The sequence below is a fragment of the Capra hircus genome, chromosome 11 (assembly GCF_001704415.2).
Source record: "Capra hircus breed San Clemente chromosome 11, ASM170441v1, whole genome shotgun sequence".
Taxonomy (NCBI): Eukaryota; Metazoa; Chordata; class Mammalia; order Artiodactyla; family Bovidae; genus Capra; species Capra hircus.
In genome coordinates this window covers 2,687,442-2,826,114 of record NC_030818.1, presented here as the reverse complement: position 1 = coordinate 2,826,114, position 138,673 = coordinate 2,687,442, and the positions used below count along the sequence as shown (strand labels likewise).

Below are 138,673 nucleotides of genomic sequence, written 5' to 3'. Positions count from 1 at the left end.
CGGGCTTGAACCCTGGGTCAGGAAGACCCCCTGGAGGAGGGCACGGCAACTCACTGCAGTGTTCTTGCCTGGAGAATCCCACGGACAGAGGGGCCTGGTGGGCTGCAGTCCGTGGGGTCACAGAGCCGGACACGACTGAGTGACTGAGCACGCACGCCCACGTGCACGTTCACAGCAGCATCACTCACTATAGCCCAACGGAGGAAGTGCCCCAAAGCCCGAAATTCCATACGCGTGGATGAGCGAAATGTGGCCTGTGTGTGCAGCAGAGTATTAATCAGCCGTAAAAAGGAAGGAGGTTCTGTGCCGTGCTGTGACATGGATGGACCTGGAGGACATCGTGCCAAGTGGGGTGAAGCAGTCACACGCAGATACTGTAGGGTTCCTCTGATGTGAAGTACCTAGAGGAGTCACATTCACAGAGACAGAAGATAGAACAGTGGTTGCCAGGGCCTCGGGGAGGGAGACTGGAAGGGTTAGTGTTTCCTGGGTATGGAGTTTCAGTTTGGGAGGATGAGAAAGTTCTGCAAATGGGTCGTGCTGAAGGCTGCAGAACCATGGGAATGTACTTAACACTACTGAACTGTGCACTTGAAAATGCCTGAGATGGCAATTTTTATGTTACCTGTTTTTTACATAATTTTGAAAAACAAAAGGCCAATTACAGAGTCAAGAGTCAGGTGCCAGGAGAGAATCTACCAAGAGCTGGAACTGAAAATCAACTACCAGTTCAGGAAGCATTCGTACAGTTAAATTAGACCCAGGCTTGATGCAAAGGGAAATTGTGCTTCTCAGAGTCGTCAGCACCTTGAGGTGCTCTGAGGGTCCCTGTCCCCTGTGGGGGAGCTGCCCTCCGGGGTCTTCGGATCTGTGGTGGGGATGTGAGCTTTCAAGTTGCCTAGCCTTTCTCTTGTAAAACAGAGGGGATTTGTGTGTGTGTAAATTTCGACTTTTTCCTGGAATTTGTGGTTGACCAGAAGTTCTTCCCAGATTATCCCGGGGAAGGTCTTATACAATTGCCTTTATGCCCGCATGCTTCCTGAGTAAGGGACAAGTCCAGGCCTCTGGAAGGACCTGGGATCCAGGCTTCAGAGGTGACTGTCATGGGTGTGCCCCAGGTGACTAGGGGTGAGGGCTGAGAGCCCAGAATTCGCTAGACTGTTGGAATAAGGTGGGAATCGTCTTCCCAGATTAAGAAGCAACACATATCACCTGATGAACTTGGAGAGTGGGATATTCTGGAACACTGACATTCTTAATGGTAGGAGTGTTTATTCATTTATTCAGCAAACAGACCTTGAGTGCCTCCCATATATATTCAGGGACTTCACCAGAGAGCAGGAGATACAGGGATGGATAAGGCATGGTTCCTGCCCTCAGAGGCTGGCAGTCAAGTGGGAGGGGATTAAATGTCCAATTACAATAGGAGACAGAAAGGAGAGAGAGATTGAACTGCGGCAAAATTACTTCTAGCTGGTTGGGGCTGGAGTGGAGGCGGCGGGAGTCGGGACGTGCTTTGTAGAAGAGGGAGCCGCTGATCGATCCATCTCTCAACAGATGTGTGGGCAGGGATTGCAAACTTTGTAGCAGTGGGGACCAAGTGAGATCAGTAACTAGAGAGCTCCTGCCCTCTCTAAAGAGGCTGGCAGGGACCGTGTTGCCCGATCTCTTCATTTTCAAGAGAAGCTGTGTCTTCGTTGGGATGTGCTCAGACTAAGTAACAGGTGGCCAGTTAAGAGCAGTTTATCATCTCACATGACAGGAAATCCAGAACCAGGTTGTTTCATAGTATGTTCAACAGATTTATCCTCTCAGGGCTCTGGCTTAGCTTGTGTCCTGCTTCTCACCACTCCCCCTCAAGGTTGCAAAATAGCTGTTTCTGCTCCAAGCATCATCATGTTCTCACAAGGACAGTATTCAAGGCAGAAAGGACAAGGGTGAAGGATAAGAGGTCATAGCTTCTTGTACGTTTTTCTCTTTTTGTCAGGACATTGTTTCCATTTTGTTTCATTACACAGAACTGGATCACAAGCTTGCCAGGACCCTTTTCCTGTATTCTAACTACCAACACCCTTTGAACATGGACTAGGTCTGAAGAATTTTCAACCTCGTGAATCCTACACCTCCAGGGTAGAATACAGCAGACTCACTTTTTTCCAGCCTCCTTGCCAATATTTGAATTTTTAGTTTTGGAATTTCCATTTAGTTCTTTGTTGTTTCTTTTTTAATAGTTTCTGTTTCTCTACTGGGGTTTCTTATTTATTCATTCAATATGAGCGTATTTTCATTTACCACCTTGAGCCTACTTCTAACAGCTGCTTTAAAATCTTTGTCTGCAGTTCTGACAGCTGAAGCATCTAATTCATTACATGGAAAATTAAACATGGAAGTGAGTGTTTACTGAGAATGAGTTCGAGAAATCACACTGGATAAATATTAAACCCTGGGAGTCTCAGGGCCTTTTGCGCTCAGTCTCTCTATAGGATATTTTTCAGAACTGTTCATGTTCACCTGCTGACTGCAGCTCTGCTTCCCTGCCTAGCCTAGAACACTCACAGGGCCATGCAGGTGAGGTGTCCTGGAGCTTAAGCTTCATGAACTTTAAGGTCAGTTGGTTTCTGACATATAATAAAACTGTTTTCTGCTAATACAGCCAGAGCCTTTTGCTGTTGCTGTGTCTCAGAGCTCCAGTAGCCACCCTCGGCCATTATCTACAAAGATAAATGGCATGACGTGGTTCCTCCGCTGGGGGTGGACCCACTTTCCCTGAGCAGACACAAGGTGAAACCAGAGTTCCCTTTCTAGGGAAGAAGGGAAGCCTGGCACTTGGATTGACAGCCAACAGAATCTGTTGTAGCCAGAATATGTGTGTTTATGCGCAGTCTCCTGGTGGTAACGAATTCAGTTAAAAAAACGAAACCCAGAAAACCCCCATTGTGAGCCCATCTGCAGACTATATTCGGCTGAAGGTGGAACCTAGTTCTACTGTTTGCAGCCCTGGGCATAGGCCAGGCTGAGGAGAGATGCAGGGCAAGCTGGGAGCAGCAGGCATGAAGACGGGGAAGTGGGGCGAGTGGGCAGAGTAGGAGCGAAGACTGGACTTTGGGGCCGTCTCTTGGAGGACACTGGGGGCCGTTGCAGGCATCCTGAAGCTTTATTAACGTTTGGCAAGACCAGGACAGATGGTTGTTGCCGTTGTTGTTATTTAGATACAGTTCATGTGCCATATAATTCACCCTTTTAAAGTGTATGATTCACTATGATTCAGAGGTTCAACCACCACCACTGTCTAATTCTGGAACACTTTCATCACCCCCAGGAGAGACCTCATATATCAGCAGTCACCCCCAACTCCCCTGCAGTCCCTAATGCGTTCTGTCTGGACGGGCTTGCTTATCCCAGACACTTCATGTACGTGAAATGACATAATATGGGACCTTTTGTGCCTGCTTCTTTTACTTGGCGTGATGTTTTCAAGGTTCATGCATGTTGTAGTATGTAATAGTACTTTATCCCTTTTATAGATGAATAATATTCCATTTTATGGATATACCGCATTTTATCCATTCATCAGTTGATGGACTGTTGGGTTATTTCCACTTTTAGGCCATTGTGTATAACGCTGCTGTGACGGGTGAAGAATCTACCTGCAATGCAGGAGACACAGGAAATGCAGTTTGATCCCTGGGTCGGGAAGATCCCCGGAAGGAGGAAATGGCAGCCCACTCCAGTATTCTTGCCTGAAAAATCCCACGGACAGAGGAGCCTAGCGGGCTGCAGTCCGTGGGATCGCAGAGGGTCGGACACAACATGAGCATTCCCACGCAAGTGTATGGGGACATATGTTTTTCGTTCTCCCCAGCATATGCTTAATAGTGGAATTGCTGGCTAATGGGGTGACTCTGTTCAGCTTCTTGAAGGACTGCAAAACCGTTTTCCTAACGGGCTGTGTCATTTGACTTTCTCACCAGAAATGTGTGAGGGTTCCAATTCCTTCCCATCCTTGCCAACATCTGTTGTGTCCATCTGTTGATAGGAGTCATCCTAGTGGGTATGAAGTGATACCTCACTGTGGTTTGGGCTTGCATTTCTCCAGTGACTAAGGATGTGGCGCACCTGTTGTGCTTGTTGGCCATCCGTGTATCTTCTTAGAGGAGGTATCTATTCAGTTGCTTCACTCGTTTTTTTATTGGATTATTGGTATTTCTCTGTTGAATTGCAGGAGTTCTTTATATACGCTGGATACTAGACCCTTCCCTGATAGCTCAGCTGGTAAAAGAATACTCCTACAATGCGGGAGACCTGGGTTCAGTTCCTGGGTTGGGAAGATCCCCTAGAGAAGGGAAAGGCAACCCACTCCAGAATTCTGGCCTGGAGAATTCCATGGACTGTATAGTCTATAGAGTTGCAAAGAGTCGGACGTGACTGAGCAACTTTGACTATCACTTACAAGATATGTGATTTGCAAATATTTTCCCCCATCTTGTGGGTTACCTTTTCACTGTTTTGGTGGTGGCCTTTGATGCACAAAAGTTTTTAATTTTGATAAAATCTGATTTAGCTGTTTTCTATTGTTGCCTATGCTTTTGATGTCAAACAAGATGCCATTGCTTTGTCTAAGGTCATGAAGGTGTCCTCTTATGTTTTACTCTGAGAATTCCATAGCTGTAGCCTTTCCATTTAGGCCTTTGATCCATGTTGAGTTGATTTTTGTATACAGTGTGAGATAGGGGTCCAGCTTCAGTCTTTTCCATGTGGAGATGCTCTTGTCCCAGGATCATTTATTGAAAGACTGTGCTTTCCCACAGTGAGTTATCTGGGCACGCTTGCTGAAAATCAGTACATCAGTTGACCATGGATAAATGAGTCTATTTCTGTACTCTCAGGTCTAGTCCATTGATATATATGTATATATATATTTGTCCTAATGCCAGTGCCACAGATTCTTGATTATCATCAGTTCAGTTGCTCAGTCATGTCTGACTCGTTGTGACCCCATGGACTGCAGCACACCAGACTTCCCTGTCCATCACCCTGTCCTGCAGCTTGCTCAAACTCATGTCCATTGAGTCGGTGATGCCATCCAACCACCTCATCCTCTGTCGTCCCCTTCTCCTCCTTCATAGTTGTAGTCACTTTTGAAATTGAGAAGTGTGACTTCTCCAACTTCACTCTTTTCAAAATCATTTTAGCTATTCTGGGTCACTTGTATTTCCGTATTAATTTTAGGATTGGCTAATCAACCAGAAAATTTGGAACACTCAGTGGCCACAGGACTGGAAAAGGTCAGTTTTCATTCCAATCCCAAAGAAAAGTAATGTCAAAGAATGCTCAAACTACCACACAACTGCACTCATCTCACACGCTAGTAAAGTAATGCTCAAAATTCTCCAAGCCAGGCTTCAGCAGTACGTGAACCGTGAACTTGCAGATGTTCAAGCTGGTTTTAGAAAAGGCAAAGGAACCAGAGATCAAATTGCCAACATCTGCTGGATCATTGAGAAAGGAAGAGAGTTCCAGAAAAACATCTGTTTCTGCTTTATTGACTGTGCCAAAGCCTTTGACTGTGTGGATCACAATAAACTCTGGAAAATTTTCAAAGAGATGGGAATACCAGACCACCTGACCTATCTCTTGAGAAACCTATATGCAGGTCAGGAAGCAACAGTCAGAACTGGACATGGAACAACAAACTGGTTCCAAATAGGAAAAGGAGTATGTCAAGGCTGTATATTGTCACCCTGCTTATTTAACTTATATACAGAGTACACCATGAGAAATGCTGGGCTGGAAGAAGCACAAGCTGGAATCAAGATTGCCGGGAGAAATATCAATAACCTCAGATATGCAGATGACACCACCCTTATGGCAGAAAGTGAAGAGGAACTAAAAAACCTCTTGATGAAAGTGAAAGTGGAGAGCGAAAAAGTTGGCTTAAAGCTCAACATTCAGAAAACGAAGATCATGGCATCTGGTCCCATCACTTTGTGGGAAATAGATGGGGAAACAGTGGAAACAGTGTCAGATTTTATTTTGGGGGGGCTCCAGAATCACTGCAGATGGTGATTGCAGCCATGAAATTAAAAGACGCTTACTCCTTGGAAGGAAAGTTATAACCAACCTAGATAGCAGAAATATTACTTTGCCAACAAAGGTCCATCTAGTCAAGGCTATGGTTTTTCCTGTGGTCATGTATGGATGTGAGAGTTGGACTGTGAAGAAAGATGAGCGCCAAAGAACTGATGCTTTTGAACTGTGGTGTTGGAGAAGACTCTTGAGAGTCCCTTGGACTGCAGGGATATCCATCCAGTCCATCCTAAAGGAGACCAGTCCTGGGTGTTCATTGGAAGGACTGATGCTGAAGCTGAAACTCCAGTACTTTGGCCACCTCATGTGAAGACTTGACTCATTGGAAAAGACCCTGATGCTGGGAGGGATTGAGTGTAGGAGGAGAAGGGGTCGACAGAGGATGAGATGGCTGGATGGCATCACCGACACGATGCACATAAGTTTGAGTGAACCCCGGGAGTTGGTGATGAACAGGGAGGCCTGGCGTGCTGAGATTCATGGGGTCGCAAGGAATCGGACACGACTGAGTGACTGAACTGAACTGAACCAACCTCTGCCAAAAGTGACAGCTGGGTTTTCCATAGTGATTGTGTTGAATCTATAAATGACTTTGAGAGTTATTACCATCTTAATAATATTGAGTCTTCTAATCTATGAACATGGGCCATCTCTCCATTTCTTTATATCTTCTTTCATTTCTTTTTAAGAATGTGTTGTAGTTTTTGGTATACAAGTCTTGCACTTCTTTTTGTTAAATTTATTCCTACTATTTTCTTCTTTTTGATATTATCATAAGTGGGACTTTTTTCTTCATTTTCTTTTCAGATCATTCCTTCCTAGTGTGTAGAAATACAACAGAGTATTTCTGTATTGACTTTATATCCTGCAACCTTGCTGAACTTGTTTATTAACACTAACAGTTTTTTTTTTTTAAATAATGGCAGAGTTTGATTTTGAAAGCAAACATGTTCTTGTGCAACTAATTGCTTGTGAGAAATGACGTCATGTTTCTGTAACAAACATGCTTCGGCCATGCCCACGTAGGACTGGCCAGTAACCCAGGGCAGATCACACTGAGTAGGCAGCAGTGCCCGGAGCAGAGGAGCTCTGCTCTCTTCAGTGAGATCGAAACACTGGACAAGAAGTAAAGCACGTGTGGCTTCTTTCCCATTAGTTTTCAAGACGGTGTGGTTCATTCTGACCTACTCGTTCCATTCCCTGCCAGCTTCTATGATAGCTGTGTAGGAGGGAGAGAATATGTCAAAATAAAGTGACCCTGGCCAGGACATTCTCTGGATATTTTTTTAAGTGGGTGTGACATTTAGCTTTCAGAAGAAATTTGTTTTGTTTTCATGAGCAGTGTCTTCGCAGGCTGTGTCCTGCCTCCCTTGATCACTGCTTTTTCCCTCTGTCCCCAGAGCTCCAGGATCATAGTCACTGGAACTTTGGGGCTCTCTCGGATTCGCCCCATTTTGTGGGTGACTTTTTTCTGTCATTGCTTGCATCCTCTCTCCTTCCTCCTCTTCAACCCTCCTTCCTTCGTGCCTCCCAGACAATATCTACAGGATTACTTCTTATAAGGAAAATAACAGGGACTTCCCTGGTGGTCCAGCGGCTAAGACTCCACAGCACTCTCAATACAGGGGGCCCTGGGTTCAATCCCTGGTCGAGTAACTAGATCCCACATGCCCCAACTAAGAGTTTGCACGCCGCCACTAAAGATCTCAGATGCCCTGATGAAGACCAGGAGACTCCGCGTGCTGCAACTGAGACCAGCTCAGCTAAATAAATGACTAAAAATAATAATAATAATAGTGCCAAAAGATGACCAGTAATCTCAGTAGCCACGGAACCTGTTTTTATTTTCTCAGAAGTGCTCTATACATCAAGCGTAGAACATTCAAATAGGACGAGAGAAAGGTATTTGAAAAGTGAGCGCCAGCTCTCCACCCATTCCCCACAGCCCGCTGCTCTCCTCATAATCAACAACTTCTTGTAATGATTTTCAGGAGCGGAATTAATGCACAGTCCACTTAGTGTGTGTTCTTGTATTTATAGGTTTATTTACACCGTCTTTCTTCTGTCACGTTGGCGTTTATCTGCAGTTGCCTCCCGTGGAGAGTTACTCTTGTAAGAGTTTCCCCGCTCTCTCCCGGATGTCAGGAGAGGCCACAGGCCACACGGCGCAAGTCAGGCAGGGTTTTCTCCAGAGTGGAGGGAGATGAAACAACTCCCCCACCACCCCTGGGTGTCAAAAGAAAACATTAACACTTACATCTACATTTTAACTCATCTAAAGTTTTGTTGAGGCATAATTGACATATCTTAACCTATATGCATTCAGCGTGTGCTGCTTACGCACAGAACACAGAGACCCATAAAACCCTCACCACGGTCAAAATGTCCATTGTCCCAGGCCCTTAAGCTTTCTGCTGCCTCTTTGTCATTAATCCATTCTTCTCCCCTTTTATACCTAGGAAGCGATCCATCTACTTTCTGTCACTCCAGATTAGCTTGCATTTCCTACGCCTGTGTGCGTGCTAAGTCGCTTCTGTCGTATCCAACTCTCTGCGACCCATGGACCATAGCCCGCCAGGCTCCTCTGTCCATGGGATTCTCCAGGCATTTTCTATAGTTTTATATAAACGGGACCATGCACTAGGTACTCTTTTTTAGGTCTTGCTGCTTTCTATTACTTTGAAATGCACCAACACCACTGTGTATCAGTAGTTTATGCCAGTCAACAGCTTTGTGGTGCTCCTTTGTGGGGCAGTACCGCAGCGTGCTCGTCCAGTCACCTCTTAGTGGACGTTTCGGTTGCTTTCAGTTTGGGAGCTCTGAAAGTCGATCTAAGCGTTCTTGTGTAAGTCTGTGTGTGGACCCTCAGGGTAAACATGCGTGCGTGAGTAGGTTGGGCTCTGCGGGAGCCGTGTGTTTAAGCGGCCCCGTCTTTCCCTAAAGCTGTCGTGCAGCTTCCCCCAGCCGTGCTCCAGTTGCTCCACGTCTTCCCACCACTCGGTTTACTCAGTCCTTTTAAGAGGTGTGCAGTGGTAGCTCTGATGGCCTTTGCGTTGCTTCAGTTGCCGTCTGTATGTCTTCTTCGGGCTCCCCTTGCTATATCCTTCTTTGGGCCTTGGGTGGGGAAACGCGTGCAGCAGGTCCGGGCTGCCTCCGGACCCAGGCGGAGTTCGGCGGTCAGGCGCCAAGTCCTCACCTGAGCGGCAGGTGCTGAGCACTGAGCGTTCTCCTCAGCGTTAGTAGTGCGGTGTGGAGAAGACACTCGAGAGTCTCCTGGACTGCAAGGAGGTAAAAGCAGTGCGTCCTAAAGGAAACCAGCCCTGAACACTGGGAGGACAGGCTGGAGCTGAAGCTCCAATCTTCTGGCCACCTGATGCGAAGAGCCAGCTCACTGGAAAAGACCCTGATGCTGGGAAAGATTGAAGGCAGGAGGAGAAGAGGACGACAGAGGGTGAGATGGTTGCATGGCATCACCGACGCAATGAACATGAATTTGAGCAAGTTCCAGGAGATGAGATAGTAAAGGACAGGGAAGCCTGGTATGCCGCAGTCCATGGGGCTGCAGAGAGTCAGACACAGCTTAGTGACTGAACTATAAGTGATCACATATATGAAGCACCTGGTGTACAGTGGACATTCAGAATGATAGCTAGCATCAAAACAAAATCCAGGAAGTTCCCTGGCCGCCCAGTGGTTGAGACTCCAAACTGCCAATGCAGGGGTTCGGTCCGTGGTGAGGAACTAAGATCCCACATGCCGTGCAGCACAGCCAAAATAAAAAAAAAATTTTAATGTATTTCTTTATGAGTCAGAGATCATTCGAGAGACCTCAGGAACTAAGCAGCACGAATGTTCTGAATACTCTCTGTACTTCCTCTTAATTTCTGCAGTTTTTTGTTTTGGCCATTTATCTCTCACCCTATTCTCGGATGGCTGGATTTTGTTTCCCTTTTTCTGTTTTCTCGCATTTTTAAGCAGTCAGAAACGTCTTAGTCTGTAGGTCCGGTTGACACTGTCTGCTGTTTGCGGCCTTGTGAGTAGTTGCCCTCACTTCACCTGCTCTGCCTGGCGCGGTGGGCTGTGCAGTCTCTGGGTGCAGGGCTGGCGGAGGGCGGGGGGTGGGAAGCAGTCCATTCAGAGCCTCCTGGAGCTGAGTGGAGGCCCAGCCTGTGGACAGCTGCCCCTTGGGGCTCCCCACAGCCTTGTTACTCGTGGATCACACACACACGGAGCACTTCTGTACTGGGTCCAGGGCCCGCTCTGCGTTGCTATGTGGGTGCCATTTACTCCTGAACTTCTCAGGGCAGCTGCCCCCTCCCCGGGCCCAGAGAGACAAGCCAGGATCCATTTCTTTTTTAAAGACTTTTTTTTTTTATGTGGACCATTTTTTTAAGTTTTATTCAATTTGTTACAATACTGCTTCTGTTATAGGATTTGGTTTCTTAGCCAGGAGGCACCTGTGATCTTAGCTCACCGACCAGGGATTGAACCCACACCTCCTTGTATTCGAAGGTGAAGTCTTAACCATTTGGCCACCAGGGAAGGCCCTAGGGATCCAGTTCTGTGGGCCCAGCTGCACTTGATCTCCATCCTAACCCTGATGGTGCTGCAAAAGTGTCATGTAGACCCAAATGGGCAGGAAGACACTTTGAGGACCAGCCAGGAGACCTGCCCCCCACTCCCTGGCTCCCTTGAAACTGTCATTGGCTCAGCACAGCCTCTCCAGAGTCTCCAGTTGGAATGCAACAATAATAGTAATTCAGCTTCATAACTGAGCCTCGCTTTTGAAACACATTATTGTCTGTCGTGATGATAAACGTGATTTCATTAAGAACAAGAGCTAACTTTTCTAGAGAGCTCATGCCAGCCCCTGAGCCCCGGCCTCTGCCTGTCTCCTTCAGTCACCACAACCATCCAACAAGTAGATCCTGTCATTTTCCCATTTTACAGGCAGTCGGGGCTGGAAGGGGCTTCCTGGGGGCATGGGCAGTAAAGAAGCTTTCCGCAGTGCGGGAGACCCAGGTTCGATCCCTGGGTCAGGAGGATCCCCTGGAGACGGGATTGGCACCTCACTCCAGTATTCTTACCTGGAGAACTCCATGGACAGGGGAGCCTGGCGAGCTACCATCCATGGGGTCACAGAGTCAGACGCGACTGAGCGACTAACACTTCACTTTCCGGGGCCTGGAAGGACTGAGCTTCATAGTCTTTGTATGAAGTGCAGTCTCCTGTGTGGTCACCCTGACCCCCGATCCAGCTCATTCTTCTTCTCTCACTGTCTGCGCTCCAGCCTCACTGCCCTTTTTTCTCCCTGTTTGTCCTCCTGCTACAGGGCCTTTGTGCATGTCAGTTTCTCCGCCCGGATCTCTCTTCCCACCTGCCAGCAGTTCCCCTGCTTTTGCCTTTCTCACTCCCTCTCTCTGGCACTGCCTCCTCAGGGCGGTCTGTGCCACCCCCACCCCGACCTCCCTTCCTCTCCTCTCACGCTCCTTCCCCAGTCTTCGTGGCTCTGCTTATAGCTGATGTGTAGGTCGTTTGATTCATATCATTTCTCCCAGTGGGCTGTGAGCCCCAGAGCTCAGGGACCATGTCTTCGCTTGTTTTTGTTTTAGCCTTCGCTTGCGTTCCTGGCAGGTCTGAGAGCCGAGCACACAGCAGGACGTGGACTAGACCCACTGAATGAGTGGATGCGTCTCAGGGAGCATGTGCGTTGCCCACAAGCGGACATCTGCATCCCCTCCCACCAGCTCCTCTCATCCCGTGCGGTCAGTGGTTGGAGAGCTGCCAGTCTGCCCCTGCAAGGTCGGGACTCGGGGTCTGCTGGCCCCGTGGAGACCGGATTGCATGTGCGCTCCACCCTCACTCAGCAGCACCTTCCTGGTTGATTCTGACCTATCACCTGTACAGCCAGCTCACAGGGGCCGTGTCAGGAGCTGCTGGGCTCAGCTGGTTTTGCTCCCAGAACACACGTAGAGCAGTACCTGGCACAGGATCTTTTCAGCTCACAGGTGGCTGTAAGGCACAGCCAGGCTGAGAAGGTGCCGGTTGGGAGGACTTGGCCAAGTTGCAAGCCTGTTGATGGAGCAGAGAGGCCACACTTCAGAGGGGCTCATCCTGCTGCCTTAGCTGCTAGGATTCTCAACCCACCTTTTTTAAATGAAGGGGATAGACTCAGATGACTTACGTGTGGTGAGCACACCTGAACGTCTGGCTTCAGACCCTGATCGGAGGATGTCAGCAGCTCCCCCAGGACTCAGCCTCTGGCCGCTGCAATTCTTAGCTGTGCCTGAGCTTTACAAAGTATGGGGCCGGGGTCCCATCCTCCAGTACTGGTCTGGATGCAGCCTGGGCGCAGGGACCTTAACACCTCCCTGGATGATGCCACAGGCAGCAGGCTTGGGTGCAAAGATGGGAGCCCTGGGTGTGAGGTGGCGCTGGGCTGCCTTCCCTTGATTCCTCCCCTACCCCACCCACACCATCTGCCGGAGCAGGTGAGGATGGGCCCCATGGTGCCACGGCTCTTCTTAGCTCAGTGGTTCCTGAACTTGGCTGGTATTAGAATCACTTGGGAATTCTTGAAAATTCTACGGCCCAAGCCACACCCATGCTAATTAAACCACAGTCACTGGGGTGGGACACAGGCAGCAGCAACTTTTGAAGCTGCTCCCTGATTCCAAACTCTGCAGACAAGTCTGGGAAGCACTGTATTAGGTTCCCAGTGGGGCCCCAATCCAGAACAGACCGCCGTCCCTCCGACCATCGGGCTCTGCTGCTCAAGGTGCTATGTGGGGAGACCTTTTCCTCTCTTGGTTTTGTTTTTTTAGAGTTCTCTGTATTGTTTTGTTTATTTTTTTAGAGTAGTTGTTTAGTTGTTAAGTCATATCCAGCTCTTTTGCAGCCCCATGAACTGTAGCCCGCCAGGCTTCTCTGTCCATGGGATTTTCCAGGCAAGAATACTGGAGTATGTTGCCATGCCCTCCTTCAGGAGATCTTCCTGACCCAGGGATCAAACCCACATTTCCTGCATTGCAGGCAGATTGTTTACCACTGAGCCCCCTGGGAAGCCGTAAGAGTAGTTTTAGGCTTACAGAAAAATTGGTGGGAAAGTACAGAGTTCCCCTCTATTCCCCCACCCCAGTTTCTTTTAGTAACATCTTGCATTCGTGCAGTATAATTTGATCCATTACTGATCCATTGTTATTATTTTTAATAAACGAGAGAACTTAAAATTTTCTTTACTTATTTATTTGGCTCAGTAGGCTTCCCTGGTGGCTCAGACAGTAAAGAATCTGCTTGCATTGGGAGCATGGAGTCTTAGCCACTGGACCACCAGGGAAGTCTCTACTGAGCCATTATTATTAACGGAAATGAACGGAAATTCGTTGTTTAAATTAAGGTTCTCACTCTGTTCGCACACAGCTTATGGCATGTGTCCATCATTACCGTGTCTCTTATCGCACAGAATGCACGCGTCAGTCGTGTCCGACTCTGTGCAGCCCCAGGTGCTCTAGCCCGCCAGGCTCCTCTGTCCATGGGATTCTCCAGGCAAGAGTACTGGAGTGGGGTGCCATATCCTTCTCCAGGGGATCTTCCTGACCCAGGGATCCATCAAGCCCATGTCTTGCATTGGCAGCTGGGTTCTTTACCACGAGCACCATCATATAGATTAGTTCCACTCTAAAAATCCTCTGTGCCCCTCCCTCCCTACCCCTGGCAACCCCTGATCTTTTTACCATCTCTATAGTTTGCCTTTTGCATAATATCATATAGTTGGAATCTTTGCCTTTTGCATAATATCATATAGTTGGAATCTTTGCCTTTTGCACAATATCATATAGTTGGAATCTTTGCCTTTTGCATAATATCATATAGTTGGAATCATACAGCATGTAGCCTTTTCAGACTGGCTTCTTTCTTGTAGCAATATCCATTGGACGTTTTTCCATGTCTTTTCATAGCTTGATTGTTTATTTTTTTATGGCTCAATGGGTTTCCATTGTCTGGATTTAGTTTATTTGCCTATTGAAGGACATCTTGGTGGCTTTGGTGTGTCATAACTTTTGACAGTTACGAATAAAGCTGCAGCTCTATTCACGTTCAGTTTCTAAGTTCATCTGGATAAATAGCAAGAAGCACGGCTGCTGAGTGGTATGGTAAGAGTATGTTTCATTTTGTAAGCAACCGCCAGGCTGTCCTCCGAATCGGCCTTACCATCTTGTGTTCCTGTCGGCAGCGACTGAGAGCTCCCGTTGCTCCTCATGCTCACCAGCACTTGGTGCTTCTTCATTTAATTCTAGATCTCAGGACCATTCCCACAATAGCAGGCTCAGGAATCCAAAGGTGGAGAGATGCATTCAGGGATGTTACTAGGAAGCTCTTTGTTTGAGTCTGAATCCATCTCAAATTCTTGCTTTTGAAACTTAAGAGGGCAGTTTGCAGGTGCCTTCCTGACTCACACTGAGGGGCCCTGGCATCCTTACAGGCAACCCAGGGATGCATGCTGAAGTGGCAAAGGGAGGAAGTGGTTGCCTGGAGGTGAGATGCAATGGCTGGCCTCTGGCAGCCATCGTGGGCCACCAGGTGGTCCCGAGAAGAGGCACCTGCAGAGGACAACAGAGCGGCAAAGCCCTCGATGATCCCACACGTCAGTCAGGGTCCTGCACAGGGTGGCCCACCCACCTCCAAACTCCCCTTCCATCACAAAGAAATGAAACTCTAGTTTTGTTAAGCCCAGATGGGTTTTTGCTTTGTTTTGGAGCTCTTTGTTATTGCAGCTGAAGCTAATTCTAGCAGATACCAGGGGTCCGGTGGTTTGGCACAAAGCAGGTCTGTCTTACACACGGACCTGGAAGGCTCGATAGTGTTAGATGACGGTGACAGTGGTGTGAGTTACAGAGGGCAGCAGGGAGGAGAGGTGGCCTGGGGACGGCCTCACGCGCCCCACACGCACCCTCAGCTCGTGGATCAGTGGACCAGGAGCTGACCGAGCCCTGTCTGTGTGTGTGTGTGTTGTGGGGTGTGTGTGTGAATAAGTGGTGTGTATACATGTGTGTGGAGATGTGTGAGTGGTGTGGTGGGGGGGTTGCGTGTGTGATAAGTGAATAAATGGGTATAAGTAAATAGAAGGGGGGATGTGCGTGTGTGGTGAGTGGATACAGGGATGTATATGATGGAGATTGTGTGAGTGGTGTGGTGTGTGTGGATGCGGTGTGTGGGATGTGTGTGGTGAGTGGATGGATGAGTGTATGTGTGTGGGAGGGTGGGGATGTGTGTGAGTGGTGTCTGTGCACTATGTGGTGTGTGTGTGGTGGGGTGTGTGTGAGTGGTGTGTGTCTGTGCAGTATGTGGTGAGTGGATGGATGAGCCTGTGTGTGTGTGGAGGGGCGGACACAGGCTGTGTTACATGGAGGGAGGCCCTAGGGGGAGAGGGCCTGAGCCCCAGGGGCGCGGTAAGAATTGGGAAGGTGAAGGGGCTGGCCGCGAGGGTTGCAGAGCGCAGGAGAGCAGCACGGAGACCAGAGCAGAGCAGGTCTGGAGGGGAGGCAGGGGTGTGAGCCGGAACAGCAGCAGTGTGTGGCCTGGGTCTGGGTGGGCTTCCCGAGGCCCTGGGGCGTGGTCCTCTGTGCTGAGCCCTGAGGGCAATGAAATGCTCCTGTTTGTGAAATGTGGACTTGATGGGATTTTGTGTTTCTACCACAAACATGGCAGATTCCTCTGATAACATCCCCTTTGTTCTTTGCCCTGGCCCCACGGGAGACAGGCCTGTCCCCTCCCCTCCCTGTCTCCCCGTCCCCGCCTCGCCCTAACCCTGACCCACCCCTGGGCCTCGCACCAGCTCCAGCACCACGGGCTGCTGGCTGGACCCAGGGTCTGCAGTGCTCTTCCTTCCGACCATTACCTCACTCTGCATCACGCTGACCTTCCACCCCTGCCTTCCACGCCATTTACACCTCCTGGTGTGGTGTGCTTCGCTTCCATGCACGTGGTTGGTTTCCTCATCAAACCTTCGGCTCCACGAGACCAGAACTTCAGTCGTCTGGTGTTCACTTACTGTTTGTTGCCTAAATAACATCTTTTTTTAGCTGCACCGAGTCTTGGTTGTGGCCCCTAGGATCTTTGGTCTTTGTTGCTGCATGCGGGGTCTTTAGTTGCCACACGTGAACTCAATAGTTGCAACATGTGGGCTCCAGTTCCCTGACCAGGGATTGAACCTGGCCCCCCTGCATGGGGAGTTCAGAGTCTCAGACACTGGACAGCCAGGGAAGTCCTCTGAAGAACAGTTTTATGTGACTAAGGCTAGAGCTGAATGGCTAAAGCCCATGATACAGAGCAAGTTTAAATTTAAATACAAAAGTGCTGAGGGAAGTTAAGTGATCCGAGTTGGGAGGATGAAAAAGAGTAAGGTTTTAAGCCTCCCTTTCCCTGGTGGCAAGTCGGTAAAAGAATCCGCCTGCAGTGCAGGAGATGCGAGTTGGATCCCTGGGTGGGGAAGATCCCCTGGAGGAGGAAAGGGCAACCCACTCCAGTATTCTTGCCTGGAGAATCCCATAGACAGAAGAGGCTGGCGGGGTGCAGTAAGACACAACTTCACGACTCAGTGACTAAACAACAATAAAAGAAAAATGTCATGAGCCCCATGTGTGATGGGTCAGTAGCTCACGTTCCTTTGGGAATCAGCACTCCCATTTAAGGCTGATGGGGGCTCCCCTGCTGTGGCCCTGTGTGGTCTCCATGTCCAAAAATTGGGACCCCATCAGATGATGTCACTTGGGTCTCTCCACGGTAACACTCAAGAGTGTGAGTTAGCAGCTTGATTTGGGGGCGGGGCGGGGAGGGGCATGAACAAGGACAGATGTCTGCAGACCCTGCTCCTCTGAGGCCCCGGTGGGACCTGGCAGGTGTCAGGAAGGGGCGAGGAAGCCCCCGCAGAGGGGCTGGAACTGGGAGGCCTGAGGGGCTTGCAGGGATGTGCGTGGTTTCCCCATTGTGCACAGACGGAGCCAGCAGAAGGGTGGCTGCATGAAGTCAAGAGGCTGCTGAGGCGCAGATGGAAGAGTCGCTTTTATTTCCGGCCTGTGCCTCTTTTCCCCGCCCCCGCCCAAGCCTCCGCTCCGTCCCAGGAGAGCTTTCAGACTCAGCCTCTCAGCCGAGCCCAGATGCGCTGGCTGTTGGGGCTGGCATTGGAAGCAGCCCAGGGCCCCGGTGCTCCCCCGGGGGATCACCTCAGATGACCGCGCCGTGGGCGTACAGAAACCAAGTTCTCGAGACTTTTCTTCTGTGTCAGCTCTCCAGAAAACCCTCACTGGGGACGCACAGTGCTCGGGAAAAGCTGAGTGCCTGGCCTACTTACAGGCAGCGTTAATTACGGGCTCCCGGGGGCCTGTTGTCACTTAACCAGCTTCCCGGGCTGTCAGTTTGATGGGACTGGTTTATCCCGGGGCCACTCAGACCCCTTTCTCTGGAACTTCTCCTGACCCCTCAGCCCCTGGAGGAGCGGGGTTGTGCAGTAAATGGCCGGGCAGGCACACGGAGAGATGTGAGGCCTGACTGGGCCCCAGGCCAGCAGGGTCTGCGATGCTGTCAAGGGCTTTTCAGGAGCAGAGGCACCTGCGGGGGCCGCCATGGGGAGGAGGCTTGGAGGCTGCAGGGGCAGGACATCGCCGCCCAGCCGGGCCTCCCTGGGACCTCGCCCTCAGCCGATTCTCCTGCCACACTGTCCTCCCCTCCCTGGCAAGGTCACTGGCCTCCCGCACAGCGCCCCCTCCCACCCACTTCCCCAGCTCGGCTCTGCTCGGGCAGACAGCCCTCTCTCGTTGTGTTTCGCGGCCTTCATTCTGCTCAGCTCGTTTGCGACTCGGGCAAGGGGTATTATTACCGTTCTCTGACTTGTTAAGTTGCCCAAGAGGAGGAAAAACAAGAACGTTTTTCCTCCTCCCAGAGTCTCATTACCTGTCGGGTGAGCCTCAACCGATATACGTTTCCAGAGAGAGACACTCAATGCCACCATCCCCGAAGGCACGTCCCTGGCTGAGACTCAGACCCTCAGCCGGCTGCCGCGCGGGACTGTGGCCAAGACATCTCAGTGCCCCGTTTCTGGCTGGACGCGACCACGCTCTTTCATGCCCCGTTTCTGGCTGGACGTGCCCACGCTCTTTCATGCGCTCTGCCACTTCCATCCCTTGGCTAGGCATGGGCTTCGTTTCCTATTACTTGTGCTGACTGCCCCCTGCCCCAGCCCCAGCTAAGTCTCTCTCGCCTGAGCAAGTGCCCCACCTTTCACCAGCTCTGGGTTTGACGGCAGCACACACTCTTGTATTGATTTATCCACCTGGCTTCTCTGCCTCCTAGACCACAAGCTCCCTGAGGTCAAGGGATCTACTGGGTCGCCTTTTAGTCTTGGGCGGCTGGCATGGTTCCTACACACGGTGGGGTCCATCAAGGGGTGCCCTTAGGACGGAAGGCTCGCCCTGCGGAATGGTGAGGGTTCAAGCTGGCGCTGCGCTTGGTTCTGCATTCCTGCAGCTCACCCTCCATCAGACCCTTTGTTCGTGTTCCCAAACATTGCCAGCCTGTCCTGTGACTTGTTACCAGTCTCCCTCTTAGTCGTCTGCTGCTTGGTCAGGCTTACGTAGGATGCGTTTGTTCATTTCATCATCTGTCCACCCTTCCATCCATCCGGCTTCCTCCACACACTGGCCACTCTGAGTGTGCATGGAGGAGCAGCATGGACCTGGCCCCTGTCCTCACGGGATTCACATTCTAATGGGGAGACAGACGGGCAGCGAGCAGATCAGCAAATACGGTGATGCGGAGGAGGGAGAGAGAGGGGCCAGTGTGGGGCTGGGCCGCCGAGGTGCAGCCAGCTTGGGAAGCACGCTCCACCCCGTTGCCTTCTGCTTCTCTGTTCTCCCAGTTTGGAAAATATCCTTGAACAGTCTGAAGGAGGAAAGGCCCTCCATTCCGTGAAGTTTTTCCCCTTTGTTGAGGAGGTCAGGTGATCGCTCTTGTCCTGTTAAGAGAGAACTGTCCTCAAAGCTTGAGCTTGCTGACAAAACGCCTCCAGGACTGTGGGGAGGCCCTCCAGCAGGATCAGTGGACCTGGGAACTCCCAGACGTTGCCCCAAGGATGCTACTGAGAGTCCGTAGTAGGGGCCGATCTGGACTCGGGCCTCGGTGGCGGAGAGTGCAGGGCTGGGGAGCCTCGTGTCTCCTGTCTTGTGGTTTGGAGGCCTCTGGTTGGGGACTCAGCGCCTGGCTCAGCTCGGGGCAGCTGATGGAGTGGTGAGGGCGCCGTTCTCCCCAGGCCTGCACGTCAAGGTGGCCGTAGCTTGAAGACAGGAGAATGAGCATCCAGGTTCCCAGAGCACCCGCGAGTGTCTGAAACCTCTGGAGGCTTCACCCTCCAGGAAACACCTGTGCTGCCCAGGAGAGGCTGGTCCCCGTGGCCCCGCCATGGGCCCAGTGCAGCCCGTCCTGTTCTGACCCCTAACCCCCCCACCTTCTTTGGTCTGACAGATGGGGACACGAACCTGTGGTGTCCCTCACTGCAAGAGGTCTCGGCCACGTTCCGCAGCCTCGGAGCCCACAGCCCTGCTCTGCAGCCCCTGGGGCCCATACAGCACACTGGGAGGTGAGTATGCCCCTCCCTGGTAGCCTTGCTCACACGGCCATGGCCACTGAAAGCAGTTCAAACCTATCTAATCGTGTCCATTAAATATGTGCAGTACCAATTACACCTCAGGAAAAATGTAAATACATAAATATAAATAGCCCACAAAGGAGACTCTTCTAAACATATTGGGTTAGCCAAAAACTTCATTGGTGTTTTTGTGTTACATCTTACGGAAAAACCTGAATGAACTTATCAGCCAACTGAATATATCCATGCGCCTAATGCTCAGTCACGTCCTACTCTTTTGTGACCCCACAGACTGTAGCCCACTAGGCTCCTCTGTCCATGGGATTCTCCAGGCAAGAATACTGGAGTGGGCTGCCATTTCCTTCTCCAGGGGATGTTCCTGACCCAGGGATGGAACCGTGTCTCTTGCACTGGCAGGTGGCTTCTTCACTGCACCACCTGGGAAACCCACATATTCTTGCTTGGAAACACTGAAATATTTCCTCTGCCATAAATGTAATATACCTGGCCGGTCACTGTACAAAGCTCCATCATCATCATTGTTGGTGATAGTGGGGGCTCAATGAGTGTTTTACTAGTTAAGAGAAAGGAGAGATTTCTTCTGATGATTATTGGAAATTATGTGCATTTTTTTTGAAGTTAAAAGTCACCAGACTGGTGATTGCAGACTCCAGCCCAAAGAGTGAAGCGCAGAGTCTGAGGGGCCGCAGTGAACTGTGCGTCACACCACGGGTGATTGGCGTGTGAGTCCCCATGCTCACAGCGCAAGGCAACGAAGGGAAGAACCAGGCACGGCCGGGTCTTAGTGCCCTGGAGACTGGCGTTTGCTCCTGCCCCTTCCTGACTCAGAGTCTTGCTGCCCCTCCTCTTGCAAGATGTGTCCCAGTCCCTTTGGTCTGTCTCCAAGCCCCTCCTGACACATTACCTAATATCAGCGCGTGGCCAGCCAGGCACACTTTTGCGTGGAAAGTCTACAATGCCCTATTTCGTGTTGTTGCAGCCCCCGTTGTGCACTGAGTTCAGACGGGGTGGGACAGGGATGCTAATTGGTGCAGTACAGAAGCGACTCTTGTTGGATGGATGGCGGACTAGATCTGGGGTGTAAAGGCAGACTTTTTGTTGAGAATTCTCTGAGTAGTCGGTTTGAGACTTGACTCTTTAGGGGGCTTCCCAGGTGATGCTCGTGGTAGAGAACCCACACGCCAATGCAGGAGACATAGGAGATACTAGTTCGATCCCTGGGTCAGGAAGATCCCCTGGAGGAGGGCATGGCAACCCACTCCAGTGTTCCTGCCTGGAGAATCCCATGGACAGAGGAGCCTGGTGGGCTGCAGTCCATAGGGTCGCAGAGAGTCGGACACAACTGAAGTGATTTAGCACACACCCGTGCACAAGTGTTTAGGACCCTGGACAGGACGAGCCCCTTCCCTCCTGCCAACTGGCTGTTCTGACACCACGTCTGTGGTGGGCGGACGTCCCTCTAGGGTATGGCCGGAGCTTTCTCAAGAACCTGTTCCACCACTGTGTTTGGTAATTGTCTGCCAAGCCAAACCAGACCAAACCACCCTCGCTCTGCTATAAATACCCTGTGCTTGTGCCAGCCTGCCCTGCGCCTGCCCCTCCCCCTCCTTGGCATTCGTACCAGGTGTAATAAGTCACTGTCTCTTCCCCAACACGGAGCTTCAATTGAACCACCTTCTAGGAGGAATCAGGGAGAGAATTACACTCAGAAAAACAAATGTCCATGAAGGGGATGTCCCGGAGGGCCTGAGGATTCAGAGGAGCTATTTCTGACCACTTGGAAAGTGGTGCACACCTGGTGTCAACTCGGAAAGTGGGAGGTGGCGCTGGAGGCTCTTAACCTCCCCGTTTACTCTGCAAAGAGCCACACTCCCCTAACTTCCCCCTTCCCCAGGGGCAGGTGATTTGTAGAAGTGTGGCCATTTAAATTCACCATTTCAAATACTTGAGGGTGCTCACTTGAGCGGTAAAGCATCTGCCTGCAATGCAGGAGACTCAGGAGACCCGGGTTCGATCCCTGGGTTGGAAAGATCCCCTGGAGGAGGAAAGGGCAGTCTGCTTCAGTATTCTTGCCTGGAGAATCCCACGGACAGAGGAGCCTGGCAGGCTACCGTCCATGGGTTGGCAAAGAATCGGACACAGCTGAGCAGCTGAGCACGCTAGCACAAATACTTGAGAGCACAAACCCCAGTATGAAGGCTTCCAGCTTCTCAGCACCCTGTGGGAGCAAGGCAGAGCCCCATGGTCCCAGGGCAAGGCCCAGAGTGCTGCGGCCCCAGACTGCTGTTCTGACACCCCTGCCTCTTTCCTTGGGCCCCCCCACCGTGGGATGGCTGCTGGCACACGCTCTCCACCGAGGATTCAAAACTGGCCCAGAGCATCTGGCCGATGGATTGCCCCTTTAAGATTGCTTCTGTACAGATTGCAGCTCTATAAGAGGGGCTGGGACCACCCGCCAAGCCACTCAGTCTAGGGACGTTCTTTTGGAAACATAGCCTCTTTTCAAGAAGCAAACAGGTCCAGGAGAGACCTCTCCCATGACCTCCCTGGGGTGGGGGATGGTGAAGTGCTGGCTTGCTTCTGTGTTTGGGAAACTCGGGGTGTCTCAGGGTTGGAAGACTCTTCTAGAGCACTCAGGGAACATCAAGAAAGTTCTGGCATCTCCTCTACCAAGGTTGTGGCATCCTTCACAGCTCCATGGGCCACAAGAGCGTCTTGAGGACAGGCTGCCCTCTCTCCACCGTCCTCGTCCTCAGAGGCTCGTCCCATGTCAGTTGGTTCCGCATCAGGTGCTTCTGTGTTGCCCTCCGGGGATGCCCCCATCTAGGGCTCCTCTGAGGCACCCACATGCTGTCAGTGGCCGAGGCTGGAAGGGAGGGCACGTGTGGGCCCACGGCTTGGCCCTCTCTCCAGTTGCTATGAGAAAGATAGGTCTCTCGCCAGCTGTTCCTAGTCTCAGATTTCCTTGAAACTCATCACCATCTCATCGAATACTTCAAGATTTCCTTCCAGAAGGAAACAGCCCTGCTGCTGCCGGACCACGTGCATCGTCCGGCGTCTGCCTTGTTGCAGAGAGAGTTGCCCTCTGCCCTGTGATGAGCCTGGGGAGGGAGACAGCCAGCAGAGGAGGAACCAGAGTGTGAACGCTGGCTGGTAAGCAGATGAGAGCCTGAGCATCCTCAGAGGGGACCAGTGCCACACTCAGCTATGCAGACTTTTCATCAGATGTCCCTGGTCTCACCTGGAAAGAGAGGAAGCGGTGGCTGATATTCCCAGGCTGCTCCCTGACTGCAAAGCCCAGAGGAAGAGCCTTGGTCAGACCATAGGTGTGTGTGCATGCCTAGTTGTGTCCAACTCTGTTGTGTCCAGCTCTTTTGCGACCCCCTGGACTGTAGCCCACCAGGCTCCTTTGTCCATGGAGCTTTCCAGGCAGGAATACTGGAGTGGGTTGCCATTTGCTACTCCGGAGGATCTTGCCTACCAAGGGATGGAACTCCCATCTCTTGTGTCTCCTGTGCTGGCAGGCAGAGGCTTTACCACTGCACCACCTGGGAAGCGCAGACCACAGGTCCAGCCCCTCAGGACCAGCAGCCCGCTGCTGTTGCCTGGTGCTGGTAGCCTTCACCCACTGGGTTCTCTGAGAGGGAGGCCTGGTTGCAGAGGCCAGTGGGCTAAGTAAATGACAATCAGTCCATTGAAAGGGCATCCTGTCAAGTGTGGGGGCGGTAGCCTTGGGACAGAGTAATTGGATCCAGGTAAAAGTTGCTGCCTCCCCCATTAGCTCAGCATCAATTGCTCTCCATTGCCTTGACTTCGGTCACTAGAACCCAGCTGACAGCTCTGGTCTGGTTTAGCAGTGCCAGCCCTGGAGCACGCCCTGCCCACGGGATGTCTGGTGGGCCCCGACCCCCAACTAGACCCTCGGTTTTCCCGTCTCCCGAGGAGAAGGAGCAGAGGGTCACTTTGACTTTTTTTTCTTTTCTCAGATAGTAATAGGGGAAAACAAATACAGAAACCCACACGGTTCTCTTAAGTGTGTAGAACAATGCCTTTGCAACCCAAACTCTAGCTCCTGGGTGCTGGCCACGGGCCAGGGATGGTGGTGGGGGTGGGGAAAACTTGCTTTGCTGGTGAGGCTGGTAATGGGACCCTCCAACCTGCTGAGTCCAGGAGAGGAGTAGGCTCCTTAGACTGTGAATTCCTCTTCTCCGCGGCGGAGGTCTGAGGATCAGCCGATGTCACTTCCCAGAATAGCAGTCTCAGATGCCACGTTCCAGGCGAGCGGCTCCTCAGAGGCAGGCGGGAAGGGGAACCCGTTATGTTGCCTGCTGACTGTTCCCAGCAGAGGCAGCCAGGGGAGACACTGGGGTGCAGTGCGGTGGGGGCGGGGGCGGCAGTAGGGGGAGGCCATGCATCCTTCCCACTTGGAAAGCCTGGCATTCTGTCCATCCCCAGGAGGAGAGACCCTTGTCACAGACACACTTCCCTTCCCCAGCTCCGAGAAGATGAGTCACCAGCTCACAGTTTCTGCTCTCTTTCTCCCACTGGCAGCACGGAACTGTCTGAGAGCCCCTCCACTGGGGCAGAGTCACAGAGTTGGCTCTGAGGCGCCCCGCCTCTTTGGGCAGTCTAAAAGCGCTCCCTCCCATGCTTGCATGGCCCTACGCACGCTCACGGACTGGTATAGGCCGGGACTCCCCGGCAGCTCTGACACAGGCCCGGTGCGTGAGCCCCCGTCTCCCCCGCCTGTTCGTGTTCTCTGGGGCTCATAAATGCTGAGGAAGAAAGGCCTGGAAGCGTGGCCCAGCCCAGGCCTATCTAGCACTCGCCCCACTCCTCCACTCCAGCAGCGATTTGTTGACTTCCTGGGTGCCTAGAGATGGCATTCTTCTTCCCTCTCTGAGAAGCAGCATAGAGAAGTGAGGAGCGGAGCCTCTTCCCTGGCGTGTCTGGGAACCGTGGCCAGGGCGGCGGCCCCAGAGGCTGCTGTGTCGGCACTGTCGCTGTCATCGCTGGGGACTTCATCTGTAGGGAGTCCCCTGTTATCAGGAGCTCCAAGCTAGTTAGTAAGACTGCAGGAGTGGGAGAGGCGGCACAGGGAGCCTTGCCATTAAAGGCGTCCTACTTGGATTTCCCTGGTGGTCCAGTGTTCAGGAATCTGCCTGCCGATGCAGGGGACGTGGGTTCAGTCCGTGGTCCAGCAAGACCCCACATGGCACGGGGCAGCTGGGCCAGTGCCCGTGGCTGCACCTACTGAAGCGTGTGCCTGGAGCCTGCGCTCTGCATCAAGAGAAGCCCCCGCACTGCAGGAAGACCCAGCCCAGCCAAAAGTAACCAACAAATTGAATTTAAAAGTCACCTCACTTACTTGATGCCAACAATATACATGTGGCCAGAGAAAGAGCATCATTTAGTAAGGACACCTGAGCACAGGGTTTCACCCGGGGAGCATGTGCCTGGCAGGTCTGTGCAGAGGGTGATGTGACTCTGCTGTGTTGCCAGCACCTCCCTTCCTGTAGGGCTCTCGCCAAACTGTGTGTGACTCTGGTCTTTAAAGAGGGTGTTTTAAATGTGACCCTGGCCTCTGGCTTCATCCAGGCTGTTTGCTGTCTAAGAGGAATCTGTTCATGCCAGGCTTGTCTGTGGACAGCATGGTCGTGGAACCCCTTTGGAGGGGCTGTCGAGGATCTCCCTCAGTCTGATTTCACCTTACTTGCAGACTTTGGAAGCTCACCTGACGTAAGCCACAGTGGAGCATGCTTTTCCGTGCTTGCACAGACTCACCTTACCTGTGTGCACAAAGAATGCTTTCAAATGGATTTTCTTTATTTTAGTTAGTTATTTATTGTTATTTCCATTTTTAGCTGCACTGGGTCTTTGTTGCTGCGAGGAGGGTTTCTCTAGTTGCGGCGAGTCGGGGCTCCTCTGTAGTTGCAGTATGCGGGCTGCTCGTTGTGGAGCATGGGCTCTGGGCACAGGCTTCAGGAGTTGTGGCCCTTGGGCTCTGGGCACAGGCTCAGGAGTTGTGGTGCTTAATTGCTCTGCAGCATGTGGGATTTTCCCAGACCAGGGATTGAACCCTTGTCCCCTGCATTGGAAGGCAGATTCTTAACTAGTGGACCACCAGGGAAACTCCAAACAACGCTTTTGAGGAATACTTGGCAGGAATCATTGGAGGATGATTTTTCAGGCTTCCAACCCCAGAAAACCAAAGCTAGGAGCCCTCCTGGAGGGCCAGTGTTGGGGTGCCAGCCCCCGAGAGGCACCAGTGACTCCACGTGCTGGGGTTCACCCGCTTTTGCAGCTCTCTCACCCTGAGTCAGGCTGGCCCATGTGGCCAGGGGAGATCACAGAAGCAATGTCACGTCCAAGGTTAGGTTCTAAAGGTTACAGCCTCCATCTTAGGCGGGCATCTCCTCTTTCTCAGATCACTCACTTTAGAGAAAGTCGGGGCAAGTTAGGGAACCCTGTGGTGAAGCTCATGGAAGGACTGAGGCCGGTGACCCCCAAGTGACCTGAGAAGCAGTTCTTCCAGGCCAGTCAAGCCTATGCTGACAGCAGCCCCCCTGCCCCCATGAAAGCCTTGGGGGCAGCCTCCCCAGAGACCCTGAGTTAGAGCCCCCTAGCTAAGGAGCTTCTGGATTCTTGACCCTCGGAAACTGCACAGGATAATATGCATTTGCTGTTTTTAAGCCTCTCCATTTGGGGGAGCGATTTGTTACGCAGCAGTGGATGGCCTTTTCATTGCGTTCACGACATGTGACATTGTGTTCATGGAAACAGGGACATTTTATTGTCATGGGCTCCAAAATCATTGCAGATGGTAACTGCAGCCACAAAATTAAAAGTCGCTTGCTCCTTGGAAGAAAAGCTGTGATGAACCTAGACAGTGTATTAAAAAGCAAAGACATCACTTTGCCAACAAAGATCCATATAGTCGAAGCTGTGGTTTTCCTGGTAGTCATGTATGGATGTGAGAGTTGGAACATAATGAAAGCTGAGTGTTGAAGAATTGATGCTTTTAAACTGTGGTGTTGGAGAAGACTCATGAAAGTTCCTTGGACTGCAAGGAGATCCAGCCAGTCCATTGTAAAGGAAATCAGTCCTGAATAGTCATTGGAAGGACTGATGCTGAAGCTAAAACTCCAATACTTTGGCCACTTGAGGCAAAGACCTGCCTCATTTGGAAAGATCTTGATGCTGAGAAAGATTGAAGGTGGGAGGAGAAGGGGATGACAGAGGACGAGCTGGTTGGATGGCATCACCGATTCAGTGGACATGAGTTTAAGTAAACTCCGGGAGTTGGTGATGGACAGGGAGGCCTGGCATGCTGCGGTTCATGGGGTCGCAAAGAGTCGGACACAACTGAGCGACTGAACAATAGCAACAAGTGAAAGACCCGCAAACACAGGGCTCCAGGACCCTGGGTTGAATGGATCGTCCAAGAACTCTGTTCTCCAGCAGGCACGGCCTCCCCCTCTGCCTGAGTTCCTCCCTCGTGCCTGCCTCTGACTGCGTCCCTTCCTGTGTTTTTGTCTTACTTAGCGAGGCCAGCCTGAGCCACAGTGAACAGCAGGACACCTTCCAGGAGATGGCCTTGGACAGCAGCCTGAACTACATCTGTAAGGTGAGTCCCGCCCATCCTTGTGCTCACTCTCAATCCAGACCCACTCAGCATCTAACTCAGGGGGTCCCACTGGGCACCATCACAGGCACTTTGCTGGCTGCCAGGATGGATGCTACAGAAGCTGGCTCCCTCCATGCCTGTGCCTGCCCCTGACGAGCCCTGGAGGCTCGACTTCTGGCCTTGTTACTTTTCTCAGCTCCTTCCCAGTACAGCTGGGGGCTCGCAGTGCCAGGGAGGCACCCCTGCCCTAGCGCTCTCTCCTCTCCAGTTCCTGACACTGTGCGCACTGGCCCAGCCAGGGGCCTACACCGACCGGAACCTCCTGGACCTGATTGAGCTGCTATGCCGAGCTGGCCTGGACACCAGACTTCGCCTGCTGCCCAAGACTGATCTCCAGCAGCTCCTGCTCCAGCTCCTGGAGAACATCCGAGAGTGGCCGGGAAAGGTGCTGCGGACCCCTGAGTCAAAGCCCAAGCCCCCCGGCCTCACCTGTGAGGCCGCCAGGGCACGCTCTTGGGCCCTGGCGGGGCCCACGCTGCTCCAGTGGTCCTCCCCTCTGCTCTCCAGGCCTCCCCGCCGAGTGGGCGGGTGGGAGGTCAGGGTAGGAGGCGCCCTGCCTCTGGAAGCCCAGCTGTGTGCCCTCTGTGCCCCCACAGCTCCGGCAGCTGTGCTGCGCCCTGAGTCGAGCGTCTGATCACCACCACAACCTGCTGGCGCTAGTGCAGCTCTTCCTGGACGTGACCCCCCGGAGCAGGTGGGTGCTGCCCCACCTCCGTCTCCCCTCCCTCTGAGGTTCATCCTCACCCCCGTGACACCCTTTGGGGTGTGGGGGATCCACCGTCCGCCCCATCAGTCCCCACAGACCTCCCCCTCCCGCCCAGTGTCAAAAACCCAGGAGCAAGAACTAAAATTACAACTCACTAATGACTTCATTACCAAACGGGGGAAAAAAAGCCTCATTTTCTTAACATGGTCTTATTAGCAAAACAATTGCCTTGGGCAATTAGCCTCAGACTCGCAGCACCCCCACCCGCCTTCCAAACTGCTCCCCGCCCCCCCCCACCGCAGCCTCATGGAGGTAGGGTTCCTCCTCGCCATTCAGACATCAGCTGCGCAGTGTCCCCCCCATCAATCCCCTTGACACCCCCCCCCCAAACTCTCTGTTCATAGTTCTATTCTCTGCGCGGCACTGATCTCGGCCAGAAATTTCTTTATATTTGTTTCCCTTTTTAAAAAATTTAATTAATTTGTGGCTGTGCTGGGTCTTCCTTGCTGAGTGAGGGCTTTCTCTTGTTGCGGTGAGCGGGCTTCTCATTGCGGTGGCCTCTCTTGTTGCAGAGCACAGGCTCTAGGCGCTCAGACATCAGTAGTTGCAGCTTGAGGGCTTAGTAGTTGCGGCACATGGACATAGTTGCCCTGAGGCATGTGGGATCTTCCCGGACCAGGGATCAAACCCATGTCCCCTGCGTTGGCAGGCGAATTCTTAACCCCTGGGCCGCCAGGGAAGTCCTGTATGTTCCTTGCTCATGGCTGCCTCTCCTCTTCATCACCTCCAGTGAGCAGGTCCCTTATTGGGGTCACTGTCATATCACCCCTCATCCAGAACAGAGCCTGGCACACTGTTGGCACTTTGTAAATTCTCCCTGAATGAATGAATGTGCCGAACAAACAATCAGCCTTCAGGGAGATAAGAACCAATTTTCTGTGCCCACTCCAGGCTCCTCTTCTCCCCTCCTTCCTTCTCCTACTTGAGGGCACAGCCCCAGGGAGTCCCTTTCCCTTCCCTGTGCAGGCCTCCCCCCACGTCCCCCCCTCTCCTCTCTAGGTCTGTTTGCAGCTGCTCCTACCTAGAATGGCGCTCCCCTGGTGGCGTGGTGGTAAAGAACCTGCCTGCCAGTGCAGGGGACCTGGGTTCTACCCCTGGGTCAAGAAGATGCCCTGGAGAAGGAACTGGCACCCCACTCCAGCGTTCTTGCCTAGAGAACCCCCTGGACAGAGGAGCCTGGCGGGCCACAGTCCACGGGGCGGCGAAGAGTCGGACACAACACAGCAGCTCAACAACCATCGCCGCCTCGAGCGGCACCTCTTCCCACCTTCCAGCCAGGCTGCCCTGGGTCCCCTCCAGGGAGACCCGGAGCCTCCACAGACACTCCCAGCTCCTCCTCTGCAGCCTGTTTGTTCTGTGGCTGCACGTGACTGTCATGTCTCTGCCAGGCCTTGCTCCCCATCGCCTGCACTGAGGAGTGCAGAGGGCTGAGCCTGGCCTCCAGGCCCCTTGTGGTCCAGCCCCAATTTCCTGTTTGCTCCAACCAGGCCATGTGATTTGTGTGGTGGTTTTCACTTTTATATGTATGAATATTTACATGTATGGACACGTGTCTGTGTACTGGCAGACCTCGCTGTATTGTACTTCTTCACATTATTGCGCTTCACAAATACTCCACTTTCTGCAAGTGAGGCTTTGTGGCGGCCCTGCATTGAGCGAGTCTGTCAGGGTCACTTTCCCAGCAGTATCTGCTCACTTTGCGTCTCTGTGTCACATTTTGGTAATTCTCGAAATACGGCAAGCTTTTTCCTTAGTGTTATATTTGTGATGATGGCCTGTGATCAGTGATCTTGGATGTTACTGTTGTGAAAAGATCAGGACTCACTCTCTGAAGGCTCAGATGATAGCATTTTTTAATAATGGAAGATTAATTAATTAATTTAAATTAATCTAATTTTTAATTAAGATAGGTACATTATTATTTCAGACATAATGCTGTTGTACACTGATAGACTACAGAATTAATACAACTTTTGAAAAAATTTTATTGAATTATAGTTGAGTTGCAATGTTTTGTTAATAATTCCTGCTTCACAGAAAAGTGACTCAGTTATACACATGTATATTCTTTTTCATACTCTTTTTCATTGTGGTTTATCACAAGATAGTAAATATATAAACTGAGGTATACAGTAGGACCTTGGTGTTTATCCATCCCACATATAACAGTTGATGTCTGCTAATCCCAGATTTCCAATACTGCCCTCCGCCCAGCTTCCTCCCACTTGGCAACCATAAGTTTATTCTCTATGTCTGTGAGTCTGTTTTTGGTTGGTAGATATGTTTATTTGTGTCATATCTTAGATTCCACATAAAGTGATATCATGTGGCGTTTGCCTTTGTCTTTCTGACTTACCTCACTTAGTATGGTAATTCTAGGACCATCCATGTTGCTGCCAATGGCATCGTTTCCTTCTTTTTTACGGCTGAGTAGTATCCATTGTATGTATGTACCATCTCTTCCTTATCTACTCATCTATTGATGGACATTTAGATCGCTTCTGTGTCTTGGCTATTGTAAATAGTGCTGCCAGTAACATGAGGGTGCATATATCTTTTCCAGTTATATCCCCAGGAATGGAATTGGGGGATCATTTGGCAACTCTATTTTTAGTTTTCTGAGGAGCCTCCACGCTGTTTTCCATAGTGGCTGCACCAATTTACATTTCCACCAACCGTGTAGGAGAGTTCTATTTTCTCCACACCCTCTCCAACATTTATTGTTTACAGAATTGCTAATGACGGCCATTATAACTGGTGTGAAGTGGTACCTCGTTGTTGTTTTGATCGGCGTTTCTCCATCTTTTCATGCACCTATTGGCCAGCTGCACAGCGTTTCTCCGTCTTCTCATGTGCCTGTTGGCCATCCGTACGGCGTTTCTCCGTCTTCTCATGCGCCTATTGGCCATCCATACGACGTTTCTCCGTCTTCTCATGTGCCTATTGGCCATCCGCACGGCATTTCTCCGTCTTCTCATGCGCCTAATAGCCATCCGCACGGCGTTTCTCCGTCTTCTCATGTGCCTGTTGGCCATCCGTACGGCGTTTCTCCGTCTTCTCATGTGCCTGTTGGCCATCCGTACGACGTTTCTCCGTCTTCTCATGTGCCTATTGGCCATCTCTATGTCGTCTTTGGAGAAATGTCTCATTTAGATCTTCAGCCCATTTCTCAATTGGATTGTTTGGGAGTTTTTGTTATTGAATTATAGGAGCTGTTTGTATATTTTGGAAGTTAAACCCTTGCCAATCACATCATTTGCAAATATTTTCTCCTGGTCTGCACAACTTTTATATGCACTGGAAAATCAGAAAATCCGTGCTGCTTGATTCACTGTAGCATTCGCTTTACTGTGGTGGCCTGGAACCAGACCTGTGATTTCTCCGGGGTGTGCCTGCATGCGTGCGTGCGTGTGTGTGTGTGTGATGAACCGCATCGCTCTCCATAGCTGCATGGTGCTCCCTGGCTGTGCGTGCAGCCAGTCCCTGGTTGTCATATTTGTCCAGCATGGGAGCTTCGATAGGATAAGTTCTTTGAAACTGCCATCCTAAAGTATGAATATTTAAAATTTGGTCTCCGAAAAAGAAGCCATGCTGCTAAGTCACTTCAGTTGTGTCCGACTCTGTGCGACCCCATAGACGGCAGCCCACCAGGCTCCCCCGTCCCTGGGATTCTCCAGGCAAGAACACTGGAGTGGTTGCCACTTCCTTCTCCAATGCATGAAAGTGAAAAGTGAACGTGAAGTCGCTCAGTCGTGTCCGACTCTTAGCAACCCCATGGACTGCAGCCCACCAGGCTCCTCGGTCCATGGGATTCTCCAGGCAAGAGTACTGGAGTGGGGTGTCATTGCCTTCTCCAATCAATAATAGACATGAAAATGCCTGTTTCTCCACTCTCTTATTAGCGCTCTCATTCTCAACGTTGTTTTTAAGTTTTAGTCAATCGGGTAAGTGAAAAGTCTCATCCTGTGATTCTAATTTTCATTTCCCTGGTTGCCAGCGAAACTGAGAATCTTTTTCTGTGTTCCTTTGGTGTAAATTATCTCTTGATATTCCTCACCCATTTTCCTATCCGATCATGTTTCTTCTTCTTCTTTACATATTTGTTTATTTGGCTGTCTCTGGTCTTAGTTGAGGCATGTGGGATCCCGGACTCTAGTTGTGGTATGAAGGCTCAGTAGTTTCAGCGTCAGGCTTAGGTGCTCTGCAGCATGTGGGATCTTCGTTCCCCAGCCAGGGATCAAACCTGTATCCCCTGCATGGCAAGGCAGACTCTTAACCACTGGACCACCAGGGAAGTCCCTCTTCTTCTTAATTATATTGATTTGTAGGTTGTTTATTACGTATGTTTTGGGCACCATGTTTTCTCCTAAGCCTGTAAATTGTCCTTTGTAAACCTTTGTGTTTATCCTTTCACAAAATGATTATTTTTCCTTTTTCAGTAAACTTTTCATTTCAGAATAGCTTCAGACTTTCAGAAAAGTTACTGTACATAGTACAGAGGGTTGACTTGTAATTGAATCTTTCTGGCTTGAAAAGGAAGGCCTTCCCCACCCCAAGAGCATAAAAATATTGTGTTCTATTTTCCTTCAGTACTTATATAACTTTGTTTCTCTTGGCTCCTAATCCCATCTGGAATCCATTTTTTGTAGGTACGAAACAGGGATCTAACTTGTTTCTCCCGACCCTCAAAGAGCCAGTAACCCAATACCAGTTCTCTTCAGTCTTAATAATCTGTCCTTTCTCAAAAGATTTGAAACTGCTTTTGTCACACCGTGAATTTGTGACATCCTTCATCTGTTAGCCAAACTGAGACTTCAGATTCCAGAAGTCAGTGTCTTTCAGAGGGTGTCTTTTTGGAGCTCCAGTGCCCTTGGCGGATGCTCCTTGAATACTCGGAGTGAATATCGTGGAACAGACTTAACCTGCTTTCGAACAGACACACCAAGGTAGTGCTCAAACCTGCTGTTGAGCACTTTGCTGAGAAAGAGGGCTCCTCACCGGGGTGGATATCATTTCATTTATTTAGAACTTGTATTTCTTTTTTCTAAATAGATAAAGCACTCCAATTGGACAAAATTCAACAAGGACCAGGGAGAGCCTCTAGAAAATGCGCCCGTCCCCCTCCCCCACGCCTGTGCCACCCAGCCTGTCCCCATTTCTCATCTGCTCTTGCGTACAGCTTGTCCTCCCCGCCCCTCTTTCCACTTCAGCGTAGGTTTTGGCAGCCGTTCCAAACTGGATCGGAAAGAGCTCCTAACTCTTTTCCACAGCTGCCCTGTGTTTCCTGTGGTCTTAGTTAGCTGCCCCCTCCCCTCGCCATGCCCCCCGTGTTGGTGGCCTTGTCCCCCCTTCCTCTCTGGCGGCTGCGCCACCGGGCTCGGTGCCCAGACCAACCCGGGAAGGAGGGCGTACTGTTGTGCGATGGGCTGCCACTGCCTCTGTCTGCCGACTAGTTAAGCACAAACGATCAAGAATGCTCACCAACACTGCTGTGCCGCCCGCGCTCTCCCCGACCTCCTCAACCAGGGATGCGCTGTTAAGCTGAGGGCAAAGTGGAGCTTAGCAGCGTCCTTCAAGCAGCCCCATCTCCCACAACCGTCGCCTCTCCACGTCACCCTCCAAGGCTGGCTGCAGCTCACCGTCTCCAATCTCTTGCCAGTGTGACCGTCCCCATGCTGTCCGGCGGCGGGATCCTGCTTCTGGTGCACATCTGGCCCTGTCACTCCTTTGCTAAAAATCCTTCAGACTTCTGTGCCCAGGCTGAAATTCAAACAGCCCTGCCTGGTGCGCTAGGGCCTTCCTGCCTGCCTTCCAGAACCTTCCATGTCCCTCCACGTTCCCCAGCCCCTCAACCCCTGCAGGCTTCCACGCTCCAGCCCTATCCTGAAGCTGTGCTGCTACCCAAACCCACGAGGAGCAGTTGTCTCGAACGTTTCAACGTCTGTTCCCTCTTTGCCAAAAAGCCTCTTTGCCTGGTCAACGTTTCCTCACCCCCCAAGACTAGGCTCCGAGGAGGCAGCTCCTCTTTGTAGAAACCTCTGGATGCAGAATCCTGTTTGTTGGTGCCCTTCGTTGACCCCTTGGGCTGTGAGTATCCTGAGGACAGGGGCTGTGACTTTGCACTCTGGGTCCCTGGAAGCCTGACACAGGAGAGGGAGCTTGCTGGTGGAGAGCTGGCTTCTGAAGGGCAGATTTCAAAAAGCAGAGAGAGGGAGAATTTTTTAGTAGCAGAATCCAAAGACAAAGTGGCTTAGGTGGGCCAGGAGATCCTACAGGTAAGACTTTGAACATGGATTGCAAATGGACCCAGTGAGGGAAAAAGCAGGAAGTATTAATATCTAGAGACGGCATGGTCTGCACCCAGAGCTCATCATGCATGAACTCGGATCTTGAAAGATACAGAAGAAAGAAAGAGGGCAAGGCACATGGAAAAATAACAGGAACCAGATGAACCGCTGACAGTTCTTTTGGGAATAGCTAAAGCCCACGGAAGGAGCTTCTGTATACATATATATATTTATATATATATTTTGGCCACACCGAGAGGCAGTGGGATCTTAGTTCCTTGACCAGGGATCGAGCACACACCCCCTGCAGTGGAAGCGTGGAGTCCTAACCACTGGACCACCGGGGATGTCCCCTGTGTGGTTATTTTTGATGCAAGGAGTGCTCTTCTGGGCTGACAGGGAAATGATAACCCTGGTAAAGAGAGAACACCACCATGTAATTCCTGTTTTGTTTCTGTCTTCTTGGTGAAGGAGCCTAATTTTTCATCTGGACTGGATTATTGATCCAAGGGGATTGCAGCCTGTAATAGCAGGGGAAGACGGGATGGCAGCATCTAACTGGGTGGAATGAGTTGAGGTCCCCTCCACATCTGTCTGTCCTGCACGATGTAGGGGTGCCCTGACTCCACAGAGATCTCTGGGGAAGGGAGAGCTCCCCGGGGGATGAAGAAGAAGGGTGCCCTTCTTCACTCAGCGCTGTGGACTTGACGCGTTCCTCAACAGAACTCCCCAGGGGAAAGCTTGTGAGCGCATACATAGAAAAGGAAGCTCTGCTTTCTAGGATTCCTAAGAATAAATCATACCAGCCTAGCCTCATTTAGTTTTTGATAGGCTAACCAGAAGAATACCCTGGAGAGGGCTATCTGGGTTCTGCAGGGCATTTGATGGAAACGCACATCCTATCTTGCCACAACATACAGAAGTGTGGGCTGAAGAGTGATGTCCAACTAGACGGACTTGTCGCAGAAGGTGCCACTGGCCATCAGGGTCCGCCTGGAGGACAGGTGCGGGTGCCCCCAGAGCTCTGTCTCCACTGACAGGTGGGCCAGCACAGACCCAAGGTCTTGGACAAGGCCATTAACAGAACAGTGATCGGGTTCATACCTAACATGAAGGCAACTGACAGCGAAGATCCCCGAAGATCCCACAAGACAATGATGATGGGCTGAGTGGGAGAGAGACTGAGCTGCACAATGAAGGGCAGGATCTAGGAAATGGGATTGGACAGCCAGAGGTGTGAGCTAGACTTTGGGTTCAGCCTGTCAAGAGCGTAGCGTTGAGGGGCTCCCCCCAAAATAAAGGTCCACTTTAGTTCTGAGCGCCTTGCTTGATGAGAACAACCTCAAGGGCTTTCAAAAGAACCCACCCAGAATGGCAGAAAGATTCCAAAAGACAGAGAAGAGTAGCTGTTACCCTAGGGGGAGGGATAGTATGCAAAGTATGCGACTTTTTTCTTTTTTAATATGTATTTATTTGGCTGTGCTGGGTCTTAGTTGCAGCACGTGGAATCTAATTTCCTGATCAGGGATTGAACCCAGGCCCCCTGCTCTCGGAGCGCAGAGTCTCAGCCACTGGACCACCAGGGAAGTCCCTGGAGACTTTTCTTCAAGTATGCGGAGGCCCTGACTGACTGGACGGATATGCGGGTCCCCGGACATGAGACCAGGTGACTTTTCAGGTGTTCTTAGGGGTCTAGGTTTCATCATAATACCAGAAAGAGAGAGAGAGAGGGAGGGAGGAAGGGAGAGAGGAGGATGGCAGTCCGGATGTGACTGTCGATGTGAACTTTGTTCACTAAGTGGCAGTCACCTTCTTGTTTGGTTGTAATGTACATGCAGGAGAGGACATGTCAGACGTGGACACTGGGCACTGTGCCGGGGCTGTGCCCCACCACTGCGTCACCAGCCAGAAACACCTGCTCCCCTAGAAGGTCCCTGGACCCCTCCCAGGCATTCCCTCTGCGGAAAGAACCACTTTGGCGGCTTTCATCCTGTGGATTTGCTGTGCTGAGCTTCAGACTCGGGTCCCAGTGGGACCATACAGTGTTCTGTCTCCTATCAGGCCCCCCTGGCATGGCCAGTGCTTGTGGGCGTCACTCATGGCAAAGTCAGCGATGATAGACAGCTCCTTCGCATTGCCCGGTGGGAGCCCCCGCGTGGGTCTGAGGCTGTCTGCATGCCGCCTTCACTTCCTGTCTGCCCTGTGCTGTGTCCACATTTATGAGTGCCCCAGCAGGTGTGAGATGGCCAGGCAGACGGCTGAGGAGGTGACCCCCACCTCTGAGCCCAGGCCCCCATCTGCCTGCCCGGGTAACACATGTTCACGTGCAGGACAGGAGACTCCAGGGGAAGGACTGAGGTGCAGGTGGCTGAGAGAAGGCAGTGCTGGGTGAGGGGGCCTGAGCAGCCCAGGAGCGGCAGGCCTGCTGATGCCCTGGGGCAGAGTGTTGGGCAGTGTTTCCACCGGGACCGGCAGACTGCTGTGGTTGCTTCCTGAACTGCCCTGGAGACATGGAAAAGGCCGTTCACACCTTTGGCCAGATGCCCAATGGCCTTTCTGGGCAGTTCAGCTTCGGCAGGGCCCAGTTCCCGTCCGAAGGGGCTCCGCTGACCTGTGTGATGGTCCTGGCACCCTCCTGGCCTGTGCGGGCATGGGGCCTTTGCTGCCCTCAGAGCCCCAGCAGGCTGCCCCTCACAGGAGCTGGGGGGAGAGGGGCTGGAGGCTGTGAAACAGCGCCTGCATTCCACGTCCGACCAGGCTCTGCTGTCGGTTTGGAAAAGTCATTTCCAAACCTCCCTGCGCCTTAGGCCCCTCCGTGTGCCGATCCAGCATCCTGGTCTTGCAGCAGCCCGCGGGGGTGGAGGGGGCAGGCTGCTGAAGGGGCCTGGCCTGGTGTGAGCGCGGTGGGCTGAGCCCGTTGCCTTATATGACAGTAGCTGGGAAGTTTCCAGGGCTTTCTGCGTCCTCCTTTGTCCGCCTGTTTTGAGTTCCCGGGAGGCCTCCCGGGTGGGGTCAACCTCCCGAGCCGCAGGCCTCACCCTACTCCTGCCCCCGCCCCTGCTTGCGCCCTGCGCAATTTGGGTGGTGGTTGGGGTGAGTCTTGGCTTTTCCTCCTCTGTCCAGTAACTTCTCAGTGTAAAATTGAAAACCGGTCCTGTCTCCCTGCCTGTGTCCCAGTGGGAACTCAGGGCAGGGGACTGTGTTTAGAAGGCAGAGAAGGGCTGTGGGGATGAAAGGCAGTGGGCAAGCAGGGAACGCCGCCCTCAGATGTGGGTTTCTTTCATCCATTCGTCCCCTCGGTGCTCTTTCTAGTGCTTTTCTCTTTATTTTTCACCCCCGGACAACAGCTCTGTCCGCCTCTTCCCTCCTGGAACCAGCCCTGGCTCTGCCTGCACCCCCATCCAGGGTCGGGCCCTCCCCTCCCGCTGTGGGCAAGAGCGCTCCCGAAGGCTCGGATTTAGGTTAATGAAGCCCAGATGCTGGACTTCTGACTCCTGCTGCAAGTTCGCCTTGCAGCAGCGGCTGGAGGGGCTGGAGGGTCCGTCTACCTCCCACTGTGCTCCGGCCCAGCTGCTGCTGCCGGGCCGGGCTGGCGGGGAACAGCTGGAGAGCAGGTTCTGGCCGACAGTGCGGCGGTGGTGGGCGGAGCCCAAGGAGAGACGGGGTGGAGCTCCGGGTGTGGGCGGGGCCCTGCCTGCCTTCACCCGCAGGAGGCTGGTATGCGGGCGCTGGATGAGGGGCTCTTGCTTTCTGTCTCTTGGCGGAGTACAGATGGGATTGCCTCTCCCCAGGACTCAGGTGGTCGGTAGGAACACTGGCGCGCTCTGCAGAGGGAACCGGGGTCAGAAAGGGCCCCGCTCTGCCTAATGACAGCTCTTCCCAGTCCAGGATGGCTGATCCCTCTCAGGGAGGCCAGGTGCAACACAAAGATCTCATGGGAGGAACTCATGCTAAGGAATTATTCCTTGTCTGTAGGATATTATTATTCCTTATCCATAAGAAATTCAAATTTAACTGGGCATCCTATATCATCCTATAACTCTGGGAGATAGTGAGGAACAGGGAGGCCGGCATGCTGCCAGTCCATGGGGTCGCAGAGTTGGACACCACTTAGCAACTGAACGACAACAACCACCTATATTTTTATTGGCTAAACTGGGCAATCCTTACCCTACCCCCACCCCCGCCCAGCTGAACTTCTTTAAGTAATGGTTCTATTGAATTGCAGCATACAAACAGAACACCGACTGTAAGTGTGTACTCAGCGAATTTTCACAAGTCCAACACACGCATCACCCAGAAAGAAGGGAGGGGATCCCCCGGCGGTCCAGTGGTTAGGGCTCATCACTTTTCACTGCTGGGCACAGGTTCAATCCTGGTCAGGGAACTAAGATCCTGCAAGCCATGTGGTGCGACCAAAAAAAAAAAAAAAACCCAAAAAGAAATGAAATGCGAACAGAACCTGCCCCCACCAAGGATAGCAGGACCCCCGGTTTTGTACTTAATCACACATACACGTGTAGTCTTTGGTAATGCTTCTTCCGCACAGTGCTGTGAGGTCACCCATGCTGCCAGGTGGGATCCTGGCTCATCCACGGTCTTTGAGTGCTGCAGATGGAGTCCAGTCGTCTGTCCGTTTGTGGACCGACATTGCACGTCTGCCTGTGTGTCTTTTCCTACGTCGTGTCTCTGTGCCAGGGAGGAGGATTGCTGGGTTGTGGGTGGGCACACACACCTCTTCAGCTTGAGCAGGCCTCGCCCGGCAGGTGACCGAGGTGGGTGTACGCATTTGTGTCCCAACCAGCTGTATGGGAACGTCCCCTGCTCTTTCTCATGGCTGCCCTTCTGGTATGGGGCATTGCTGCCTGATGCTGTTTTTTGTTTGTTCTTTTAAATCAGGAGCTTCTTGCATTGTTGATTCCTCTGATTTTCTTGAATAAGAATATAAACAAGGTGCCTGCCTCAGGTACCACCTGCTCAGCCCCATGGGAGGTTGGAGGAGGCCATTCGCACCTCCGTTCGTTCCCCACCAGCCAGGAGCTCCCTACCCCCACCACATGAGGCCAGGGTGGGCGCAGGCCCTGAGGGAGTTGCAGGGGTGCCTTCAGCCCCACTGAGGGGGCACCAGGCTCAGTCCTGCCTCCCCCAAGTGCTTCTTTGGGGAGATGCCATTTCTGAAGGCTGCCTGCAGCCTGCCGTCCCCATGCGCCACCCTTCTGTTCCTCTCAGGGTCCTTCCGGGACGGGGGCGGGGTGCCCGCGGGGTCCAGTGTTGCTACTCGAGGGCATGTCTCCTGTACGGAGCTGGTTCTGACCCAAGTGTTTTCCACCACGTTCCTTCGGTTTCCTCCGGCTTTAGGACCTCACCTTTGGTGATAGCTTTCTGTGGGAATTAGAGATTGTGGCCACAGCAGAATCCATGTCAGGGGCTGACCTCTGCTGCCCGTGTGGGCCACAAATGTGTGGAAGTGTGAGGAATATGTAACCCCCCCACCCCTCCTCCCGTCGCCCCCTCCAGCCTCTCCTGGCCACTGCCACCCCCTGTCCCATCCTCTGGTCTCTACTCCCCTCTTCTCTCTGCCTTTACTCACGCCAGCCCTCAGGGACCCATGAAAACAGAGCCCGACTAAGTCAAAGGCCTCTCTTGGTAAATGTCACATTGCACTTGGAAATATGTGGGTTATTTTCACTTATCTTTTGATACTGATTTCTAATGTAATTCCACTGATAACAGACTATGATTTTAATACCTCTAGACCATGAACATTTTGCACCGTGTTTTATGTCCCTGGATATGTTCCAGTATCTCCTAGTTAATAGTCTATGGAAACTTGAACAGAATTTGTATCCTACTTGCGTGAAAATTATGTAAATTTTAATGCTGTTGAATTGGTTCCTGGTGCTTTTCAGGTCTACTGTATCCTTCTACTTTTCTGTATATCCATTCTATTAATTTTTGAGAATTTGATATTGAAACTCCAATTAAAAATCTTAGTCTACTTAAAAAATAATTGTAATACATAGTGGTGGTGGTGGTTCAGTCACTGCCGCGTCTGACTCTTTGCGACCCCATAGACTGTAGCCTGCCAGGCTCCTCTGTCCATGGGATTCTCCAGTCAAGAATACTGGAGTGTGTTGCCATTTTCTTCTCCAGGGGATCTTCCTGACCCAGGTGTCAAACCCTGGTCACCTGCATTGCAGGTGGATTCTTTACTACTGAACTACCAGGAAAGCCCCAATATATCGTGGCTGCTGCTAAGTCGCTTCAGTTGTGTCCAACTCTGTGCGACCCTATAGACGGCAGCCCACCAGGCTCCTCTGTCCACAGGATTCTCCAGGCAAGAAGGCTAGAGTGGGTTGCCATTTCCTCTCCGAATATATCGTGGAGCTATGTGTAACTTTGTTCTGTATTTTCCAAGTCTCCTGTAAATGTGTTATCATATTTTCATAATTTAAAAAGTAAAATAGAGAAAAAGATCAGAGCCATAACATTAGCATCTGAAATCCCCATTATAAGGCTTTACTCCAGAAGAGAGCTGGTACACTCTCCACCCTGAGGGAATCAGTCAGGACTGGCGCTACACTTAGAAGCACAGCTCAGACTTGCTGAAGAAGTCTGAAGGGGACTTCATTGGCTGAGCTACCCGACCCACTGACTGCGTAGGTCTGGGGGTTGGAGGCTTCAGGCAGGGAGAGCTCTATCTCTACTTGCTTCATCCTCCAGCCTCGCCCACCCCTGCCCCAGCCCCCCCAGAGAGGCAGAGTGGCCACCAGTAACTATAGAAGCTCCTCCCAACAGATTAGTGGCCCCGCTGGAAGAGCACGCACTCTACTCGTCCCAGCCGAGACCCCAAAGCCCCCTCCAGTGGCTTGAACACAGGGGCAGATGGGCCAGGCCTGGCTCACGTGCCCGCCTGGGAACCCGAATCTGGGCTGGGGGTGAGAGTGAGAGGACTCTCCAGAGAAAAGTCACTGGATACTGGATGGAAAAAAAAACAACAACAAAATGTGGCCTCACCAGCCCTGGTCACCCACCTTCTACCACCTTCCACGGGCTGAAAGATCTTAACGCTGCAAAGGAAAAAAAAAAAGACGATGGTCTATACAGAAGTGGTTGAACAGTATCTCTGTGTAGCACAGACCTATAGAGAAAAAAAAAAAAAAAAACTAAGAAGAAAAACACTACTATGCTAGCCTCTGAAATCACCACCTTTTTTTCATTAATTATTTTCTTTTTGCTTATTTTTAAACTTTCCCATCTGGCATGTTTTTATGACTTCTAAAATAAATCATAAATGCTGGAAACCAAAGGAGAAAGCTAAAATTCCCCAGACAGAGGGGCTCTTCCCTGCTCCCCTCTCGGTGTGTATCCTACACTTCCCTGCCCACCCCCAGACCTTAACCCCCACCCGCCCAGCAGGGCACACGCCCTCAGTCTCTCTCGCCCTTTCTTCCGCAGGCAGCTTCGAGGCCAGCTCAGCCTCCTGGTCATGGCACGGCTGCTGAAACAGCAAGAGAGGCTCCCTCTCTGGCAGGAGAAGGCCCAGGTAAGTGTTTGCCTCAGCATCCTCTGGGGGCTGGGGGATCCCAGCCAGCCCCTCCTGCCACTTTTCCTGAAGGTTGGGAGCCTCAGGCCAGGGGAATTCAAGGTGGGTTTGCCTTTTCTGTTCACATCCTTGCATCTAACAGTCACTTTCTGCACGCCTACTCTGTGCCAGCCACTGAGGATAAAGCAATGAGCTGGGAGCAGGTATTGCTCTTTTTTAAAGCTGTGGTAAAATATACATAACATAAAATTTACTATTTTAACTTTTTTTTTACTACCTTAACAATTTGTGTGTGTGTATGTCAGTTACTCAGTCGTGTCCAGCTCTTTGTGTCCCATGGGCTGCAGCCCTGCCCAACTCCTCCGTCCATGGAATTTTCCAGGCAAGAATACTGGAGTGGGTTGCCATTCTCTTCTTCAGAAGATCTTCCTGACACAGGGATCGAAACCAGGTCTCCTGCACTGCAGGCAGATTCTTTAACTGCCGGAGCCACCAAGGAATATTTATTCGTTTGGCTGCACTGGGCCTTAGGTGCGGATGCTGGACCTTTTTTTTTTTCCTCCAAACTTTAAACTTTTCATTTTGTATTGGGGTGTAGCCGATTAACAATGTTGCGGTAGTTTCAGGTGAAGAGCAAAGGGGCTCAGCCGTAAATATAGATGTTCCCATCCTCCCCCGAAGCCCCTCCCATTCAGGTCACCACATAACATTAAGCAGGGTTCCACGTGCTATGCAGTGGGTCCTTACTGGTTATCCATTTTAAATATAGCATGTGTACAAATTCACCCCTAACTCCCTAACTGTCCCTTCCCCCCAGCAACGGCATGTAGCATCTTTAATCACAGCATGCAGGATCTAGTTCCCTGACCAGGGATTGAACCCAGGCCCTCTGCCTTGGGAGCTTGGAGTCTTAGCCACTTAGCACCAGGGAAGTCCCCATCTTAGCAGTTTTAAGTGCAGAGCTCTAACCATTCTGAAGGACCACTGTCCATCTCCCAAACAGAAACTCTGCACCTGCTGACCTCTGACTCCCATTCCCTCCTCCCCAGCCCTGGCGTCTATGACATTTTATAGGTGGAAGAACAACAAAGGTGAAAACGAATACGGCTATGAAGACTGCCTGCTCTCAGTGGCCCTTCTGCCCCATGTCAGGCATGCTGGGCGCTGTAGGGGAGGAAGGGTCTTCTTTTCTCTTCCCTCTTCTCTCCAGAAAGCTCTGATTACAACCTCTTTGTAGCTCAGAGAGCAGTAGTTTAGGGGCCCTGGAGGCAGCGTGGGTGACAACCAGGCCAGGATGTGTGGTGGGGGAGCCCTGGTGGGGAGCTGAGAATGCTCTTACCTGCCTCCAACCCCCGTAGTCTCCTTGGAACCCATAAGACTTGCCGGGGACAGCTGAGCCGTCTAGCTCCACCACATGAGCCAGGCGAGGCAGTCCCAGGGAAAGGCTGAGTCTATAGTCACTGGAGGTGCACAAGGCAAGGTGGCATCACCCCTTGGCCAGAGTGCCGAGAGAATGTTCTGGACCCTCCTGGGGTGGGGTGGCCAGACTGCACAGTCACAGTGCAGAAGCTCAGAAAGGTGACTGGTTGGGTGGGCTCATCCGCGTGGGCCCTGGCTTTGCCCCGGCTGCCCCCTCTGCCCTTCTCGCTTTTCCCCCAAGACTTAGAAGCGTGGCAGGAGCTTCTGGTCACTCCAGTCCCAGCTGAAGTGTCACCTCCTCCAGGAAGCCTTTCCTGACCACCCAACCCAAAGTGCCCTGGCATCAGCACCCTGTTTGAAAGTGCTCATGGTGCTCACCAGGCTTCCCTGGTAGCTCAGCTGGTAAAGGATTTGCCTGCAGGAGACCTGGGTTCGTTCCCTGGGTCAGGAAGATCCCCTGGAGGAGGGAATGGCAACCCACTCCAGTGTTCTTGCCTGGAGAATCCCATGGACAGAGGAGCCTGGTGAGCTACAGTCCACGGGGTCGCAGAGAATCGGACACAACTGAGCGACTAAGCACACAGCACATGACGCTCACCTCCTGAGTTTTTTAAAATGTGTTCAGGGTCTGTGTTACACACAGACGCACACAGACACACGCACACCCAACAGCAGCTCCCTGGGTGCAAGGACCAGATGGTTTGTGCTCACTCTTGCTTGTCAGCTCCTGGCACAGTACCTGGTACACGCAGGACCTCAGCACACACTCATGGGCTGAGGGAACCCAGGGCTGAGTTCCAGGGTGTTCAAGGGATGGTTTCCCAGGCAGAGAGCTTGGGAAGGACAGTGAGGAGTTGAGGAGTGGCCTTCACACAGGGCCTGATGACAGAGCCTCTGCGAGAAAGGACGGAGGGACCAGACAGGGGCAGGGCAGGCAGAGATGCGGTGGGAACAAGACCAGTGGTCCCAGGAGGCCCCGGGCGATGGGGGCAGCCTAGGAGACAAGCATTGCAGGGCAGCCTCTGAACTCTCCAGAGAAGCGAGAGCAGATGCGAGGCCAGAGTGTCGAGATCCGAAAAGGCAGGACCGGCTGCAGGTGGTGGGTGGGAGTAGCCACCTTCTGGCAGTACTTGGCAGCAACCAGGAAAGCAGGCTGGCTAGAGCATCAGGGCCAGGTCAAGGCTTGGGGTTTTGTTTTGATTTGTTTTTTGGCTGGAGCTCGTGCAGGGGAGAGTGTGGGGAGCGTGATGAAGGCCGGAGAGGGTGAGGAGAGTGGTGTGGGGAGCACTGGGGGTCTGGGCCTGGAGGGGACCCGCAGGGGAGGCAGGTGAGCAGGGCTGGCGAGGGCGGGAGGCATGCCTACCCCAGGGAGAGCTGGCCTGGGTGCTCCCAGCCTGTCTGGCCAGGCCCAGCCCTGCCCCTGTGGGTCCCAGCTCCAAGGCTGTCCTGCCACACCAGTCACCCACCTGCCCGCGTGCCCACCGTGTACTCATGAAACCTCAGTGGTGCACCTCCCGTGTGCAGGCTCCGCACCTGGAGACGACCTCAAAGGAGAGGCTTTGAGCGAGCCAGGCTGAGGACACAATGACTAATTCTGGCCCAGGCAGCCAAGTGGCTTCCAGAGACGTCCTGAACCAGGTCTTGAAGGATGAGTCAGTGCTTGTGCAGAGGAGCAGAGACCATCAGCAGGCGGGCAGAGCAGCGCGTGCAGACCCACGCCAGACGGAAGGGGAGGACGGACCGGCTGGGCTCTGCCTCAGCCACCCGTCCCGTGCGCTTCCCCATCTGTCCTCCCTGCAAGCCCAGGGCTGCTGCACGGCCTCCTCCCAGGTCTCCGGGCTGCAAGCGCTCCCCTTTCCAGTCGGGCCTGTCAGACGGTTCCTGAGGAGACACACCTTCAAAGGGGCACCTCAAGCCCAGAGCCACCCACGTCCCGCCCACATGCCCCCTTTCCCCACTTCTCCTCGAAGCCCTGGCTGCAAGGGCTGCCCCGGCCCTCCTCACAGGCCAGCCTGGCCGCCCTCTGCCCACGGCTTTGTGCCCAGGGCACCTCTTCCTTTCCACCCATCACATCCCAACCAGAGTGGTGGCCCTAGCGTGCCCCGGAGCGCAGCTGAGCCCCGTGCCCGCATAGGACTCGCCTCTCACAGCAGCGCCAGGCGGTCAGGGCTGGCTCTCTTGCCCCGTTTTGCTGCTGTTCAGTCGCTCAGTCACGTCCCACTCTCTGCAGCCCTGTGGACTGAGGCACACCAGGCTTCCCTGTCTTTCACCGTCTACTGGACTTTGTTCAGATTCATGTCCATTGAGTCAGTGATGCCATCCACAGTTACAGATAGGGAAACGGAGGCAGGTACAACTAGGAAATTTCTCAGGGTCACGAGGTGAGAGAACCGTGGAGCTAGGATGGAAAACCCAGGTGCCCTGACTCCAGAGTCCGTGCCGTCTCTGCTTGCCCTCCCTGCTCGGCTCCCATTGCGGGGACAGCCTGAACCATACCTGCTGCTTTATGCCGATGTGCCCAGCGGGTGCCTTGAACTTTGGTCCCGGACGGCAGACAGGAGGACAAGGGCCAGCGCTCCCACCTCCTTCATCCATATACACAGGCTTGATTTTTGCTGTTGCTGTTTAGTCGCTAAGTCATGTCTGACTCTCTTGTGACCTCCATGGACTGTAGCCCTCCAGGCTGCTCTGTCCATGGGATTTCCCAGGCAAGAATACTGGAGCGGGTTGCCATTTCCTCCTCCAAGGTATCTTCCCAACCCAGGGATCGAATCTCTATCTTGCTTGCTAGGTAAACCTTAGCAGTTGATTCACCAAGAAGGGCAGTACAAGGGGCGAGAACTGGCTCACCAGAGGAGAGGGTCTGGGCTGAGTGCCCAGGCAGGGGCTTTCGGGGCATTGCTGGGCAGGAGGAGCCCCAGTGCCTGGGTGGGTTGCGTTTCTGTCTGAGGCTGCAGCCTAAGGCCCCAGGAGCAGAAGTAGGTGCTGGAGAACGGAATCTGAGGGACAGGACTTCGGTAGGTGGTCGGAATGCACCAACCCCAAGGCTTGCGTCTTCCAGGAGAGTCTTAAGATCTAACTGCTTCTTTTTTGTTCCTGCGAATCCTGAGAATATCCCAGAAACAGCAGGGTTTGGACCCCAGGCACCCGTGTGCTCCAGACACAGCTCAGGGCGTGGAAGACAGCCCTGAACAGAGCTCAGTCCCTCCCTCCTAGAACTCAGCGGGAGACAGACACAGGCACCAAGAGAGAAGCAAATCTTTGGCATTCCAGATGGTGCTAAGTGCTGTGGAGAAAAATAAAGCCCAATAAAGAGGAGAAGGGAGGAGAAGGGACTGTTGGGAGAAGACGCTGCTTCATAGTAGTGAGCAGAGAAGGGGACGTCTGAGCACAGACCTGAAGAAGTCACACAGGTTTCTCGGGGGAAGGACATTCCAGGCAGAGGGAACAGCATGTGTAAAGGCACTGGGGCAGACAAAAGCCTCTTAGGTTAGAGAAAAAGCAAGGCCAGTGTGGCTGGAGCAGAGGGCTGAGAGTGGAGTAAGAGGCGGTGAGGCCAGAGGGGTAAGTGGGGACTCGGGAGAGAGCTTGACTTCCATGCCAAAGTGGAGAGCCGCTGGAAGGTGTTGATAACAGGAGAGACATAGCTTGATTGATAAAAATCTTTCACAATTACGCTGGCTGCTGCATTGAGACTAGACTGTTAGGGGTGGGGTGTATGTGTGCTGAGCCACTTCAGTCATGTCCAACTCAATGTCACTCCATGGACTGCAGCCCGCCAGGCTCCTCTGTCCATGGGATTCTCCAGGCAAGAATATTGGAGTGGGCTGCCAGGCCCTCCTCCAGGGGATCTTCCCGACCCAGGGATGGAACCTGCATCTCTTTTGTCTCTTGAATTGGCAGGTGGGTTCTTTACCACTAGCGCCCCTAGGGTAGGGTAGAAGAAGACAGTTGCAGTAATCCTGGTAAGAGCTGTTGGCGATGTGGCCTGGGGAGATGGTGACGGAGGTGGTGAGCAGTGGTGAGGTTCTTGGTGCGTTTCCCAAGTACAGCCAGCGGGAAGTAGAATGTAAGTTAGAAAGGAGACGTGGAGGGCTCCAGAACCTGCGCTGGCAGGATGGAGAAGCCCTTTACGAAGACAGGCGAGACACAGGCAGAACAGGTTTGGAGAGAAATCGGGAGTTTCTTTCTTATCCCAGGCCACCTCTTGCAACACCATAAGTCTCTTTTGTCAAGCCATGCCTTCTAGTCTGGAGCTTGGAAAATATAGGCTTCAAATGGCTGAAATCAAGGGGGACAAAGAGTTGCATCTACTACGGAAAGATCAGCTGCAGACCTGACCTGCTATTCATTTGTTAATTCATTTAGCAAACACGCATGAAGCATACACAGGAGCCCCTGCTGTCCACGGGAGATACAGTTCAAGCTGCTTGTGGGCGCCTGACTGAGCCAGGTCATAGTTGCAGCATGCAGACTCTAACTTGTGGCATATGGGATCTAGTTCCCTGACCTGGGATCGAACCCTGTGCCCCGTGCATTGAGAACCCCGTCTTAGCCACTGGACCCCTAGGGAAGTCCCACAAATTGTTTATTTCTGGAATTTTCCATTTAACATTTTCAGATCTTGGTTGACCACGGGTATCTGAAACCATGGAGAGTGAAACTGGATAAGGGGGTACAGCTGTGCCAGGCGCCAGTGCTATATGAGGCTCTGGGAAGACTGCAGGGACCACCCCTGCCCTCATGGAGCTGACATCCTAGTAGGGGCAGGCGAGCAGATAATAATAAACATAGCAAACAAGTAAATGCCGTCAGATATCAGAAGGTGCTAGTTCAGTTCAGCCCCTCGGTCGTGTCTGACTCTGCAACCCCATGGACTGCAGCACACGAGGCTTCCCTGTCCATTACCAACTCCCACAGCTTACTCAAACTCATGTCCATTGAGTCTGTGGTGCCATCCAACCATCGCATCCTCTGTCGTCCCCTTCTGCTCCCACCTTCAATCTTTCCCAGCATCAAGGTCTTTTCAAATGACTCAGTTTTTCGCATCAGGTGGTTCAAAGTATTGGAGTTTCAGCTTCACATCAGTCCTTCCGATGAATATTCAGGACTGATTTCCTTTAGGATAGACTGGTTGGACCTCCTTGCTGTCCAAGGGACTCTCAAGAGTCTTCTCCAACACCACAGTTCAAAAGCATCGATTCTTCGGTGCTCAGCTTTCTTTATAGTCCAACTTTCACACCTGTACATGACTACTGGAAAAACCATAGCTTTGACTAGATGGATCTTTGTTGGCAAAGTAATGTCTCTGCTTTTAATATGCTGTCTAGGTTGGTCATCGGAGAAGGCAATGGCAACCCACTCCAGTGTTCTTGCCTAGAGAATCCCAGGGACGGGGGAGCCGGGTGGGCTGCCGTCTCTGGGGTCACACAGAGTCGGACACGACTGAAGCGACTTAGCAGCAACAGCAGCAGCAGCAGGTTGGTCATAACTTTTCTTCCAAGGAGCAAGCATCTTTTAATTTCATGGCTGCGGTCACCATCTGCAGTGATTTTGGAGCCCCCCAAAATAAAGTCTGACACTGTTTCCATTGTTTCCCCATCTATTTGCCATGATGTTAGTTTTCTGAAAGTTGAGCTTTAAGCCAGCTTTTTCACTCTCCTCTTTCACTTTCATCAAGAGGCTCTTTAGTTCTTCTTCACTTTCTGCCTTAAGGGTGGTGTCATCTGCATATCTGAGGTTATTGATATTTCTCCCGGCAGTCTTGATTCCAGCTTGTGCTTCATCCAGTCCAGCATTTCTGATGATGTACTCTGCATATAAGTTAAATAAGCAGGGTGACATTATAAAGCCTTGACGTACTCCTTTCCCAATTTAGAACCAGTCCGTTGTTCCATGTCCAGTTCTAACTGTTGCTTCTTGACCTGCATACAGGTTTCTCAGGAGGCAGAATTCCCATCTGGAATTCTGGAGGTCTGGTATTCCCATCTCTTTCAGAATTTTCCACAGTTTAGTGTGATCCACACAGTCATAGGCTTTGGCATAGTCAATAAAGCAGAAATAGATGTTTTTCTGGAACTCTCTCACTTTTTTGATGATCCAACGGATGTTGGCAATTTGATCTCTGATTCCTCTGCCTTTTCTAAATCTGGCTTGAACATCTGGAAGTTCACGGTTCACATACTGCTGAAGCCTGGCTTGAAGAATTTTGAGCATTACATTGCTATCATGTGAAATGAGTGCAACTGTGCGGTAGTTTGAGCATTCTTTGACATTGCCTTTCTTTGGGATTGGAATGAAAACTGACCTTTTCCAGTCCTGTGGCCACTGCTGAGTTTTCCAAATTTGCTGGCATATTGAGTGCAGCGCTTTCAAAGCATCATCTTTTAGGATTTGAAACAGCTCACCTGGAATTCCATCACCTCCACTGGCTTTGTAGTGATGCTTCCTAAGGCCCACTTGACTTCACACTCCAGGATGTCTGGCTCTAGGTGAGTGATCACACCGTCATGATTATTTGAGTCATGAAGATCTTTTTTGTATAGTTCTGTGTATTCTTGCCATCTCTCCTTAATAGCTTCTGCTGCTGCTGCTAAGTTGCTTCAGTCATGTCCGACTCTGTGTGACCCCAGAGACAGCAGCCCACCAAGCTCCCCCGTCCCTGGGATTCTCCAGGCAAGAACACTGGAGTGGGTTGCCATTGCCTTCTCCCCTGCTTGTGTTAGGTCCATACCATTTCTGTCCTTCATTGTGCCCATCTTCACATGAAATGTTCCCTCAGTATCTCTAATTTTCTTGAAGAGATCTCTAGTCTTTCCCATTCGATTGTTTTCCTCTATTTCTTTGGATTGATGACTGAGGAAGGCTTTCTTATCTCTCCTTGCTGTTCTTTGGAACTCTGCATTCAAATGGGTATATCTTTCCTATTCTCCATTGCCTTTTGCTTCTCTTCTTTTCACAGCTATTTGCAAGACCTCCTCAGACAGCCATTTTGCCTTTTTGCATTTCTTTTCCCGGGGATGGTCTTGATCACTGCCCCCTGTCCAGTGTCAGAAGGTGCTAACTGCTTGGAAAACAAAAGTCATGCCCGGAAGGGGATTAGCGAGTGCAGGTGCTGTGGGCCCGCAGGATGGAAGGGGGGTGGGGGCGGCGGCAGAAGGCTGGAAGAAGGTGGGGGCAGCCGTGCAGCGTCAAATCAGAAGGTCCAGGCGGGGCGCAGGCTCCAGGGAGCAGTAGGGGCACCTTGGGCCTTGCAGACGCTTACGTTACTCACTAGAGGATTTTTGCAGAAACTAGTTCCTGTGGCCTTAGCTTCTGATAAGTGAATATTGAAACTTTTGCAGCTCATAAAGGTCAGGTATCAACAGACATATGAATAATGGTCAATAATGTGTTCAGCTCCTGGCCTTCTCCACTGAGTAACAGAAGCAGCTGCCGGGGTCTGAGCACAGGAGTGACCGCTGTGTGGACAGTGGCCTGGCTGGGAACGGTCTGCCGCCTCTGGCCAGACGAACCACCGAGGCCAGTGGAGGCCTGCCTTTTTGGGTGATAGTTTGCTTCTTGCCCGGGGACGTCTGTCCTGAAGGGCTGACTGTTTGCAGAGACACCTCCCAGCAGTAGGGGTGGAGCAGGGATATGTGCTGGTCAGAGCCTGGCCCTGCCGGGGACCGTGCGGCCCAAATAAGTCCTCATCCCAGAGAAGGGTGTGTCTGCTGGAGAGGGAATGGCTGGGGCTGCCAGAGCTTGGAACAAAAGAGAATAAGCAATCAGAAGGCAGCAGCTTGCCACGCCGAGCAGAGCGAGGCTGTTTTCCTGGAGTGAGAGGAAAAATGTGGGAGCAGCCAGCCCGCTGCCCTGTGGGCCCCTGCCTGCCCCCGCCCCTGCCCAGGGTCCAGGCTGGGGCAGAGCTGCCCGCCGGAGGGCTGCTTCTGGGGCTGTGGGCTGCTGAGCTCGCCCTGTGCGTGCAGAGCTGTGAGCCCGGAGCAGGCAGGACTGTTGTGGAAACTATCCGCAGACTTGGAAGGCCCGAGCAAGGCAGCGCAGCCCCGGTTTTGGTGAGAATCCAGATGGTGCCTGTCTTCGCCCAGAACCTCCCCACTCTGTCTCCCTGCTGCCCGCTCTCCCTTTCTGCAGGGATCAGACGCTCAGCCAAGAAGCCCTGGCCGCCTTCCAGCAGCCAAGGGCCCCGGGCCTGACTCCTAGCCCTCACCCAGCCCAGCTGCTCCTGTGACTGGCCGAGGTGCTGAGCAGGTGTCTGCGGCTGAGCTGGGGAGGAAGCCAGGTGTGCCGGGCAGGGCTGTGATCGGGCGGGAGCTGGCCCAGGGCTTAGCCCTCGCCCTTTGGGCCAGCCTACACCTGCTACATCTGAAGAGATGGCGCCTTCATGAACCTCCCTGGCCCCGCACCTTCGTTCTGGGTCCTCCCTCCCCAGGGCTATAGGCAGCCTCAGAGGGGCCCAAGACTTAGAGCCTGCCTGCCTTCTGGAGCCCCAACCTTCAGTCAGCCCTGGGGCAGCTGGTTGTCCTTGCTGGGGCCCAGTCGAGACTGCCGAGACCAGGTGCAAGGGCTGGGCAGGAAGGGTGGCCTGCTGCAGACCCCTGACTTATGAGGCAGCGTGTGCCCACATTCACAGAGGGTGGGCGGTTTAGGTGCAGGGCAGGGCGGCTCGCAGGCCCAGTGTCATAATAACCAAAGGGCACCGTGTGGACCTCCTGGGGAATCCCATTCCAACAAAACAGCTGCGTGTGGACATTGTTGAGACCATCAGAGAAACCCGAGCATGGCTGTGGGGTCGTGTAAGGAATGTTTGTTAGTTGTATTGGGCAAGAGAAAAATGTGATTACAAGGGGAAAAATATCCTTATCCTTTTCTGTTAGAAGATCTTTGTGGATAAAACGATCTGAGGTTTAGATTTGCTTTTAAATTCTCTGGAAGGAAAGAGATTGGAGGGGTTGGGGGGGATGTGATGGATGCAGTCATCATTCACATTCAGACGTGGGCTTGGGGGCAGTTCTCACCTCTCTTCTTTCAAGAGCATTGAAAATCCCTGCGGTGGTGGTGTTCAGTTTCTAGGTCATGTCTTAGCGACCCCATGGACTGCAACACGCCAGGCCTCCCTGTCCATCACCAACTCCCAGAGCTCACTGAGACTCATGTCCATCGAGCTGGTGATGCTGTCCAACCACCTCATCCTCCGTCGTCCCCTCTCTTGCCTTCGATCTTTCCCAGCATCAGGGTCTTTTCCAGTCAGTCAGCTCTTTGCATCAGGAGGCCAAAGTATTAATGCTTCAGCACTAGTCTTTCCAATGAATACTGAGTTGATTCCTGTAGGATTGACAACCCCCATAGTAACCAGTGGGCTTGAGCAGCAGCAGCTCAGAGCTAGGTAGGTCTTGTCAAGACCCTCTTTCTGGTCTTGCTTCTTCTAAACCCTGAGTGTCTGCTCAGTCCCAGGATGTGAATTAAAGCCCGTAAGTCCTCGTTCACTTGTCTAAAGCAAGTCCCCAACCCTTTCGGCACCAGGAACCAGTTTTGTGGAAGACAGTTTTTCCATGGACTGGTTGGATTGTCGGGGGGGTGGTTGGGGATGACTTGAATGTGTCACGTTTATTATGCACTTTATTTCTACTATATTATTACATCAGCGCCACCTCAGATCATCAGACATTAGATCCCAGAGGTTGGGGCCCCCTGGTCTCAAGGATGCTCGCCCTGTGCCAGGCCCTGTGAGCACGTGAGCCTCCTCCCCCAGGAAGAATGGGGGAGCTTGTCTCCACTCCACAGCCAGGGACAGGCTCCAAGAGGCCACACGGCTCCCAAGGGAGAGGAGCCACCGGGCTGGCTCCAGAGCCAGCCGGAGTATCCCAGCCACGCATCCCCGAAGCGCCCCAAGCGCTCGTGAGTGACGGCCCCCTTTCTCCTCCCCAGCTGTCCTCGCTCTGCCAGCTCCTGAGCCTCATGAGGCCGTCATCCCTGAGGCAGTACCTGGGCCCTGAGACCGTGCTGCCTGGCCAGGAGCAACAGCCAAAAGCCAGTGCCCAGCTCGACCACAAGGTGAGCACCCAGCCCCTGCCCACCTTCACCAGGGTGCCACCCCAGGGATGGCAGGGCTGTCCACACGGCACAGCCTCGGGGGCTTAAGGCTGCCATTCCCCAAACCCCTGCCGCACAGGACCACGCCCAGCCAGCTGCCCCTGCCCACCTCCGCAGAGCCTGTGCCTGGCGCTCCTCACAGAGGTGGCGCGCTGTGGGCACAGGCACGCAGGCTTGTGGGTTTCGCTGCGTCCTTTGCAGCCTGGTGTGGCTTTGCTGGAGAAGACACAGGAACTGGACTGCTGGTGAGGGGAGTGGGGTGGAAAGGAGTGCCGCGGACGAGCAGCACAGGGGACACTCCCACGCATGGGGCGATCCGAGCCGGGCCTGGCTCCCTGTTGCTGTTCCCTGTGGCCCTCACTAAGGCTGAGTCCTAAGCTTTCCCAGTTCTTCCGGAGCGCCTTCCCAGACCTCGCTCGGCTTGCCTGAAAGTCACGCTTGGAGGGAGTCAGGAGCAACGAGGAGCCCCAGAGCCTGCAGGTGGTGGGGCTTGGAATTGTCAGGCCCGTGGGCTCTGGGCTGAATGTCAAGCCGGGGTGGCTGTGTAGGGCCTTCAGGCTGGGATTCCCAAGCTGGGCTCCCTCAGTGAGCGCCCCCACCCCTCCATCCCGGGGGAGTGGGGGATGAAGGATGCAGATAGGCATCTCCTAATTTCGGAAGGTGGTTAATTCCAAAAGCTCTCCTGGAGGTTGGATGTTAACGACCAAGAGGCCAGCCTTTGGGCACATTCTGCAAATCAGATAAGTGAATTAATTACTTAATGAACACAAATGAACTATTAAGAAGATGTGATCACCCCCAGGTGTACACTCCTCTCCTGGAACACGGAGGGAAGATTCTCAGCTGAGCCTGACGTGAGCATACTTCTGAGGCTGCCGCCTCCCAGGAGAGCTTGTCTTCTTCCCGGTCCCTTTCCCCCGAATCTGGAGCCTGTTACGGAGACTGAGTTTGGCTGTTCAGGGATGAGGGGTGCGGGGTCGAGAACACAGGTGGGGTCAGCCCTTGGGGATGGGACGTCTGAGCAGAACACAAGTGGGCAGGCCCCAGGCCTGGGCTAGAGAAAGGGAGAGTGACAGGAAGAAACGAAGGTTGAGAAAGGAGAGTGGAGGCTTGTGTCTGGTCTGGCCAAGGCACCTTGGGGCCACCCCTGGGCCTCACCTGCCTCGCAGAGGTGGTGTCATTGCCTGGCCAGAGGGTACCATGTGGCTCACTGCATTCCAGAGCGCATCTGGTAGGAGACGTCCCTTCAAAAGCCCGGGAAGAGAGGGGAGTAGCGGGCTCAGGGTATCTTTTTATACTTGAGGATTGTTTTCATGCATGTAATCCTGGTGGCTCAGACAGTAAACCATCTGTCTGCAGTGAAGGAGACCTGGGTTTGACCCCTGGGTCAGGAAGATCCCCTGGAGAAGGGAGCAGCTACCCACTCCAGTATTCTTGCCCGGAGAATCCCATGGACAGTAGAGCTTGGCGGGCTACAGTCCACGGGTCGCAGAATGTTAGACAGGACTGAGCATCTAACACACTCACACGTGAAGGGTGCCGTGGAGTGTCCCCTTGGTCGGCTGCCATATTGAAAATGACCATGTGGCTGGGAAACACGGGGGGCAGGCATGTCTCGGCCAGGTGCCTCACACGTGGGGTGTGCTGGTCTAGGGAGGCCAAGGCGGCCCTTGCATGCCTCTGTTGTAGCTCGAGCCCGTGGGATTGATCCTGGCCCAGGAGGTGGGGAGCCTACACCAGAGGAGGGGCAGGGCTTGGGGGGGACACGGGGGTCTGCACAGCAGTGTGAAGCATCCTGTTTCCCTGGGCCGGGGACTGTTCTGACTGGGAGGGGCTAGGTGGGGCAGGTGACTGGACTCTTGCCGCCCAGCCCCACTCCCCACTCAGCTGACTGACTCCTCATTAGGCCCCAGCGTGTTTCATCTTCAAAGGTGATCAGGCTGCTCACCAGCCAAAAGAAGCAGTGGCGTCATCCGCCCTGTTTTACAGGGAGTAGTGGTCGGGGCTCGCTGAGCTTTTATCCGCAGAGCTCAAAGTCTCTGCCTTCTTTCTCTTCCCCTCTGGGGTGCAGAGGGGAAACTAAGGCCAGAGTGAGGCTGGCCCAAGGCAACCCAGCCTGGAGAAAAGGGGGGCAGGCCCTTCCCAGTGCTGGGCCGCATCCCCTGGGCTCCCACTCCCTCCTGTCTAGGAGATTTCTTGCCCAAGACTGCTGGGTCACAGCCCTTCTCCAGTGCTGCAGATAAACACTTGTGCCAGCCTCCATCCCACCTCCCCCATCCTGTCTCTGCCTGAGGCCTTGGCCCAGCTCCTGCTTCCCCTGGGAAGCTCCTTCCCAAGAGGCTGGGTGCTCAGATGCCCACGGCATGACTCTCTCTCCTCTCTGATTCCCTGGCTTTGCATTTGTCCTTTGACTTGTCTGTTTCCCCAGCTGGGCGGTGGGCACAGCTGCTGTGCCAGCATCGCCTGCTGTGTTTGGCACTAGATGATGGAATGAGTGAAGAAGTGAGTGAAGGCAGTTGTCAGTCTCCCTGTCTGAGCTCTCTTCTTCCACCCCCTCTGGGCCTCCCACCCCTCCGCTGGAAAGCACCCTCCCTCGGCATGCCCTCCACCCTCAGACCAGCCTTTACCCGCAGGCCCCCTTGTCTTCTAATGTCCTCGTTTCATTAAGGCTACAAGGGTTGATGGCCTGGGCTTCTTCTGTGGGAGGCCCTTGACTTCATAAGTGCCACCAGCTTATGAGAAAACCAATCACAGCCATTGTTTGTAATTATAAGCTAGTAAGATTCCTGCCCAGGGCTTCCCAGGTGGTTCAGTGGGTAAAGAACCCACCTGGCAATGCAGGAGACACAGGAGACACGAGTTTGATCCCTGGGTCGGGTAGCCCATGGAATAAAACCTGGCAGCCCACTCCAGTATTCTTGCCTGGAGAATCCCAGGGACAGAGGAGCTAGGCGGGCTGCTGTCCACAGGGTCACAACGAATTGGACACGACTGAGCGACTTGGCCTGATTAAGTGTTGTGATCCTTTCAGATGCGCAGCAGAGCAGCTCACCCATCCACACACACCTATCCACTCTCCCCCATCCAGGCCGCCACGTAACACTGAGCAGAGTGCCCTGTGCTGTGCGGTAGGCCCTTGTTGGCTGTCTGTTTTAAATACGGTAGTGTGTACATGTCCACCCCTAAGCACCCTCCCCACATCCTTCCCCCCGGCAGCCGGAAGCTCGCTGAGTCTGTGAGTCTGACTCTGTCTTGTAAGTTCGTTTGCATCATCTCTCTGTAGATTCCACATATAAGTGATGTCATGCGACATTTAAAGTGCTTTTGGATAAAGAAGTTGCTCAGCCCCTGGGTGCTTTTGGGCGGGGGGCGCTGGGCTTGCCTGGTTTGAGAAGGCAGGGTCTCCCAGAGAAGGATCATTGAGGTCAAAGTGCTGCTCTGGGCCCTGCGTGGGCCGGGGCCCTGCGTGTCTGCGAGGTGGGAGAGGGTGTCCCAGTGCTGGTGTGTGCTCTGAAGTTGGCCTCCAGGTGCTTCCCTCTGGTCCAGGGGCACCAATTCAACAAGCGGCCTCCATGTGTCTGAGGCTGTCCTTTCAGCTCCTGTGCAGACAGACTTCCCTAACTGGACTCAGAGCAACCAGCTCAGCCGCACAGCTCGGAAGCAAGGGTTTCCTGGGGGCTTTCTGTTTTCTTGTAGCTGATATGTGTAAACCAAATTTGGCCAGACTGACTCACTTTTATCCAGATGACGACGCTCTGGTCTTGTTAAACCTCCGCTACGTGTGATGTTCCCATTGATGGCACTCCCCTGCCCTTTCTGGCTTCTCTCCAGGGCTGTCTTCTGCATCGATGCTACTATGGAGGAATCTGGGGTTCTGTTTTCCCCCTAGGGATTTGGAAAGTCTGTAGAACCAAGAGGGCTTCCCAGGCAGCACTGGTGGTAAAGAACCCGCCTGCCAGCACAGGAGAAGCCAGAGACGCAGGTTCGATCCCTGGAGGAGGGCATGGCAGCCCACTCCAGTACTCTTGCCTGAGAATCCCATGGACAGAGGAGCCTGGTGGGCTGCAGCCCATAGGGTTGTACAGTTGGACGCAAGTGAGGTGACTTAGCACACACAGCACGTGGAACCAGGATCCTTATGGTGGGGTGGAGGTTTACCCCTCAGTTTGGTTAAACTTGGAGGTTTCCAGGAAGTTAACTGTCTCTCGTTGTGTAGAAAGAAAACCAAAGGCCATGGAGCCAGGTGTTCCAGGGTTGGGGCTGCGTGGAGGCGCCAGGAGCCAGTCCCGTCTCCTCCTCTGCCTCCAGGCTGCGTCCTCCTCGTGGTCTGACAGTGTCCTCACAGGACAGACGACCTAGGACCCCCTGAGGTTCTGCCTCTGTGATGGTCCCTGTCCCCCAGGGCCCAGCTGCAAGAAGCCAGGCGACCCAAACTGAGCCTGGCAGTTGCAGGCAGCCCCCGTCAGGGTCCTCACTGGGCACGGGGCCTTCAGTCCGTGTCTGGGCTCACGAGGCTTAGGGACAGCTTGTTTATAGGAGAAGTGCGTTCATGGCGAGGTGACGGGGCGGGCTGTGCTCTGAGCTTGGGTAATGCTCTGGGATGGACCCCACCCCACTGCATGGATGCCTTTGAACTCACTGCTGGGGTTTCTGCACCTTTGCGTATCTCTGCACATCTTCTGCAAAGGGCATGGGCCTGCCACGGATACGTGTGCACGTATGTCTTATGTGTGCGCGCGTGCATGTGTGTGTGTCCTGGGATCTCCTATATGTATATCTTCATGGTGTGCCCAGGTGTTAATGGAGTTGACAGACAAGTTATACCACTTTTGCTCCTGCGCTGGCCTGTCCCTGTGTCAGGTGACCCCGCCAAGAACAGCCTTAAGTGACTGGGGTGTGGTTGGGGAGTTTGGAGAGAGGAAGGGAGGGTGCCGCTGCCCTCCGGCTCTCCAAGCCGCCTCTGCGCCCTGCACTCTCCCGCAGGCAGTGAGCACCAGCAGGGGGACGTGGGCTCCCTCAGGCTTGGCTGGGGCACAGGCATGGAGCCCTGTGTCGCCCAGAAGGGCAGGTGGAGGGGAAGCCCTCCCTCTCCCTCCACTCTCTGCCTCTCCCTGCACTTCCTGCCCCGTGCCCTGCACCACAGGCAGAGCCGTGCCCGCAGGGCTGGGAACCTTGACCTTGGTCAGGCCAAGAGGAGGCGGCTTGGGGAGAACTGGCTTGCTTTGAAGAACGGGCAGGGGCCACTCTGGATTCCTGAACCCCTCCCCGGCTGGTCTGTTGTGGGCCCCTCCTCACTCCCTCCCAGATGAGGAACATCTGACATGTTTGGAAATAAACTTGGGAGAGGCGGCTTCCGGGCAGCTGGCCCCAAGGGGAGGCCCGTGCCCCGGCCCCGCGTCACAGCCACCTGGGCAGCTGCAGGCCTCTGCAGAGCAGGTACCTCTGAGCATCTGAAGGCACATGGGGCCAGGGCTGAGACCAGCTTTGAATTCCAGCTCCCAGGAATCCTGGCTTCTTTGCAAGTGTGTGAGCAGGGCTTCAAGTGATGTTATTGAGTGGGGAGGAGAGGCGTGGATTCTGCAGGCAGCTGTTGCCAAGCCCAGCCAGCTGGCCTCCTCGGCAGCTTCTGGGCCTGCTGTCTGCCCTGCCCCACCCTGGGCTCAGTTCTCCTGAGGACCCTTCAAGGGTCCCTCCCTGGCCTCAGTCCTCATCCCAGGCGGGTGACTCATGGGCTTCTGACCTAACAGCCCGCTTCCATCTGCTCCTCCTTCAAGTCCTCCTGGACAACTCTGTGATCGTCTTCCTCCTATTCTTTCTCAGGAGAAAGTGAGCCTGAGCGCCTGTCACATCGCATTCAAACCCCGCTACCCACGGCTCTGCCAGCTCACCCTACTCCACCCATGCAGTTCTTCTGCTGTGAATCGAACCGCCCCACTTGATTCCGAGCGATGGGCGCCTTTGCCCGAAACCTGCCGTTCTTTGGCCGTTGTCTTTGCTCCTGCTGGTCCTCCTTCCTGGTGATGCCTGGCCCGTCTCTTCTGTCCTTGGTGATCATTGCAGTCTGTTTATTCAGCCCTTGCCGTCCGCCCATTTCTTCACACGCCTGAACAGAGTTGCCTTTGAGGGCAGGGGCTAGGGTCTGATGCGCTCACTGAAATGCCTGCCCTGAGCAGGTACAGTCTGGTGAGGAACCCTTCCCCATCTCTGTATACCCAGCCCCACCCACCAGTCTTGAGAATGCCAGTGGAGGGGAGCAGTGCTGACTTGCAGGGTCTTAGTTCCCTAACCAAGGATCAAACCCAGGGCCTGGCAATGAGAGCACAAGGTCCTAACCACTGGACTGCCAGGGAGTTCAGCATGTGGCTTCCAAGAACCATGTCTAAGCAACTTAGGCTCCACTCACACCACCATACACCTGGTGGGGGGGCCAGGGTCCCCCACTGGCTGTGCTCGGTTGGGAGGAGCCTGGCAGACCACAGCCCTCTCTGCTGCTCTCCTGCTCCCCACCTTTCCTGTCCCTTCTCACCCTGTGCCAGGACCCTGTAGTGACACAAACATGTCCCAAAAGGTCTGGGACAGCTCATCGGGCTTAACTGGGCCAGAGCCGAGCAGTGTCCCCCAGCCTCGGTGCTGCTCTCTGCCTCTCTCGCCTCCGCCCTCTGGTGCCTTCCCAGGCAGCTTTGCTGCTGCCCCTGAGACATTCCAAGGCTTATATCCTTCCCGCCGCAACCCTTGTTTCTGTTCAGTCACCAAGTCGCATCCGGCTCTTCGCGACCCCATGGACTGTAGCACACCAGGCTTCCCTGTTCCTCACCATTTCCTGGAGTTTGCCCAAATTCATGTCTGTTGAATCAGTGACACCATCCAACCATCTCATCTTCTGTTGCGCTCTTCTTCTTGCCTCAGTCTTTCCCAGCATCAGGGTCTTTTCCAGTGAATCAGCCGTTCTCTTTAGGTGGCCAAAGTATTAGAGCTTTAGCTTCAGCATCAGTCCTTCCAAAGAGTATTCAGAGTTGATTTCCTTCAAGATTGACTGGTTTGATCTCCTTGCTGTCCAAGGGACTCTCAAGAGTCTTCTCTAACTCCACAGTTCAAAAGCATCAATTCTTCAGCACTCAGCCTTCTTTATTGTCCAGCCCTCACATCCATACATGACCACAGGAAAGATCATAGCCTTGACTATGCAGACCTCCGTCAGCAAAGCGATGTCTTTGCTTTTTAACACACTGGCTAGGCTTGTCATACCTTTCCTGCCAAGAAGCAACCGTCTTCTAATCTGATGGCTGCAGTCACCATCCACAGTGATTTCAGAGCCGAAGAAGGGGAGATCTGTCCCTGCTTCCACCTTTTCCCCTTCTGTTTGCCATGAAGTAGTGGGGTCGGATGCCATGATCGTAGTTGTTTTAGTACAGACTTTTAAGCCGACTCCCTAGCCAGGGGGAAGAAGGAGCTTCTGTGCTACATCCTAACAGAGTCCCAGAGCTGAGTGTGGCTGGCTTGGCTTGAGTCGTGTGCTCCCCTCTCAGCCAGTCCCATAGCCAGGCACACCGTGATTGGCAGGCCTGGACTACTGGGCTTCCCTTGAAGTCAGGTCTGAAGTCCCCACTATGGGGCACCTTGGCCTGGGTGTTGGGGACAGGAGGCTGGGACTTGACAGAGGAGGGGATGGGATCCTGGGCACTGGGAAACCTTAGTGTCCGCAGCATCCCTCTGGTCTTCAGAGCCCCATGTGGGACGTGTAAGGAGGGCAGTGCTTCCCAACAACTCGGTGAGAGAGAAAGATAAGAAAGAGAGGGCAGGAAGCCACTGCTCCAAGGGGCCTCTCCAGCCCCTGGAGGAGGCCTTTACCAACACCCCGGCTGGTTTCAGGGGCTCCCCGCAGTGCACCCATGCACTGATGTGCTCGTGCACACCCAGACATAGGTTCCCAAACAGAGGCACGGAGAATCCCATGCTTCTCAGGGCAGCTGGCAGAACTGGGCCTCGGTTCCAGACCCCCCCGGGGCCAGGGTCTCTGTCCCAGCCAAGGAGCAGGAAGGGCCGCCAGTCCCTGCCTGTCATCTCCCCTCACCCCATGGCCAGCAGGAAGCCAGAAAGGAAGAGTAGGCTGGGTTTGCCTGCAGCCCCCTAGTTCCTCCCGCCTGTGGACACTGGACGGGGCAGATGCACCGAGATGACCCCCTGCCGCAGACCCACAGGAACAAAAAGCCCTCAGCCTTCCCCCTTTGCCTCAGCTTATCTCTTTCACAGGGCCTCCCTGGTGGCTCAGACAGTAAGGAATCCGCCTGCAACGCTGAAGACCCAGGTTCAGTCCCCGGGTCAGGAAGATCCTCTGGAGATGGGAACAGCAACCCGCTCCAATATTCATGCCTGGAGAATCCCATGGACAGAGGAGCCTGGTGGGCTACAGTCCATAGGGTCTCAAAGAGTCGGAGACAACTGAGCGTCTAACACACTCATCTTCCCACCTGGCCCCACCACGGCCCCCAGTTCCCTCTGTATCCTCACTGCTGAGCCCAGGGGCCAGGGCCACTCCAGGTCCAATTCCAAGTTCAGGATACAGCTGAAAAAGGAACCCTCCATCCCTTTCCAGTGAGCTCAGGGTCTCAGGTCTGTGAACGTACTTACTGTGGACAGCTAAAAGAGTAGGTGAGGGGCTCATCTTCCGAGGAATCTGTAGAGGGGCACCCAGGCTGGGCCCCGGGGTCCTCTCACAGCCTCAGAAGAGACATCATATCACATCTCTCCACCCAGCTGGGGCCTTGAGAGCAGCTCTCTAGGAAGTGCCTGTTCCTGAGCCAGAAGTTCTAGCCCCACCCAGAGGCTGCCCGCCCATCTCCCATCACCCTGTCAGCCTCATCCTGCTCCTTGTTGAGGGTTCCACCCACGCCCTTGCCTAAAGAGGAGCTCTCATTTATGGAATCGAGTGTCTGGCCTCGCAGGCCCCCGGGCTGAGTCTGGCAGGCCCTGCGCCTGTGACGTCTGCTCTCCGGCCTCTGTGCCCTGGGCCCTCAGGGACCCTGGGCTAGGAAGAGGTGTGTCATCATACCATTTCCTGGTGATGGTGCGTGCGTCCTTGCCATTTCCTTCTCTCTGGGACTTGTGACCGGTGACCTGCCCTGGTCAGAGTCACTTCCAAACTCGGCTTTCCTTTGGGCACTGCCCTCCACTTGTTGCTTCTGGGGCTTACCAAAGCCAAGGCCAGAGAGGGTGACCTTGGAGCAGCAGCAGCCTGAGTGAGAATAAATCTCGCAGCTAACTTGTGGGGCGAAGAAGAGAGGAAGAAGCAGCGCCCAGAGGTGCTGGGAGGCGCCACCCTCCAGGACAGGCCCAGACGCGGCTTGCCCGGGGAGAGGCGGCCCCTCTCACCTTTGGCCTGTCACCACGCAGGGGCTCTCGGCCGGGACCCTGCACATAACCCTCCCTCAGGGCTGTGGTTTAGTTGCTGAGTCATGTCCGACTCTTTCGACCCAGTGGACTATATAGCCCTGCAGGCTCCTCTGTCCATGGGATTTTCCAGGCAAGAGTACTGGAGTGGGTTGCCTTTTCCCCCTCTAGTTGTTGCTTAGCAGGGGATCTTCCCAACCCAGGGATCAAACCCCCCTTCTCCTGTGTCTCCTGCCTTGGCAGGCAGATTCTTCATCTGATGAGCCTCTGGGGTTGCTCAGTTGTGTCCAATCTTTGTGACCCCATGCACTGCAGCCCGCCAGGCTCCTCTGTCCATGTGATTTCCTAGGCAAGAATACTGGAGTGGGTTGCCATTTCCTCCTCCAGGGGATCTTCCTGGCCCAAGGATCAAACTCACATCTCCTGCACTCCAGGTAGATTCTTTACCACTGAGCCACCAGGGAAGCCCACTTCAGGATTATTCATGACTAGTCATTTTTGTTGTTATTTGCCCAGCCTCTCCTGGGGCTCTGGCCTGCAGCCCCCAGGGTTAAATCTGTTAGGAAACATTCACAGCTTGTCCAGCTTAAGGGAGCGTGTACGCTCATCTCTTTCACTCCTAAGCCTTACTGGAGATAGTCATGCAGTCAGGGGACCTCTCTAAGCTCAGCTTCCACATCTACTGTGGCCTCTGTGGGAGTGTGCTGGGTCAGGGTACTGTGCAGTGGGGCTGTAGGGCTCAGTTTGATAAATGGAGAAAGCAAGGAAGAGAATTAGGACCCAGCTCTAGCCTTGGGTTTGAAATGGTTCAGTCTTTCCCAGACTTCACTGATTCTAGAACCAACCTTCAGCATGTGTGTGTCTCCAAGATCAAAGCCCCCGAGAGGACCCACAGGTGGTAGCCATGGGACCTGCGGCACAGGTGTTCCAGCTGGGGCTGAGAGCAGAGCGGACTGGGCCCCAGGACAGCCTGTCTCCCAGAGCCTGTGAGCATGGAGCGGCGAGCCCAGGGGCGCTGCTCTGGGGTCCTGGCACCCCAGGCGGGGGCCCGGGCAGCAGGCGGCTTTGAAGGCCAGCTTGCTGAACCATGCCTGTGCGTCGTGTGCTCCTGGGCCCCGGCAGGCTGGCTAGAAGGTCCTTTGAGTCAGTCTGTCCTTCCCAGCCTCCACAGCAGCTGCCCCAGAGCCTGGCTGGATTGCTCCTGAAGGATCCCCCAACCAAGGGCAAGGTCTCCCATACCCCACCCTCACCCAGGCCCCAGGCTGGCAGCGTCTGGGGAGGGGGCTGGGTTCAAAGGGTTACCTCGGGTGATCCTAGACTCTTGGTCAGACCCGAGGTGGGAGAAACTGTACAGTTCTCGAGGCTTCCTGGGACATCCTCTCCCTCCCCCTCTGCCCTTTCTTAGGGTAAATAACCCACAGCTAGCTCCCTTGGCATTAGCTAGAGGGGAATTTTCTAAAGCATGAATTTCCTGGGAAACGTCCACCCTTTCTCCCTCCGTCTTATGACGAAAGCTCTACAAACGGAGACTTGGCCAGCAGTTCCCGGGCTGGAACTAGCTGGACCAGAAAAGGAGGCAGTGGCCTTCCCCTCCCCCAGCCCCCTCCCGGTGACAAGCCCTGTGGGCCTGTCTCCTATCCTTCTGCCTTGTCATCCTTCCCCAGGGGGAGGACAGGGCCTGCCTCCAGACTCTGTCTCCAGGCTCTAGAGCCGGGAAGGAGGCATCCAGCACAGTCCTTCTCAGAAAAGCCCGCCCACCAGACCCAGAAGATGGAAGCTGCAGGCTCCGCTGGCAGCGGTGGAAAGGGACCGTCCTTTCTTGTCGGCATTGGGTTCAGGCACGTCCTATGCCTCAGACTCTGCCTCTCCCCAAGTTGTTGACTGAGGTTTCCAGGCCCTGTTTCCCATGGGGGCTTCCCAGCCTCCACTCACGGCCGGTCTGGAGGGACTGGGTGGCCTGAGCTGTGGAGCTGGGGAGGGGCCCATTCTACAGACAAGATGTCCAGGTTTGGATGGACACAACCCCCTACCAGGGGCATGCTCCCCGCACTGCTGGGTAACCCTGAAGCCACACCAACCCCTATCCCGCATACACACACACACCTGCCCTTGAGGACCTGGGCTTCCCAGGTGACTCAGGGCTAAAGAACACTCCTGCTAACCCAGGAAACTCAGGTTCGATCCCTGGATCTGGGAAGACCCCCTGCAGAAGGAAGTGGCAACCCACTCCAGTGTTCTTGACTGGAGAATCCCAAGGAGAGAGGAGGCTGGTGGGCTACAGTCCGCGGGGTCGCAAGCAGCCAGGCACAACTGAGCGACTAAACAACCACAAACAAAGGGGCCGCAGGCTGGAGGGAGGGCCCCCAAGCGCTTGCAGCCCTGGCCCTGCCGAGGCTTGGCCTCTGCCCAGCTTCCCTTCCCTACGTCTCTGTGGTGCCAGCAGGACAGGATGGGGCTTGCTGAGTTCAGGAATTGGTCACAGCTCAAATGGAGCAGGAAACGCAGCCCTCACACCTGGCAGTTTACTGAGCGGCAGGCCCTGTCTCCTGCCCAACCCGAACCACCCACCTCCCCAGAGGGCCTCCCCCAGCCTCCCGGAGTCCCCGTCACGCTCACGTTCTGCCCTTCACAGAAGCAGGGCCGGGGAGAGGAGCCTGGGGGAGGCTGGGGGTTCAGGAGAATCCTGGCAGGCCCCCAGTACCCTGGTCTGTCCCTGTGTCTGAACCAGAGGACACACACTGCCTTACCTTTCCTCATCCTCTCGAAGCAGAGACCGCAGGTGGGGGATATGAGGGGAGGAATGGTCTAGGCAACTCTGCTGCTAACAAAGTGCTTTTTTCTAGAGTGTTCAGCCGCTCAGTCATGTCTGACTCTTTGCAACCCTATGGACTGTAGCCCGCCAGGCTCTTCTGTCCATGGGATTCTCTAGGCAAGAATTCTGGAGTGGGTTGCCATGCCCTGCCCAGGGACTGAACCCAGGGATTGAACCCTGATCTCCCACATTGCAGACAGATTCTTTACTGTCTGAGCTATCAGGGTAGCCCCGTTTTTCCTAAAGCACCACTGTCAAGACTGCTGTCTGGGTCCTGATTTCTGACCACAGGTGGTTCCTTATCCCTTTCAATCAGAGCAGTCTTTCCTAAAGGGCTCACTTAGGCCCACCTGCAGGGGTCACTCTCGTGTGCTCCCAGTCATCCTTCCAGGTAGGTGTTGTCCTTTGGAAAATCGACTTATTAAAGGTGACTTAAAGGCCTTTTCTTCAGAATTACTTATTCCTTCTTGCTGTTCCCACACCTTAGTCCAGTTCAGTCTCTCAGTCATGTCCAACTCTTTGTGATTCCATGGACTGCAGCACGCCAGGCTTCCCTGTCCATCACCAACTCCCAGAGCTTACTCAAACTCATGTCCATCGAGTCGGTGATGCCATCCAACCATCTCATCCTCTGTTGTCCCCTTCTCCTCCCACCTTCAATCTTTCCCAGCATCAGGGTCTTTTCTAGCGAGTCAGTTCTTTGCATCAGGTGGCCAAAGTATTGGAGTTTCAGCTTCAGCATCAGTCCTTCCAATGAACACCCAGGTCTGATCTCCTTTAGGATGGACTGGTTGGATCTCCTTGCAGTCCAAGAGACTTGCAAGAGTCTTCTCCGACACCACAGTTCAAAAGCATCAATTCTTTGGCGCTCAGCTTTCCTTATAGTCCAACTCTCACATCCATACATGACTGTTGGAAAAACCATAGCTTTGACTAGACGGATCTTTGTTGGCAAAGTAATGTCTCTGCTTTTGAATATGCTTTCTAGATTGTTCATAGCTTTCCTTCCAAGAGCAAGCGTCTTTTAACTTCATGGCTGCAGTCACCATCTGCAGTGATTTTGGAGCCTGAAAAAATAAAAGACTCTCCCCGTTTCCATTGTTTCCCCATCTATTTGCCATGAAGTGATGGGACCGGATGCCATGATGTTAGTTTTCTGAATGCTGAGCTTTAAGCCAGTTTTTTCACTCTCCTCTTTCATCAAGAGATTCTTTAGTTCTTCTTTGCTTTCTGCCATAAGGGTGGTGTCATCTGCATATCTGAGGTTATATTCCAGCTTGTGCTTCATTCAGCATTTCTCATGATGTACTCTGCATATACGTTAAATAAGCAGGGTGACAGTAAAGGCAAAGGAGAAAAGGAAAGATATACCCATTTAAATGCAGAGTTCCAAAGAATAGCAAGGAGGAATAAGAAAGCCTTCCTCAGTGATCAACGCAAAAAAATAGAGGAAAACAATAGAATGAGAAAGACTAGAGATCTCTCCAAGAAAATTAGAGATACCAAGGGAAAACATTTCATGCAAAGACGGGCTCAATAAAGGACAGAAATGGTATGGACCTAACAGAAGCAGAAGATATTAAGAAGTGGCAAGAATACACAGAAGAACTGTACAAAAAAGATCTTCATGACCCAGATAATCACGATTGTGTGATCACTCACCTAGAGCCAGACATCCTGGAATGCGAAGTCAAGTGAGCCTTAGGAAACATCACTATGAATAAAGCTAGTGGAGGTGATGGAATTCCAGCTGAGCTATTTGAAATCCTAAAAGACGATGCTGTGAAAGTGCTGCACTCAATATGCCAGCAAATTTGGAAAACTCAGCAGTGGCCACAGGACTGGAAAAGGGCAGCTTTCCTTCCAATCCCTCACCTACCCCCCTGCCAAAAAAAGGCCCCATATTCAAGATTGTATTCCTGGGATTTTCCCTCCAGATTCAATGATGGGAATCGGCATAAGAATGAAATTGTGAAACCTGTTCTCCGTAATTCCCCACTGTACAGACTTCCCTCCAGGGCTTTCTTCAGATCCCAGGCCCACCCTCACCACGCCTCCCAGCCAGGAAGATAGTTCAGAGAGGAGTAGGGGGTCAGGGGCGGGTGGAAGGCATGTCCAGCTGGCATGTCACCTGTAAGCAAGTAAATGTTTACAAGCCTCAGGCCCTCTCTGCCCTCTGCCACACCCGCTTTCAAGCTTGCCCCTCCCAGCCGCCCTCCCTGCAGTCATTGCCCCTGGATGTTTTCCTTGGCATCCCCCCTTCTCAGCTTCTCCCTCCACTGCTCAAAGCCCCTCTCCAAGACCAGCCTCGGGCTCCATGCTTTCCAAGGTCTCCGCCCTCTCCCCCGCCCCACACCCACCCCAGACCCAACTGGACAGAGTCAGTTATAATTGGCATTGTCTCTTTTAAAATTAATGTAAAATTTTTTCATTATATTCTGATTATATGAGGAAATCACACACAGTGTAGAGAAATAATCTTTAAAAAAAAAAAAGATGAAGGAGGAGCTGTAATTCTTCTCAGAGTGGTGGTTCCGCTTGGGTGGATTCTGTCCCAACAGATTCTAGTGCCTGCTCTCCCCACGTACCCCCTAACCCCCTCTGTCCCCCACCGCGCCGTCTCCCCACTCCAGAGCAGCTCTGAGTGGCCTCCACTGCCAGCTGTCTGACCCCTCTGCCGCCAGCCAGCCCTGTTCCCAGGGCGCCCTCCCTCCCTCTGCTGCAGCCCAGCTGGTCCCCCAGCAGCAGTCAGTCCCCCAGAAGTGAGCCCTGCCTCAGCTTCTTGCATCAGCCCCTGGGGTCTGTTGGGTGGTGTGATCCCGCCCCCTCAAGGCTATCTTCACCTCAAATCCTACTGCTCCTCTGGGGCCTGGTCAGGTTTAGTCACTTCCTCCCCGAAGCCTTCAGAACTACACATCATCATCGTGACCTCCCACCCCGAAAGGTGGAAGGACCCTTTCTCCTTCCGGGCCGAGGCAAAGCTGAGATTCATTCAGTATTCATGGGCCAGACAATTGCCTTCCTGAAGTACCTTTTCCCCTCTAGCGTCTGGGTGTTTGTGGCAGTGTCTTAGTCAGGGTACAGTGTCTGGTACACAGGCCTGAGCCTGCTCTCTGGGGCTGGGGTGGCGGGAAAGAGCCGTTTGCCAGGACTGCAGAGCTCAGGAGTTCTAAGTGCCCTGGGCCTCCGAGGGCAAGGCCAGGCTGGGGAGGGGGATCCTGCAGATGGAGCTGGCTAGGGATGCTGGATCGGTCCCCAACACCCCCAGGGGCATCACGGCCTGGAGGCACACCCAGTGGGCTCCTGCTTTTCCCCTGCTGAGAGGTGTCAAGTCCCAACCCGGCCAGCCCATGGCATCAGCCACCTGCAGGCCTCAGATGTTGACTAAAGAACGGGCTGGGTCCTGGGCAGCACAGGTGCTGCTGGAGAGTGGGGCGGGTGGCCTGTGTCCTCGGGATTTTGCACGTGGTATTTGAGGGGGAGAAGAATGTGTACACTGCAGAGTGTCTGGTGTCCTCAAACATGGCCCCAGCTTCTGCCCCTAGGAGGCCGCCGGCTCTGTGCAGAGACTGTCACTATTCTGGGGCACCGCCAGATGCTGTAAAGGGGGAGGGTGATAAGGGCAGGGGAAGTGGGGGAACAGGGGAACCTTGGGTGACTCTGAGCTCCCACCCCACTATCACCAAGCTGGAGCCCGGCTGGCCATCTCTGGAGCCTGCCTCTCCCCTCCCAGCACAGCCTCGGGGTGGGTTATCTGCCCGGGGCACCACGGTGGGGTGTTTCCTGCCACCCTTCCTATCTTAGAAGGAGCCTGAAGGGGACGAGGCAGTGGGAGCCTCCGAGTTGGGGAGGGGTGTGCCCGCTGGGTGCCAGGAGCCGGCTGTCTTCGCAGCAGGAGCCTCGCCTGTCTTCGGGGCAAGTGCGCCCCGCCCTTCATTCCCTCTGTGCAGCAGGTGAATGTCCCATAAACGAATGGGCCCCAACAGCCCTCCAAGGGCACCAGGGGATCAAAGCCTCCTCTTATCAGATAGAACTGGCCTTGGTCCTGCGTTCACCCCTGGTTGTCCAGGGGGCAAGAGCAAAGGCATGAGTAGGTGGGTGAGGGGGCAAATGTTCAGCCGGACTTCCTTCCCTCTGCACCGCCTCGGGTCAGCACAGCGAGGGTGTCCGGACTGACTCGCACATCTGTCTGTGAAGGGGTGTCCACGGGAGCCTCAGGGCTGGGGGACAGTGTGGATTTCCAGGTGACAGAGTTCTTCCTTTTCTGAAGGGAGAGAGGATGGTCATTCATCAGGGCCCTAGAGAGCACTGAGTGACTGGGGCCCAGAGCCCTCTTGGAAGACGCCTTCCAGACACTGTGGGTGCAGGAAACCCGGGCTGGGCTTACGGCAGTGGAGTCAAGGAAGCCTGTCTCTCCCCAGGTCTGCTACCTGTGCCACAGCCTCCTGACCCTGGCCGGGGTGGTGGTCAGCTGCCAGGACATTACTCCAGACCAGTGGGTGAGTCTCCCGGGAGAGGCTGGGCTGGGCCTGGCAGTGGAGGAGCCCAGCCCACTGCCAGGAACTGGAAAGAGTGGGAGGCTGAGAAAAAAGCAGGCCTGGGGGAGCCGGCCTCATCCTCCTCCCAGCAGGCCCTCCGAAGGGATACTGACCCATGCGCCCAGTTGCCCATGCCTCCCCTCCCTTTCCTGCCCCACTGCTGAGCAGTCACTCAGACCAGCCTCCTCTTTCTCTAACTCCATGCTCCCCTCCCCCACCCCGTGGCCCGCCCGCCCTGCCCTCCCCTCCCGTGGCCTCTGCAGGGAGAGCTGCAGCTGCTCTGCACGCAGTTGGACCGCCACATCAATACCCATATCCGGGAGAGCCCCCAGGCCATGCATCGGACCACTCTCAAGGACCTAGCTGCCCAGACCTACATCCGCTGGCAGGAGCTGCTGGCACACTGCCAGCCCCAGGTGGTGCCCCCGCCCCACCCGCCCCCAGGCTTGGAAGGGGAGGGAAGTGGTCAGTTAACTGACCAGAGCCCGCAGAGCATCTGCCCTCTCTGCAGCTGCCAGGCTCCTGGCTGGGAGATGGGAGAGGGCAGTGTGGGGTAGGGGGGAGATGCATCTTGGTGGACCATCGTCTTTCTCATCAAGGGTCAAACGCCCAGGGTAGGGGTGCAGTGAGGGGGACACAGACAAGCTGGCTCCTGGGTAAAGGCAAAGAGAAACTTCACCCCAGAAAGAGGGAGGCGCCTAGGCCAGAGGGCCGGTTTGTCAAGAGTGGTGCCAGGAAGGGACACCAGAGGCACCAGCTGTCCACCCTCTGCCCAGCTGTCCTGCAGGCTTGAGGTTGGCCTCCTACTCTGCTGGGAGGAACACACCCAGGTGACCCTGGTTCCTCTTAATTTTTGTAGCAACGACCCTGCGCTCCTGATTTTTCAGACTCTCTGGGTAATAATTGTTCAGTCACTCAGTCGTGTCAAACAAACTCTTTGCATGTGACCCCATGGGCTGCAGCAAGTCAGGCGTTCCCATCCTTCACTATCTTCGAGAGTTTGCTCAAACTCATGTCCATTGAGTCAGTGATGCCATCCAACCATCTGTTCCTCTGTCGCCCCCTTCTCCTCCTGCCCTCAATCTTTCCCCACATCAGGGTCTTTTCCAGTGAGTCAGCTCTTCACATCAGGTGGCCAAAGTATTGGAGCTTCAGCTTCAGCATCAGTCCTTCCAATTAATATTCAGGGTTGATTTCCTTTAGGATTGGCTTGTGATAATATTCATAGCTAATATTTCTTGAATAAAGATCCTCTTCTACTTGAGTCCACATAACCGCCCCCTCCACGAGGCAGGTATTGTTGTGATCCCATTTTACAGATGGACAAGCTAGCTAAGAGTCGCTGAGAGGTTAAACAGCTTGCTCCATCACACAGGCTGTGGCTTGCAAATATCAAGACCAGGGCACCAAGCCAGCCTGACTTGCACGCCTGCAGAATTAAGCACGGTCCAGCCCCTCTCTCTGGCGGCCTGGCTTCTGGCCTCTGTTGGTTCCACCAACAAGCAGCCGTCCCACCCCCAGCCCCTGATAGAGATGAGCTGGGTCTCCTAAGAACTCTGTCTCCAACTCCCCTCACACTGCCCCTGAGCCCCCAGCTTTCCTTCCCCTCCATGCCCCACCCCCCAGCGGCCCGTGACCTCTGGCTTGGGGCTGACACATCAGCCCCAGGCTGTGGCTTGGGTCTCAGATTGCACACATCTCTGAGAAAGCTGGAAAGCAGCCCTCACCCTCCACCCCTGAGGAACTGGATCACACTGGTCTCTGGTGGGAAGTGGTGTGCTTGTCATGAAAAGAAGGGAAAATGATTCGCGGCCTGGCCGAGCCAGGGCCAGGCCCCAGCTTCCTCTCACACCGCCTGGGCCTGCAGTAGAGGGAAGCAAGGCAGAGCTGTGGCTGGGGGGCCTATTGACCTGCCGCATCCTCACCTGGACAGGAGCCCCTGGAGCCTGTGGCTTAGCAAGTGGCAGGAGGAGGCCTTGGTGGATGTTCAGGGGGCGCTGGAGAGTCAGGGAACATCAGGTCCCTGGGGCCCACGGGCCCAGACCATCACACCATGTTCTTCTCTTTGCTGCAGGCCCAGTACTTCAGCCTCTGGGAAGGCATCTAATGGAGCAGGGCAAGGGTGGCCCTGCGCTCCTGGCTCTGGCAAGCAGTGAACACAGCCTAGGTAACGAGTCATGGAGAATGGCGGCCAGGGGAAGACCAACCAGCCGAAGCGAGCGCCTGCCTCCCCCACTGCCCTGAGGCCCGCTGGGCAAGGGTTCTGCCTCCATCCCTTCCCCATCGTCTCTACTCCCCACGGCCGTCATCTCCAAAACTCGGGTTTCCCTGGGCCTCCCGAGCCCCCCGGCCACCCTCCTCCCCACCCTCCTCCACTTCTCCGTGTGTCATTTATGTGAGGGTTCTTTGTGCACACTAAAGTCTCAGCATCAGTGGTTTAGAAGAGTTCCTCTGGTCCCTTACTGAGGGCCTGTGCCCAGCGTCCAGTTTCCTGATTTCTCCGCTTGTGCTTTGCAGAATTCTCACCTGGGGCCAGTTGCATGACTGGGTCTCAGGCCCTGCCCTGCCCCCTGCAGCAGAGGACTGTTTATTAAACCTTCAGGGTTTATGAACAGTCTTGGCTATGGCCTGAAAGCTGTCAGAAACCCTGGCAGCAGGGGTAGGGAACATCCATTTGGACCAGTCTGAAGCCACCCCCCTGCAGCCACTGGGGAAGAGCCATGGGGTGAAATGGTGAGGGCTGTAATTACCCTTAATTCGGTTTATTGTTGAGCTCTGAAATCAACTCCCAGACTTAGGAGTTGGGAGCGGGGGTGGTTAGCTCCCAATACTTTTTGTTTTCTCTTGGCCTTACCCAAGATCAGGTTTTGTGGGCCCTGATCCCTAAAGGGGTGCTAGATGTCTTCGACCTGCTCCGTTTGAGAGCAGGTATCCTTCGGCACCCCCAGGGTATCCATGGGTATCACTTTCTCTCTCTGCCCTGAGAATCCACTGCTAGTCTCTGGCCCTTCCTCAGCCTTTCTAGGTTGGGAGGGGTTTTGCAGGGGCCACAGGAGTTGAAGAGGAAGTAGCCCTGCACACTGGGCCCATGCCCGTGATCCAGCTCAGCCCCTAGCATCTGCCTGCGTTCACCATGGCTGCGCTTGTGACTTTGTTTATTTGTCCCTCTCCTTTGTTCTGTCATGCCAAGTTAAAGCCAGTTAAGGAGGAGAGAGACTCCCCCGAAATAAAGGACCTTCCAGGCCAAGTGCCTCAGTTTGCAGACCCGAAGGGCAGCCCATCATTCCCTGGGCCTGGTGGAGGTCCTCACTGGGTCCGCAGAATGCTGGGAGCCGGTGTGTGGGCTCAGTCGTTCAGTTGCGTCAGACTCTTTGCAACCCTATGGACTAGCTCACCAGGCTCCTCTGTCCATGGGATTCTCCAGGCTAGAATGCTGGAGTGGGTTGCCATTCCCTATTCCAGGGGATCTTCCCGACCCCGGGATCATTGGCAGGTGTGTTCTTTACCACTGCACCACCTGCCTGGGAGGAAGCTGCTGGGAGTCGGGGGCATCTATAATTCAAAGGGCGCGAGCTCACAGCAGGGCACCAGACAACCATGCAGGTTGTCTCCCTGCCTTTGCCAGGTGAGAGTTAGAGAAGCTGTCTGCCAGGGAGGCTTGGAGGCCCAGGCAGCTTGCCTGGGAGTTCTGGTTTCTTTTCCTGGCCATGTCACAGGCCCCCTCGGCCAGGGTGCCTCTGAGGCCCCAGCAGAATCAAGTAGGCCTGAGATCCTCAGGTAACATAGCGGCAGCTGCGGGAAACCACCTCCCTCAATCCCCCTTCAGGGCGGCCCGGGCTCCTGACACCGCACATCCTGATGGTTAATGCTCCGCTGTTCAGTTTGCTCTGGAAACCTGGAAATCACCTTTGAAATTTCCCTTCTTTGTTCTCACTGCCAAGGGTGGCCTAAGAAACTGAAGTGGGGATTTTTCCAAATTCTCGAGGCTGCCCCTACTGGGCTCAGAGAAAGGGCTCGAGCATCCAGCTCAGGATCCTTCCTCTCCAGGCCAGGCTCTTGTGCACAGCCCTCTCCCCTCAAACACACTCATCCCCAAGAGAGAAACAGACACCAAGGAGGGAGGAGGTGTGGGTGTCGCTCAGGCCCTCCAGAGGCCTCACTGTAACCTGAGCAGAGGTGTGCACTCTGAGGTCACCCAAGGGCGTGCAGTATCCCTCAGGACGTGTAATGGGCCCTCTCTGGAACTGGTTTGGAGCTGACCAAGTCTTCTAAAACCAGTCCAAGACCAGTGAAAGAGCCTCCTCGAGGCCAGAAATTCACAGTGATGCTGGCTACTTCACCACTCACCCTTTCCAGATCCCTGAGCGCCTGGGAAAAGGCTGGGGGATATCCTGATGGAGGCCACTGGAAACGCAGCATCCGGGGCTGTGATGACGGATGCTTTCCTGCTTCCTTCGGTGATGGTGGAAGGGAAGGGCTTCCCAGGTGGACGGCTTTGATAACCCTCCTTCAGGAGGAAGTGGAGGGAGGAAGTCCTTTTCCTCTGTCCCCACTCACCTCGGTCCCCAGGCCCCCAGATCCCTGAAGGGAGGCTGACCCAGGCTGTTTCATTTCCCCCCTGTGGGTTGACGACAGCTCCTGACTGCCTTGGAAGTTGGCCAAGCAGTGTGGACTAGAGAACCCCACTGTGAACCCTGGGCCCTGCTCCTGGCAAAAGGCAGCCTCTGGTGAGCTGGAGTTAAAAGGAAGGGGCACCATGGCGGGTAACCAAAACATGGGGACAAGGGGCCCCTAGCTATCTAGATAAGACTCCCAGATCTGTCTCTAGGGCCAGCATGAGCTGCCAGTGGGTCCTTAGGGAACCTGGCGGCTGGGGTGGGGGGGGCAGGTGGTGAGGCATTTAGTCCATCTGCCTTTTCTTGGCCACAAGCAGTTAAACAAATGGGGTAAGTAAGAGGGTCTGTGTCTGTGAAGGCCTAAGGTGTGAACGCTGGGCCCCTTCCATATGAGTGTGGTCAGTCACTTCAGTTGCACTGAAGTACAACTTTGCACTTCAGTCCGACTCTGCACGACCCCATGGACTGTAGCCCCGCCAGCCGCCTCTGTCCATCGGATTTCCCAGGCAAGAATACTGGAGTGGGTTGCCATGCCCTCCTCCAGGGGATCTTCCTGATCCAGAGATCCAACCCGTATCTCCTGCATTGGCAGGCGGACTCTGTACCATCTGAGCCACCAGGGAAGCCCTCATTTTAAAGTATGAATCACGAGCAAACAGGCACGCAGGAAACTTTACCCCCTGCCCACCCACCCACGGAAAAGGCGAGCACTGGAAAGGAACAGAATCCAGCAGGAAATGAGCAAGGGAGCAAGGGGAGCAGGCGAGGAGCATTGGAGAGGGAAGAGCTGTGTGATGAGGAACCAAGAAGCCCGCCTCGAGCTACAGAAGACATCCCTGCCAGTGAAACCAAACCCTTCAGAGACTTTCCGCTGGGGCCAGTCTTGCAGGTGGGGCCAGGAGCTCAGGTCTTGGCCTGGTAACCCTCACACCTAGAGGTGAGAAAAGACAGCAGAAAACGAAGTGTCTGTGGCCTAAACGTTGGGATATCCCATAACTTAGTGGAAAGATGGGATCAGGAGTCTTAAAGCCTGATTTAACATTCTGACCTTGCTAGTTATCAGTGTGACTTTGGGCAGGTTATGCCTTCCTGCCACTCATCTGATCTATAAAATGAGAGAAGCAATGCCTACTTTGTAAAGGGTGGTCATGAGGGCAGAGTGAAGGCAGGTTGCAAAGTCTAAAGCACAGACCCAAATATGAGGGTACCCGCCTATGGATTTACCTGCCCTTAAGGAAGCAAGGTCTAACTGGGACAAGGGGGTCGCACATCATCTCCCGCCCTGTCAACTGGAACAGAGCCTTCCCTGCCCACCCCTGCTGATTCACTGGCTCACCCTCTATCTCCAGTATCTCCAAGGCCTCAGCTTTTTTTTTTTTTTTTTCTTTTTCTGGTGCAAAGGAGCTGGGAAATGCTGTGGCCAGTGCAGGAGAAGGGGCCTTTATGTATACCAGCAAAGACCCAATTGTTACTGAATCCAAACTGGACTGCTTTTCCCAATTATCTCCACTACTCTTCTGGTCTCTACTTTTTCTGATGCCAAGTTTTAACCCAGAACAAAAGCTCCTGTCGGGACTGATTTATAATCCAGATCTGCTGACAAGGCCCTAAAGGGTCCCTCCCCTCCAGGGCTGCACCATGCTTAAAGTTAGCACTCAAGCCACTGGGCCACCAGTCTCTTCACCTCTGCCCTTTGTCCCTAGCTAGGAGGTGGCATCTGTCTCCAGGTCCCAGTGGGGTAGCCTCCCTGGGGTTCTGCTGTTCACCCCCCAGCTCAGAGGACTAACTAGCTGGCAAGGAGGACAGCCCAGCACAGCCCAGGAGGCCAGAGCTACAAGGTACTTCTAGGAGCGGCTGTGGGCGGAGGCTCCCCTCAGCCCCTTTCATCTGAACATCAGGGCTCAGGTCACTTGCTCTTCAGCCTTCTAGCGGCACCAGGAGGAGTCATTTCCTGAGGGTACGCTCAGCACAACTGGAGTCGAGGGTGGTTTCACCCGGATCAGGACGAGGGGTCGCTGAGCGGGTCCCTTCTGGAGCCTGAGAAACAAGAGGCATAAGGTCTCCGGAGATTTGAGGCGGGGGTGGGGGGTGGGGGTGGGGGTGGGGTGTCCGTCTTCCTGGCTGGTGAAGTCCGTTCAGGTCTGATCGCAGGGCTCAGTGGGAGTTGAAGAAAGGAAACAGAATCGGGGGGCCAAAAGACCACTGGTGCGCCCCAAAGAGAAGCCTGGGATACTCTCCAGGAGGTGGCCCGCCCGCCTCCGTTCCAGTAACCATAGCGTGGGGAGCCTCTTAGATCCCTTCCCGAGCCGGGCTGCTCAGCTCGCACGGTTGGCTTAGGGGGACACTTCGGAAAAACCGGGTGAGTCCGATACCCGCCTTGCTAGGGCCCGATGTCCCTCCCCCGCCCCACCTCCCGGCGCGGTGGCGCAGATCTCTGCCGGGGGCCGCGGGGCGGCCTGGCACCGGGAAGGGCGGGGGTCCGAGCCCCCAGGCAGGGAGCAGGGAGGCGTGCGGGTCGCAGCCCCCTCCGGGGCGGGCCTTCGCGTCACGCCCCCGGCCTCCGACGACATCCCCCACCCCGCCTGACGTCAGGGGGGAGGTGGCGGAGAGCCTCGGCAGCGGCGGAGAAAGAGCCGGCGCCCGCCGCGGTGGCGCGGGGAGCCCGAGCCCAGGGGCGCCGAGCCGAGCCGGGCCGAGGGGCGGTGGCAGAGGGGCAGCGGAGCAGGGCGGGCAGGCACGCGCGGGCGGGCGGGCGGGCGGCGGCTCGCGGGCAGAGGCGGACCGTGGTCGGAGCCGAACGCGAGGGCGGCGCCCAGAGATTCGAGCAGCGAAGAAGAGGTGAGTGAGGCCGGGGTTGCACGGGGCCAGAGCCAAGGGGCTCTCCGGGGCCGCCGCTTTGTCCCCAGACTCGAGCAGGGGACGCTACACGCGCGAGGGACAGGGTCTGGGGGCGCAGGGAGGGGCGGCGGCGAGGACAGCTGTCCGCCCGAGCGCCTCCCTGCGCCTCCCGCGGGCTGCTTCGCGGGGGCTCGGGAGCGGGGCTAGTGGCGCCCGCAGCCCCAGCGTCCGGAGGCACGGACTGGCCAGGGGGGACGGGGCTCAGGGTTCGGGGGGGGTCCCTCGTACTGTCCGGTCCGCGCCCGCGATCTTTTCCAGGCCCCCGAACTGCCCCCGGCTCCCCCACCCCCGACGGAAAGTTTGGGGCGGGCTTGGACGGAGGCCGATGTTGTGAGATCGGATTTCCCTGCCGCGGCCCCCGGCCGCGCGCCCGCTCCGCTGGGGAGGCGGGCTGTCCTGGAAAGCCAGGCTCCAGAGCCGCGCCGCCCAGTCCCCGCCTGGAGCGCTCGCCCTGCAGCTGCTGGGGCGCCGTCCGCGGCCCGCCGCTCGGGGTGGGCAAGGGTGGGGGGCGCGCCGCCGGGACCCGCACCCCTCTACACACCGCCACCCCCGGGGCTGCCCGTTTCCGCCGCCCTGGGAGGAGTAGTGCCGGCAGAGCCTCGGAGCGCTGCGGGGTCCGGCCTGGGCCTGGGGTAAGGAATCGAGAGAAGGCTGGGAGTGTGTTGGGGGGACGGGTTGAGGGGTGAACGCATCCCCGCCCCCCTTCCACCCCCCGCCGCCCTTCCCGCGCTGGGGAACTGGGCCGACAGGGGGCGTCCGTCGGTCGGGCTCCGCCACGCTCCCAGCGCCTCCGCTTTGTTTGCATTCAAATCCCCGGAGCTGGGGGAGGGGAGAATCGCGGGGAACCCAGGACAGGGTCCCAACTGGACCCTTTGCTTTGGGGTGAACAGATCTTCAGCTTCTGTGTCTCTGTGCCCTGGAGGGCCGAAGCAGTGGACATTAATCCAGATGGCCTGCCCGGCCGGGGTCCCGGCGCGATCCCTGAGTTGGGAAGGCTCATCAGACCCCGGGAGAGCGCAGCAGGCGCTGGCCCTGCTCCGGGCGCCCCCGCGGTTCAGGAGGAACCCCCCGACGCTCCCCGCCAGGTCCTTACTTCCCCCCGCCCCCGCCTGAAAGCGCCGCAGGGAAGATCCCTGATGAGACCAGAGACCTGTCCCGCACCCCTCAGCCCGAGGGCTGGTGTCTCCTAGGAGGCTGTGCGTGGAACAGGATGAAGCCCCGGTATTTTCCACGCCCATCCCATTCCACTTCCTGCCTGCCTTCTTGGGCAACAAAGGGGCCTCGGGAAGCATGGGGCCCCTCCAGCTCCCGGCCCCACTTCAGCCCTGTGATGTGGAACGGGGTTTTGGGCTCTGCCCGGCTATTGTCTGCGCTGGGGGAGGGGAGAGGCTGGACCGCGACCCCCGCAGGCCTGATGCACCGAGTCCTCTCTGGGGGGCTTTTCCTACCGCCTGCCCCACTTACAGGTTCATCCCCTTTGGGCTGGCTGGAGCCCCAGTAGGGCCAGGTCCTGATCGCAGAGGTTATTTTAAGAAATCCTTCCAATCTGTCAGGCCCCAGTGGGGGAGGAGGGTCCTCGCTTTATTTTCTTAAACAACTTCCTGTAGAGGAAAAGTGGGGGAGGGCCGGAGGATCTTTGAGTGTCCACTCTTCCAGCTGACTCAGCTCTCCCCGTCCCCTCAGGGAGACCCCATGGTCCTTTGGAAGCTGTGGGGAAGAGGCCAGGTGTGGGAGGGGACGAGGTGGTGGCTCCCAGGGCTGGGGCGGCGGGGGGAGCCCTGGGCAGGCCTGATCAGACCTTCTGTCCTGTCCGTGCCTCCTGGCACGGCTTGTGCGGGCCCCCTTCCGGTCTGTTTTCTCTGGCTATGATTCTGACCCTTTCTCTTCCCCCAGCAGGGCAGCTGGCCTGGAGCTCAGAGCCGGGGCGTGTGCCATGGCCCCACACTGGGCCGTCTGGCTGCTGGTAGTGGAGCTGTGGGGCCTGGGCCTTGGGGCTGAGGTGTGGTGGAACCTGGTGCCCCGGAAGACGGTATCCTCTGGCGGTGAGTGTCTGAAGGCTTGGGAGCAGAAGGCCAGGAGGGACTGCTGGGGGAAGAGGGGTGCTAAGGAACTGCCTTCTGGAACGTCTGGCTTTATTCTGCAGTTGGGCTCAAGGCTCTCATGTACGTGACACAGCTTTCTAAGAAATGTGAGTGAGTGGCTCTAGGAACCCAGAACTGGTCGTCCAGGCCAGGATCTGGGGTGGCCCTCCTTATGCTTAGGACCTGGCTGCCTTGTTATCCAAGAGTGATCGTTCTGTGCCTCTCTCCCCACATCTCACTTCTGGAATTATCCCTAGCACTGAGAGCCTAAAGAGAGAAACCTGAGCCAAGATAAGCACGAAGCAAAGGGTGTTACCACCCACTCCCAAATTTTCAAGCTCTGTGCCCCCAGGAGCCCCCTTAGCAACCCTGATCCTGATATGATAGACTCTCTCCTTCTGCTGACCTGATACTCGTGCCATCTGATGGCCCTGGGTGGGGTGTGTGCGTGTGCACATGCTCCTGTGGGGGAGGGGGTCAGTGGCCTGACAGCCCTTCTGTGCACACACGCCTGTATGCAGAGGTGATGTCAGGTGTTTGTATCATCCCTGTGCTCTGGGGACCTGGGATGAGCTCACCTCCCACAGGCTCCTCTGTGCTAGCGAAGCCCTCCCTTGCTGGTCTGTGTCTGGGCCCATCGTTGGCTCCAGACACTAAGGGTGGTTTAGGGGGACCCTGAGGACAGTCCAGCAGCTATTTTGGGGGTTGACATGGGAATCCTGTGGCTACATGAATGTCGTGGCACCCTGCTCAACGGATGGCAACAGGTCTCCCCAGCCCCAGGCTGCAGCACTATCTCTGGTCCCCAGCCTCTGGTTTACCCCGCCCTCCCTGCCCTGGTCTCCACATTCCATGGCCCGCTCTGCTTGTACCCCTAGCAGCCTGCATTTGGGACCCACTGGAGGGAAGGGTTCTCTGAGACAAGGAATGCTCGCAACTTCCGTCCATCCTGCCCAGCTGGATCAAGGGCCAGGGCAAGGCTGGACCCTGGTGGGGGCAGCGGGCAGCAGAGCAGAGAAGGACGCAGCGGCGGAGGAAGCGAAGGCGGGATGGGGAGGTGGCTGCTGACCCTGAGAGTGAGAGCCACCAGGCTGATGGTTTCCTCTGGCTGAGATTTCCTTCCTTCCTTCCTCCTCTCCCGCCCAGATTTGCCTCCCTGGGTGGGGAAAGCCAGGGAGGCTTGGGTGGAGCTGTCAGAATCAAAAGCCTATTCAGAAAATGCCCCTTATTGCTGGTCAGAGGAGCTTGGCTGGCATCTGCTTGTGGGATGCTGGCTCTAATGTGCAGTGACCACTGCATAGAGGAGGGCTAATTCTGGGGGAGAGGGGATGCCTGGAGTCCCGGGAAGGTCCACTCACCCCAGCCCTGGTCACTCCGGCCTTGTCCCTGCAGAGCTAGCCACGGTGGTGCGGCGCTTCTCCCAGACGGGCATCCAGGACTTCCTGACGCTGACCCTAACCGAGAAGACGGGGCTTCTGTACGTCGGGGCCCGGGAGGCCCTGTTTGCTTTCAGCGTGGAGGCTCTGGAGCTGCAGGGAGTGGTGAGAGGTGGGGGAGCGGGAGGCACACAGGGGTGAGAGAAAGGACCTGGGGGCTTCGCTTGGACGGGCTGTCCCCTGGGCTTGGCCGCCCCCGCTCCATCCTCCCTGGTGAGCATGTCGCTTCGCCTGCAAGTCTGCAGCACTCGCTGGGACCGCTGTGCTGGGGGAGCAGGGGCCCTGGTCCTCTCTGGAATAAGCTCCCGGAGAGTGGGGACAGTGTCTTCCCACCCGGAGTCCCCATGTTGCTGCCACGAGCGGTGCTGATGACACATGCGTGGTGTGCACCTGCAGCGATGCTGACGTGTCCCCTCCCTGTCCTCAGATCTCATGGGAGGCGCCAGTGGAGAAGAAGGCTGAGTGTATCCAGAAAGGGAAGAGTAACCAGGTCGGCTCTCCAGGACCTGCTGGCGGGCGGGGGGCGCATGATGCACGCTCTTTCCGCTCCGTCCCAATGGTGGTCTGGGTCCCGGGGTCCCTGTGTTCCAGGCACTCAGACTAACAGATGCCCCTCTGTCCCCAGACGGAGTGTTTCAACTTCATCCGCTTCCTGCAGCCATATAACACGTCCCACCTGTACGTGTGCGGTACCTACGCCTTCCAGCCCAAGTGCACCTACATTGTGAGTGCTGCGCCCCTCCCCCAGCCCCCAGGCCTGTTCCTGTTGCATCCTCATGGCCGTGTCCCCTCCCCCAGGACATGCTCACCTTCACCCTGGAGCGGAGCGAGTTTGAGGATGGCAAGGGCAAGTGCCCCTATGACCCGGCCAAGGGCCACACCGGCCTCCTTGTGGGTGAGTGGCTGTCCCACTGCAGGTTGGGAGTCCCCAGGACTTGTTCCCGCTCCGGGACCACGTGGCCTGGGTGTCTGCACCTCGCTTCTGCATGGGCTGACCCCGTGTCTCCTGTAGACGGTGAGCTGTACTCGGCCACACTCAACAACTTCCTGGGCACGGAACCAGTCATCCTGCGGAACATGGGGCCCCATCACGCCATGAAGACTGAGTACCTGGCCTTCTGGCTCAACGGTGAGCCCTGAGAAGCCAGCTAGGTGTGGGAGGCACCTGGAGGGCCCGATGTCTGGGCTGACACACCTCCCCTTCCCCCCAGAACCTCATTTTGTGGGCTCCGCCTACGTCCCAGAGAGTGTGGGCAGCTACACGGGGGACGACGACAAGGTGTACTTCTTCTTCAGTGAACGCGCTGTGGAGTACGACTGCTACGCCGAGCAGGTGGTGGCCCGCGTGGCCCGCGTCTGCAAGGTATAGACCGCTGAGGCGGGCAGCCTTGGGTGCCCGGCAGCCCAGCAGGGCTGACCGGCCGCGGTGTCCCCTGCCGTTTGCCAGGGCGACGTGGGGGGCGCACGGACGCTGCAGAGGAAGTGGACCACGTTCCTGAAGGCACGGCTGGTGTGCTCTGTGCCCGACTGGCAGCTCTACTTCAACCGGCTGCAGGCGCTGCACACGCTCCAGGGTGCCTCCTGGCACAACACCACCTTCTTCGGGGTTTTCCGGGCGCGGTGGTGAGCTGGCCAGGAGCCCTCGGGGGTGGGAGGAGCGGGTCTGTGGGTTAGGGGTGGTTGATGGGGCAGGCCTCTCGGGGAGGTCCTGGGGGTCAAGCAGGACGTTGGGCTCCTGCCCCTTTCACCACCCCTCCGTGAGAGGTGCCCCCAGTGGCACTTTGAGCTGCCACCACATCACGTGTGGCCGTGGCCTCCTTGGGCTCGGGCCCTCCCTTCCCGTTGCACGCCCTGCGCTGTGGGCACCCAGCTCTGACCCTTGGGGTCCCTCCTTTGCTGTGACAGGGGCGACATGGACCTGTCAGCAGTCTGCGAGTACCAGTTGGAGGAGATCCAGAAGGTGTTCGAGGGGCCCTACAAGGAGTACCACGAGCAGGCCCAGAAGTGGGGCCGCTACACTGACCCTGTCCCTAGCCCGCGGCCCGGCTCGGTGAGTTGTCCCAGGCGGGGATGCGCGCACCTTCTCTGCTCTGGTGCCTCACCCTCTGGGCTGACAGCTGCCCCCCAAACCCTGCCCACCCCCCAGTGCATCAACAACTGGCACCGGCGCCACGGCTACACCAGTTCCCTGGAGCTGCCCGACAACATCCTCAACTTCATCAAGAAGCACCCACTGATGGAGGAGCAGGTGAGGCCTCGATGGGGCCGCCCCCTGCTGGTGAAGAAGAATGCCAACCTCACCCACCTGGTGGCGGACCGGGTCACGGGGCTTGATGGGGCCACCTACACGGTGCTGTTCATCGGCACAGGTGGGTACGGATGTGGCAGCTTGGGGCTAGGCAAAGGCCTGTGTGCCCGAGGCAGGGAGATCCAGACACAGCCCCACCCCAGGACCCTCCTGCCCTTTTCTTGACACCTGCTCCCCCCGACTCCTACAGGAGATGGCTGGCTGCTCAAGGCTGTGAGCCTGGGGCCCTGGGTTCACCTGATTGAGGAGCTGCAGCTATTTGACCAGGAGCCTGTGGAGAGCCTGGTCCTGTCCCGGAGCAAGGTAACAATCAGGCCCCACCCACCGTGTCCTCGCATGGCCCCCAGGGGCGGCGAGATGCCCGAGAGGGGAGCCAGAACGCTCGTGGAATCTGCACTCTGTGGGCGCCCTATCTTCCATACAGCCCGGTCCTGAGGGCGCTTAGCAGCTGTTTTCAGGCCCCTCAGGGGGCTGTGCCGCCGCCCACCCGGCCTCATGCCACTTTGGCTCCTGACGCCCGCGTGATGCCTTCTTGCCTGCCATCCCCAGCCCCAGCGTAGTCAGCAGTTCCCTGAAGTGCTGCTCGAAGCTTCCCTTCCCCAGCGCCTCTCGTCCCTTGCCCAGCCCCTCTCGTCCCTTGCCCAGGGCCTCTCTTCCCTTCCCCAGCCCCTCCCGTTCCTTGCCCAGGGCCTCTCTTCCCTTCCCCAGCCCCTCTCCTCCCTTCCCCAGCGCCTCTCCTCCCTTGCCCAGCGCCTCTCTTCCCTTCCCCAGCACCTCTCGTCCCTTGCCCAGCCCCTCCCGTCCCTTCCCCAGCCCCTCCCGTCCCTTCCCCAGCCCCTCTCTTCCCACGTGTCTGTGGCACTTCCACATGCTTGGCATTTCCCAACTCTGGAGGCTCAGGTTGTTCCCCAGAACGTGGAATCATGGCAGAAAGAAAGCCTGTAGTTGCAGAAACACACAGATTGGCTATCTCCATTGAAACAGGAAAATGCCTTATGCTTTGCTGGTGCTATTGTGAGGCTGACGGGATCTGCGGAAACTGAACTTCCTGCGCTATTTATACTATTCTGGAGCTGTGCGTGTGTGTGTGTGTGTGTGTGTGTGTGAGAGAGAGAGAGAGTGTATGTGTATGTGAGAGTGAGTGTGTGTGAGTGTAAGAGTATGTGTGTGTGCATGTGGGGGGGACTGAGTGTGAGTGGGTATAAGTGTGTGAGTGTGTGTACATGTGTGTGTGAGTGTGTACGTGTGTGTGAGTGAGCAGGCACAAGGACACCTCTCAGCCTCACAGGTCTGCTGTTCCTTTCTAACAAGGTCACAGCTGTAAGGGGCTTAGGATTGCTCCTGGCTTATAGTAAGTCCTCCGTGCCTTCCAGCCCTCAGATTTCCCACTCTGGGACATGAGCACAGCCCACTTACTGCTTCGGCCCCGGTGCCCTGGCAGTCATCCGAGCCCCCGCGCGGGCACGGCCCAGACCTGGCTCAGTCTCCGTCCTGTGCTTCTCTGGCAGAAGCTGCTCTTCGCGGGCTCCCGCTCCCAGCTGGTACAGCTGCCCCCAGCCGACTGCATGAAGTACCGCTCCTGCGCTGACTGTGTGCTCGCCCGGGACCCCTACTGTGCCTGGAACGCCAACAGCAGCCGCTGCGTGGCCGTGGGCGGTCACTCCGGGTGAGGGGGGCTTCTGCATGTGCGGGGACCAGCGGGGAGGGGAGGGGAGGGGGGCTGGAGCCGGGACGCTGACGGATCCCTCTCCTCCTACCAGGTCCCTGCTGATCCAGCACGTGGCGGTCTCGGATACCTCGAGCATCTGTAATTTCCGGGGCAGTAAGAAAGGTGAGCTGTTGTCTTAGCCCTCCTTCCAGGGTGTACGGGCCTCGGAGGACCAGAACTGGAGTGTCATTGTCCTCCCTCGGCCTGGGCGTCTTGCACCCCACTGACTCTCCTTTTCTCCGCCACTACAGTCAGGCTTACGCCCAAAAACATCACAGTGGTGGCGGGCACGGATCTGGTGCTGCCCTGCCGTCTCTCCTCCAACCTCGCCCACGCCCGCTGGACCTTCGGGGGCCGCGACCTGCCCGCGGAGCAGCCCGGCTCCTTCCTCTATGATGCCCGGCTGCAGGCCCTGGTGGTGATGGCTGCCCAACCCCGCCACGCCGGTGCCTACCACTGCTTCTCGGAGGAGCAGGGGGCCCGGCTGGCTGCTGAAGGCTACCTCGTGGCGGTGGTGGCTGGCCCGTCAGTGACGCTGGAGGCCCGGGCCCCGCTGGAGAACCTGGGGCTGGTGTGGCTGGCTGTGGTGGCCCTGGGCGCCGTGTGCCTGGTGCTGCTGCTGCTGGTTCTGTCCCTGCGCCGGCGGCTGCGCGAGGAGCTGGAGAAAGGTGCCAAGGCGGCCGAGAGGACCCTGGTGTACCCGCTGGAGCTACCCAAGGAGCCCACCAGCCCCCCCTTCCGGCCCGGCCCCGAGACGGACGAGAAGCTCTGGGACCCTGTGGGCTACTACTACTCAGATGGGTCCCTCAAGATCGTGCCTGGCCACGCCCGGTGCCAGCCCGGTGGTGGGCCCCCCTCACCGCCCCCCGGCATCCCCGGCCAGCCCCTGCCTTCTCCGACACGGCTCCATCTGGGAGGTGGCCGGAACTCCAACGCCAACGGCTATGTGCGTCTCCAGCTGGGAGGGGAGGACCGCGGCGGCCTCGGGCATCCTCTGCCCGAGCTCGCCGACGAACTGAGGCGTAAACTGCAGCAGCGCCAGCCGCTGCCGGACTCCAACCCCGAGGAGTCCTCAGTATGAGGGGGCCCCTCGGGCGGTGGCCTGGGAGGCACGGCTCCCTACGTTTTTGCACAGGCACCAGCTACCTCAGGGACATGGCATGGGCAACTGCTCTGCCCGGGACCGCCCGGCCATGAGGACCTGCTCTGCCAGCACGGGCACTGCCACTTGGTGTGGCTTACCAGGGCACCAGCCTTGCAGAGGCACCTTCCTCCTCTGTGAGAGGCTGTGGATCACAGACGCGTGGGACCCCAACAGCCGAAACCTTTCAAGGCAGAAGTTGCAGATGTGGGTGTGTTTGTGTACATATGTGTGTGAATGCAGATGTGTGCACATACGCCTGTGCGTGCGTGCGTGCGTGCATGTGTGTGTGTGTGTGTGTGTGTGTGTGTGTGTGTGAGAGGCAGTCTTCCTGTTTCTGTCGAGTCTTCCCTTGGCCTGGGGTCCTCCTGGTGGGTCATTGGCGCTATGAAGGGGAAGGGGTCGTACACTTTGCCTCCCCTGCCCCCACCTGTCCCCAGTAGGGGGCAGCCATGTACATATGGGGGTGGGCCGGGCAGGGTGCTGTGCCCCTTGGGGGGAATCAGGGCTCTGGGGTGGGGCCTGGTCCTGCTCCCAGGGCTATGAATGTGTTCAGGGTGGGGGGAGGGAGGTGCAGCCTCCTGTGTGTTTGGGGGGAAGGGTTGGGAGGGGCTTCCCACTTGGCCCTGGGGCTCAGTGGTGTTTTATACTTGTCCTCCCTGGCAGGGCTGGGAAAGGTTGTGTGGGGGGGGGAGGGGGGGAGGCGAGAGGGGTGGGCATGCTGGGGATCTGGCATTTCCTCTCCCAGCCCTAGGAGGAGGGCTCCCAGCAGTGTAACTTATTGTGTCCCCGCGTATTTATTTGTTGTAAATATTTGAGTATTTTTATATTGACAAATAAAATGGAGAGAATGAAACTGTTCTGTCATGGAGATAAGACACTTGGGCTGAAACCTTCTGAGTGCCAAGAGGGAGGCTCCCTGTGGGCTGAGTGGGGCTGGACCGGCCCCCTTCCTGCTTGTGCCCCTCTCTAGAGAGGGGTCCAGAGGCCAGGCTCCAGTGTTTTCCCACAGTGGTGGGTTGGGCTGGGAACCAGACCAGGGCCACAGCCTCTGGGGAGCCAACCATGGCTTCTGGCCAAAGGGAGAAGTCGGGGCTTGGGGAATAGAAGCAGTAGAAGGGGAGGGGCCTGGCTTCCCAGTACTCTGGGAAGGCGAAATGGGAGTGGGGGCCGCGGAGAGGAACTTCCTAGAAGCAGCTTAAACTTGTGCGGACTGGCTCATGTGAGGATGGGGCTCCCCACCACTTTAAGGGAAGAATGATTACTTTCAGCCTTTACCTGCAGGAATGTTAGTCTTGAATGCTTCAGATAACCATGCAATATGGAACTTCCTCCACTGCCACAGGTAGGCACCAAGCCCCTTTGCTTTAGGAAGGAGCCTGTCCAGGGCCAAGATATTTTTAAGAAAACCAGGACCTAGCCTGGCCTCTGTAATTCACGCCCACACACAGGCAGTGGAAATGAAGAGTCCTCTGTACCCTTGACCAGTCTAGGGGACCTGCTGCGGCTGGAACAAGCTGCTGCTGTAATAGAGGCCTGGCATCTGCTGATTTGAGCAGCTAGCTTCCTGCATGGTCAGTAACCCACAGCCGAAGGAAGTTCATTCAGTAAATTAGCACTGGGGCGTGACGGTTCCAGCTTCTTTTCCCTACCCACTCCCCCACCCCCGCCCTACCCCGGGCCTACTTGCAGGTGGTTTCAGGAGCCAATACAAGTTGTGACCATCTGCCTCCCATGGCGTTTCAAGAAGTGGGCAGCAGGGACAAGAGGAAGGAGGGGGTCTTGGCCTTTCAACTGGTCAGCGCGCGGCCGTGGGGACCCATCAACCTGAGTCCGAGATGGTGAGGGAAAGAGGTGGGGAAGGGCCTTGGGGCCCGCCTGGTGACCCCCGACCCTGGGGATCCCGGTGGGACCAAGAGAACCTGGAGGGGGCCACATACAAGGCCGGCTGCCCTCCCCAAGAGTCGGTGCTGGGTCTCAGCGGGCGCGCCCGGGCCTCCGCTTAGCCTGGGACGCCCTCTCGTGGCCGCTTCGGGCCGGCGCGGCTCAGCGCCGCAGGTCCCGCCCTGCCGTCGCGATTGGCTCCCGGGCCCAGACTCAGACGCTTGATTGGTCGGCCCCGTGGCTCGTGCGGACGCCGAATGGTCAGACCGGGCGGTACGCTGAGGCCGCGCCCATGCCGGCCCGTGGCGGCGCCCGCGCCCCGCAGCCGGTGGGCGGGCGCGGAGAGCGACATGGCGGCGCCGCGGCCCTGCGCGGATGGCCCCTGCTGCTCCCACCCGAGCGCGGCGCCCGGCGTGCAGCAGACGCTGGACGAGATGGACTTCGAGAGGGGTGAGGGGGTGCGCGGCTCTGCCGGCCCGGCGCCTTCCGGCGTCCGCAGGCCCCCGGGGCCAAGGAGGTGGCCGTGAACCGGGATCCCTGGAGGGAAGCTGCCGGGGTGGGGATGGGAGCGGGTCTGGTCGGAGCGCGGGCCGGCTGAGAGCCCGCCGGGGACCTGGCGCGAGCTTGGCAGTAGAAACGCCGGCTCGTCTGCAGGTCGGGAAACAGGCATTGGCTTCGGTAACTTTCCCCGGTGGTGCGGCGGGATCCGACTCCCCACCTGGTGCGACCCCGGGACACCCAGGCCCGCTCCGGGGGTCTGAGAGGGACCGGGCGGCAGAGTCTGCTTCCAGGGTGCTGCACCCACCCCGAGGGTATGGAGCTTCAGACCAGGGGGCTGCGCTGTTCCGGGCTGTTTGTCGGGCACTGCAGGTGTCATCCTTACGTGTGCGTCAAGCGGGGTAAATGCTTTGCCCCAGACTATCCGTGGTGCCCGCAGCTGTGTGCACAGAGCCTTGCTCTGTCTGGTTCCCCAGCACCCACACGGCCTGCCACCTTTGCCCCCGACTCTGCTCAGGCCTTCCAGCCAGTCCCTGAGATGTGTGTAGGGTTCCGAGGACTCTGAGGATTCCACAAATTAGATGCCTGCTCACCACTGTCCCTGTGGTTTTCACTTTGGGCTGGCACCTGACAGTGTTTGCTTGTGACTGTATATTCAAACATCTTAAATAGTACTTTATCCAACACTGGTGTGTTTGAAGTGGGGGAGAAGGGAAGTCGTGTCTGGCTAGTCTCCTGTCCTGGTTAGACAAGCCCCTGGTCTGTCTGGCTCCAGCACCCCTCAGTGCGCAGCTCAGAGGAGGTGCTCAGGTCACATTCGCTGAGCAGACGAATTCCCATTTGGTAGATGAGAAGACTGAGGTCTAGAGGTAAAGGAAGTGCTAGAAGCCCCCAGTCCATGACCATTATTCAGTGCTCGGGTTGTGCCTCTGCAGGAATCTGGTCGGCAGCCCTGAACGGAGACCTGGGCCGGGTGAAGTATTTAATCCAGAAGGCAGCGGACCCCAGCCAGCCTGACTCCGCAGGCTACACCGCTCTAGTGAGTTGGGAGGAGCCTCAGCTCTGGGTTCCTGCTCTCTGGACGGGGATGATGTTTGCCGTTTCCCTTCTCCCACTTTTCTCTCCCAGCAGGGCTTCTGTTTAAGCATCTTATGAATCTGGGTTTTTTTTTAATTAGCCGAGGTGCTTTGCACTGATTGTTTAACATCATTTTCATAACGGTAAAGAATCCACCTGCCAAGGCAGGAGACATGAGAGACCTGTGTTCCATCCCTGGGTCGGGAAGATCCCCTGGAGAAGGGAATGGCAACCCACTCCAGTATCCTTGCCTAGAAAATCCCATGGATAGAGGAGCCTCTTGGGTTACAGTCCATAGGGTCGCAAAGAGTCAGACAGAACTGAGCGACTAATACTTTCACTTTCACTTTCATAATGATACTGTGAGATAGGATTGGTAATTATTGAGACTTCCCCAGCAGTCCAGTGGCTAAGATTTCACCTTCCCATGCAGGAGCATGGGTTCTACCCCTGGTTGGGGAGCCAAGATCCTACATTCCTGGGGACTGCTGAGCCCAAGTGCCACGAGGAAAGATCCTGCATGCCACGACTAAGACCTGACACACCCCAAAATAAATAAATATATGTTTAAAAAGGAGTGGTTATCACTCCCACTTTGCGGTGGCTGAGCCTGAAGCTAGGCGTGCAGGCTCGCCCTGGCCACCCAGCTGCCAGAGGGGGCTCCGGCCGCCGCTGCACGCCTCACCCAGGGCTCTGCCTCCTGACCCCGACTCTGTTCACCGCAGCACTACGCCAGCCGCAATGGGCACTATGCCGTGTGCCAGTTCCTGCTGGAGAGTGGGGCCAAGTGTGATGCCCAGACCCACGGGGGAGCCACCGCCCTGCACCGCGCCAGCTACTGCGGGCACACGGACATTGCCCGGCTCCTGCTCTCGCACGGCTCCAACCCCAGGCTGGTGGACGCCGACGGCATGACCAGTCTGCACAAGGTGCGTCGCCTTTCAGAAGTTTCACAGGCTGCAAGAACTTCTTGTCTCTTGTCATTATAAAACCTAGAACATGGGAATTCTCTGGCTGTCCAGGGTTTAGGACGTGGCATTCTCACTGCTTGGGCCCAGGTTCCATCCCTGGTCAGAGAACTAAGACCTCATAGGCCACATGGCATAGCCAAAAATAAAAAAGGTATAACATGTTCATGGTAGAAAACATGGGGATAACAGAAAAGTGTAAAGTAGAAAATCAGAATCATTTGTAATCTCAGTGCTTACCTATCATCACTTTAGAATTAACATATAATTTTCCAGCAAGTTTCCTGTGCATGTAAATTAGTACAAAACATAAGGTGTTATTTTCTCTCTTCTTAGTGATGCGTCCTCAATGCTTTTTTCACATAGTTTTCTGAAACTTGTACCTACCTTTGCCTGTTCTAGTCCACTTTCCACACTATGACCAGAGTAATCATTTAATTAAAAGTTTTCTGCCTAGAAACACGTACCCACAGTGTACAGCTTGAGGAGTACATAATACCTGCTCTGGACACAAATTCGCTCTCTGCCCCCCTTCTCAGCAGCTCAGTCTTCTGGGTCACTTTATTGACTGGGGGATTTCTGCAGAAATTAACACCTATGGCTGGCGATTTTTCTTTCACCAACACTTTGCAAGTTATTGGGCTTCCCAGGTGGCACAGTGGTCAAGAATTCGTCTGCCAAGGCAAGAGATGTGGGTTTGGTCCTGGGTCGGGAAGACTCCCCTGGAGGAGAAAATGACAACCCACGCCAGTATTCTTGCCGGAGGAGCCTGGCAGCCCACAGTCCATGGGGTTGCGCAGAGTCGGATGTGACTGAGCGCACGTATCGTGGGTTATTACATTCAGCGGTTACCACCGGACACGCCTGTAAAGTCTTCTCATTTTTGTGAAACGTTGTCTTCAGTCCGCTCTGCTGTCGAAGCAAAGGAGCATTCTTTCTTCTTGCTGGTCTAGTATTCGTATCGTCTGAATCAGGACTTTATTCTGGAGAGCCAGCATCTTCTTAGACGCTAGCATATGTGTCACTTGGAGGATTGGAGAAAGTATCTTCATAAAATTCACCAAAAAATTCTTCACTCAAAATTTCTTGATGCATCATTTTTGAAAATTTTACATTTATGATATATACAGCGTTGGGACAGGAACCTAATGGAGCAAAATGTGAATGATGACGACGATTATGTTACGTAATGAACCCTGGCAGTGTTAACTACAGCTGTGCACCGTGAGTTACCTGTATCACTGTCTGAAAGCATATCATGTGTTAGGGCATCCCCTGTTGCTGATTTCTTGTTCATCTTTAAAAGGCACTTGATGCATCCGTGAGGCCTGTGCGTATAATCTGGTCCTCTCTTAGCCCACTTGATCTTCTCCCAGAGCCATGGTTTAAAGCGGGGTTCGGACCACACCATGCCTTAGAGTCCTCTGGAGGCTTGCTTCTACCGAGTCCTTAAGCTGGTTAACAGGCCTTAGGGGGTTGGCCCCTGCCTACCTGGCAGCTTGTCCTGAGCTCCTTCCTGGCCCCTTGCCTGTTATGCTCAGACCCTGCTAGTTGTCTTCAGCTTCTTTCTTTTTAAGTAGTTTTATTTACTCCGTTATTCTTGGCTGGCTGTGTGGGCTTTTCTCTAGCTGCAGCGAGCAGGAGCTCCTCTTCACTGTAGTGAGCGGGCTTCTCATGCCGCGGCCTGTCTAGCTCTGGAAGACAGGCTGTAGAGACGTAGGCCTCAGTGGCTGCAGCCCCCAGCTCCGCACCACAGGTCCAGTCGGGTGGTCCACGGGCTCAGCTGCTCCTCGGCGTCTGGGGTCTTCCCAGGCGAACCCACCTCTCCTGTGTTGGCAGCAGACTGTTTACCACTGAGCCACCAGGGAAGCCCCCATCGCCCGTCTCTCGAACCCCCTTCTGCATCCCTTGCCGGCCGCAGGCAGCGGCTCCTGCTGTCCGGAGGCCTCTCCTCTTCCTTTGCCCTCTGGCTTGTGTCTGTTCTTCCTGGACCGTCACACGCTCAGAGAGCCTTCCTCTTCCTCGCGGAGGGCAGCCCCCCCACCTGGATGCCCAGAGCACCCTGCACCTGACTCCTGCCCCTCTTCCCGCTTGGAGCCCCCGCTCCGTGATCTCTGCCTCTCTCACTGGGGCAGCTGGAGTTGGCCTTGTTTCCCCTTGCAGCCGGAGCACCAGGCCCAGATGCCGAGAGAGCAGCTGGGGGCCCTCTTGTGTGGAGACCCTTGCCGGTTGGAGAGGCAGATTGCTCATTTCCCAGTGGTCTGAACCGGTGTTGCTCGAGTGTTTCACCACCACAGCGCCCATGATGAGTGCTGACAGGCAGGGCACTGCCGGGACGGACCCAGCTGCTTTCACCCACGGCTTGCAGCATTCTGAGAAATTCAGAGAGCAAATATGTGTGAGGACTCTGAATCACCCGGCCCTTGCTTCCAGCCTCCCTCCCTCCTGCAAACTTTGGCACCTTGTTTTTTTTTTTTTTTTTCTAAAAATTATTTGGAATTCTCACAACTGCTCATAATTGAAGGAATAATATTCAGAACCCCGGGTCTGTCCTCATCAAGATATTTATGCCTCGTAAAGATTTAGATTCAAATTTGAGATGGTGTTGGGTACTAATATTTGATGTCCTTCAGGAGCCCTTGTCTGTTGGAAGAAGTGGGGAATAGAGTGATATAGCTATTGAGAGCTCGAACTTTGGGGTCAGACAGACCCGACTTAGAATTCCCCAGGCTGCTACACTAGCTCTGTGACCCTGGACAAGTTACTCAATTTTTATAAGCCTCAGTTTCTTCATCTATAAAATAGAAACAATAGTATTTCTTACCTCTGATGGTTATTGGAAACGTTGAATAAGATAATCTGTGTAAGTCACCTAACTCTGTTCTTTTTTGGAGGATGTGAGTTAGAATTGACATCCAAACTGTTTATCTCAGAGGGAGGAGGAGAAACCTGGGTAGTAGACCTGTTTCTCTCTGCTCATCTGAAAGTTCCCCAGGACAAGGGCCATGTCCGATGCGTCTTGTGCCCATGGTGCCCCCTCTAGACAATGTGCGTGTTTGTCCAGATGCTTAGAAGTCCAGGGTTCTACACTTGCTCTTTTGGGGGGGCCTTTCTCGTGGCGGCGAGTGGAGGCTGCTCTCTAGCTGCAGTGCACAGGCTTCTTGTTGCAGAGCCCGGCTCTAGGGATGTGGACTCCGCTGTCCTGTGGAATGTGGGATCTTCCTGGGCCAGGGATTAAGCCTGTGCCCCTGCGTTGGCAGGCAGATTCTCAACCACTGGACCACTGAGGCTGGGGTCCGCTCTACTTGTTCTTTTTTTTCCCCTCTTTGGCCGCACCTGGTGGCATGTAGGATCTTAGTTCCTTGCCAGATCCCTGTGGCCCATGGAATTTTTCTGGACCAGGGGTTGAATGAACCTGCACCCTCTGCACTGTAAGTGCAGAGTCTTAACCACTGGATGGTCAGGGACGTCCTCGGAACTTGTCATTAATGTTCAGGCTTGAGCCAAGAAGCATGGCCCCTGAGTAGAGGGCACAGGAGGGAAAGCTCAAGCTGACTGCCAGGGCGGCACCAGGGCGCCCCAGCGCCCTGCACGCGCATCATTGGCAGGAGTCCAGGGAGATCTGCTCCGCCAGCCAGCAAGGCCTACTGTAGGACCCGAAGGGCCCCAGACGCAGAGTGAGAAAGAGCGGGCGCAGCGGGGTTCAGCTTTTGATTGGGCTCCTCTCCCCACAGGCTGCCGAGAAGGGTCACATGGACATCTGCTCCCTCCTGCTGCAGCACAGCCCAGCCCTGAAGGCCATGCGGGACCGGAAGGCCCGGCTCGCCTGCGACCTGCTGCCTGGCAACAGCGACCTGCGGGACCTGCTGGCCAGCTGAGTCGCCGCCTCCTGTCTCAGTAGCGCTCCGAGGACTCGGACAGCTCTCCCAGCCCCCACCTGGACAGCACCCAAGCTGCAGGGCGAGAGCCCGAGGCCGAAGGACCGGCAGAGCCTCATCCTGGCCCCTCAAAGGGAGGGAATTCAGATTGCGGGGGCTGCCAGGGTGACTGCCTGGACAGATGATCGTATTCTAAATTAGCTCATGTGGAAACATCTATCCATGTAGAAAAAATAAAATTATCGCCTTACCTCATCCCCTGCACAAAAATAAATTTGGAGTTAAGACCCAAATCTGAAAATACAAAACTGCGTAAGCATGAGAAGCAGCTATGGATTACGTGACACGTGAAAAGCTGCTTTCTAGCCAGGTGACCTTGGTACAAGCCACTGTACCCATTGTGTCCCGTGGCCCCATCTCAGGTAGGAGTGACTGGTGGGGTCCCTGTGGGCATGAGACAAGTGAAGACCTGAGGAGCACCGATGGGGCGCCCAGAGCCTCGAAGACAGCATTTGAGCTCCCACCTCCCGAAAACGTGACCCACACCTGCATCTATACCGTAAGTTCATTCATGTTAACTGAGAGACTGCTGCTGCTGCTAAGTCGCTTCAGTCGTGTCCGACTGTGTGCGACCCCATAGACAGCAGCCCACCAGGCTCCGCCGTCCCTGGGATTCTCCAGGCAAGAACAGTGGAGTGGGTTGCCATTTCCTTCTCCAGTGCGTGAAAGTGAAGTCGCTCAGTTGTGTCCGACTCTTCGTGGCCCCATGGACTGCAGCCCACCAGGCCCCTCCGTCCATGGGACCCTCCAGGCGAGAGTGCTGGCGTGGGTGCCATCGTCTTCTCCGTCTGGGACTACAGGTGCTGTTGCTTTATGTTGCAATCATTGCCAATTTCTAGGGAGGCGGAATGCCTGTCTTCGGTGACCTTCTTGTTCAAATTTAAATTTTTCAATTTCTAAATTTTTTCCTTGATTCATAGGAGTCATTTTTGTACTTTGGATATTGATCCTTTGTTTTATATATATATCCACATATATCTTTTTCGTGCTGTCTCTTAACTGTGTTTGTTGTTACCTGTTTATGAAAATTGGTACAGTGGATGGCAGTTTGGCAATATCTACTAAAATTTAAGTGAGCAAGACCAATACTTCTAATTTCTCTGTAGCTCCCTAGAGAAATATCCATGTATACAAAGTGTGTGTGTGTGTGTGTGTGTGTGTGTGTGTGAGTGATCTTAGTTCCCGCACCCAGGATGGAACCCGCATACCCTGCATTGGAAGCACCGAGTCTTAACCGCAAGTCCCCAAAGATGTCTGTTTACAGATGCATTTACAAAGATGTGCACTGGAGCACGGGGTGAAATGTTGAGAAGTGGAGCTAAACCCAGTGCTCCCAACAGGGGGACAAATAAGACTCCGGCCTTGGAGCCACATGGGCAGAGATGAGGTTCCCGCCCATGAGTGCAGCCTGTGCCGACGTGGACAGAGTGCTGAGTCGTGACCACAGTAGAGGAGGTGGGCCACATAGGAACACAAACACACTCACACACACTCAGGAGGAGTGTCAGGAGGAGGTGTGTGAAATTGCACCCACTGTTTCCCCAGGTAGGGGTCCTGAGCTTGATTTGTGGACTTAGGTAATTTTTTTCTTTGATAAAGTAATACCAACAATAAATTAATACTAGTTAGCTCCATCTGAGTACCACTGAGCATTTCAGATGCAGCGTCGATACCCTCGCCCTGGGATATTGCAGGAGAGGAGTTGTGGTGTCCGCAGCAGGCAGTGGAGTCTGAGTTCAAATCCTGCTTATTTTTGTTGGTTTCACCTCACTCTCCTCCAGGTAACTCTTCCCTTCCTCAGAACCACAGGCCAAAAATCACCTTTGAGAAAAACACCCTGGGCTGTAAGCACAGAAGAGTTGCTCTAAAAAGCCCTGGGCTCCCCAGGTCTGGGAGCGCAGAAGCTGTGGTTGGGCCCTCAGCGGCCCTGGGCCCACAGCTCTCCCTCCCCCGCGCCCGTCCCGCTCAACTCTGCTCATGTGGCTTCAAGGCCAGAGTCTTACCAGCTATCAGGTTTCCTTTCAAAGGTCAAGGCAGAAATTCAAGGCACAGCTGGGTGGAAGGCATGCTTGGTGTCTTAGGGAGAATCAGGAAGGTTGACCGCTGCAGACGAATCGCTTTGCAACTGGGTTAACGGTTAACATTTGTTCTTGGACCTGGAGTGCGTCTGAACCTCACCTTGCTGGGGAAGGATGTGCCCCAGGCCCAGCAGGGTGTCTGGCTGGGGACCTGCATGTGAGCCATGGAAGTCTCTTCCAGAGGTGTGAGGTGCCAGTGACAGACTGGGCTTGGCTCCTGATGGTGGCCTAGCTTAGTATGTTGACCTTGATCACTGGAGTGGTGAGGGGACAGGCGGTTGCCTGGGGAAGGAAACCAGTGGGAGCAGCCAGGTTTCAGGTTGGAGACTGGCTGAGAGGCGGGAAGTCACTTGGTTTCTTCCTGTAGGAGCCAGGAAGCTTCCTGAGGCAGAAGTCAGCCTCTTCGGCCTCTCCCGTGGAGGCCCGCTTCAGGATCCTGGCCTCCTGCTGCCAGGGCCGTCGCGCCGTCTCCCGGGGCCTCCCCCTACAGCAGCGCGGACTCACACTTCTTTTTCTCCATGGAGTCTACACTCAGGAGAATGCCTGTGGTGCTGAGTCGCTTCAGCCGCATCCGACTCTGCGACCCTATGGGCCATAGCCCGCCAGGCTCCCGTCCTTGGGATTCTCCAGGCAAGAAAACTGGAGTAGGTTGCCACGCCCTCCTCCAAGGGATCTTCCTGACCCAGGGTTCAAACCAGCTTCTTCTGCATTGGCAGGCAGATTCTTTACCACTAGCGCCGCCTGAGAAGCCCACACCTGGGAGAATAGGAGACATTTCCCCGTGAGCCTGGGCTGGTGGCCCCGCGTCCGGGATGTGTTGATTGGTTGAAGCACCGCTGAGTAGGTGCGGGATGGGGGTGTCTGAGGATGCAGCTGACTCAGCTCAGAACAGCTCCTTCTCCCGGCTGCCCGGGCTAAGTGCCCGAGGCAGTATTTTGGTGCGTTACAGAGCCACAGAGTTATCTGGCCCGGGCCCAGGCCTCTGCCTTGCCCTTCTCCCGCCCCCCACTGGCTCTACTATAAAAGGGTTGAGCTGCGCGGCTCCTCTCACTAGGGGCCTGAAGAGCGGGGGGACCATGAACTTCAGCATCCAGCAGTTGGTGAGGACTTGGGGCTGGGCGGCAGGGGCCGGGCAGTGGTCTGGGCGCCCCGGGACTGTCTCAGCAGAACAAGGGGGTCGGGCAGCTGCTTCGTGCGGCCTGAGGAGGTTTGAGGAGTAGAAACGTGCGGTTCCGTTCTGGTCGGTCTGCCCAGGTCTCACGGGAGGGGCTAGGGAGCGAGAGAGGGAGGAGACAGAAGGGGCCAGGCCACGGTCGTCAGGAAATTCCTTGAGTTCAGTGGGTTCTGCCCTTGACTGTGGTGGCAGAAGGAGTGGGAAGGGGCACGCTACCCCGGGAGACACGAGTGTGGCCAGGTGCTGGCTGAGCTCAGCTGTGCTGCTGGTCGTTGCTGGGGAAACGGTCGGGAGGGTCTGCCCGCCTTGGCTCGCGAGGGGAGACGGTGCTCGCGTTCCCTGGGCAGTGAGGAGCAGGGACACCAGTGGCACTTCAGGCTGCCTTGCGGGAGGCCGGGCATGGAGGCCGCGGGCGTCACTTCACCCCACAGGCCCCACTGCCCGCTGGTTCAGCCTGTGCTGGGAGGCGGGTTGCAGGGCCCAGGAACTGTTTGACTGCCTGAGTTCACTTTAGAAGGGAATGGAATAGAGTTCCATGTGGCTGGAAGCCGTACACTCTGCCATCCGATCATTCCAGCCTCTTCTCTCCCCTCAACTTGCTTCTTCCTGGGTGCTGCCAGCTTCTGAATCCTGGGGGCGGGGGCCAGGGGAGGGAGAAAAGAAGAGTTCGCTTACAATGGGCTCCACCCTAAGTGCAGCCCCAGTAACTCATTTCATCTTCGGCACCAAGGAAAGAGCTAGCTTCCCAAAGAGCCATTGAATGCAGGGATTTGGCATTTTACCCAGGAGGTATCTCTGCTGTCCCCCTACCCCCTGCCCCCACCTGGGGTCAGGCGGCAGTGTGGCATGATCTGGTAGGAATGCAAGGACAGCCACCCACGAGGGAGGCCCTGAGCTCACCTGGATGCGGCCCAGCAGTATAAATAGATGCGGTGTCAGGCGCCCACTGCTGGGTTCTGCTGACAGGACAGAGTGGGCAGCAGCCAGCTGCCCTCCTGGGTCTCAGACGATGCTGTAGGTGCTGAGAGCCAAGGAGCGGGTGGACCGCCACAGCACTCTGCACAGGTCCAGACAGGCTTGTTGATCTTCGTGTCAGCTCCTGGCAGGACCCTCCGTCCAGCACAATTGTGTTTGCTAAGTTTTGTCACTTAGTCGTGTCTGACTTCGCCACCCCATGGGCTGCAGCCCACCAGGCTCCCCTATGCATGGAATTCTTCAGGCAAGAAAACTGGAGTGGGTAGCCATTGCCTTAGGGCTCCTCCTAATTTTCCTGAGTCTTTGTCCTAATCTGTTCCTACAGGTAAGTGGAGAGAGAGTTGAAAGGACGAAATTGGAATGTGGACATGGAGTTCCTGATCCCGGAGGGGGGCTTCGCAGCTGGAGGCTGGGGCCCCAGGAGGCCGAGACCCGGGAGAGGCAGAAACTGGACGAGGAAAAGAGGAGGAGAGTGAGTGGCCGGAGGTGGCGGCCGGGGGGGCTGGGTGTGGGCAGGCTGAGTGGCGGGGCTCGGGGGCTGATGGCCTGGGTGGGCACTCCTGCTGCCTAAAGACAAGGGTGAGACCAACCAAGAGATGCCCTAGGGCTCCAGCGGCTGATGGCTGGCATGGTCCTATTTCTGCCACAGCTTGAAAGATTTAACAGTTCCAGAACTAACTTGGAAAACCTGGCTGATTTGGAAAAGTTGGTTCAAAGACGGAAAGAAAAGCGACTGAAACGCAGGGTCCCCCCCAAGGCACCCCAGCCTGAGGTCAAGGTGAGTGCGGGTGCCACACCTGGGCTGGAGTTCATGAGCCAGAGCCTCCTGTCCCCATGAGAGGCTTGGGGAGGAGCTGCCCAGCTCTCACCTGGAGACCCCTTTGCCCTGGCTCAGTCTGCCTTAGCTGCTGGCAAAACAAAGTACCACAAGCTGGGGCTGAGACACAGCTGTGTATGTGCGGTCTGCTCAGAGGCCGGCAGTCCGAGGCCAGGGGTTCATCTCTGATCAGGGTGGTTCATCCCGAGGCTCTGGGGGTGGATCTGTCCATGCCTCTCCCCGGCTTAGGGGCTGGTGGCGATCCGCTGTCATGTCCTTGGCTTGTGGACACACTGCCCCGTCTCTGCTCTGAGCTCACACGGTCCATGAGGCCTCCCACACGTGTATGTCTGTATCCAGATGTCCCCTTTCAGTAAGGACTTGTCGTATTGGCACAGGGCCCACCTACTCCAGGATGACCTCGTCTTTCAGTTACAGCTACAAGGACCCCATTTCCCAGCAAGGTCACGCTCAGAGTGCTGGGGTTAGGACCGTAACATATGAGCCTGGAAGGGACACAGCTCAACCCGTGACCCCACCCCATACCTGCTCAGTCTTCTGTTCTTTAAAGCTTGTATTCATTTACGTAATTGGCTGTGTGGGGTCTTAACTGCATCATTCTGGACCTTTGGTTGCAGTGCATGGACTCTCTAGTTGTGGCTCCCAGACTTTGAAGCGCACAAGCTCTGTAGTTTTGGTGTGTGGGTTTAGTTGCTCTGGGGCATGAGATCTTAGTTCCCTAATCAGGGATGGAACCCATGTCCCCTGCATTGCAAGGGAGATTCTCAACCATTGGACCACCAGAGACGTCCCTGGGGGCAGGTTTTTTTAATCTGTTGTTTGTATAAGCTGATAGTGCGCTGGTCCTCAGCCGGCTCTCTGGTTAGACTGGTGAGGCCGTGCATCCCAGCAGCCTCTCGAGTGAGTGGGCCTTGTCCTTGAACTTACCTGGCTTTCCTGGTGGCTCAGATGGTGAAGAATCTGCCTGCAATGCAGGAGACCAGGGTTCGATCCCTGGTTCAGGAAGATTCCCTGGAGTAGGAAATGACAACCCACTCCAGTATTCTTGCCTGGAGAAAACCCATGGACAGAGGCGCCTGGCGTCTGTGGTCCATGGGGTCACAAAGGGTCAGACATAACTGAGCAACTAACACTTTGAATTTACTTAGCCGCAGCCACAGGCCCAGCAGGAACCCGTGGGCCTGGAGGTGTTCCTGAAGGCAGCTGCCGAGAACCAGGAGGCCCTGATTGACAAGTACCTGGCGGACGGAGGGGACCCCAATGCCCATGACAAGGTAGTGAGGGTGGTGCAGGCACGGTGAGCGCCTTGGAAACCACGGGCTTTTGCTTCATGGGTCACAAGTCCCGTGGTGCCTCCTGAGTGGGGAGGGAGTGGGGCTGGGAGCAAGGTCATGTGGTGGGACCGCCAAGGGTGGCCAAGCTTCCTGCACCTGACCTCTCGCTCTCCCCAGCTGCACCGCACGGCCTTGCACTGGGCCTGTCTGAAGGGTCACTGTGAGCTTGTGAACAAGCTGCTGGAGGCAGGTGCGGCCGTGGACACTCGGGACTTGGTGAGACCCAGGGAAGGGCCACCCCCAGGGCGAACCTCCCACTCGCTTCCCCAAACATCAGGGTGAGTTGGGTGCTTCTGTTTGCAGCTGGACAGGACCCCAGTGTTCTGGGCCTGCCGCAGAGGGCACCTGGACATCCTCAAACAGCTGCTTAACCGGGGCGCCCAGGTCAACGCCCGAGACAAGGTAAGGGCACAGGCCGGGGGGAAGCCCGATGCTCTTTAGGGGTCGGGACGCAGCCGTGCCAGCCAGCGATGACACCGCCGCCCTCACTGCTCCCTCAGATCTGGAGTACACCCCTGCACGTGGCTGTGCGCACGGGACACTGTGACTGCCTGGAGCACCTCATCGCTTGCGGGGCCCGCATCGACGCGCAGGACAAGGTCAGTGTCTGGTCGCCAGAGGTTAGGGCAGCTCCCCACCCGGGGCTGGGGACTGAAGGAGCCCAAGCTCAGCCATGCATGGTGCCTGCTGACCTGCCTGCCCCGTCCCTCTCGACAGGAAGGCGACACGGCTCTGCACGAGGCAGTACGGCATGGGCGCTACAGAGCAATGAAGCTGCTGCTGCTCTACGGGGCTGCGCTGGGCGTGCGCAATGCGGTGAGTGCGGGTGGGCAGTTGGGCGGGGTGGGCAGCTCGGGGACGAGAGTGGGCACTGAGCCAGCACCCTCCTTCCAGGCTTCGGTGACCCCAGTGCAGCTGGCCCGGGACTGGCAGAGGGGCATTCAGGAAGCACTGCAGGCCCACGTCAGGCATACCCGGACCCGGTGCTGACGACCTGCGGGGCCGCTCAGTCTCATTCCAGCCCCCTCACCCCCGCCCTCCCCGTGGTCCTTCCTTGGTACACCCTCCCACCCCGGCCTGACCCCTCGTCTCCAGGCAGCCCTGTCAGACAGGGCCACTCCGAGAGGGGGACAGGTAGGAAAGCCTTCGGACCTCCAGTCTGGGGCTGAGCTGTGCCCAGCAGGGCACTGGCTGGGGGCCAAGGCAGAGGACCCGGGTATGCAGGGCAGGGAACTGGGTCCAGACAAGGGGCAGCAGGGGGTCGGCGCCAGGATGGAACGGGAAGGGAGCGAGCCTCAGGCTTCTGGGGCCGGTGCAGGATGCAGCTCCTGTGTCCACTGGGCCTGCGGCCCGGAGACGACCAGGCTCAGCCTTCCACGAGGGCCCGCCTGCCGTCAGGGGTGACATGATGCGTGGCCAGCGCCATCCGGGCCACACAGGTGCCCTTGGGCACAGGTTTCTCCAGGGGCCTCAGTTCCTATCAGCAGCAACCCTGATAGCGTCCGGAGTGGCTCCAGACGCTTCAGCCTTGAGGCTCTGAGCTGGGTCTGCTGTCTGGACGGGGCTGCTCAGCGGGTCTGAGCCCCCCAGCACAGAAGGCCAGCCCCAGCCCGGTTGCCTCAGCAGCCCCAGGGCTGACGAGCTGGAGCTAACGTTAACCCCAGGGAAGCCTTGTGCTCTCGGTCAGGCCCGCCTGCCGCACTTGTCCGCCAGGTGGCAACTCCTTGCAGAGGAAGCGCCCGGGTGCTGGGGGTTGCTTGTGGCCCACTCAGCTTCTGGGGCGGTGGCCCGTGACCCTGCTCTGCCCTGGGCGTGGACGCCGCCTGGCCCGAGCGCGGCACCATGGCCTGGCCCCTGTGGCCACGCCGCTTCGCCCTCCTTCAAGGCAGGACGTGGAGGGCTCTGAGCTCATCTGCTCCTTCTCCTTCTCCCCTGACGAGGTGGCCTAAGGCCCAGCCTGCACACACTCCCCAAGCTTCCTCTTAGCACCCTTCCCAGGCCACGCCGTGCACATGCAGACTTGTGCCTGTGCCTCTGGCGGGGCTGGGTCCTGTAACGCCAGAAGCCAGAAAGCAAGCCTTTGAGAACAACTTTGCCCCAAATGGAGAACCACAGGCAGAGTGGCGGGCTCCTGGACGGAGGTCAGCCTCCCTCACATAAGGAACCTGGGCTGACAGCCGCTCTGCAGCAGTTATTTTTCGTCTCAATGGCCGGCCACCTTCTCAGGCCGAAGACAAGGCAATTTCTACTCAGTGAAAAAGCTGGCGAGAGCTCCGAAGGACGGCCGCATGCCTTCCCCTCACACGGGCAGCTCCTGCCCTGTCGTGACAGAGCCCCCCGTTCACCCAGACATGGGGGCCATGGGTGAACAGGTGGTCAAGTCCACGGAGAAGACAACTTCCCATCTAGAAAATGGGGACACTTAAGTGACAGACAGAAATACCTTTTTATACGCATCACTATTTTTTGTTCATTAAAACTGGTTGATTATCCATCGTGGCCTGGTTGTCCATTCTGGGCCGGAAGGGCCAGTTCCACTGGCCCTGGGCTTCATCTTCCTCAGCAGCAAAGCCCAGGCCTGATCACCATGCTGGCCTGAGAGCAAGATGGGCCCCTGAAAGCAGAGCAGGCAGGCAGGGCAGTGCTTCTCAGTTCAGCTGCCTGTGAGAATGAGGAGGGAAGGTTTCAAAAATCCTCCTACTGGGTTTGCCTGGTGGCTCAGTAGTTAAGAATCCACCTGCCAACACAGGCAACATGGGTTCAACCCCTGGTCCAGGAAGATCCCACATGCAGAGCAACTAAGCCTGTGAGCCACAACTATTGAGGCTGTGCTCTCGAGCCTGGGGCAACAATTACCGAAGCCCACACGCCTAGAGCCTGCACTCAGCGCTGAGAAGCCACAGCTGCGAATGGCGCCCACTCAGCCGGAGAAGACAAGCGCAGCAACGAAGGTTCGGCACAGTCAAAAAAATTCACTGAAAAAGTCCTGATGTTCAGGGAATTTCGAAAATTCCCTGGTGGCCCAGTGCTTCCACGGCAGGGGGACAAGGGTTCAGTCACTAGTCAGGGAACTAGGATCCGGCATGCCACATGGCCAAAAGGATAAAACAACACAAAGCCTTGATGTCCAGCCGGAGTAAATCAGAATCCCAAGGTGAGCCCAGGAATAAACATTTTCATACAGTTGACATGCCTGTCTATGAAGGTGATCCTAAGGAATCTTACTTTCAAAAAAAAAACAAAAACAGCACCTAGAATGATCTCAGGATACAAAATCCTTTTTCTATATACTAGTGATGATTGTGAATACTAAAACACACAGTACTACTTATAATTTGCTTAAAAAGGAAACCCACTTAGGTGTGAATCTTACAAAACATGTCAGGACCTGCAGGCTGAAAACTACACAGTGCTGGTGAATGGAATCAGATTTAACTAGACGGAGACACACACACGGATTCAAAGTCATAACCGAGCAAAGATGTCAGTGCCACCTATCAATACACAGGTTTAACCAGTTCCTGAAAAATCCCAGCAAAATTGCTTTTTGTTTTTTTTTAGATTAGAGAAGTTATTTTAAAATATACAACTCTGGAGAAGAACAAAATGGGAGAAATCAGTCTACTGATTTCGGGGAACTACTAAATAGCTCCTAGGTAGCGCTAGTGGTAAAGAACCTGCCTGCCAATGCAGGAGACAGGTAAGAAATGTGGGCCTGATCCCTGTGTCAGGAAGATCCCCTGGTGGAAGGCATGGCAACACACTCCAGTACTCTTGCCTGGAGAATCCCATGGACAGAGGAGCCTGGTGGGCTACAGTCCGTGGGGTTGCAGAGCTGGACACGACTGAAGTCACTTGGCAGCACTCAGTGACCAAGACAGGGTGGCACCAATGGAGAGACAGACACATCAGGCAGGGGAGCAGAACAGATGGCCCAGGAACACATAAAACAGACGCGCCAGGAGACCCAAGAGTTACTCACTGGGGAAAAGACAGGCTTCGCAACAGATGGCACTTCAGGTAATGGACATCTACGGGCAAAGACACACGAAAAACAAGCCCACCCTTTACTCAAGACGCATCACAAAGGGCTCCCCTGCTCTCAGTGGTAGAACCCGCCTGCCAACGTACAAGACACGGGCTCGATCCCTGGGCTGGGAGGATCCCACACACCATGAGCAACTAAGCCCAAGAGCCACAGCTGCTGAGCCTGCATGCCGCGAGCCTGAGCACCACAACCAGAGCAGCCGCCGCAGCAAGCCTGCAGCCAAGAGCAGCCCCGTTCCTGGCAACTAGAGAGAAGCCCGAGCAGCAAGGGGGACCAAGCACAGCCAAAGATACATGATTAAAAAAAAAAATCACAAACTTATATGCAATGAAAAACTATAAACACTTTATAAAAACAATCTTCATGATCAAGTCTAAATTTAAAAAACAAGAAAAACTAGGTAAAGATTTCTTAGGTGGTTTAGTTGCTCAATCATGTCTGACTCTTGCAACCCCATGGACCGTAGCTCCTCTGTCAATGGGATTCTCCAGGCAAGAATACTGGAGTGGGCTGCCATTTCATGACACCAAAGCAAGATCCAGAAAAAATGAGTAAACTGGGATTCATCAAAATTTATTTCTGCTCTATAAAAAATCCCGTTAAGATGAAAAAAAAAAAAAGCTACAGACTGGGAGAAAACACTTGCAAACCAAAAACCCAATAAAGCCTAGAAATTCTCAAAACTCAGCAGTAAAAGAACCAAACAATCTAACAGGAAAATGGATGAAAGACATAAACAGACTTTTCACAAAATGAAATAAGCGCATGAAAAAATACACGTTATGGAAATGCAAATAAAATCCACAATGAGATAGCACTACACACCTACCAGAAGGGCTACAATACTTGACACCACCAAGTCCTGGGAGGATATGGAAAAAAACTCAACATATTGCTGGTGGGAATGTAAAGTTGTACAGGTGCTCTGAAAATGTTTGGCAGTTTCTTTTGAAACCTAAATATGTAATAACCATACAGACCTGGCAACTGCATGCCTAATCATTTAGCTCAGGGAAAAGAAAACCAATGTTTGCATAAGAAGCTGTGATGAATGTTCATAGCAGCTTTATTTGGAATAGCCAAAAACTGGAAACCGCCCAGATGTCCTCAGACAGGACAGTGAGTCTGTGGTGGAATACCACACAGCAATCACGGAGCAACAATTGACTGACATGTGCGACAGCCTGGAGGAGACTCCAGAACAATGTGCCGAGCGAAGAAAGCCAGTCCCAACACTTACATACCATAGGGTCCCCGTTTATACAACATTCTTGAAATGACAAAATTACAGAGATGATGTACAGATCAGTGGTTGCCAGGGGTTAGGGGTAGTGGCCGGAGGGGTGGGTGTGGCTTTAGGAGCGCCTGTTGGGGGAGGTCCTAGTGAGGAGCAGTTCTGTGTCTAGACGGGAGCGGTGGTTACCCAGATCTGCAGGTGGTGAGACGCTACAGAGCTCCACACCCACACTGCACCAGAGTCAGGTTCCCGGCTTCCTTACTGTAGTCCAACTGCGTGCGACAGTGTAATGAGGGAGGAAAACTGGGGGAAGGGTGCATGGGATCTCTATCTTTGCAACTTCCTATGAATCTGTCATTATTTCAAAGTAAAAAGTTATAGGAGAAAATAGGGGAAAAGGCAATAGCTCTAAATGCAACTTGGTGTCCTGGGTTGGGTCCTGCAACAGAAAAGGACATTATGGAAAATTAGACAGAAACCTACGTGAAGCCTGTAGTTTAGTTAATAGTTTTGTACCAATGTTAATTTTTTAAATTTTGATAAGTGCACCAAGGTTATAGAAGATGTTAACATTCAGGGAAGCAGGCATGATCTGTGAATATAAAATAATTTTACAGAATAAAATCCTGATGCCTGGACTGAGTAAATCAGAATCCCTGGGTGGGTGGGTTGGGGGGAGCGGCCCAGGGAGCAGTACATTTAACTTGCCGTGTGATTCCAACGTGCAGCCAAGGTTAACAAACACTCTTCTGCAGAGAGAAAAAATTTTCAAGTATCTGTTTCCCACCTGGGTTTACTCTTGGGAGAGAATTCCTTGAGAAGAGTTTCTAAGTGAGCATGCCACTGTTTTTTGGCTTTCACTCCCACTGATCCTGGATAAGGACCCAAATGCCACTGAGAAAGGTTCCAGAAATCCTCCTGCCTCCCTCCCCAGGGTCCCCACGATGCCCCAGTTTCTGCGCAGCTAAAGCACCATGGAAGGTGGATGTAGGTAACCGGAAGACGACAAAAACGCCTTCTTGTTGCCACTTCTCTAAAGCCCCAGAGCTGGGACGGGAAGAAAGCCAAGAGCTTAAAATGTTTCAGAGCTCTAAGAAAAGCTTCTGATGTCACCTTTTCTGCAAAGAAAGGTGACGGGGTCGCCCTGGGCCACACCCAGCCCTGCCTCCCTTGCTGCTCCCCAGGCGCCTTCCAGCCACTCAGCACCCCGGGGGCCGCCGGCGACCCACTCTGGGATCCGACAACAATGGACCAGGGGCATCACAGCAGCCCTTCCCCCGACCTGTGACCTCCCTCCTCTTAACACGTGGAAAACGACAATACTGTTAGTGGTCACCGAGCCAGGCAGGTGGAGGCGCGGCAGGAAGAAGGGGCTCCTGAACCTGGCAGGGGCCAGTGTGCTCGCTCTGGGCTTGGGACAGGGCAGGAAAAGCCACCTCCATGGGAGGCAGCGGGCCTGGAGGGACACAGCTGCTTCCAGGTTTGGCACGTGGGGCAGGCCAGGTGCGTGCTCGGAAGCATGCTGTCATAAGGGGAGACAACACGGTGGTGTGGCCAAGGCCGTGGGCGTGAACCCCCAGCCCACACGGTGCTCTTGGTTTGCTCGAGAAATGCTGCCCGCAGCAGAAGGTTGGCAAATAAAGCAGAGAGAGTGCAGGCCACGGCCACAGGAAGGCAGTTACCGCGCGCACACCGTGGCTTGCCCGGAAGAGGTATGAATACACTGTCACAGGGAGGCTGGCCCTGGGGACGGGAGATGGCGCTGTTCCGTTCGTTCCGTTCGTTCGGAAGCAGACCTGGCGGGCTGGCCCCCACTGACCCCCATGTTCTAGGGGTGGGGAGGCAGAACCTGCTGAAGGCTCCTGGCACTGATGTCTGGTTCGGAGGACAGCCAGGACCTGCATGTACACGGCCATCTAAAACGTGGCCTGCAGGGGACGGGATGGGCTGGCAGGAAGCTGCTTTCCGGCTTGCTCCAGTTCCCCACGTGCTTGTCTGTTCCCCAGACCTGGGGCTGCTTGACAAGCGGCTAAACTCCTGGGTTCCGCCCGGGGCTCTCCTCTGCTGGGAGGCCGGGTCTGCTGTGGTTGGATCCTAGAGAGGAGAGGAGGGTCAGCGTTAGAACATCAGTCAAGGGAGCGGGTCCTATGAAATCAGGTGTAAATCCTCTTTAGGAAGGGAGCGGGCGGGTGAGGCAGGGGAGCCTCAGGCCTCTTCAGGAGGCACTGAGGCAGAGCTGGGAGGATTTAGTTAGGGAAATGGTCAGCCTCGTAAGAGAAAACCACTGTGAGGATGGAGGCCATCACCAAGAGGCAGGGGAGGCAGGGCTGCTGCCACGGGAGGCCAAGGCCACAGGGCCAGGCAGGAGACACCTGCCCTGGACAGCACACCTGGCACCAGAAGGAACGGTCACTGCCAAGCCTCCTGCCTTCCAGGAAAATGACCTGAGAAGCAGCCACAAGGGAAGGAAGTGCCACTCAGCCCCGTGGAGAAGAGCCTCCCTTCCGGGGGGAGAGGTCTGCAGGGCACCCCCAGCAGCGAACAGGCTGGGGAAGGGAAACAAAGAGGAGGTGAAGTAAAAGGAGAGATATTTACCTGGGGTGTTGTCTTAAACAAAAAATGCTCACTAGTCCACAGTCAATTATCAACTGCAGTTTCCAAATGTGCCAAAGAGGGAAAGGTCTACTGGAAAGGCTAGAGAGAGAGCAGAGGAAGAGGGGGGAGGAGGGGAGAGAGAGAGAGGATGCGAGCTACGGAGCTGAACCCGCAGGGCCCCGGCTCGGCAGCGCAGCTGGGGCGAGGCCGCGAAGCCAGAGGGGCCTGGGCGGCTCAGCACTGAGCGCAGCTCTCCCTGGCAACCCCGCTCAGGCAGCGACGGACGTGGTGAGCTTCCAAAGTTCAAACAGCAGCCCAGGGCTCAGAAAGCAGTGTCGAAGAGCGTGCCTAGGTTTTGTGGGTCTTGGTGACGACTCAGCCCCACTGTCATAGCTCAAAGGCAGCCGCGTGCAAGCCATCAGCAGACGGGCACCTCCAATAAAACGCTATGAGAATGGGCAGACCTGACCCTCCGGCCATTTGCCGACCCAGCTGTATGCAGCTGCAAATTATGGTGCTTTCCAAGCATTTTAATAAAAGCAGTTCTCTGCTGGGGAACCAAGAGCCGGAGTCACTCAGAAGGCAGTTCTGACCTGCGCTGTTTCAGTAGGGCACTGGGACATGTCCACTGAGCTCCCTCAGCAGCAAAGCACAAGGTTAAGAGAGATGAAATGCAAGACCCTGAGAGCTGCCCAGGGCCAACATCAGGCTGCATTTAAGGAAGAATTAACATTGTGACTATCGAACAGGGCCTAATAATCCATTACAAAGAGGAAATGACCCACAAGCCACTATAAACCATTCCCCGGCGGACTGTTCAACAAGTGGCTAAAACCACAAAAGGATTTTTTAAAAAAACTCTGGTAAAAGATGAACAGAAAAACCAGGATTCTTAGATTTGTACTTTAACTACAACCCGTGCAGTCTAAGTAGGAGATGGAGCCAGAAAAGGCTCACACGTGAGGAAACTAAAGCCAAGAGGCTCACACTCTGAAACACAAAACCGCCCTGGCTTTCGAGACCTGAGTCTAAAGAGATGTGTGAATGTCTGTGCAAGGGGTGTCTCACAAAATAAAAGAAGGTCATGGTGGGTAAACACGGGAGTGGGCTGAAGGGAACGAAGGCTCTGTTCATTCAGAAAGGGCCGAGACTGCGCCCGGCTCCAGGACCCAGCATAACCCGGGAGTCCTTCACCAGCACCAGACTCACACAGTGGAGCCACAGCGAGGCCAGTGGGGTGGGCTCTGCCCCTCACGTCTCAGGAAGCACCTGTCCATTACTGAAACATGTCTTCTTCTCAACTGTGGCTCCAGTAACCAGACCCATTTCCTGTGAAGCACCACAACCCACAGGCCAAGGGTACGCCCAGTTTCTAAGACAGAGTGCCTGTCTCTCCTGGCCTCCAACTCTCATCTGGAAAATGGGCGTAAAAACTATCGCTTCTCAGAGCCTCAGGGAAGTTATCTTAGCCGAGTCAGGGCAAGGCAGGCTCTCGACACAGTGCAAGGCACAGGCGGCCTCCAGGAAGATCTCGGTGTCCCCACTGCAGGCTGGGGTGCGCTGGGGGATGGAGCAAGGAGAGTCAGACCTGCAGGCCCCCTGCGGCCTCTCCAGAGCCCCACCCGGGAGCCTCCTGAACAACCAGGGCAGGAAAGCTCTCTGGCCTGTCCTACCACTCCCACCCGAAGCCCCTAGTTCACGGACTCCTGCTTGTTTCCCCTCCTTACACAGTTAGGGTGGGGTTTACCCTCTCCCTTGCAGTCCTCTTTCTCCTTCTCCCAGGGGAGTCCCACGGGAGGGGTACCCTGAACAAACGCCTCGGCAGGTGCCCCTCTTGGTTCTGGGATGGGGTCTACTTGCCACCCAACCTCTCAGTCAGGCCCACTGGACCTAAATCTTCATTTTCCAGGTGCTGTGCTGTGCTTAGTCATTCAGTCATGCCCGACTCTTCGTGACCCCATGGACTGTAGCCCACCACGCTCCTCTGTCCATGGGGATTCTCCAGGCAAGAATACTAGAGTGGGTTGCCAGGCCCTCCTCCAGGGGATCTTCCCTAACTGACCAATAGTGTGTCTGAATCCACACTTACTCCCATTTAGCAACTAGAGCTGACCCGTAAACAACTCAGGTTTGAACCGCGTGGGTCCACTTACACGCGGGATTCTTTCCGACAGTAAATACTACAGCGCCGCATAGGCCATAGCTGACTGAATCTGTGGATGTGGGATTGTGGATACAGAGGACTGACCATGTGATATGCACAGGTTTTCTACTGCACAGGGAACTGGCACCCCTTACCCATGTTATTCAAGGGTTAACTGTATTCCCTAAATAAACCAAACCCCCTGCAGGCCCTTGAGAGGAAATGCTGACCTCTGTGCTCTACTCAAAATGCCAGCTGGGCTGTAGCTCCGTATTGTCCAAATTATTAAAAACACGAGAAGGGAGACAGAAAGGATGAGGAGATGAAAGGAGAAAGAACGGACGGAGGGCAGGGCAAGGCAGAGAGCAGGGCCGTGTGTGTGCAGCCAGGAGGGCAGAGGGCACGCTCACCCTGGGTCGACACTGCGGGACCCGGGCTTACCTGGGGCTATGGCCGCCTTGTCACCAAGGAGCCTGGTCTGGCTGCCGGGAATGGCCAGAAGCTCTGTGTTCTCCGGGGATTGTGGCAGCGTCTGGGCGCGGGTGGCCAGGAGTGCGTTGAGGTACTGCAACCGAGTGACCTGGGGTGCAGGAAGCATTGCAACTCGTGCGGGCAGGCAGGCAAAGTGAGACGAGGGCCCACAGCACCCCTCCTGCCCTTCAGCACTCAAACTAGGGGTGGAGCCACACCCTGCAGGACAAGGGGGAAGGAAGCACCCGGGGCCACTAGCTAATGGCTGAGATCCCCAAGGACACCGGGTGCCTAGGCCACCAGCAGACAGAGCGGCCAGGCGATCTGTCCTTCAGAGCAAGTACAAGGCTTTGCTCTGAGACTCAAACACAATTTAATCCATTCTAACGTGTGACCAGCCGCTCTAGCCCTTGGGGACACAAAGCTGGTTAAAAGCCAGCACTAAGGAGCAACCCAGATGGTCACCTTGATGAACTGTAGGTCCGAGAGGGCCCTCACGGTGTAGTCAGGACAATACGCAGACAGGCGGGTGCCGTCAGTGGGCTCGGGCGGTGGGTCATAGCGGAGGGACTGGAGCGAGGACACGGGGGACTGGTGAACTGCAGAAAGGACAGTTAGTGATGCCAGCTAACTAGTGATGCCAGTGATGTCAACGGGGGAGCGGCCAGGCCCCCGCCCAGCCTCTGAGATCCACCCTACTGATCCCCTCAGCGAGGGAATGCAGCCCGGGACTCTGGACAGGAGGGCAGATGCGCTCCTCCCGGGACAGGTTTGGCAGGGGTAAGAACAGCAAAGGTGAGGCCTGAAGAAACCCTGCCCTCCCCTCCACACAGCCAGGAGGCGGTAAGGGCCAGCAGGTCCCCAGGCAGACCGCCCTGCAAGAGGGGCCTGCGGAGCCCCCACAGTGCCCACCCAACCCCGCCTCCAGTGCCAAGAGGAGTACCCAGCTTACCTGAGGATGGCGCTGTCAGGGCAGAAACCCCATAGTAGGTGAAGGCCCCATTCTCGAACTTCAAGCCCTCCTTACCGATCTCCACCTCCACCCTGCCCTGGAGGTGCGGGGAGAGAGGGGGGAGAAGAGGACAGGGAGAGAGCATGGACCCCCTGTCCAGGGGGCACGCACCTGGGTGTCCTGCCAGCAAAGAGCAGGAGGAGAGAGCATGGACCCCCTGTCCAGGGGGCACGCACCTGGGTGTTCCTCTTCCTACACCCTCCCCACATCCTGGGCAAGCGGTGGGCTGCAGGCCGGCTGGCAAGTACCTGCAGGATGAGGATGAAGTAGTCCACTGGCCGGCTGCGCTGGTACAGGTAGTGGTGGGCAGCCAGGCGGTTGCTCTCATCAAACCGTACTTCTTGGTTGACACTGGGATGCTTCAGCAAGTGCAGAAGGACCTTCTCAGAGACCCGCAGCGGGCTGAAGACGTCCACCTCTGCCCCACAGTGGGAAAAAGGGATGGGGACACCGTCCTCTGGGCCCAGCACAGCCCACGTCAGCACACCACTGCCCGTCTCGGCTCCCCCAGCCTCCCCGACACCCACCGGACGCGGCTTTCTGTTGCTGGCAGAGGACAGCCACCCTCCGGTGAACCGAGATACTGACAGGGCAGAAGAGAGGAGCACCAGGAACGGCAGGGGGCAGTGGGGTGAGCCGGAGAGCAGGGACGGGGCCCACCCCGCCTCTCACCTCGGGACAGGAAGCGCTGGGTGGCCAAGAGCAGCTGAGGCGAGATTTTCACTTTACAGTCGTCGTCAGACACCTTGAACAAGGAGAACTCCTCTTTCTGCCTGAGAGGGGCGTTCAGAGACACAGGCTTCTTCTTCACTATGGTGTCTCCTGGGGTGGGGTGAAGAGGGCCTGCTGAGGCGCCAGGAGCCCTCCACCAACACGACCGGACTGAGGGGTTTGCTGCCGCTCCCGCCTCCAAGGCCTTGGGGCTCCTGGGGGAACGGCGTCAGAACCCCAGGCCCTGTCCTGGGCACCGCTGCTTTGCCGGAACCTGCCTTGCCACCCCCACCAGGCAATGATCCAGTACCCGCGTCAGGGGGGCAGTGGCCTGCGTTCCAGGGACGGCCTGAGAAGTAGCAGAAAGGCCTGCTCCCCTCCTTGGAGCTGGGAACATTTGATGCAGACTAACAGCAAAAAGCTTACATAGAACAGCAGCCCCTCCAGGAAGCATGAGTATGAGCACCACTCGTGCCAAACAGCCGCTCATCTGCAGACCCCATGCCTACGGCTGTCTGAGGAGCCGAACCAAGACGTCGCATATGGGGAACAGGCACCCGGGCAAAGAGATTCACGTGCAAACTCACAGGGGCAGGCAGCTAGCTTTCTGGGGCCCCTGTGAGACCCCACCAAGCACAGGCTGTGTTTGCCCTGCAGACTGCAGCCACCTGAGAGGCAGGCCCTCCTAAGACACAACCACAGGCCCCAAGATCATCTGGTTGGGGAAGAACCTCTCGGCAGTAAAGCAGGGGGTTCTTTGAGAACTTCTACAATGTACAACAGGACAAGAGGCCAAGGAAGAGGAAGACTGGGCAGCGCCCATTCAGGCCAGAGCCTAGTCCAGTGCCGGGACTGCAAAGCCACCAAAGGGACGGTCCAGCCACAGGTGAGCCCCATCTCCAGTGAGAGGCAATTCCAGCCCCCGCAGGGGTAAGGACACGGGCCTGGGGACGTGACAGCTCTGCCCCGAGATCCAGCCCCACTTCGAACAACATGGGCACCTCCAGCCTCTGATATACACGTCTCCGTAAACTCGAGACCAGATGAGCTGGAAGCACACAGGAGCCCGGACTCACGGTAGTCTTCAGACTCGTCCAGGATCTCGGACCTGATGATCTCCTCAATGACGTCCTCCAGGGTGACCAGCCCCAGCACCTCGTAGAAGGGGTCACCTTCGCCCTCGTTGTTCACCTTCTGCACGATGGCCAGGTGGGACTTCCCTGTAGGGAGAGAACGCTCACGTTACAGCTTGCTGGAGGCCTCTTGTTTTCCCTCGTCTCGACTGACAAGCCCACCACAAGGATGGAAGCTGATTCGTGTTCCCACGATGCGCCGTGCCTCAGGAGAGATCATTCCTATCTTCTCACTACCTAAGACTCTCCACGTGCCCGTGAGGATTAAATCTCAGACCCCACGTCCACCTGCCCAAGGCCCCCCCAGGCAGCGGCGGAGCTGGAGCCACTCCAGGTCTGCGTGACTCCACGCCGCAAACATGGTTTAGACAAGGAGGCGTCTGGACCAGAACAGACATGGTAAAGGGCAGCTGGACCGAGGACAAGGCCCTGACGCCAGAGACGCCGGCTCCCCAGGGACCATCTGGACGCAGGAGCCAACAGGGCCACGTCAAAGTCTCCAAGGGAAGCGTTCCCAGTTCTGAATGCTGCCCTCTGTTTTCACGAAAGTCAGGCAGGGGGATGAAGACAGTGGCAACCTGGGCAGTTAGAGCCCAAACTGTGTGGGAGGAAGAGCATGAGGCTGTGATTCTTGTCCTTCCTCCTCAGGCCAGCCAGCTGCTTGTTTAAAGAGAAAACGTAAGCTTGAGAGAAGCCTAGCCTCAGAGTGCTGGGGACTGCTGCGGAAACCTCAAGAATTTACTCTGCTTCAGCTAAGTGCTTTCCTCTATAAAACTTTGTTATTGTTGTTCTTTAGTCACTAAGTGGTGTCCAAGTCTTGTGACCCCATGGACTGTAGCCCGCCAGGGTCCTCTGTCCATGGCAAGAATACTGGAGTGGGGTGCCATTTTCTTCTCCGGGGGATCTTCCCGACCCAGGGACTGAACCCACAACTGCTACATTGGCAGGTGAATTTTTTTTTTTTTACCACTGAGACACCAGGGAAGCTATAAACCTTTATGCCTGTCCAAAAGAAATAGAACGCAAGGCAAAGGTTTTGAGTAGCTGTGTTAAAAATAAAGAGAAATTAAATTAATAATATACTATGATGAACTCAGTACAGTCAAAATATCACAAAATGCAATCAACATAAACATATGAACAGATATTTTGCCTTTGGGGGACACTAGATCTTGGAAATCTGCTACGCGTTTGGTGCTCACTGCACACCCCAACCTCAATTAGGGCTGTTGGTGACCTTTCAAGAACTTAGCAGCCACATGTGGGTAGTGACTACTGGCCCAGGCTGTGCAGATCTGGGATACAGAACTGGGAGCAAACTCATCTCAACCATGCCTTTTGTCACTAGCGAAAAAAGCGCAGGGTGGAAGCTGGCCTGGACTTGCACACAAAGGTGTGCTTGCTTCAAGAATCTTCTGGCAAAGCAGAAAGGGAGGTTCACGTCTGTGTGTGAGTCCTACTTTACATGCCCTGGGTTCAGTGCCAGTGCAGGGGACTGGGTTCAGAAGCACATTCTTTGGAAGCATCACGCTCTGCCTCATTCTTTCAGCACCTATGCTCCACGCTCCTCCCCAGCCCATTCCCCTGCCCCCAGTAATCAGATATAGGAAGACCTCTGCTCCAAAGCTGGATGGAATGAAACTGTCCAGAGTCAAGCAAAAGCTATTACTACTAGGCCACTAACCAGATGGTCAAGAAAGGCATAAGGGACTTCCCTAATGGCACAGTGGTGAAGAAATCCACCTGCCAGTGCGGGGCCCAAGGGCTCAATCTCTGGTCCAGGAGTACCCCACATGCTGCAGGGCAAATAAGCCTGTGCGCAACTACTGAGCCTGCAGGCCTCGAGCCCGTGCTCCACTCAGAGGAGCCACCGCAGCGGGAAGCCCGAGCACCACAACGAAGACCAAGCGCAACCACAACTGAATAAATAATTTTTAAAAGCACATCAAGTAAAAAAAAAAAACAAAACTTCAAACCACTATACATATATAAAACCAACACAATGAACTCAACTAACTTTTTTAAAAAAGGTAATGAGGCCGTAAAATAAAAAGTCCACATTTGCTGCATTTCATCAAATCCAAGACAGCATCCATCACGAGACTAGAGAGATGCTGAAACGCAAAAAGGCCATGCGTCTGAGCACGGACGAGATGCAGGGCAGGCCTGCGTGGCTTCAGTGTGCTCCGGACTCTGCGCTTCTTGCAGATGGAAGGTCTGCGGCATCCCTTCACTGAGCAAGTCTGCTGGCACCATCTGTCCAACAGCATCTGTCCAGTGTCTGTGCCACACCTGGGTCATTTCTGCTGAGTTTCAAGCCTTTTCACTGTGATAACAACATCTAACAAGATATAATAGGATCTGTTATGGCGATCTGTGATGTTCTACTGTGACTTTTTTTTTTGGGGGGGGTGGCACCACCAACTGCTTCTCCATCTTTGGATGCAAAGGATATAATCAGTCTGATTTTGGTGTTGACCATCTGGTGATGTCCATGTGTAGAGTCTTCTCTTTGTTGGAAGAGGGTGTTTGCTATGACCAGTGAGTTCTCTTGGCAGAACTCTCTAAGCCTTTGCGCTGCTTCATTCTGTACTCCAAAGCCAAATTTGCCTGTTACTCCAGGTGTTTCTTGACTTCCTACTTTTGCATTCCACTCCCCTATAATGAAAAGGACGTCTTTTTTGGGTGTTAGTTCTAGAAGGTCTCGTAGATCTTCACAGAACTGTTCAACTTCAACTTCTTCAGCATTGCTGGTCGGGGCACAGACTTGGATTACCACGATATTGAATGGTTTGCCTTGGAAATGAACAGAGATCGTTCTGTTGTTTCTGAGATTGCATCCAGGCACTGCATTTCAGACTCTTTTGTTGACCATGATGGCTACTCCATTTCTTCTAAGGCATTCTTGCCCACAGAAGTAGATATAATGGTCATCTGAGTTAAATTCACCCTTTCCAGTCCATCTTAGTTCGCTGATTCCTAGAATGTTGACATTCACTCTTGCCATCTCTTGTTTGACCACTTCCAATTTGCCTTGATTCATGGACTTGACATTCCAGGTTCCTATGCAATACTGCTCTTTACAGCACTGAACCTTGCTTCTCTCACCAGTCCCATCCACAACTGGGTGTTGTTTTTGCTTTGGCTCCATCCCTTCATTCTTTCTGGAATTATTTCTCCACTGATCTCCAGTAGCATATTGGGCACCTACTGACCTGGGGAGTTCATCTTTCAGTATCCTATCTTTTTGCCTTTTCATACTGTTCATGGGATTTTCGAGGTAAGAATACTGAAACTGTTAACCATTCCCTTCTCCAGTGGACCACATTCTGTCAGACCTCTCCACCATGACCCGTCTGTCTTGGGTGGCCCTACACAGCATGGCTTAGTTTCATCAAAAAGCGAGAGAGTTCCAAAAAAAACACATCTATTTCTGCTTTATTGACTATGCCAAAGCCTTTGACTGTGTGGATCACAATAAACTGTGGAAAATTCTTCAAGAGATGAGAATACCAGACCACATGACCTGCCTCTTGAGAAACCTATATGCAGGTCAGGAAGCAACAATTAGAACTAGACATGGAACAACAGACTGGTTCCAAATAGGAAAAAGAGTACGTCAAGGCTATATATTGTCACCCTGCTTATTTAACTTATATGCAGCGTACATCATGAGAAACGCTGGGCTGGAAGAAGCACAAGCTGGAATCAAGACTGCCGGGAGAAATATCAATCACCTCAGATATGCAGATGACACCACGCTTATGGCAGAAAGTGAAGAACTAAAGAGCATCTTGATGAAAGTGAAAGAGGAGAGCGAAAAAGTTGGCTTAAAGCTCAACATTCAGAAAACTAAGATTATGGCATCCGGTCCCAACACTTCATGGCAAATAGATGGGGAAACAGGAAACAGTGGCTGACTTTATTTTTCTGGGTTGCGGATGGTGACTGCAGCCATGAAATTAAAAGACGCTTACTCCTTGGAAGGAAAGTTATGACCAACCTAGACAGCATATTAAAAAGCAGAGACGTTACTTCGCCAAAGGTCTGTCTAGCCAAGGCTATGGTTTTTCCAGTAGTCATGTATGGATGTGAGAGTTGGACTGTGAAGGAAGCTGAGCGCCAAAGAATTGATGCTTTTAAACTGTGGTGTTGGAGAAGCCTCTTGAGAGTCCCTTGGACTACAAGGAGATCCAACCAGTCCATCCTAAAGGAGATCAGTCCTGGGTGTTCACTGGAGGGACTGATGTTGAAGCTGAAACTCCAATACTTTGGCCACCTGATGTGAAGAGCTAAGTCATTTAAGACAGGCTGGAAGTTAGGCCTCATGCATCAAACAGCCAAGTCATGAGAGCAAAGAATCAGTTCTTGAAGGAAATTAAAAGAGCTACTCCCTCAAAATAAACACAAACAAGCATATAAATAAATGCACTACTCAGAGGGCAAGAGGAGCAGGGGACGACAAGGATGAGATGGTTGGGTGGCATTACTGGCTCAATGGACATGAGTTTGAGCAAACTCCGGGAGATGGTGAAGAACAGGAAAGCCCGGCGTGTTGCAGTCCACAGGGCCACAAAGACTCAGACACAACTGAGCGACTGAACAACTCAATGAACACGTGAATGATAGGAAAACCAAATGGTCTTATTGCTGATATGGAGAAAGTCTGAGTGGTCTGGAGAGAAGATCAAACCAGCCACAATGTTCCCTTAAGCCAAAACCTAAGCCAAAGCAAGACCCAACCTGTTGTCAATTCTATCAAGGCTGGGACAGGCGAGGAAGCTATAGACGAAAATTTTGAAGTTAGCAGAGATCAGTTCATGAGGTTTAAGGATGGGAAGAAGATACCATGGAGAACCTCACAGTCAGAGAGGAGAGGTCAAGACCTGGTTTCAAAGTGACCCTGCTGTCAGGGGCTAATGCAGTTAGCAGGTGACTTCAGGCCGAAACCAGTGCTCACTGACCGGCCCTAAAACCCCAGGGCCTGTGCAAACTACACTGAATCCACTTTGCCCGTGCTCTACAAGTGGAGTGATAAAGCCTGGACGGCAACACAGCTCTTTACAACGTGGTTTACTGAATATTTTAAGCCCAGTTGAGACCTACTGCTCAGAAAAGAGATTCTTTTCAAAGTAGTTCTGCTCACTGACAATGCATCTGGTCACCAAGGAGCTCTGAGGGAGATGTCCCACCGGGTGAATGCTATTTTCATGCCCACTAACACATCATACTGCGGCCCACAGACCAAGGAGGAAGTCCAGCTTTCAAGTCTTATGATTTAACAACTACATTTCGTAAGGCCATAGCTGTCATTGATAAGATTCCGCTAACGGACCTGGGCAAAGTCAACTGAAAAACTTCTGGAAAACACTCACCACGCAAGAAGCTATTAAGAACATTCATGATTCATGAGAAGAGGTCAAAATATCAACACTAACAGGAGTTTGGAAGATGATTCCAACCTTCACGGATGACTTTGAGGGGCTCATGACTTCACTAGAGGAAGTAACTGCAGATGTGGGACCAGTAAGAGAACCGGAATTAGAAGTGGAGCCTCAAGAGTGACTGAACTGCTGCCACCCTGTGGTAAAACGTCCACAGATGAGGAGCTGCTTCTCCCGGATGAGGAAAGAAAGCAGTTTCCTGAGATGGATGCTATTCACGTTAAAGGTGTTGCAAAGACTGTTGAAACGGCAAGAAGAGATTTCGAACATTCTATCTAGTTACCTGATAAGGGGTTGGCAGAGTTGAGGGGACACACTCCCAGTCTGGAAGAATGTCTACCGTGGGTAAAACACTACCAAACGTTTCTGCCGCCTGCTACAAAGAAACTGCTGGTGAAAGGGAGAGTTCATCGATGCAGCAAACGTCACTGTAGTCTTATTTTAGGAAATGGCCACAATGGAGTATTACTCAGCCATAAAATAGAATATTTTTGAGTCGGTCCTAATGAGGTGGATGAACCTAGAGCCTGTTATACACAGTGAAGTCAAAATAAGAAAAACAAACATCATGTATTAATACGTATATATGGGATTTAGAAAGATGGTTCATCAGAACCTTCTGCAGAGCCTCAATGGAGACACAAAGAGAAGGCACTTGTGGACACAGTGGGGGAAGGAGAGGGTGGGGCGAATTGAGAGAGTAGCAAGGAAACACGTGAATTACCACATGTAACACAGGTGCCCAGTGGAAACTTGCTGTGTGACACAGGGCGCTCAGTCGGGCGCGCACCCTAGAGGCTGAGAGGGGGCGGGAGGTGGGGGGAGGGGACATACGTAAACCTGTGGCTGATTCGTGTTGATGTGTAGCAGAAACCAACACAATATTGTAAAGCAATTACCCTCCAATTAAAAAAAAAAACAACTGCTGTGGCCATGCCAACTTTTAGCAGCCACCACCCATAATTATCAGCCAGCAGCCACCGACATGGAAGCAAGACCCTCCTCCACAGCTCACTGAAGGCTCAGATGGTGTTAACATCTTTTAGCCATAAAATGTTTTTAAACTAAGATACATACAGTTTTTCCCAGACCTAATGCCAACTGCACACTTAACAGACTACAGCATAAACGTGACTTTTATTTGCACTGAGAAACCAAACAGTTTGCCCGCCTCACTTTGCCATGGTGGTCCGGAGCCAGGGTGCGCGGGTACTGTGCGCCTGCCTGCTGTGTGTCAGCCACCAGGTGCTTTACTCACTGATCCACCTACCAAACCTCTGGCAAGAATCGCTATGAGGCACATTATATTTTTTATTTGCATTTTACGGTTTAGAGAAAACTGAGGCCAAGAGAGTCAGTGACCACCCCCCGCAATCTGGCACCCAGACAGCTGGCTCTGGGTCCACTCTCCTAACGCCCTGCACAAGTGACTTTCACTGAAGAGAACAGACTGGACCTCAGGAGCCTCATTCCCTTCGGGTGACAGGCATGGCACCGAGGCATCGTCCTCAGCACAGGGCCCAGCTGGAGAGGTGCAAGCAGCCTTCCTCAGGGGGCTCCACCATCCTGGGACAACAATTAAAGGTGGAAACGTCCACATTAAGTTGTCTCCCCTCTTCCCATGAGGAACGGGTGAGAGATGCCTGGGGAATTGCCCGCCCATTCCTGCTGAGACAGAGACACCAAATGAGGAACTTCTAGACATTTCCTAGCCCGTGATATTTGAGCTGGGAATGGCTGACACCAGTGGGCAGGCAGCATTGCTACGAGGGCCCCGGAGAGACAACCACAGAATATAAATCCATCAGGCCACATGAGGAAGGCTGAGCCTCAACACAGAATATTGGTCAACAGTCTTCTTGGATTTTGAGAACCAAAGTTCAGGTTCGAGATGGCCACCTGGGAGCAGAGAGAAGCCCCTTCCTTCCAGGAAGCCAGTCCCTTTGGCAGTTTACCTGCAGAAATGACAAAGTCGCCCCATGCTTTCAGACTTCTATAAAAGAGGCTCAAGGTTCTCAGTGAGGAGATGATCCAATAATGAACAGAAGAAAGAAGATCCCTCAAACAATGGCTGTGTGACTTAACCTTAAGACAGAACGTTTGAGGGGTCCAGAAGGCAACCAGGAGAAAGGGCAGCTGGAGAGACTCAAGTTTCTCATCTGACTGGGTAAAATACTCGCAAGACACGGGGCTCTGCTGGCTGACTACAAACACTGATACATACCCCAAGACAGAGGCCTTGGGCTCTCCCTGCACACCTGCCACCACCACCAGGAAGCTGGGGAAGCACTCACGCTCTCATTTTAGTTAGCACGCTTGAGAACACTCACCAATGACACGGATGCTGCTGCTAAGTCGCTTCAGTCGTGTCCGACTCTGTGCGACCCCATAGACGGCAGCCCACCAGGCTTCCCCGTCCCTGGGATTCTCCAGACAAGAACACTGGAGTGGGCTGCCATTTCCTTCTCCAATGCATGAAAGCGAAAAGTGAAAGTGAAGTTGCTCAGTCGTGTCCGACTGTTAGCGACCCCATGGACTTGCAGCCTTCCAGGCTCCTCCATCCATGGGATTTTCCAGGCAAGAGTACTGGAGTGGGGTGCCACTGCCTTCTCCAACACGGATGCTAGAGGACCTAATTTCTAGAACATTCCTAAAACTGCAATTGGAGTTGAAATTCCTGTCTTCTCACTTCAGTTTTCTTTTTAACTGTTTGAATGTATCCTATGAGAAAAGGACTGTGTGATCATCCCTCACAGATGTCTGAGCAGGTCTAATTGTTTTCAGAGTTGGGACAATCCTTTGGTTTCTGCTAAACAATGAACCAGAACTCAGTGAATCTGAAATAGACTCCGAAAAGCTCCCCTCTTTTAATTCCTCCCTTGGCTGAATGTCCTTGAGGTCACTGAGGCTTGACAAGGAAAGCAGGGGTTAATGGCTTTACCGAAAATATGTGCTACTTACTACACCATCTGCTACTAACAGGAGTTGAAGATAGTAAGGGGAGGTGGCAAGAATACACAGAAGAACTGTACAAAAAAGGGTCTTCATGACCCAGATAACCATGACGCTGTGATCACTCACCTACAGCCAGACATCCTGTGGTGCAAAGTCAAATGGGCCTTAGGAAGCATCACTATGAATAAAGCTAGTGGAGGTGATAAAATTCCAGTTATTTCAAAAGACGATGCTGTGAAAGTGCTGCACTCAATATGCCAGCAAATTTGGAAAACTCAGCAGTGGCCACAAGACTGGAAAAGGTCAGTTTTCATTCCAATCCCAAAGAAAGGCAATGCCAAAGAATGTTCAACCTGACAAACAATTGGACACATCTCACACGCTAGCAAAGTAAGGCTCAAAATTCTCCAAGCCAGGCTTCAACAATATGTGAACCGTGAATTTCCAGATGTTCAAGCTAGATTCAGAAAAGGCAGAAGAACCAGAGATCAAATTGCCAGCATCCGTTGGATCATTGAAAAAGCAAGAGAGTTCCAGAAAAACATCTACTTCTGCTTTATTGACTACGCCAAAACCTTTGACTGTGTAAAAAGTGAAGTCACTCAGTCATGTTCGACTCTTTCCGACCCCATGGACTGTAGCCTACCAGGCTCCTCCGTCTATGGCATTTTCCAGGCAAGAGTACTGGAGTGGGTTGCCATTTCCTTTTCCAGGAGTCTTCCCAACCCAGGGATTGAACCTGGGTCTCCCTTTGACTGTGTGGATCACCACAAACTGTGGGAAATTCTTAAAAGAGATGGGGCTATCAGACCACCTTACCTGCTTCCTGACAATCTGTATGAAGGTCAAGAAGCATGTTAGAACTGGACATGGAACAATGGACTGGTTCCAAATCGGGAAAGGAGTACATCAAGGCTGTATAATGTCACCCTGCTTGTTTAATTCCTATGCAGAGTACATCAGGCAAAATGCCGGGCTGGATGAAGCACAAGCTGGAATCCAGACTGCCGGGAGAAATATCAATAATCTCAGATACACAGCTGACACCACCTTTATGGCAGAAAGCGAAGAGGAACTAAAGAGCCTCTTGATGAAAGTGAAAGAGGAGAGTGAAAAAGTTGGCTTGAAACTCAACATTCAAAAAACTAAGATCATGGCACTTGGCCCCATCACATGGCAAATAGATGAGGAAACAATGGAAACAGTGAGAGACTATTTTTTTGAGCTCCAAAATCACTGCAGATGGTGACTGCAGCCATGAAATTAAAAGATTCTTGCTCCTTGGCAGAAAAGCTATGATCAACCTAGACAGCATATTAAAAAGCAGAGACAAAAGCATTGCCAACAAAGGTCTGTCTACTCAAAGCTGTGGTTCTCCAGTAGTCATGTATGGATGTGAGAGCTGGACTATAAAGAAAGCTGAGAGGGGCAGTCCTAAGATGGTGGAGGAATCGGATGGGGAGACCACTTTCTCCCCCACAAATTCATCGAAAGATCATCTGAACGCTGAGCAAATTCCACAAAACAACTTCTGAACGCTGGCAGAGGACATCAGGCACCTAGAAAGGCAGCCCATGGTCTTCAAAAGGAGATAGGACAAAATATAACAGATAAAAAGAGAGACGAAAGAGGCAGGGACGGAGACCCACCCCGGGGAGGGAGTCGTGAAAGGGGAGACGTTTCCAAACACCAGGAAGCCCGCTCACTCCCCAGATAACCACCCAGATCTTAGTTTTTTGAATGCTGGGTTTCCAGCCAACTTTTTCACTCTCCTCTTTCACTTTCATCAAGAGGCTCTTTAGCTCCTCTTCGCTTTCTGCCGTAAGGGTGGTGTCAGCTGTGTATCTGAGATTATTGATATTTCTCCCGGCAGTCTGGATTCCAGCTTGTGCTTCATCCAGCCCGGCATTTTGCCTGATGTACTCTGCATAGGAATTAAACAAGCAGGGTGACATTATACAGCCTTGACGTACTGGGGAGTTTTGGAATCTCAGAGGGCAACATAACCGGGAGGAAAAATAAATGAATAAATAAAACCCACAGATGACGTGCCTAACGGCAACTCCCAGCAGAGAAGTTGGCCAGACGCTGGCATCTGCCACCAGCAAGTGGGGGCTGAACAGGGAAGCGCGTGCTGCAGTGCTAAGGATAAGGACTGGGCCTCCTGAATGCCAACCCAAACTGTGGGATAGCCAGAGAGAAAAAGAGAGAGAGAGAGAGAACTTTCCTGCGAAAAGCTCTAACCTAGGGCACTGCCAGGCCCGCTCACAGAACAAAGGACTGAGCGAATACCAGAGGAGAGCTAGCCATCTGGGAACCGGCCCATCCCCCGCCGGAGGCAGGGAGGCAAGCGGGTGGCAGCCAGAGCCGGAAAAGGGCAATCTCGGCCCCAGAGGCGGCATCCTCTACCAAACTGCTGCAGGCTCCCAGTTGCTAGCCGAGTCTTCCTTCCTGGGACCCTGGACAGTGGACGTCCGCCAGGAGGGTCGCAGCCAGAGATCAGCTCCCCAGAGGAGACACACGGCACACCCGAGACTGCGAAACCGAGCGGCTGGGACCGGGGGGGGGGGGGGGGGGGGGGTGGGGGGGGCCGTAAGACACCCCGCCCCCCCTGGGGAGAGTGTGCTCCTCAAGCACCTGGGCGCCTGAGCTGCTCGGACCTGGGAAGGGCACAAAACGCAGGCCCAACTGAGTCTGTGCTTTTGAGAAGTACCCGAGAACCTGAACCCGAGCGGCTCAGACCTGGGAAGTGCACGCAACCCAGGGCCCGCTCTAGACAGTTTCCCTGCAGAGCAACCTGGAACCTGAGCAGTGTAGACCGGGAAAGCACACACGCCGAGCGGGGGCAAACCCAGTGCAGCTGAGACACTGAGAGCACTCCCCACACACGCCAGTGGTATTTGTTTGCAGGGTTCCTTCCTCCCCACAACACAACTGAACAAGTGAGCCTGAGGAAGTGACCACCTTTGCCCCCTTGTGTCAGGGCAGAAATTAGACACTGAAGAGACGTGCAAACAGGAGAAGCCAAAATAAACAGAGGGAAGCTGCTCTGGAAGTGACAGGTGCCACAGATTAAAACCCTGTAGTTAGCATTGGCTACACTGGAAGGGGCCTATAGACCTTAAGAAGAAGTATAAGCTGGAACAAGGAACTATCTGAAACTGAACTGACCCCACACTGCCCGTAACAGCTTAGAGAAATTTCAAGATATATTTTTACTATTATCTTTTTTTAAATTAAAAAAACATTTAATCCTTTATTACTCCTTTAATTTTCATTTTTGTAACCTATTCAGTTCAGTTCAGTTGCTCAGTCGTGTCCGACTCTTGGTGACCCCATGAATCGCAGCACGCCAGGCCTCCCTGTCCATCACCAACTCCCGGAGTTCACTCAGACTCACATCCATCGAGTCAGTGATGCCATCCAGCCATCTCATCCTCTGTCATCCCCTTTTTCTCCTGCCCCCAATCCTTCCCAGCATCAAAGTCTTTTTCAATGAGTCAACTGTTCGCATGAGGTGGCCAAAGTACTGGAGTTTCAGCTTTAGCATCATTCCTTCCAAAGAAATCCCAGGGCTGATCTCCTTCAGAATGGACTGGTTGGATCTCCTTGCAGTCCAAGGGACTCTCAAGAGTCTTCTCCAACACCACAGTTCAAAAGCATCAATTCTTCGGCACTCAGCCCTCTTCATAGTCCAACTCTCACATCCACACATGACCACAGGAGAAACCATAGCCTTGACTAGACGGACCTTAGTCAGCAAAGAATGTCTCTGCTTTTTAATATGCTATCTAGGCTGCTCATAACTTTTCTTCCAAGGAGTAACCTATTACCTTGCAAAAAAAAAAAAAAAACCTATTTAAGCAAATTTTATATATATTTTTATAATTTTGTGATTTTTTTTTAATATTGTATTTTTGAGAGTCTAACTTCTACTCAAGATTTTTAATCTTTGCTTTTTGGTATTTGTTATCAATTTTGTACGTTTAAGAATCCAATCTTCAGTACCCATTTTTACTTGGGAGCGAGATTACTGGCTTGACTGCCCTCTCCCCCTTTTGACTCTCCTTTTTCTCACCAGGTCGCCTCTATCTCCTCTATCTAACTCTGTGAATCTCTGTGTGTGTTCCGGGCTGTGGAGAACACAGGGAACTGATTACTGGTTGGATCTGTCTCGCCCCCTTTATCCTCCTGGCCACCTCTGTCTCCTTCCTCCCCCTTCTCTTCTCTGTGTAACTCCGTGAACATCTCTAAGTGGTCCAGACTGTGTAGAGCACATAGGGATTTGATTACTGGCTAGCTTGCTCTCTCCCCTTTTGAGTCCCCCTCTTCTCCTCCTGGTCACCTCTATCTCCTTCTCTCTCTCCTCTTCTCCATGTAACTCAGCAAACCTTTCTGGGGGTCGCTCACTGTGGAGAATCTTTTCTCCACTAACCTAGATGTTTTATCATTGGTGCTATACAGATGCAGAAGTCTTGAGGCTACTGTAAGAATAAGACTGAAAACCAGATGCAGGAGGCTTAAGTCTAAACCCTGAGAACACCAGAGAACTCCTGACTCCAGGGAACATTAAACAATAAGAACTCATCCAAAAGCCTCCATACCTACACTGACACCAAGCTCCACCCAAGAGCCAACAAGTTCCACAGCAAGATACACCATGCAAATTCTCCAGCAATGTAGGAACATAGCCCTGGGCTTTAATATACAGGCTTCCCAAAGTCACACCAAACCCACAGACATCTCAAAACTCACTACTGGACACTTCATTGCACTCCAGAGAGAAGAAATCCAGCTCCACCCACCAGAACAGGGACACAAGCATCCCTAACCTGGAAACCTTGACAAGCCACTCGTCCAACCCCACCCACAGGGAGGAACCTCCAAATAAAGAGGAACCACAAACTTCCAGCATACAGAAAGGCCACCCCAAACACAGCAACCTAAACAACACGAAAAGGCAGAGAAATACTCAGCAGGTAAAGGAACATGATAAATGCCCAACAAACCAAACAAAAGAGGAGCAGATAGGGAGGCTACCTGGAAAAGAATTCAGAATAATGATAGTAAAAATGACCCAAAATCTTGAAAACAGAATGGAGTTACAGATAAACAGCCTGGAGACAAGGATTGAGAAGATGCAAGAAATGTTTAACAAGGACCTAGAATAAATAAAAAAGAGTTCATCAATAATGAATAATGCAATAAATGAGATTTAAAAAAAAAAAACTCTGGAGGGAACCAACAGTAGAATAACTGAGGCAGGAGATAGGATAAGTGAGGTGGAAGATAGAATGGTGGAAATAAATAGAGTAGAGAGGAAAAAAGAATTAAAAGAAATGAGGACAACCTCAGAGACCTCTGGGACAATGTCAAAAGCCCCAACATTTGAATCATAGGAGTCCCAGAAGAAGAAGACAAAAAGAAAGGCCATGAGAAAATACTTGAGGTGATAATAGCTGAAAACTTCCCTAACATGGGGAAGGAAATAGCTACCCAAGTCCAAGAAACTCAGAGAGTCCCAAACAGGATAAACGCAAGGCAAAACACCCCAAACACATATTAATCAAATTAACAAAGATCAAACACAAAGAACAGATATTAAAAGCAGCAAGGGAAAAACAACAAATAACACACAAGGGCATTCCCATAAGGATAACAGCTGACCTTTCAATAGAAACTCTTCAAGCCAGAAGGGAATGGCAGGACATACTTAAAGTGATGAAAGACAATAACCTACAGCCCAGATACTGTACCCAGCAAGGATCTCATTCAAATATGAAGGAGAAATCAAAAGCTTTACATAAAAGCAAAAGCTGAGAGAATTCAGCACCACCAAACCAGCTCTCCAACAAATACTAAAGGATCTTCTCTAGACAGGAAACACAGAAAAGGTGTATTAACTTGAACCCAAAACAACAAAGTAAATGGCAACGGGATCATACTTATCAATAATCACCTTAAATGTAAATGGGTTGAATGCCCCAACCAAAAGACAAAGACTGGCTGAATGGATACAAAAACAAGACCCCTCTATATGCTGTCTACAAGAGACCCACCTCAAACCTAGGGACACATACAGACTGAAAGCGAAGATACTTCACGTAAAGGGAGGCCAAAAGGAAGCAGGAGCAGCAGCACTCACATCAGACAAAACAGACTGAAATACAGGCTGTGAACAGGGACAAAGAAGGACACTACATAATGATCAAAGGGTCAATCCAAGAAGATAGAACAATTATAAATATATATCCACCCAACATAGGAGCACCACAATATGTAAGGCAAATACTAACAAGTACGAAAGGGGAAGTTAACAGTCACACAATAATAATGGGAGACTTTAATGCCCCACTTACACCTATGGATATATCAACTAAACAGAAAATTAGCAAGGAAACACAAACTTTAAATGATACAATGAACCAGCACCCCAAAGCAATGAATTTCACATTTTTTCTCAAGTGCACACAGAACCTTCTCCAGGACAGATCACATCCTGGACCATAAATCTAGCCTTGCTAAATTAAAAAAAACTTGAAATAATTACAAGCATCATTTCTGATCACAATGCAGTAAGATTAGATGTCAACTGCAGGAAAAAAGCTATTAAAGATACAAACATATGGAGGCTAAACAACATGCTTCTGAATAACCAACAAATCGCAGAAGAAATCAAAAAAGAAATCAAAATATGCACAGAAATGAATGAAAATGAAAACAAAACAACCCAAAACCTATGGGACTCAGCAGTGCTAAGGGGAAGGTTCACAGCAATACAAACTTACCTCAAGAAACAAGAAAAAAGTCAAATAAATAACCTAAGTCTACACCTAAAGCAACTAGAAAAGGAAGAAATGAAGAACCCCAGGGTTAGTAGAAGGAAAGAAATCATAAACATTAGGGCAGAAATAAATGCAAAAGAAATAAAAGAGACCATAGCAAAAATCAACAAAGATAAAAGCTGGTTCTTTGAGAAGATAAATAAAATAGACAAACCATTAGCCAGACTCATCAAGAAACAAAGGGAGAAGAATCAAATCAACAAAATTAGAAATGAAAATGGAGAAATCACAACAGACAACACAGAAACACAAAGGATCATAAGAGACTACTATCAGCAACTGTAGCCAATAAAATGGACAACTTGGAAGAAATGGACAAATTCTTAGAAAAATATAACTTTCCAAAACAGATCCAGGAAGAAATAGAAAATCTAAACAGACCCATCACAAGCACAGAAATCAAAACTTTAATCAGAAATCTTCCAGCAAACCAAAGCCCAGGACCAGAAGGCTTCACAGCCGAATTCTACCAAAAATTTAGAGAAGAGCTAACACCTATCCTACTCAAACTCTTCCAGAAAACTGCAGAGGGAGGTAAACTTCCAAACTCATTCTATGAGGCCACCATCACCCTAATACCAAAACCAGACAAAGATGCCACAAAAAAGAAAACTACAGGCCACTATCACTGATGAACATAGATGCAAAAATCCTTAACAAAATCCTAGCAAACAGAATCCAACAACATATTAAAAACATCATACATCATGACCAAGTGGGTTTTATCCCAGGAATGCAAGGATTCTTTAATATCCACAAATCAATCAACGTAATACACTATGTTAACAAATTGAAAGATAAAAACCATGATTATCTGAACAGATGCAGAGAAAGCCTTAGACAAAATTCAACATCCATTTATAATAAAAACCCTCCAGAAAGCAGGAATAGAAGGAACATATCTCAACATAATAAAAGCTATATATGACAAACCCACAGCAAACATTATCCTCAATGGTGAAAAATTGAAAGCATTTCCCCTAAAATCAGGAACACGTCAAAGGTGCCCACTCTCACCGCTACTATTCAACATAGTTTTGGAAGTTTTGGCCACAGCAATCAGAGAAGAAAAAGAAATAAAAGGAATCCAGATTGGAAAAGAAGAAGTAAAACTCTCAATGCAGATGACATGCTCCTCTACGCAGAAAACCCTAAAGACTCCACCAGAAAATTACTAGAGCTAATCAACGAATATAGTAAAGTTGCAGGATATAAAATTAACACACAAAAATCCCTTGCATTCCTATACACTAACAATGAGAAAACAGAAAGAGAAATTAAGGAAACAATTCCATTCACCATTGCAACGAAAAGAATAAAACACTTAGGAATATATCTACCTAAAGAAACTAAAGACCTATATACAGAAAACTATAAAACACTGATGGAAGAAATCAAAGAGGACACAAATAGATGGAGAAATTTACCATGTTCATGGATGGGAAGAATCAATATAGTGAAAATGAGTATTCATTCTACCCAAACCAATCTATAGATTCAATGCAACCCCTATCAAGCTACCAATGGTATTTTTCAGAGAACTAGAACAAATAATTTCACAATTTGTATGGAAATACAATAAAACTTGAATAGCCAAAGCCATCTTGAGAAAGAAGAATGGAACTGGAGGAATCAACCTGCCTGGCTTCAGGCTCTACTACAAAGCCACAGTCATCGAAACAGTTATGGTACTGGCACAAAGACAGAAATATAGATCAATGGAACAAAATAGAAAGCCCAGAGATAAATCCACACACCTATTGACAACTTATCTTCGACAAAGGAGGCAAGAATATACAATGGAGAAAAGACAATCTCTTTAACAAGTGGTGCTGGGAAAACTGGTCAAGCACTTGTAAAATAATGAAACTAGAACACTTTCTAACACCATACACAAAAATAAACTCAAAATGGATTAAAGATCTAAACGTAAGACCAGAAACTATAAAACTCCTAGAGGAGAACATAGGCAAACACTTTCTGACATAAATCACAGCAGGATCCTCTATGGCCCACCTACCAGAGTAATGGAAATAAAAGCAAAAATAAACAAATGGGACCTAATTAAAATTAAAAGCTTCTGCACAATGAAGGAAACCATAAGCAAGGTGAAAAGGTAGCCTTCAGAATGGGAGAAAATAATAGCAAATGAAGCAACTGACAAAGAATTAATCTCAAAAATATACAAGCAGCTCCAGCAGCTCAATTCCAGAAAAATAAACGACCCAATCAAAAAATGGGCCAAAGAACTAAACAGACATTTCTCCAAAGAAGACATACAAATGGCTAGCAAACACATGAAAAGAGGCTCAACATCACTCCCTATCAGAGAAATGCAAATCAAAACCACAATGAGGTACCATTTCACGGCAGTCAGAATGGCTGCTATCAAACAGTCTACAAGCAATAAATCCTGGAGAGGGTGTGGAAAAACGGGAACCCTCTTACACTGTTGGTGGGAATGCACACTAGTACAGCCACTATGGAGAACAGTGTGGAGATTCCTTAAAAAACTGGAAATAGAACTGCCATATGACCCAGCAATCCCACTACTGGGCATACACATTGAGGAAACCAGAATTGAAAGAGACACATGTACCCCAACGTTCATCGCAGCACTGTTTACAATAGCCAGGACATGGAAGAGCAACCTAGATGTCCATCAGCAGACGAATGGATAAGAAAGCTGTGGTACATATACACAATGGAATATTACTCAGCCATTAAAAAGAATGCATTTGAATCAGTTCTAATGAGGTAGATGAAACTGGAGCCTATTATACAGGGTGAAGTAAGCCAGAAAGAAAAACACCAATACAGTATACTAACGCATATATATGGAATTTAGAAAGATGGTAACAATGACCTTATATATGAGACAGCAAAAGAGACACAGATGTATAGAACAGTCTTTTGGACTCTGCGGGAGAAGGCGAGGGTGGGATGATTTGAGAAAATAGCATTGAAACATGTAGATGATCATGTGTGAAACAGATCACCAGTCCAGGTTCGATGCATGAGACAGGGTGCTCAGGGCTGGTGCACTGGGATGACCCTGAGGGATGGGATGGGGAGGGAGGTGGAAAGGGGGTTCAGGATGGGGAACATATGTACACCCGTGGCATATTCATGTCAGTGTATGGCAAAAACCACTACAATAATGTGAAATAACTAGCGTCCAATTAAAATAAATAAATTTTTTAAAAAAGAAAGAAAGTTGAGAGCTGAAAAATTGATACTTTTAACTGTGGCATTGGAGAAGACTCCTGAGAGTCCCTTGGACTGCAAGGAGATCAAACCAATCAACTCTAAAGGAGAACAGTCCTGAATATTCATTGGAAGGACTGATGCTGGAGCTCCAATACTTTGGCCACCTGATGTGAAGAGCTGACTCACTGGAAAAGACCCTGATGCTGGGAAAGATTGAAGGCAGGAAGAGAAGGGGACGACAGAGGATGAGATGGTTGGATGGCATCACCGACTCAATAGACATGAGTTTGAGTAAGCTCTGGGAGTTGGTGATGGACAGGGAGGCCTGGTGTGCTGCAGTCCATGGGGTCGCAGAGAGTCGGACACGACTGAGGGACTGAACCGAACTGAACTACACCTCCAGGAGTCTACACTCCTCCTGGCAACGTGCGCACAAAACAATCAGCTGTCACCTCAGGTCTGCACACTGACTGAGGGGCACCTCACCGGGGAAGAGGCCTCTTCCAGACTCTAAAGTTCCAGAACAAACCACAATCTGAAAGAGTGAAAGGAATGGGGCCTGAAATGGTACTGCCAAGATGCCAGGGCCTTTCGCCTCAGGGAATTCAGAGGGACCCCTGCCTCATACACTTGGCAGAGAGACAAGGGGACTGATTTCTAAAACCTTGTGCACCACGGAGGCTACAATATGCTCTATGTTCATGAGCAGAGGAATGAAGAGGAGGGCTGGGTTAACGAGGACTTTAGTGAGGAAACATAAAGGTAGCTGCCAAAGGACTGCATGGCACAGGAGAAGCAGAGAGTTCAGGTGACACAGGAAAGACAAGGCTATCCTGCCCCAAGAACGGCGCTCACCCTCCACAGGAATCAGGAGGCCAAGGGGACCAAAGAGTCCTCCCTTCAACCTCCACACTGCACCCCTGCACTACCTTCTAGAAGGGGGCTCTCCAGAAGAAGAAGAGCAGCCTGCACTGTGGCTGTCCCTCCCTACCAGCAACTTCCTACCAACATTCAGACCTAAGCCCACGGGACTCCCACACATCAGAACCAAAGAGCAGGGCGTTCCTGGTGGTCCACTGGTTAACCAAGATCCACGCTTCTGGCCACAGGGGCTACAGTTCGGTCCCTGGTCAGGGAACCAACATCCCACATGCCACACAGCCAAATTAAAGAAATAAAAACAGCAGAGGAAGGGGACATATGTAAAATTATAGCTGGTTGGAGTTACTGTACAGCAGAAACCAACACAATACTGTAAACCAATTCTCCTCTAATTAAAAATTTTTAAAAAGCTAACAAAGGCGGGGAAACACCACCAGAGCAGAAGGCCTCCCGCCCTGCCGGGCCTCTCCGAGCCCCCGCTCCTAGTCCCCTTCACTGCTGGCCCCCACCCCAGCTTCCCCACGCCATGCCACAACTGCTCCTGCAAGGTCAAGGGTATCTGGCTGTTGGATCCCAAGGACATGATGCAAGCCTCCTCCCCTGATCACTCTCCTTCCCTCAGCTTCCAGGACATTCCAGGGCCCTGGCTCTCCTCCGCATCTGTCCTCACTGCCCATCTACCCCTGCCCTGCTGGTGCCTCTCTTTCGGCTTCCAGGATCACTCCCCAGGACCACCTCCCCACCGACATCCAGATCCTTCCCTCTTGCTTGAGGCTTTCACTTGTGCTTCACTGTACATGGGCTGCTCCTAGCAACCCACGTCTCAGGCCACTGCACACAAATTCCAGTGTTCACAACAAACTCGTCTGCCTGCCCCAGCCCCAACCCCCAAGCCCTCTCTTCCCTGTGTGTGCTCAGCCTCAGGGAAAGGCAAGGCCACCACCAAGCCAAACCCACATTCATCCTCAGCTCCTCCTCCCGCCTCACAGCCCCTCTGCTGCTGCTGCTGCTAAGTCGCTTCAGTCGTGTCTGACTCTGTGCGACCCCATAGACGGCAGCCCACCAGGCTCCCCCGCCCTCGGATTCTCCAGGCAAGAACAGTGGAGTGGGTTGCCGTTTCCTTCTCCAATGCATGAAGGTGAAAAGTGAAAGTGAAGTCGCTCAGTCCTATCCGACTCCTATTGACTCCATGGACTGCAGCCTACCAGGCTCCTCCTTCCATGGGATCTGCCAGGCAAGAGTACTGGAGTGGGGTGCCATTGCCTTCTCCCACAGCCCCTCAGCAAACCACAAAATCCTAAGCTCACCTTCCAATGCCCTCTTGGGTGTTCCTTTCTACGCTCACTGAGCACCGTTGTTCAGGCTACCATCACCTCTCACTGGGCCCCCCAACCACGGGGACCCCCCTACTCTGGTCTCCATACCAGTCAGTGATCTGTGGAAACCACTTAAACAGGGTGCTATGCTCTGCCTGCAGCCACCGCCCTGGTGGTCAAGCCTGGCCTCAAGCTGAAAGATGGCAGGGGCAGGATGGTAACCTCCCCTGCTGACTCCAGGGCCAGCCCGGCTGGCCACACAGCCACGAGAACCACCACTGCCTCAGAAATACCGTATTACTTGGAGATGGAGCACTTGCTCCTAGGAGGCTCTGCCTGCCCAGATCCCGGGTTCCTCTCCTGCAGAGCAGGGCTGCATGGCTACATTCTGAGGAAACAAGTAGAAGCACCCAGAGATTCTCCAGTGCAGCAGCCAGAGCTGCCCATCAAAGTCTCCCACCCAATCCTGAGAAACAGTAGTAACAGTAACTGCCTAATTCTTTAAAACTAAGGAGATGGTGCAGGAGGGTGCCCACTAGTGGCTGGCATGCAGCAGTACTAACGGTCACTTGGCAGAGCTTTGCCTCCCTGTCCTGACAGTCCAGGGGCTCACAGGGAACCTCCTATGGGATCCTGGGACCTGGAGACTTCACAGCTATCAGGAAGTCATTATGAGGGGGCCTTGCTCACTTCTCGGCCTCAATTATGCAGTCTTTATGGTCAAGCTCATTCAGAGTCCAGAAGTGTCCTTACAGAAGTTCCGGTGTGAGAAGCATGACCAAGCTCTGGGGAGGACCTCAAGCCCAATCACCAAGAGGGAGACTGCCGGAGAACCCGAACCTTCACAATGGGAGGGTCTCAGTTTTCACCTGAACCCGGGTCAAAGGAGAGGACAAAAATGTGGAGTTAAGAGGACTTGAGCCCTTACTTGGGTTTTGTTTTATTGTTTTTAAAGGAAGGGGAGACTGACTGGCCTCCATCAAGTTGCTTCTGGTGAATCAAAGTGGAAGTTTCTTTCACATTGCAGGAAGTAATGATCAATCATACCCTTTTCTGTAACCAGGAAGGCAACAGCCCATCACTGACCTTAACAAGGACGCCTTGGAAACATCACAGGTTCAGCTAGTTTGGTATTACATATGTGCAAACAACAGCGTCCAGGTATCTAGACCGTATACTCTATGTTCTTTCAGTTTCTATCCAAGAGTCCGAACCTGCCACAAAGCCCAAGCCCACAAAAATGATCCGGTAAAAAGCTGGAGAGTTAGAATCAAGCACACATATCTCCCCAAACTGGGGGCCTGCCCGGAAAAGCTTTTTGTTGTCTATAGTATTGTCATTTTCGGAACCAAAGGCTTTAAATGATATTTTGCAAGTTCATTCAGAGCTAAAAAACCATCAACTTCATTAAAAGGGCGCTCAGAGGCCTCCCTGTCGTCCACCGGGTTGGGACCTTTCCCCAAGGCTTCCCTAGACCCCACTCTTTCTCTGGGGAGAGAGAGCTGACATTCGCGTCCCCTCCGCGATTCCCCAACAGTTACCTCGCTTGAACTCCTCCAGGACGGCGTCCAGCTTGGTGTCGTTGAAGACGAAGTGGAGTGGGTGATTGTAGAAGCGGGTGATGGTGCTGAGCGGCGTGCAGTCTTCGGGGTCCACGAAAGCTAAGTCCTTGAGGTAGAGCATGTCCACGATGTTGGAGCGCTCGTCCTCGTAAACGGGGATGCGCGTGTGGCCGCTCTGCATGATGCTGGCCAGGACGCCGAAGTCCAGCACGGTGCTGGCATCTAGCATGAAGCAGTCCTCGAGGGGCGTGAGCACGTCCTCCACTGTCCGGCAGGGCAGCACGCCCTTGCTGAGATCGCTGTAGGGGTCGCCGCCGCCGCGCGCCAGCTCCAGCACGCGCTCGCGCAGCCTCCCTGGCCGCGCCGCCAGCTCCAGCAGCTGGCCCACCGGCAGCGCTACGGGCAGGGTGAGCAGCACCGCCAAGCGGCTGAGGATCAGCGCGCGCGGCGCCAGCGCCAACGTCCAGCGCCCGCTCACGGCGGCCGGCACCACCTCGCCCACCAGGAACACGAGCCCCGCGCTGCCTAGCACGGCAGGCACGGCGCGCTGGCCGGCCGCGCGGTACAGCAGAACGGCCAGCGCCGCCTGCGCCAGGCTGGCCAGCAGCAGCAGCGCGCCCAGGGCGCAGCCCGCCCAGCGCCGTGCGGGCTCCAGGCGCCGCGCCGCCGCACGCTCCGCCTCCGAGCCGCTCTCGCGCAGCACCTGCACCTCGGCGGGCGACAGCGCCAGTGCGCTCAGCTGTAGGCCCCGCGCCAGGGCCGCCAGCGCCAACAGCCCCGCCGCCCCCAGGCCCAGAGCCCAGGGCGGCGCCTCCTCCTCGGCTGCCGAGCCGCCCGGCTCCACACGCACGGCCAGCAGCGCCGAGTGCGGGCGCGCGGCCTCGGCGCGCAGGCGCAGCAGTGCGCGCCACTCGCCCGTGAGGGCTGCCGCCTCTTCGGCCGCCGAACCCCCCGGCTCCCCGCGCACCGCCAGCCGCACAGAGTGCGGGCGCGCGGCCTCGGCGCGCAGGCGCAGCAACGCACGCCACTCGCCCGTGGGAGCCGCCGCTTCGTCGGGCGCGGCGGCCGGCCCGCCCTCGGGGCAACCCGCCCCCTCAGGAGCCACCCAGGACCAGGAGCTGTTGGAGAAGCCCGAGCCGAAGAGGCGCAAGCGGAAGGTGGCCTCCGGCGCGGCCCGCACCTCCCCTTCGTGCGCCCACCCCGCGCCCGCCGCTCCGTCCTCCTCTAGACAGACGCCCAGCACTCGCGGGCCCGGCGCCGCTTCTCCGGCGGTGTTGCCCAGGCAGAGCGCGGCGAGCAACCAGCCTAGCCGACCCGCCGCCGCCGCCGCCATCGCCTGCTGCCCCCTCTCGGCCTCCCGCGCAGCCTACCTCTCCGCCTCCGCCGGGCCAATCGTCGCCAGCCCTGGAGCCTCTTCAGCCAATAGGCGGCGGGCGGGGGCGGGCCCCAGGGTCGGACTAGGCTGCGCCGGGGAGTAAACAAGCGCGGCGAGATCCCGGGGCGGGCCGGGGGCGTGGGGCTCTGGGCCCTGTGGGCCTGGGCCGCGGCACCCGGAGGACGCTGGGCGGCCAGCTGGCCCGCTCTCCGCGGGGGTCTAGTTCCCTTCGGCCGTCCCCAGCGCCGGGAGGCCAGGCCCGTACTCTGGGAAGTCCCTGGCTCGGCACTTGGGCCGCCGAGAGCAGTGGCGCTCCTGAAATTGCAGATAGAGAATTTAACGAAGGGAGATGGTCCGTTTCCTCAGAAACCGACGACCCAAACCTCGAAGAGGGCTAAAAGAACCGACGACTGGGCGTCGGAAGCTAAAGCTTATTGAAAGTATTCCTTGATCGCGCGCGACTCTGCTATGGGTCTGGGACGTGATACACACTCAGTCCCT

At 54.0% G+C, this 138,673-nt stretch overlaps 5 protein-coding genes across 12 annotated transcripts; 4 read left to right on the top strand and 1 right to left on the bottom strand.

Moving 5' to 3' along the window:
- On the top strand, positions 27,302–72,724 carry FAM178B (family with sequence similarity 178 member B). Of its 2 annotated transcripts, XM_018054878.1 has the most exons (7): positions 27,302–27,374; positions 27,643–27,819; positions 28,031–28,128; positions 41,946–42,033; positions 53,380–53,505; positions 70,165–70,242; positions 72,356–72,724. In XM_018054878.1, exons 1-7 carry the CDS (start codon positions 27,339–27,341, stop codon positions 72,386–72,388), a joined length of 636 nt encoding a protein of 211 aa, XP_017910367.1. In that variant the 5' UTR covers positions 27,302–27,338; the 3' UTR covers positions 72,389–72,724. The 2 variants fall into 2 exon arrangements, with proteins under 2 accessions (XP_017910367.1, XP_017910368.1); XM_018054879.1 differs by lacking the exons at positions 27,302–27,374; positions 27,643–27,819; positions 28,031–28,128; positions 41,946–42,033 and adding exons at positions 51,110–51,506; positions 70,545–70,697.
- Positions 77,522–87,325, top strand: SEMA4C (semaphorin 4C). Of its 6 annotated transcripts, none has more exons than XM_018054872.1 (15): positions 77,522–77,735; positions 79,689–79,837; positions 81,269–81,417; positions 81,740–81,802; positions 81,938–82,036; positions 82,111–82,207; positions 82,325–82,441; positions 82,524–82,675; positions 82,760–82,935; positions 83,218–83,362; positions 83,459–83,681; positions 83,811–83,923; positions 85,129–85,286; positions 85,381–85,451; positions 85,580–87,325. In XM_018054872.1, exons 2-15 carry the CDS (start codon positions 79,729–79,731, stop codon positions 86,407–86,409), a joined length of 2,502 nt encoding a protein of 833 aa, XP_017910361.1. In that variant the 5' UTR covers positions 77,522–77,735; positions 79,689–79,728; the 3' UTR covers positions 86,410–87,325. The 6 variants fall into 6 exon arrangements, with proteins under 6 accessions (XP_017910361.1, XP_017910363.1, XP_017910366.1 ...); XM_018054874.1 differs by having other exon boundaries at positions 77,631–77,735; positions 79,692–79,837; XM_018054877.1 differs by lacking the exon at positions 77,522–77,735 and adding an exon at positions 78,326–78,427 and having other exon boundaries at positions 79,692–79,837; positions 81,269–81,424.
- Positions 88,640–95,916, top strand: ANKRD39 (ankyrin repeat domain 39). Its single transcript, XM_018054870.1, has 4 exons — positions 88,640–88,803; positions 89,787–89,890; positions 90,654–90,857; positions 94,631–95,916. Exons 1-4 carry the CDS (start codon positions 88,704–88,706, stop codon positions 94,772–94,774), a joined length of 552 nt encoding a protein of 183 aa, XP_017910359.1. The 5' UTR covers positions 88,640–88,703; the 3' UTR covers positions 94,775–95,916.
- On the top strand, positions 97,921–103,727 carry ANKRD23 (ankyrin repeat domain 23). The gene is made up of 9 exons (XM_018054869.1): positions 97,921–98,012; positions 99,387–99,533; positions 99,711–99,839; positions 101,048–101,173; positions 101,351–101,449; positions 101,537–101,635; positions 101,734–101,832; positions 101,951–102,049; positions 102,128–103,727. Exons 1-9 carry the CDS (start codon positions 97,989–97,991, stop codon positions 102,221–102,223), a joined length of 918 nt encoding a protein of 305 aa, XP_017910358.1. The 5' UTR covers positions 97,921–97,988; the 3' UTR covers positions 102,224–103,727.
- CNNM3 (cyclin and CBS domain divalent metal cation transport mediator 3) lies at positions 106,327–138,192 on the bottom strand. 2 transcript variants are annotated; one of them, XM_018054868.1, is made up of 9 exons: positions 136,777–138,192; positions 114,527–114,670; positions 113,412–113,561; positions 112,988–113,157; positions 112,680–112,776; positions 112,193–112,326; positions 111,698–111,836; positions 109,114–109,212; positions 106,327–108,612 (listed from the first exon to the last, which is right to left on the bottom strand). In XM_018054868.1, exons 1-8 carry the CDS (start codon positions 138,128–138,130, stop codon positions 109,163–109,165), a joined length of 2,238 nt encoding a protein of 745 aa, XP_017910357.1. In that variant the 5' UTR covers positions 138,131–138,192; the 3' UTR covers positions 106,327–108,612; positions 109,114–109,162. The 2 variants fall into 2 exon arrangements, with proteins under 2 accessions (XP_017910357.1, XP_013822878.2); XM_013967424.2 differs by lacking the exon at positions 109,114–109,212 and having other exon boundaries at positions 136,777–138,190.

Coding starts and splice junctions, on each gene's coding strand:
- FAM178B (XM_018054878.1), top strand. CDS start 27,339: ATGGCCTTGGACAGCAGCCTGAACTACATCTGTAAG. Junction 28,129..41,945: donor GACGTGACCCCCCGGAGCAG/GTGGGTGCTGCC, acceptor TTTCTTCCGCAG/GCAGCTTCGAGGCCAGCTCA. Junction 53,506..70,164: donor GTGCCCAGCTCGACCACAAG/GTGAGCACCCAG, acceptor GTCTCTCCCCAG/GTCTGCTACCTGTGCCACAG.
- SEMA4C (XM_018054871.1), top strand. CDS start 78,744: ATGGCCTGCCCGGCCGGGGTCCCGGCGCGATCCCTGAGTTGGGAAGGC. Junction 81,418..81,739: donor CTCTGGAGCTGCAGGGAGTG/GTGAGAGGTGGG, acceptor CCCTGTCCTCAG/ATCTCATGGGAGGCGCCAGT. Junction 82,676..82,759: donor GCGTGGCCCGCGTCTGCAAG/GTATAGACCGCT, acceptor GCCGTTTGCCAG/GGCGACGTGGGGGGCGCACG.
- ANKRD39 (XM_018054870.1), top strand. CDS start 88,704: ATGGCGGCGCCGCGGCCCTGCGCGGATGGCCCCTGCTGCTCCCACCCG. Junction 88,804..89,786: donor CGAGATGGACTTCGAGAGGG/GTGAGGGGGTGC, acceptor GTGCCTCTGCAG/GAATCTGGTCGGCAGCCCTG. Junction 89,891..90,653: donor CCGCAGGCTACACCGCTCTA/GTGAGTTGGGAG, acceptor TGTTCACCGCAG/CACTACGCCAGCCGCAATGG.
- ANKRD23 (XM_018054869.1), top strand. CDS start 97,989: ATGAACTTCAGCATCCAGCAGTTG. Junction 98,013..99,386: donor ACTTCAGCATCCAGCAGTTG/GTGAGGACTTGG, acceptor CTGTTCCTACAG/GTAAGTGGAGAGAGAGTTGA. Junction 101,174..101,350: donor ACCCCAATGCCCATGACAAG/GTAGTGAGGGTG, acceptor CGCTCTCCCCAG/CTGCACCGCACGGCCTTGCA.
- CNNM3 (XM_013967424.2), bottom strand. CDS start 138,130: ATGGCGGCGGCGGCGGCGGGTCGGCTAGGCTGGTTGCTCGCCGCGCTC. Junction 113,562..114,526: donor GGACGAGTCTGAAGACTACC/GTGAGTCCGGGC, acceptor ACCCCACCCCAG/GAGACACCATAGTGAAGAAG. Junction 112,777..112,987: donor ACTTCATCCTCATCCTGCAG/GTACTTGCCAGC, acceptor CCGCACCTCCAG/GGCAGGGTGGAGGTGGAGAT.